This window comes from Oncorhynchus tshawytscha, linkage group LG17 (assembly GCF_018296145.1).
Source record: "Oncorhynchus tshawytscha isolate Ot180627B linkage group LG17, Otsh_v2.0, whole genome shotgun sequence".
Classification (NCBI taxonomy): Eukaryota; Metazoa; Chordata; class Actinopteri; order Salmoniformes; family Salmonidae; genus Oncorhynchus; species Oncorhynchus tshawytscha.
The window spans coordinates 9,580,099-9,724,277 of NC_056445.1; the positions used below are offsets into that span (position 1 = coordinate 9,580,099).

General features: G+C 44.7%; 2 protein-coding genes and 1 long non-coding RNA gene across 4 annotated transcripts; 1 reads left to right on the forward strand and 2 right to left on the reverse strand.

Annotated features, from left to right (window-relative positions):
• Positions 1 to 6,443: 6,443 nt before the first annotated feature.
• On the reverse strand, positions 6,444 to 67,014 carry LOC112216827 (ras association domain-containing protein 3). Of its 2 annotated transcripts, XM_024376926.2 has the most exons (7): positions 66,393 to 67,014; positions 50,968 to 51,092; positions 15,554 to 15,661; positions 11,633 to 11,788; positions 11,434 to 11,521; positions 9,687 to 9,802; positions 6,444 to 9,608 (listed from the first exon to the last, which is right to left on the reverse strand). In XM_024376926.2, the coding sequence occupies exons 1-7, from the start codon at positions 66,889 to 66,891 to the stop codon at positions 9,459 to 9,461; spliced, it is 1,242 nt and encodes a 413-aa protein (XP_024232694.1). In that variant the 5' UTR covers positions 66,892 to 67,014; the 3' UTR covers positions 6,444 to 9,458. The 2 variants fall into 2 exon arrangements, with proteins under 2 accessions (XP_024232694.1, XP_024232695.1); XM_024376927.2 differs by lacking the exons at positions 50,968 to 51,092; positions 66,393 to 67,014 and adding an exon at positions 36,809 to 37,140.
• An 864-nt stretch (positions 67,015 to 67,878) lies between these two features.
• LOC112217250 lies at positions 67,879 to 72,796 on the reverse strand. The gene is made up of 6 exons (XR_002948450.1): positions 72,595 to 72,796; positions 71,416 to 71,531; positions 71,138 to 71,199; positions 69,400 to 69,505; positions 68,998 to 69,111; positions 67,879 to 68,856 (listed from the first exon to the last, which is right to left on the reverse strand). It is a non-coding gene; the product is annotated as an uncharacterized LOC112217250 (long non-coding RNA).
• Positions 72,797 to 82,370: 9,574 nt separating this feature from the next.
• On the forward strand, positions 82,371 to 93,084 carry ifrd1 (interferon-related developmental regulator 1). The gene is made up of 11 exons (XM_024376928.2): positions 82,371 to 82,593; positions 84,286 to 84,390; positions 84,627 to 84,708; positions 84,960 to 85,084; positions 87,510 to 87,667; positions 88,619 to 88,669; positions 88,894 to 89,072; positions 89,300 to 89,408; positions 90,933 to 91,067; positions 91,312 to 91,536; positions 92,144 to 93,084. The coding sequence occupies exons 1-11, from the start codon at positions 82,563 to 82,565 to the stop codon at positions 92,228 to 92,230; spliced, it is 1,287 nt and encodes a 428-aa protein (XP_024232696.1). The 5' UTR covers positions 82,371 to 82,562; the 3' UTR covers positions 92,231 to 93,084.
• Positions 93,085 to 144,179: the final 51,095 nt, after the last annotated feature.

Sequence of the window (144,179 nt, forward strand, 5' to 3'; positions counted from 1 at the left end):
AAATATATGTTCAAAAGATGTAAAGTATATGATATTGTTATGTGCTCACTATTTGGATAAGGTTGATCTTACTGAGGTCGGATGGATTTGAACATTTAAAATGTCATTGGCTGTAAATTGGTCTGAGAGGAAATGTCCAATGACCTGTCCTAAGATTTCTTATCAACAGAATCCTTAGTTAGTTTCCTTTGCTTATATATATTTTTTTGCATAAAGAGTTGATAAAGGCTTTGTAAATAAGGTGGCCTTCATTTCACTTGAGATCTGTTGTGCAGTTTGCGAGAAAAAGAGGGCTATTTGATATTTTTCACATTCCCTGGCGCACAGTGATTATCAGTGTGGGTGAGAGGAACCATTTCTCCAAAGTCCACCAGACTGGCGATATAGAGAGCAACCCTATTGGTCAGAATTCCAGCTTTATGTTCAGATACAATAACTGTAGAACCATATGAGCAGGCCCCCAAAAAAAAAATACATTCATAGCTAATTATCTAATGCTCCTGTAGCCAACATTTAACATATACAGTACCAGCCAAAAGTTGACACACCTACTCATTCAAGAGTTCTTTATTTGTTCACTATTTTCTACATTGTAGAAAAATAAAGGCAACAAAACTATTAAATAACACACAAGGAATCATGTAGTAATCAAAAAAAAAGTGTTTAAAAAAATCAAAATATATTTTATATTTGAGATTCTTCAAAGTAGCCACCCTTTGCCTTGATGACAGCTTCATGGAGGTAGTCACCTGGAATGCATTGTAATTAACAGGTCTGCCTTGTTAAAATGTTCAATTGTGGAATTTCTTTCCTTCTTAATGCATTTGAGCCTAACAGTCGGTTTTATGACAGGGTAGGGGTGGTAAACAGAAGATAGCCCTACTTGTCCATATTATGGCAAAGACAGCTCAAATAAGCAAAGAGAAACGACAGTTCATCATTACTTTAAGTCATGAAGGTCAGTCAATTTGGAAAATTTGAACGTTTCTTCAAGTGCAGTCGCAAAAACCATCAAGTGTTATGATGAAACTGGCTCTCATGAGGACTGCCACAGGAATGGAAGACCCAGAGTTACCTCTGCTGCAGAGGATAAGTTCAGCCTCAGCAATTGCAGCCCAAATAAATGCTTCACAGAGTTCAAGTAACAGACACATCTCAACATCAACGGTTCAGACGAGACTGCGTGAATCAGGCCTTCATGGTCAAATTGCTGAAAAGATACAACTACTAAAGGACACCAATAATAAGAAGAGACTTGCTTGGGCCAAGAAACACGAGCAATGAACATTAGACCGGTGGAAATCTGTCCTTTGGTCTGATGAGTTTTTTGGTTCCAACTGCCGTGTCTTTGAGACAGAGTAGGTGAACGAATGAGCTCCACATGTGGTTCCCACGTGAAGCATGGAGGAAGTGGTGTGATGGTGTGGGGGTGCTTTGCTGGTGACACTGATTTATTTAGAAATCAAAGCACACTTAACCAGCATGGCTACCACAGCATTCTGCAGCAATACGCCATCCCATCTGGTTTGCGCTTAGTGTAACTATCATTTGTTTTTCAACAGGACAACGACCCAACACACCTCCAGGCTGTGTACGGGCTATTTGACCAAGAAGGAGAGCTGCATCAGATGACATGGCCTCCACAATCACCCGACTTCAACCAAATTGAGATGGTTTGGGATGAGTTGGAGTGAAGGAAAAGCAGCCAACAAGTGCTCAGCATATGTGGGAACTACTTCAAGACTGTTGGAAAAGCATTCCAGGTGAAGCTGGTTGAGGGAATGCCAAGAGTGTGCAAAGCTGTCATCAAGGCAAAGGGTGACTACTTTGAAGAATCTAAAATCTAAAATATATTTTGATTTGTTTAACAATTTTTTGGTTACTACATGATTCCATATGTGGTATTTAATAGTTAATGACTTCCCTACCATTCTACAATGTACAAAATAGTACAACAAAAAGAAAAACTCTTGGATAAGTAGGTGTTCTAAAACTTTTGACCGGTAGTGTATATATATATGCTACATGACCAAAAGTATGTGGATACCTGCTTATCGAACGTCTCATTCCAAAATCATGGGCATTGATATGTCGTTGGTCCCCCCTTTGCTGCTATAACAGCCTTCACTCTTCTGGGAAGGCTTTCCACTAGATGTTGGAATATTACTGCAGGGACTTGCTTCCATTCAGCCACAAGAGCATTAGTGAGGTCTGGCACTGATGTTGGCTGATTAGGCCTGGCTTTTGCAGTCTGCGTTCCAATTCATCCCAAAGGTGTTCGATGGAGTTGAGATCAGGGCTCTGTGCAGGCCAATCAAGTTCTTCCACAACGATCTCAACAAACTATTTCTGTATGGACCTCGCTTTGTGCAGGGGGGCATTGGCATTCTGAAACGGGAAAGAGCCTTCACCTAACTTTAGCCACAAAGTTAGAGGCATAGAATTGTCTAGAATGTCATTGTATGCTGTAGTGCTAAGATTTCCCTATACTGGAACAAAAGAGCCTAGCCCGAACCATGAACCACTTCGCAGCTGAGCCGTTGTTGCTCCTAGAAGTTTCTACTTCACAATAACAGAACTTACAGGTGACCGATGCAGCTCTAGCAGGGCAAAAATTTGATGAACTGACTTGTTGGAAAGATGGCATCCTATGATGGTGCCACGTTGAAAGTCACTGAGCTCTTCAGTAAAGCCATTCTACTGCCAATGTTTGTCTATGGCGATTGCACGGCTGTGTGCTTGATTTAATATCAACGGGTGTGGTTGAATAAGTAAAATTCACTAATTTGAAGGGGTGTCCACATACATTTGTATCAGTGGAGGCTCCTCAGAGAAGGAAGGGGAGGACCATCCTCCTCTGTTTTACAATTCATGAAATCACTGTCAAAAAGTTATCATTATTAAGTATTATTATGTGGCAGCTAGCCTAGTGGTTAGAGCGTTGGACTAGTAAATGAAAGGTTGCAAGATCGAATCCCCGAGCTGACAAGGTAAACATCTGTCGTTCTGCCCCTGAACAAAGCAGCTAACCCACTGTTCCTAGGTTCTGTCTCAGCCTCCAGTATTTATGCTGCAGTAGTTTGTGTCGGGGGGCTAGGATCAGTTTGTTATATCTGGAGTACTTCTCCTGTCCTATCCGGGGTCCTGTGTGAATCTAAGTGTGCGTTCTCTAATTCCCTCCTTCTCTCTTTCTTTCTCTCTCTCGGAGGACCTGAGCCCTAGGACCATGCCCCAGGACTACCTGACATGATGACTCCTTGCTGTCCCCAGTCCACCTGGCCATGCTGCTGTTCCAGTTTCAACTGACCTGAGCCCTAGGACCATGCCCCAGGACTACCTGACATGACTCCTTGCTGTCCCCAGTCCACCTGGCCGTGCTGCTGCTCCAGTTTCAACTGTTCTGCCTTATTATTATTCGACCATGCTGGTCATTTATGAACATTTGAACATCTTGGCCATGTTCTGTTATAATCTCCACCCGGCACAGCCAGAAGAGGACTGGCCACCCCACATAGCCTGGTTCCTCTCTAGGTTTCTTCCTAGGTTTTAGCCTTTCTAGGGAGTTTTTCCTAGCCACCGTGCTTCTACACCTGCATTGCTTGCTGTTTGGGGTTTTAGGCTGGGTTTCTGTACAGCACTTTGAGATATCAGCTGATGTACGAAGGGCTATATAAATAAATTTGATTTGATTCCTAGGCCTTCATTGAATATAGGAATTTGTTCTTAATTGACCTGCCTAGTTAAATCAAGGTAAAACTATACTTAATACACTGCTCAAAAAATAAAGGGAACACTAAAATAACACATCCTAGATCTGAATGAATGAAATATTCTTATTAAATACTTTTTTCTTTACATAGTTGAATGTGCTGACAACAAAATCACACAAAATGATCAATGTAAATCAAATGTATTAACCCATGGAGGTCTGGATTTGGAGTCACACTCAAAATTAAAAAGTGGAAAACCACACTACAGGCTGATCCAACTTTGATGTAATGTCCTTAAAACAAGTCAAAATGAGGCTCAGTAGTGTGTGTGGCCTCCACGTGCCTGTATGACCTCCCTACAACGCCTGGGCATGCTACTGATGATGTGGGGGATGGTCTCCTGAGGGATCTCCTCCCAGACCTGGACTAAAGCATCCGCCAACTCCTGGACAGTCTGTGGTGCAACGTGGCGTTGGTGGATGGAGCGAGACATGTTGTCCCAGTTGTGCTCAATTGGATTCAGGTCTGGGGAACGGGCGGGCAAGTCCATAGCATCAATGCCTTCCTCTTGCAGGAACTGCTGACACACTCCAGCCACATGAGGTCTAGCATTGTCTTGCATTAGGAGGAACCCAGGGCCAACCGCACCAGCATATGTTCTCACAAGGGGTCTGAGGATCTCATCTCGGTACCTAATGGCAGTCAGGCTACCTCTGGCAAGCACATGGAGGGCTGTGCGGCCCCCCAAAGAAATGCCACCCCATACCATGACTGACCCACCGCCAAACCGGTCATGCTGGAGGATGTTGCAGGCAGCAGAACGTTCTCCACGGCGTCTCCAGACTGTCACGTCTGTCAAGTGCTCAGTGTGAACCTGCTTTCATCTGTGAAGAGCACAGGGCGCCAGTGGCGAATTTGCCAATCTTGGTGTTCTCTGGCAAATGCCAAACGTCCTGCACGGTGTTGGGCTGTAAGCACAACCCCCACTTGCGGACATCGGGCCCTCATACCACCCTCATGGAGTCTGTTTCTGACCGTTTGAGCAGACACATGCGCAGTGGTATTTATAAAACATTACTTAGCAGACACTTTTACCCATAGCAACTTAGTCATGTGTGCATAACATGTTTAAGTATGGTGGTCCTGGGAATTGAACTCACTATCCCGGCGTAGCAAACGCCATGCATTACCCACTGAGCTACAGAGGATCTTCATGATGTCTATAATCAGGGCATGAAAAGAACATATCCATCAAGGCACCCCCAAAACAAATCGCAGTATTACTTTTTGACTGCTATGAGGTTGCAGGTCCATAAGTCCATGCCTTGCATATGCAGGCACATGCACAGATCGAGGTCTGGGTACCTGAGCACCTGCCCTTCTGAAAAGTGCCCTTTCAGATTGGTGCTGTTTTTTTCTTCAGTTTTAGGGCTTTATTCAATCTGTATCACTGAAGAGTTACAGATTGTGTGATAGACTGGTAAAAGTTCTTTATAGTTCTATATTCCCTTTTGTTATAGAATTGTAGGCTGTAAGACTAGAGGATCTCCTATCTAAAAACACTGACCCCTAGTGGTCTGAATTTTGCCTTTGACCTCAGACAATTTTTATGAACAAATATGAACATATCCTTTCCTCAGCTTGCACTTAAGATGTTACCTTTGTTGATGATGCTTATGCATTATGTCTCAACTACAAGACTACATGTAACAAAGATTAAATTACATGGAAACATTGAAATACACTATATATACAAAACAGTGGTGGTCAGTGCCATTTTTGTTTTTCATGACCATGGCCTTATTTCTATTACAGAATATTGGATGACTCTCATTCATATTCCATTCACCCACATGCACATTTGTGGCCTGCTGGAGGTCATTTTGCAGTGCTCCTCCTGCTCCTCCTTGCACAAAGGCAGAGGTAGCGGTCCTGCTGCTGGGTTGTTGCCCTCCTCCACGTCTCCTGATGTACTGGCCTGTCTCCTGGTAGCGCCTCCATGCTCTGGACACTACGCTGACAGACACAGCAAACCTCCTTGCCATAGCTCGCAAAAAAAGGTATGTGACCAACATATGCATATCTGTGTTGCCAGTAATCCATAGATTAGTGCCCAATGACTTATTTTTAATTGACTGATTTCCTAATATGAACTGTAAGTCAGTAAAACCTTTGAACAATTTTACGCAAAAGCAACTATTTCGGTCTACATCCATTTTTGGATTTATGAATGATATATACCCATTGATTCTTGAAGAATGTAACCTATAAATGCTTCATGAGCTTAGTTTAAAAGGGCAATTCCGCCATTTGTTAACCTCATTCATCATCTGCGGCACCAAACCAGTGTCTACATACTGTATGTGTAAACGGTGTGCTTCTATTATCCATTGAAAAAAAGAAAGTCCACAGGAAGAAGGTCACGCCAGAGACCCTCTGAAGATTGAGATCCCGGGTACACAGGCAAAGACATGTTGGTGTAGAAACCTGAGATCTATGAGCAGATGACATACACCTGGGTGACCGCTGTCTTTTCGACCTATTGCTGCAGATGCTCCTGCTATGCTGCACAGCCCTTGTTCTACTGCAGCACCTGAATGAACTACCCCAAGTACGGCTATGTGTACAGGAACGTGGACGAATACTTCATCTTATGTAACAACTGCTGCTTACCCCTTTAGGAGCTGCCTATAGGAGTGCAGTCAGGTCTCGTCATTATAGTTCTGCATGTTCGATTCAGTGGCCAGACCAGTGGATTCACCAATACTCTTTTTTTTTTTTTACAATTTAAACTTTAATAGATGAATTCAGTCCTTTAGAGAAGTAAAGGCCACATTTGGTAACAATCCAAAAATTAACAGTTACCTACAAAAATAAACCTGCATCATCAATAATATAAATAGAATATAGAAAAGTATTTTTCATTATAACATGTTAGTTGCATCCTGTCTCCTCCAAGCTGTGCCCACAGCTGCTGTGTTCATCCACATCCTGGTACTGAACCATAACTAACACTGTCAGCAGAATCATTCCAGGTATAGATCTTAGTGTCTGCATATAGCACTGCAGCATAGAACATTACAAGAGCATAGCTTAAGAGACAGAGGGGGGCGTAATCTTTGGCAAATAGAGTTATGCATCTATCTAGTTTACGAATATCTATATAAATTGTTCATACATTTCCAAGTTCAACAGTACTGGCCTACGGTTCCATGGAAGCCACATAGTAGGCCTATATGCATTAGAGTAGATAATGCATGCATTACAGTATATTTATATGGGTTACCTTAGCAGTCATATTCCTACAGACGTAAAAGCCAACCAGACAGCACCGCCCATAACATGATACAAATTGAAGATAAACCAACTTTCACAGTCTAACAAATATACAGGAGCTTGTATAAATATTAAGTTTTAGAAACACCTAACATCTTTCATAAAAGCCACTTGTATTTCAATAAGAAAGGCCTAATTATGAAACATTGTCTAGAATTAGAATAGTGGAAGATCGGCATCTGGTAAATGGAGAAAAGAAAAATCCCTGAATTAAAAGGTAAAGTGCCCAGAAGCTTCAGTAGACAGTAAACTGGTCCGATAGGAGCGCTGAAGATAGATATGAACTGGTCTGGTTCAAAGCCCTGATGCTGAGATGTGCAGACCTCTAACTAGCTAACACAGGACCAGTGGTATCTGTCAATGTAACACTGTGCTTTGCAACACCATTTAGCAGGGCTTACAAAGAAAATAATGGCTTTAGGATCTAAAATATGATAGATTATTTGACCATATCTAACTTCATTAACACAGTGATTAAACAAATTAAGTTCAGGGTGTGTAACCCCTTATAAACTCTAGCTATAACATTTCCCCTTAATTTTTACGAGGCCTCTAAGAGCTTGCACCAGGCAAAACCTAAAATAAATCTAAACATTTTAGAATATCTTCAGTTATAGAACAGAAAAAGAGAAATCAACACCACATATCACCAACAGGCTTTAGATAAAGTTTGATGCAGGTGAAGACCGAGAGGACAGTTACAGCATATATCCATAAGGTGGGGCTATATAACCACACCACTACTCTTCTAGAGATAAACATGGCAAATAATGCAGTACCATCAGAAAAACTTCATATAGTACTGTTAAACAACAAGGCTTTTAAACATGCCAATTCAACATATTCTTGCATTTGGTCAGTGTGTTTTGATAAGGTGCTGAGGGTTGATGGCCCAAAATGCACTCACTTGTTGCTCTGTCCATTAAAATGATTGTACTTTGCAATAGATGGACAGTCTCAGTTCACATGACAACCCCCCCCCCCATGACTGCCAGAAGATAAATACAACCCTGGTAGAGATGTACATACAGTACTGAGAGAGACAGAAAGGGAGGCAAAATGTGAGAACTTCCCAGAGCAACAAGTTCTAGCCTCTCTCTCCTAGTCTAGGAGACTGATGAACACATGGTCATGTGACTTCACCTCTACGATTACGGACTAGTTTCTTTGGTCTGTTAGCACATCCATGCAGAGCATGTCACATGCAGCTTTGCTTCAGGGTTCAGAGTTCCCACGCTGGTGCAATGGAAAGCTGATTTAAAGCATTTATCTTACCAGCCCTACAGCAGATTAGGACAGACGTAGCCATGTTGAATGAATACCAGAGGAACAGGAACAATATAGCCATTGTCATTCGCTGCTATTCCTAAACATGTTATCTGTGGCCACAGGCCTGGCACTGGCTCCAACAGAGGTGGTTTAAACCAGGCCCTGAACTTTCTCGGCATCAATCTCTTAACACGGAACTCCAAAAACCCTCGTTTGTCACATCCATTTAATGTCTCATGTTTTTCCTTAAACAGCTTTCTACGTTTCTTCTCTACCTCCTCTAAAACCATTAGTCAACTTCCTAAAATCTTTCCATTCTCACGGCATGTCCAGAGGTCAGATCAAACTCCACTACCTGTCAGTCTGGTCACAAGCTGTAACACTCCCATTCTGACCTCTAAACCCCAAACAGCTTGTGACTCTCAGACTCTACACCAAATGTTCTTCTCCTTTCAAGACCATCACAACCCTCAGTTTAAACACAATCACTCATCTTCTCCATCTCTCACTTACCTTTAATACAGAGTCAATTCCATAAACCAGTCTAGCCTTTGTTGCCAATGTGTTTTCTGTGCGCCCCTGTGAGAGAAATAAATGAGTTCACTAGGTCCCTGTAGGGGTTGGATTGCTGCCACGCCTTCATAGAACACAATAAAACCATTTCAGCTAAGAAACAGAACAAAGCGTCACCCACATAAATTAAAACGACAATATGTACAAACCAACGCATCCAATTAAATAGAAAGTACAAATAAATTGAATCAATTATTTTGGGGTTTGAATCATTCAAGTTCAAAAAGGTCATTCTAAAATAATAAAAACACAACTAGAGAGAATGCACTAACCAGAAGGATGGGAAGAGAGGGAACAGAAGAGTGAACATGGCACACAGGGTGTAGGCCTACTCAGTAAAGACATGAAGCTAGTCACTTGAGTGCTCCTGAATGAAGTCCAGGCTGACTGCAGTGGAACCACTGCCCTCTGCTGCCCTCTATTGTCCATCCAGTGTATTGCACACAGGGTCCACTGGTACAATCTGGAGTTAATTCCAGCTGTCTGTCTCTCTCCAGTTTCCCCCTCAGTGTCCCCCAGACTGGCTTTTGGTTCCCAGCCCTCTCTCCTCCTCTCCTCCAGGGGCAGTAGTTACCCCGGCCCCCCTGCTGCGCTCATGGCCTCCTGCAGTTTGAGTCTGTAGTTGTCGTAGCGACGCATCACGGAACACACCCGCTCTGTCTCCTCCTTCTCCAGCATCCTCAGGAAGTTACTCAACTCTGGGATGGAGAACGCTTCCCACTGGAAGAGAGGAGTACGGTTAATACAGAGAGTGAGAGTGTGTGTTTAGTGTGTGTGGGAGTTCCGTGTGCGTCTTACCATGACCTCGCCAGTCTGCTGTTCTCTCAGGACGAAGCCTAGTGTGTCGGTGTTGGGACCTGCTAGCAGACGCAGGAACAACGGATGCTCTCCCTCCGACAGCTTACACATGTACACTGCAGGAGGAAAAACACACAAGCTAGAACATCAATACCATAATATGCAGTGGTTATAATGAGAGCTTGGGAAACTGGGGATAGGCCAAAGTGGTGTGTGTGCATGGAAAACAACCCTGGATAAAAGTCTTGGCTACATGCCAATGGGGTAAGGGCACACAAACAAATGCACACACACGGGTAAATAACCACAGCAGCCCTGTCAGATCAGAGACAGAAGTCTTTCACGAGAGTCAGTCACCAGGCAGCCCTCAACCCTCCCGCATGCTCCTTATCCAGAGACACCAGCACATGTTCCCAGCCTGTCCTTCTACAGTGGAGGTTCCTGCCTGCTAGGCCTAGCCAGCCAATACCTAACCCCATTAAAACCCAATTGGTGAAAGAGACCAACTATGTAACAGATGGTGCCGTGGCGGTACAGTACTTTAACCGTCCATCTCAGCGGGACTGGGAGAGAACCGCATTACATGGCACACTGGATTCTGACATCACCATGGTATTTCTTGCTGCAGGCAGGGGCTTTAAGCTCCCACCATCAGAAGGGGCCATACGTTACATAGACATGCAAACATTTACCCTTCCTCATACGTCACAGTAACAGATCTAGGGTCAGTTGACGGTACAAATCCTGACCATTACAAACTGAGTCTATGCCCCCCTAGGCCTACTCCACCCAGGGGGTGCTGCTGTGTATCTGTCTGAGGGTATTTATCAGCTAGTGGAACTAAACTGTTTTTAATTGGACCACAGTAATGGCTCTGTCTAGACAGACCATCTCATTAACAGGCTCAGCCCTCCCCTCATCATTTACCGAGGGGAAAACACCACGACGTCAGAGCTAGCATCTGAGCCACACTGTCCTAGAGGTCGGGGATAGCGTGTGTGCATTTCCCTTGACACAATGAAGAGCTGTCAGATTACACAAAAGTGTGAGAAGAGATTAGACAGACCGTGACAGACTGCAGTCAGCACTGCTACTTGGCTGGAAGTCTGACCTATTCACAATCAAAACCATAACCTACCTGCACTCCTATTCCCGACCCCCACCCAGTCTTCAGTAAGAGGGGCTAATCTCCTGCTCTGTGGTATAGGGAGCAGGGACTGATCCATCTTTGCTCGTCTGCTGGCGGTCTCAAACCCGGGTTAAGGTCTAGGCTGAACCCCGCCAGTGATCTGCCCTATCAATCGTATCTAGCAGAGCCCTAACACAGGAAGAACTGTAGTAACAGTAGGTGGGGGAGAGAAGACCAAGACACAGGCGCTACTATAACCTGTACTGAAACCAGTTGGGGCCATCTCTCCACAGGCTGGCGGGTTGGAGAGCAGCTGCTGCTGGACATGCTGTGTGTGTGTGTTCTGCCCTGCCGGGGTATTCCAGACACAGGGATGAAACACAATGTGTGTGGGGACAGCCCTGTGGCATTCAGCAACATGAGGGCGAGAAGTCTAGAAAGTCACATCCTGACCCTATAGATACCGACACACTCGCACTCATGAATACACTCCACACACACCATGTTCAGACACCAGCCCAGTTCTGGCATGCATGCCATCCTGCCAGCTAACAGTCTGTCATCTGTGGCATGACAAACCAGCTAGTCTCTCCTCTAGCCAGAAAGACAGACACTTACCTTGCTCCTCCCTGCGGCAGCGTTTGTACAGGGCATATTTAGCAGGGTTGTCAGCTACGGTGAACTTGGTCAACAGGGCCTGGATCACCTGATAAATCAACGTTCACGATAAAGACTAGCATCAGCGTTCATATATAATTATAGACATTTTCTACAAATCACTGCAAGCAGGTTGACCTTAACTGTGTGAGAGACCCACCTGTCGTATGGTGTTGTTGGAGCTGATGTGAAGAGTGTTAGTCGCCCCCTGGGGGAGGTAGAAGGCCTCCTCTCCTCCCCCACCTCCTCGTACAGTGATGGGTCTCCTCAGCTCCAACTGGACCTTGATGAACCCTGTATACACACCACTGGGGTTCTACAGGGAGAGAGAGACAGGTCAGGATACTTCAGGGCAACAGAAGATGTACACAAGCGAGCATGTTTAGGGGGGGTAACAAGTTAGCAGATGGAGCCCAGATTTGTGGGCCTCTCTAAGCCCATTACTTCACGTACCACCTGCGGATGGGACAGCACCACGCGTGTGAGAGTCATTAAAGGCAATGAGCTGAAACTCAAATCAGCTGACTGCCACGACTAAAACGCACCCACACCGTTACGTTTCTTTAGAGAAAGAACAAAAGAGTTACTTGTGGTTGCGATCGATGGACAGATCGGGGACACAAAGAGAGGAGAGAGAATAAAATGGGTGTGGGAGCAAAGAAAGACATTCTAAAGACGACAAGTAGTCATTATGCCTTCCTGACTGCATATTTTAGATGAGACTGACATGTCTGATAGCATGACATCAATCTGAATCAAAGAACAGTGGTTGAACATTGACCCCTCAGAAGTCAATAAGTACAGTACCAGTCAAAAGTTTGGACATATTCATTCCAGGGTTTGTTTATTTGTACTATTTTCTACATTGCAGTATAATAGTGTAGTCAGCAAAACTATTAAATAACACATATGGAATCATGTAGTAACCAAAACAGTTAGACTGTCAAAGTAGCCATTTTTCCTTGATGACAGCTTTGCACACTCTTGGCATTCCCTCAACCAGCTTCACCTGGAATTCCAACAGTCTTGAAGGAGTTCCAACATATGCTGAGCACTTGTTGGAAAAGCACCATTTCACTCTTCGGTCCAATTCATCCCAAACCATCTCAAATTGGGTTGAGGTCAGGTGATTATGGAGGCCAGGTTATCTGACGCAGCACTCAATCACTCTACTTCTTGGTCAAATAGCCGTTACACAGCCTGGATGTCTGTTGGGTCATTGTCCTGTTGAAAAACAAATTATTGTTCCACTAAGCGCAAACCCAGATGGGATGGCGTATTGCTGCAGAAAGCGGTGGTAGCCATTCTGGTTAAGTGTGCCTTGAATTCTAAATCAATCAGACAGTGTCACCAGCAAAGCACCCCCACACCATCACACCTCTTCCTCCATGCTTCACGGTGGGAACCACACACGCAGAGATCATCCTTTCACCTCCTCTGAGTCTCTAAGACACAGCGGTTGGAACCAAAAATCTCAAATTTGGACTCAGACCAAAAAGGACAAATTTTCACCGGTCTAATGTCCATTGCTTGAGTTTCTTGCCCCAAGCAAGTCTTCTTATTGGTGTCCTTCAGTGGTTTCGTTGCAACAACTCAACCATGAAGACCTGATTCACGCAGTCTCCTCTGAACAGTTGATGTTGAGATGTGTCGTCTTAAACTCCGTGAAGCATTTATTTGGGATGCAATTTCTGAAGCTGGTAAGTCTAATGAACTTATCTTCTGCAGCAGAGGTAACTCTGGGTCTTCCTTTCCTGTGGCGGTCCTCATAAGAGCCAGTTTCATCATAGCGCTTGATGATTTTGAGACTTCGCTTAAAGAAACAGGACTGACTGAACTCCGTGTCTTCAAGTAATGGACTGTTTCTCTTTGAGCTGTTCTTGCCATAATATGGACTTGGTCTTTTACCAAATAGGGCTATCGTCTGTATACCAACCCTACTTTGTCACAAAAACAACTCTTCGGCTCAAACGCATTAAGACAGACATTCCACAAACTTACTTTTAACAAGGAACAACAGTTAATTGAAATGCATTCCAGGTGACTACCTTATGAAGCTGGTTGAAAGAATGCCAAGAGTGTGCAAAGCTGTCGTCAAGGCAGGGGTGGCTATTTTGAAGAATTAACACTTTTTTGGTTACTAAACTCAGCAAAAAAAAAGAAACGTCCCTTGTCACAACCCCGTTTTAAAATATAATTTGTAAAAATCCAAATAACTTCACATATCTTCATAGTAAAGGGTTTAAACACGGTTTCCCATGCTTGTTCAATGAACCATAAACAATTAATGAACACACACCTGTGGAACGGTGGTTAAGACACTAACAGCTTACAGATGTTTGTCAGTTAAGGTCACAGTTATGAAAACTTAGGACACTAAAGAGGCCTTGTTACAGACTCTGAAAATCCCCAAAAGAAAGATTAGCAGGGAACCTGGGCATCTATGTGAACGTGCCTTAGGCATGCTGCAAGGAGGCATGAGGACTGCAATAAATTGCAATGTCCGTACTGCGAGATGCCTAAGACAGCGCTACAAGGAGAGAGGACGGACAGCTGATCATCCGCACCGTGGCACAACACGTGTAACACATGCACAGGATCGGTACATCAAAACATCACACCTGCGGGACAGGTACAGGATGGGAACAACTGCCCAAGTTGCACCAGGAACGCACTCTCTCCATCAGTGCTCAGATTCTCAGCCTATTGCGGACAGAGGCCGGACTGAGGGCTTGTAGGCCTGTTGTAAGGCAGGTCCTCAGACATCACCGGCAACAATGCCAAACCCACCGTCGCTGGACCAGACAGGACTGGCAAAAAGTGCTCTTTTGACGAGTTGCGGTTGTGTCTCACCAGGGGTGATGGTTGGATTCGCGTTTATCATCGAAGGAATTAGCGTTACACCGAGGCCTGTACTCTGGAGCGGGATCGATTTGGGGTGGAGGATCGGTCATGGTCTGGGGCGGTGTGTCACAGCATCATCGGACTGAGCTTGTTGTCATTGCAGGCAATCTCAACGCTGTGCATTACAGGGAAGACATCCTCCTCCCTCATGTGGTACCCCTTCCTGCAGGCTCATCCTGACCTGACCCTCCAGCATGACAATACCACCATTTCCACCCAGAAATATCCAGGAACTTGCCGGTGCCTTGGTGGAAGAGTGGGGTAATATCTCACAGCAAGAACTGGCAAATCTGGTGCAGTCCATGAAGAGATGCACTGCCGTACTTAATGGAGGTGGTGGCAACCCTAGATACGGACTTAATTTTGATTTTTGACCCCCCCCCTTTGTTCAGGGACACATTATTCCATTTGTTAGTCACATGTCTGTGGAACTTGCTCAGTTTACGTCTCAGTTGTTGAATCTTATGTTCATACAAATATTTACACATTTTAAGTTCGCTGAAAATAAACACAGTTGACAGTGAGACGTTTCTTTATTGCTGAGTTTACATGATTCCATGTGTTATTTAATAGTTTTGATGTCTTCAATTGAGCTGAAAATAAAGAAAAACTCTTGAATGGGTAGGTGTCCAAACTTTTTACTGGTACTGTATGTTACAGTTATTAATCTGGGACAAATCTCTCAGGCAGGCCTGTTCCAGACAGCTAGTCTGGTGAACATGTGTTGTGTGCCACCATCATGCCCGCAGATTGATGAGCACTGAGCAGACAGTTAGAGCTGGTCCTTTTCTACATAACAGGGTGGGTCAGGACAACTCAAGAGCTTCTGTTCAATCCCCCTAATCATTGGTAAAGGAAGGAGTTGTGGTGGAAGCATGCAGCGAGCAAACGTGAGTGTCACGTCTCTTGTGGATCAGGAGGGGATAGATGACAAAACATGAGTGCAGAATGAGCCTTTACGGTTCAGCTCAGCTCTGAAGGCTGGCCGACCCACACACGCACACACTTGTGCCAGAGATAACCATCAGAGCCGGACAGTCATTCAAGTTAGTTTAGGGATGAGGGGTCAAAGTGGGTAGCTAGGTCACATGGGATGATAAACTGAGGTAGCCTAGTGTCTGATACTGGAGTTGGGTTAAGGGTTAATGGACGGGGTCAGGGATTAGAGATCACTTGCCAGGGTCATTTTGAGGTGGTCCTTGGAGGAGTTGTTGTACAGCTCGACCTTCTGTCTGATCTCCTCTCTGCTGAGATGAGTCCGTAACTCCCTTTCCTGTGCCACATCCTGATTGACAGAAACAGAGTTAAGTGGTGTTATTACATGTTATTTGGCCTGAAGACATTTGCTATCTGTATCAGCTGATCTTACCAAAGAGCATAAGCACACACACGCACACCCAGCCCTGGGCCTGCCACAGAGTGTTTTCCTGACCTTCATTTGGAGGCCCTAGATCAGGGATATGCAACTGGCAGCCTGCAGGCCAGATTATTACTTTATACAAGCCCTTTGATCAATTCTTCACATTAATTAAAGATCTGCAAAAATATCTACACCAATTGACTTCAGCATTAAAATGACAAGCACTATGGTGGTGGTCTGTAGTGTGGTTTCTAGCGCCTACGTGGCCAGTTCATTCTTTTTTCTTCATATGAAGTTGGCTCTATTATGACCCTATTACTGAAAGCTACGACTAAGGAACACCTACGTGCCTTCTATTTCCTTCTCTGATATTGACAAGGACTTGTTAAAATGGGAGTTGACAACAAAAAAAAAGTAATGACAGGGAAATTAATTCAAAACTGCAGACTGGAATTTGGCATTTCCTGATTTGACATACTGCATATTTGTGTTATTTATTGAGATACTTAGTTCCAGATGATTTTAAATTTACTTAATTTACTTTTAGAACCTCTTAATATTTGTTTTTGGGTTGAACCGACTCACGTTGGTTGAGCGCCAGTCAATTCTTTCCTAATTACGTTTGGCAACATTTCATTTTAAAAGAAGAGTATTTTAATGGTGGTTGTGCATTTATTTATATTTTTTATACAGTTCTTCCAATGAACAATCATGTAGAAAATGTCCCCCGCCCCCCCGCAATTAACATTAAAAAAAATATATATATATATATATATCCGGGCCTCCGTTAAACAATACATACACTGAACAAAAACAAACGCAACATGTAAAGTGTTGGTTTCATGAGCTGAAATAAAAGATCCCAGAAATTTTATTTTGCTCAAACTTTGTGCACAAATGTGTTTACATCCCTGTTAGTGAGCATTTCTCCTTTGCCAAGATAACCCATCCACCTGACAGGTGAGGCATATCAAGAAACTGATTAAACAGCATAATCATTGCACAGGTGCACCTTGTGCTGGGGACAATAAAAGGCCACTCTATAATGTGCAGTTGTCACACAACAGTGCCACAGATGTCTCAATTTGAGGGAGCGTACAATTGACATGCTGACTGCAGGAATGTCCACCAGAGCAGATGCCAGAATATTTCATGTTGATTTTGCACACACACACACACACACACACACACACCACACACACACACACACAGAGAGGACTCATCCCATCATGGGACAGAAGTGTGCCAGGCCCAACCCAGGGAGAGAGGTCATAGTCATGTAATGAATGTGCTCCCCAGATCCAGAGAGATGAGTCATACCACTGAAGGCTGTGACTTTCACAGACATGTACACATACGTTTTAACTCCTAGAAAGCAGAAGGATCTGACTTCCGAGTTTATCGATAATGAGAACTGAATTTTAGTTATTTCTTAATGGATAGCTTCCTCTCCATATCACCCTGGATCAAGCAGTCATAGCAGACACGTCATCCTCAGTGTGTGTGCCTGCCTGACGGTCCAAAGTCCACACAGCGCTGTGTGTTCTTACATGGGCATAGAGCTTTGCTCTCTAAGGCTCCTAGCTACTAAAAACAAACCTAAACCACACTCAGTATCCTGGCAAGACCTAGCAGGCACTGGACACCTTATAAGGCCACACTGCACGAGAGACCAGGGTGCCAACGTGCGCACACACACAGAAGAGTCCACCTTAGGCAATGACATTGATAGTGGAGTGGTATGATTCAAATAGCCTAGTATTTACATCAGGGAGACAGGGCTGACTGGGGCCATATTCCTGACCTACTAGAGTTTTCTTTAATGTCAACATCAAGGCAATAAAAGGCATGCTTCTGATGGACTTTTTTTACTGCCTACCACAGAGGAAAACAGGCTCATAAAATAACAGTACAGAGCTCCTTACTGTTACGGTTAGCAATGGATGTGGTCTAATACTGGGGTTTAGACTCTTGCTGCAGCCAGATGTCTTCACTGACCGGGGATTGGGCTGGGTGGCACTGTGGAGAACTGGAGGTCAATTCCACCTAGCCCATGGTGTAACCCAGTAGGTTCATGAGACTATGGGTTGCAGTGTATGAGCCAAAACAGGTGCCATTGACCTGTTGCTTGGTCGAGCCCAGTGACTCACTACAGGAATACTAGGTCAACGGCACTGTTAGCACTACACAGACATGACAGCATATCAAGGCCACTTGATATGCAAAGGAGAAAGTGGCTCTGCACTAACAAATAAAGACCTTAAAACAGTACGTCAGATTCAATCTTACTGAAAGTATGCATTTCTTCACACAAACATCATACGTCCAAACTCAGAACCCCAAAATAACATTGACGCTGTGGTAGAACACTTATTTTGATTAGCGATTGTGCATTTATCAAAATCTCATCAGGTAGCCTGATTTCAGATGGGTCATGTAAAGAGGGTTATTAGGGAAATTCTTCTTGCACAGCATGCAAACATTAAAATCAAACTATTATATTATTCTGACTATTTCCAATAATCGTAGTATTGTGTGCATAATCAGTGCTGGTTGTGTTCCTATTGGTCAGTCACCGAAATCGGCTTGTAACACCAGCCACACGTACGATAAATGCCCCCCAAAAATCTGATACTGCCAGAACTGTTGGAGCCTACGACCGGACGTAGTGGTACTTAAATCGTCAGAAGTAGACCAGGTCACACGGAACGAGCCAAGACGACCGACAATCGTTTACAACCTACGACTTTGCCCACGACTTCACAATTGTCATGTACGGCAAAATCATGGCATAAGATGACAAAAAACAAAACAAAAACTTACAATCTGGGGGGCTTTAGCCTCTAAATCCACCATGTATTTATACACACTGTAGTCACGGCAGATAGAGCTAGTCACCCCTGAAGTACTTTACCGGGTCGTACAGGTCACAGCTGATTAAAGTGGCTCACAGTAAGACCAAGGGGATTATGGGTAGCCACAGAGAAAGAGGTTGGTGTTGGTTATGACAACACTTGCTAGCCGCTATTGCATGGGCCATGACTACTCAGGGGTTGTGTGATAGAGAGAGTTGGTTAATTGGCCTGATCGCCATCACGACCAGCTCTATAGGATTACTTCTGTTTCAAACAGAACCTCACAGAGGTCATGATCAACTACAACAGATGGCTCAGTGCCAAGCCAGTTCATGACTGTGGTCTTGAACAAACGTACATCGGTATCATTACTTTGGGTTCCGAGGCAGAGTATGCAAAAGGGAGTGTATTTGAGTACATACAGACAGGAGGAGCACCAGTGAGCCGGAGCGTGAGACAAAAGGCAAAACAAATGTCCTGATGAGGTAATGCCCCCCAAAAAACAGCCTTCTCCCTCCCACACAGTGTTTGTTTTAGCCACGGGCCACTACACTGCAGCTGGCGAGGAGGAGAGCAGAAACACAGCAGAACAGATTTTAGGACTGTCCCTGAGTGTTCAACCTGTCGCTTTTAACCTCTCCACCCTACACTGTCACCCCTACACTCCCTTCACTGTAGTTACTGCAGCATCAAGGTTAATGAATGCCAGTCGGATTAGACTCTGTTAAAGTAACGACAAGCCTATACTCTCCCTCTGTACTCTGAAGTAAGCAGTTGGCCAACTTTTCCTGGGGCAGGCAGGGTTAGCTGGGGTGGCAGAGGTATAAGGAGGAGGGAGGAGAGGGGAGTTGTTTTTTAGGGTGAAGAGTCAGTTGGCCGAGCAATGTGGGATAGCTGTGGGCCAGCGTGCAGTAAAGTGGCTTTGGGGTTGAGTGCTTCGAGTAAGCTTTAGTAGAGTTACGAGTTCAGTGCCAGGTTAAGTAGAGGTGTGCGGGTGTCGCTTAACGTGTGAAGCAAAGTGTGTGAGGTAGAGGTCGACCGATGATTTTTCAACGCCGATAACGATTGGAGGAACAAAAAAAGCCGAAACCGATTAATCAGACGTTTTTTTAAATATAAATATATAAAAATACAATTTGGGAATGCGCTTGTTAAAAATCAACCGTTCGGCAAAGTAGACTGATTCAATGATAAATTAAGAGGCACCGCATTGATTATTTGCAAAGCAGGACAAGCTAGTTAAACTAGTCATACCAACCATGTGTAGTTAACCTGTTGCGACTCTAGGGGCAGTATTTTCATTTAAATTAAAAAACGTTCCCGTTTTAAACGGGATATTTTGTCAAGACAAGATGCTAGAATATGCTTATAATTGACAGCTTTGGATAAAAAACACTAACGTTTCCAAAACTGTAAAGATATTGTCTGTGAGTATAACAGAATTGATGTTGCAGGCGAAAGCCTGAGAAAAATCCAATCCGGAAGTGCCCCATATTTTGAAAGCGCTGCGTTCCAATGAGTCCCTATTGAGCTGTGAATGTCCTATCAACGAGCTTACGCTTTATACGTATTCCCCAAGGTGTCTACAGCATTGTGACGTAGTTTTACGCATTTATGTTGAATAGCCGTAGGCGGCTACATTGCGTAAGTGGTCACGATGGCTCCCAGGGTGACTCTCGTGTAAAATACAGAGGTAGCCATTAATCCAATCGGTCCTACTGAAAAACGAATTACATTATCGAATAGATATGAGAAAAAACACCTTGAGGATTGATTCTAAACAATGTTTGCCATGTTTCTGTCGATATTATGGAGCTAATTTGGAATAGTTTTTGGCGTTGTCGTGACCGCAATTTCCGGGCGATTTCTCAGCCAAACGGGAAGAACAAACGGAGCTATTTCGCCTACAAAAATAATCTTCTGGGAAAAATTTACTCTGGCTATCTACCTGGGAGTCTCATGAGTGAAAACATCCGAAGTTCAAAGGTAAACGATTTAATTTGATTGCTTTTCTGATTTGTGACAAGGTTGCCTGCTGCTAGCAGGGCATAATGCTATGCTAGGCTATCGATAAACTTACACAAATGCTTGTCCAGCTTTGGCTGTAAAGCATATTTTGAAAATCTGAGATGACAGGGTGATTAACAAAAGGCCCAGCTGTGTTTCAATATATTTCATTTGTGTTTTTCATGAATATTTATGTCCGTTTCGTTATCCTAATTAGTTTCAGGCGATGATTACGCTCCCGCATGCGGGTTTGGGAGTCACAAGTTATCTTATAAACAATCTTAACATAAGTGTAATGCTAGGAAGCAATTTACCTTCGATCTTTGCTGCACTCACATAACAGGTGGTCAGCCTGCCACGCAGTCTCCTCGTGGAGTGCAATGTAATCGGCGTCCAAAAATGCCAATTACTGATGGTTATGAAAACTTGAAATCTGCCAAGCTGATTAATCGGTCGACCTCTAGTGTGAGGTGTAATGTAATGTGTTTGGTGTGTTCAAAGGAGAGAGAATAGGCTGTGCTTTGCTTCAGTCGGTCAGTCAGTCAAACCGGTTCCTCGCCTGACTAATATAGATTACACACAACTGATGTTATCCATTTACAGAGCCAGACAGCCATGCTTCTCAAGCAGAAAATAAAACAAGCTTAAAAAAAAGCTGGAAATAGACTAAACACCCTGACAACCTGCATCTGGATGTGTGGGCATGGATATTGTTCTAGATAAAGATTCAGGGAAGAGCAGTTCGACCATGTGTTATGGTAGTTTGTGAATCCATGACCAGTCTCACTCAGTGCTATAGTGATGAAGCAACTATCCGCCCCTCTGTGTGGGACTTCCTCTTCAGCTTAGAGGGGAAATCCACAGCAGCCACACCTTTCCTCTGCATAACAGACGTGGACATTCCTCAACTAATGCAGGTTCTGTAGACATAAACCAAGCACTGAATACACCGCATCCAGTGAAAACCCACTTGGAGATTCTATACTACCACTATACCACAGCCAATTCCCTGACACCACACTACAAACTGCACAGTACTCATTTTGACCTAGAGGGATTCCAGCTGCTATTTACTGACCTGAGTCTGACCCAGTACTGCATGCACAAACACACAGAATAACGTGGGAAAGACTAAACCACTCCATTGACTGCAGCAGGAGTGATCCATCCCTTAGTGTCCCACTGGACAGAATAGAGGTGAATTCCTGCTCAGTGGGCTCAGAGTCCATTCTGCCTCCTGTGGTGTCAATGGACACGCATAACTGAAAGTGGCTTTACTGAGGATGAGTAAGGAGGTCAAGAAAGAAACCCTCTGCTGAACACACAAAACAAAAACACTAAGCTGGACAAACTCTGGGCTGAACAAAGAAAAAGAGGAATGGAAACCACCCCGGTAGAACTGCTGACTCTCCCCACAGGCCCCTGGCCTGGAACGCACACACTGCTGATAGGGGGTCTGTGGAGATCTCTATCTAGCGGAGGTATGAAAACACTGGAGATTGGAAAATCTGAATCTTGGGGAGTTGGGATGTGCCTTTTTCTCCAAGTCTGTGCTCCATGTGTAGTCTACTGCAATAGTCTACTGCTCCACACCAAGTCTGAAACATATGAGAGAGAGGGGTCTGGGTTGTGAAGGGGGGCTAAGAAAAAAGTGTGAGTTCCATATCTGGATTTTGATGGGAAGATAGTGCCTTGCGAAAGTATTCGGCCCCCTTGAACTTTGCGACCTTTTGCCACATTTCAGGCTTCAAACATAAAGATATAAAACTGTATTTTTTTGTGAAGAATCAACAACAAGTGGGACACAATCATGAAGTGGAACGACATTTATTGGATATTTCAAACTTTTTTAACAAATCAAAAACTGAAAAATTGGGCGTGCAAAATTATTCAGCCCCCTTAAGTTAATACTTTGTAGCGCCACCTTTTGCTGCGACTCAGTTACACCAGGAGGAATGGGCCATACAGCTGTAAGTCGCTTGGGGTATGTCTCTATCAGTTTTGCACATCGAGAGACTGACATTTTTTCCCATTCCTCCTTGCAAAACAGCTCGAGCTCAGTGAGGTTGGATGGAGAGCATTTGTGAACGCCGTGTCATATTATAGCCTAGTGAACGAATTCTGTAACGTTAAAAATAAATGTAACACAGCGGTTGCATTAAGAAGTGTATCTTTCTAACTATATGTAGAACATGTATATTTAGTCAAAGTTTATGATGTGTATTGCTTGTTATCTGACGTTAGCTCCGGCAGATATCATCATTTCTCCGGACATTTGAGTAGCATTTTTTGAACATGGCGTCATTGTAAACAGAGATTTATGGATATAAATTGCATATTATTGAAAAAAACAAATGCACTGTGTAACATGTCCTATTACTGTCATCTGATGAAGATTTTCAAAAGGTTAGTGAATTATTTTTCTTTTAATCCTGCAGTTGTTGATTGCATATTTTGTTCAACGTGGCTAATTCAAATTAGCTGTGTCTTTGGTGGTGGTTTGACATAAATATGTGCTATGTTTTCGCCATAAAACATTTTAGAAATCTGACTTGCTGGCTAGATGAACAAGGTGTTTCTTTCATTTGAGCTATTGGACTTGTTAATGTGTGGAGGTTAAATATTTCTAAGAATATTTTTGCGTTCCATGCGCCACGTCCCAGTTAACGTCGGAAGGGATCGTTCCCAAATGGGTACCCAAACCCGTAATTAAAATATGTGATCCTAACTGTGATCCTAACTGACTGAAGACAGGGATTTTTTTACTAGGATTAAATGTCAGGAATTGTGAAAAAACTGTTTAAATGTATTTGGCTAAGGTGCATGTAAACTTCTGACTTCAACTGAATATAAAATACAAAATGGTATTGAGAGAAATAGTCGACGGGTCATAATTCCTATAATAACTGTAACCTAAAACTTCTTAACTGGGAATATTTGTCTTCGCTATTCTACAATGTAAAAATTAGAGGTCGAACGATTATGATTTTTGGAGGACCAAAAAAGGCTGATACCGATTTTTAAAAAATATATATTTTTTTTTAAAGTAGATTTTTAAAAATATATATGTAAATAAATACACACATACATGTACACACACACTGCTCAAAAAATAAAGGGAACACTTAAACAACACAATGTAACTCCAAGTCAATCACACTTCTGTGAAATCACTGTCCACTTAGGAAGCAACACCGATTGACAATAAATGTCACATGCAGTTGTGCAAATGGAATAGACAACAGGTGGAAATTATAGGCATTTAGCAAGACACCCCCAATAAAAGGAGTGGTTCTGCAGGTGGTGACCACAGACCACTTCTCAGTTCCTATGCTTCCTGGCTGATATTGTCACTTTTGAATGCTGGCTGTGCTTTCACTCTAATGGTAGCATGAGACGGAGTCTACAACCCACACAAGTGGCTCAGGTATTGCAGCTCATCCAGGATGGCACATCAACGTGAGCTGTGGCAAGAAGGTTTGCTGTGTCTGTCAGCGTAGTGTCCAGAGCATGGAGGCGCTACCAGGAGACAGGCCAGTACATCAGGAGACGTGGAGGCCGTAGGAGGGCAACAACCCAGCAGCAGGACCGCTACCTCCGCCTTTGTGCAAGGAGGAGCAGGAGGAGCACTGCCAGAGCCCTGCAAAATGACCTCCAGCAGGCCACAAATGTGCATGTGTCTGCTCAAACGGTCAGAAACAGGCTCCATGAGGGTGGTATGAGGGCCCGACGTCCGCAAGTGGGGGTTGTGCTTACAGCCCAACACCGTGGAGGACGTTTGGCATTTGCCAGAGAACACCAAGATTGGCAAATTCGCCACTGGCGCCCTGTGCTCTTTCTTCACAGATGAAAGCAGGTTCACACTGAGCACGTGACAGACGTGACAGTCTGGAGACGCCGTGAAGAACGTTCTGCTGCCTGCAACATCCTCCAGCATGACAGGTTTGGCGGTGGGTCAGTCATGGTGTGGGGTGGCATTTGTTTGGGGGACCGCACAGCCCTCCATGTGCTCGCCAGAGGTAACCTGAATGCCATTAGGTACGGTGCGTTTGGGCCCTGGGTTCCTCCTAACGCAAGACAATGCTAGACCTCATGTGGCTGGAGTGTGTCAGCATTTCCTGCAAGAGGAAAGCATTGATGCTATGGACTGGCCCGCCCGTTCCTCAGAGCTGAATCCAATTGAGCACATTATGTCTCGCTCCATCCACCAACGCCACGTTGCACCAGACTGTCATCAGGAGCATGCCCAGGCGTTGTAGGGAGGCCACACACACTATTGAGCCTCATTTTGACTTGTTTTAAGGACATTACATCAAAGTTGGATCAGCCTGTAGTGTGGTTTTCCACTTTAATTTTGAGTGTGACTCCAAATCTGTATATCTACAGAAATAAGACTGATTTTGCTTCTGTTGCCTGTTTGTTTCATATCCTACGGATTCTGGGAGCACCAAGCCTCATCTAAGGGCAAAATGTTGGATAAAGTAATTTTACATCTTTGCTATACAGTTTATTTCATTAGAAGAGACTGGTATTACTTGGAATGTATTATTTAGTGTTGTTTACACTGTTCCAAACAGGCAGAAAAATATTGTAACTTGACAGCACCTGTTTGTCACATAATATGCAGGCAGCGCTCGCTCCTACGCCCTTCTTTTTCTTGAGTTCCTTGTCATTATTCCAATTATTATTATGATCATCATAATAAGTAATGTTATCATCAATGGTAGGCTTTGTATAGTATCCTTGTATAACCACCATCGAGCTGTAAGCCTAAGAGCACGTCCTGTTTAGTCTTAATACCGTAACTTATTTAGGCCTATGCCAATAGGCTACTGTGTCTATCAATCAATCTTTCATTTGTTCATGTCATCACACAGGGAGCTTGTAATCTAACAGCAATTGTCTGAGTATTGTGTGCCAAACAACATTTCCACAACTAAGTCAAATGTCTACTGATCCAACTTCCCCTTTCACTCCTGAACAACCAGTAAACATTTATCCTTTGAGTTTATTTTTCACCTCCTACACATCCATTTTGCTGTCAACATTACATGTTCGTTGGAGTTTGATATAAGAAATGTATGGGATTATGATAGGGCCTGACCTATAGCCTGTTGATCACATGCATGCAATTCTTACACGTTTCACATAAAGAGCCAGGGTTAATGGAATTAGGGTATGTTTTACCTAAACAAATGAGGGATTTCAGTAAGAGAACTTCAGGCAGAAACAAGAAACTAAATGGATGAAATAATTTTGTAGCTTCAGCACAGACAGCGCAATAAACACTTGCTGTGCTGTGGTACCTTTTCACTGCAGTAGGGAGGCGCGCGAGACAACACTGTCGTCATTTAAAAAAAAAAAAACACCATGACCATTGGGCTCAAGTCATTTGTGTGTCTTAATTATTTAATCAAACTGTGCTTAAAGCATCAGACAAGCTCAGTACATATGTAGTGGTTTTATTCAAATATTCAGAGTGATTTTATTCTGTCTATGTATGGAAAAATACATTCAAAACATTGACCAATCATTTGCTCGAAAGAACAGGACAACTCTCAGTCAACCAAGATTATATATAAATGTTTTAATGTATTTTTCCATATATATATACACAATGAATAAAATCACTATCTAGAGTCATTTTATAAAAGTATGTTTCTAAATTAAAATTATGAATATGAAAGTAACTTCTACTGCCATTGTGAAAATAACCTACATAAAGCCAATAAATAAAAATATTGCAGCCTGCAGGAAGAAAATATCCTGATAAAAAAAATCATATTGGCTATCAACTTGGTCCAGCAGGAAGCTTATGCTAACAAACTTTCGGCATTGTATAAAATATTCTGGGCCCTCAGAGTTATCCCACACCAGTGAGCTCCGGACAGACACAGATGTAGGCCTATTTTATTGCTTTACACCGGATCAGATGCATTTTATTTTTTTCATGCTGAGTGGTAATCTAAAAAGGGAGAGAGCTGGAAAGATTTTTAAAAAAGGCTACATTGAGGAACAATTCTCAATGGATGTAAAAACAGACTGTTTACTTGCTGTTAGAGGTGAAGAAAAAAATGCCAGAAGCGCCACAGCTCATTAGTGGTGGTGAGTTAAGACAGAAATACGATCAGATCCCCAAACAAGCACATTTATAAGCCTACATTTGCCAGGTAGCTGAGGACTTATTCTATGCGTAATCAGATGTGTGTCCTTACTCAACATTGACAGGAGCACTCCAAAAACAAAGAATATATTAACTCGTAAACAGAATGAAACACACCAAAACGTGTTTCTCACAAGTGTAGGTTGTGCGCTCATTGACATGTTGTTTGCGACAATGACAACTGTAAAAGTCTAATAATATTTTGAATCCATTAACAGAAATTACAGTAACCAAACAAACATTGTAGATTCGAAATTATGGGAATTAACTGTAAATGTACTACTGGAGAGCCATCGGCGCAGCCTCTGCAATGGATTAGTCCACCGACAGGCTTCAGTTCCAGAAATAGGTTAAATTTTTATTTATTTATTGTAACTGCTCGACTAAAAATATATCTCTTAAATCGACCAAAAGCTAATTGGCCAAATGGGGTCAGCCCAAGTACAGTCCTCCAATACAGCTGTATAGCTTCACCACACAAAACAGTGCTGATAACTCAACTCCTCACCCCTCAACACCAAGTGGCTTCTTGCCAGGATGTTCCAGCATAGTTAGTTTTTCTAAGACTCGTGAAATATAAGCTTAATATCAGTGTGCGGAGTACGACTGACTGGTGCAGACAGGACTCATTACTGCAGCATGTAGCCTAGGCCTATAATAAATACATTGCTGTAGTCCAATAACAAGACTGTTCTACTTCCTCACACCTACTCAGCCTTTTACCACACCCCATCCTCCCCAATCACTTCCATCTGAAAAGCTGGTTACCCAACACTGTGTGTGCATTTCAACAATGGGGACTAAGCATGGGGTGGTGAAATGTGACATGATGAAAGGCAGACTTCCCTGTTCATCAGTAGCTATTTTAGTGTGTGAGGCAATAGAACATTTCACAGTACTGAAAGACACCTCCCAGAACAGAACCGTAGTCCAGTCCTTTGAGAACCCAGGCCAACAATAACCCATACTTCCACTGTTGAGTGTAATTAGCTGGCTCTGGAAACCTGGACCCTGCACTGCAGACATGTTACCTAGGGAGACAGGGATGATTGAAAGTTCACATTAACTGCCTGGGGAAGACTCATCATGCCTCAAACCACTGTGCTGGGTCAGCATGTTGTCAGCCAAATGTGAGAGGCCCGCAGGGGGAGAAGTCCACACACATTCGCGATAGTATGTAGCCTAGGCAGTGTGGTGCCAGGACAACAACCTCTCCCTCAATGTGAGCAAGAAAGGAGCTGATCGTGGACTACAGGGAAAGGCCAGGCCGAACAGGCCCCATTAACATCGACGGGGCTGTAGTGGAGCAGGTCGAGAGTTTCAAAGTTCCTTGGTGTCCACATCAACAAACTAACATGGTCAAAACACACCAAGACAGATGTGAAAAGGGCTCAACAAAACCTTTTCTCCCTAAGGAGACTGAAAAGATTTGGCATGGGTCCACTGATCCTCAAAGACCTATAGCTGCACCAGAGAACATCCTGACCGGGTCCATCACTGCCAGGTAGGCAACTGCTCGGCATCTGACCGTAAGGCATTACAGAGGGTAGTATGTACGGCCCAGTACGTCATTGGGGCTAAGCTTCCTGCCATCCAGGACCTATATAATAGGCGTGTCAGAGGAAAGACGATAAAATTGACAGAGACTCCAGTCACCCAAGTTAGACTGTTCTCTGCTACTGCACGGCAAGCGGTGCCGGAGCGCCAAGTCAAGGACCAAAAGGCTCCTTAACAGCTCCTACCCCAGGCCATAAGACTGCTGAACAATTAATCAAGTGGCCACCGGACTATTTACATTGATGCACTCATATCTCTCTTCCCCCCCCATTTGTTTGGTACACTGCTGATACTCGCTGTTTATTATCTATGCATAGTCACTTCACCCCTACCTAACATATACAAATTAACTAACCAACCTGTACCCCCACACTGTCTCTGTACCGGTAGCCCCTGAAAATAGCCTCGTTATTGTTGTGTTACTTCTTACTTGAGTTAATTTGGTAAATATTTTCTTAACTCTTCTTGAACGGCACTGTTGGTTAAGGGCTTGGTACGCATTTCACGGTAAGACGTGACAAATAAAGTTTGATTTGACATGGCATTGAGCGATAGGAGACACATAGGGAATGCAGTGTAACAAATAGCACTAGGCCCAGCACTGTTTCGGTCTTTCTGATTCACTTCTCTCTCTAGAGTGGATCTCCATCTCAGACATAAAAACAGGCCTGGCTTCAGACAGATCGGATTACAGTACCATGGAAAACATTCCTATAGACCAACACATTGAGGATAAAAACAGGTGTGTATGTGGCAAGAGACAGGAACACAATAGAACACACACAGTATGTGGAATATGGGGATGACTGAGCAGATGTGATACTATGTGGTTCACTCTGGGAGGAAGTAGACTTGTCTGACTAACACTCCAACAGCACGCATCATGAAAACTGCCACAGAAGTATGAATCGGTAGGGAGCTAGCCTGTAGAGCTAGTCTATGGGGAGTAGCATTGACCAACTATCATGTCTGTAACCCTCACTTAGCAAAGACAGACAGGAACCACACTGCAGAGCATAACAAGCGCAACAGCACAAGGCTAGCCCACTCAGTCAGCATGGTTGCAGGGAAACTGCAGCAGAAAATTAATTTAAGGTCCTTGGCTGCATGGTACAGACTGTCAGATCAAACCCTGAACCTGCGGGCAAACTACTGTACTAACTGTTACAAGGCAGTCAAAAGTTGTAAATACTCTACTACTGTAGACTCAACTCTGACGATCAAAACAGCACTACTTTAAAATCAACGTTGATGAAAGGCTTTCAACCTGGAGTATGGAGAGTTGAGACATTGACAAGCCTCTCAGTGAAACTGAAGGTCTGTTAATATTTGCCTAAAGGCGGCTAGCTAACCAGCAGTCGTTCATCATTAACTAACTATAGTCTACTCTCCTGTGACAATCATTACGTCAACCGGTCTGTCTGTTACATATACATATGAATACAGACACACGTGTGATTAGATATATAACTTCCAGTAGCATACAACAGTCCTGTTCTGAGAACCAGACAGTATTCTCTTTACCCTGAGCATGTCAAACTGAACAAGTGCTCAATTAAATCCATTCAAAATAGAAGTAAGAACATGTGATAGCATGGTTGTGTATCTCAGTAAACGCACACTAAGACCACTCAGTCAGGCAATAACCAGGTGCAGAAACACAGCACAGAGGCCCTATAGGGTTACAAGTCACATTTAGCAAACTGTCCACACTCTGTGGGAATGGGACGGGGGTGTGTGGGTGCTTTTCCTACCATGAATAAACCCATACCACATGGACATGACAGAGGTCGACAGACCAAGGCTCATTCCCTTCTCAGCTCCAATAGAAACCTGAACAGGCCTATCTCTGGCATGTGTGATACAATGCATAATGGAGTGTGAGATGAATGGAGTGCAAGATGAATGGTGTGGCTGATGGAGGACTGTTCCGACAGGAGTCGTAGACAAAGCATTCTCACTAATCACACAGACACAGCTGCAGTACTAGCCAGGGCGGAGACCAGCAGCTATAGCTATACAGTGCAATGACTGTAGCAACCAGCCATAGCGGGGCTGTGACTAAGGCTCAGAGAGGGATAATAAGGCTCAATAAAGACTCCAGTTATTGCACCTTGATCTGTTTTTCAATGTCACAATCGCCATTCAAAGGCATAATTAATCCCTGTGCCCAAGAACACCAAGGTAACCTGCCTATATGACTACTGACCCATAGCACTGTAGCCATGAAGTGCTTTGAAAGGCTGGTTATGCCTCACAACACCATCATCCCTGAAACCCAAGACCAACTCCAATTCGCATACCGCCCCAAAAGAGCAACAGCTGACGCAATCTTAATTGCACTCCACACCTGGACAAAAGGAACACCTACATGAGAATGGTGTTCATTGACTACCGCTCAGTGTTCAACACCAGTGCCCACAAAGATTATCACTAAATTAAGGACCCTGGGATTAAACACCTCCCTCTGCAACTGGATCCTGACTTCCTGACAGGCCGCCCCCAGGTGGTAAGGGTAGGTATAACACATCCGCCATGCTGATCCTCAACACGAGAGCCCCTCAGGGGTGTGTACTTAGTCCGCTCCTGTACTCCCGGCTCACCCACGACTGAGGCCACGCACAACTCCAACACCATCATTAAAGTTTGCTGACAACAAGTGGTAGGCCTGATCACAGTCAACGATGAGACCTCCCTATAGGCTGAGGTCAGAGACCTGGCCGTGTGGTGCCAGGACAACAACCTCTCCCTCAATGTGAGCAAGACAAAGGAGATGATTGTGGACTACAGGAAGAGGGCTGAACACGCCCTCGTTCACATTGACGGGGCTATAAGGGAGCGGGTGTAGAGCTTAAAGTTCCTTGGTTTCCACAAACTATCACAGTCCAAACACACCAAGACAGTCATGAAGAGGGCACGACAACGCCAATTCCCCCTCAGGAGACAAAAGATTTGGCATGGGTCCCCTGATCCTCAAAGTTCAACAGCTGAGCTATCGAGAGCATCCTGAACGGTTGCATCACAACTTGGTATGGCAATTGCTTGGCATCTGACCATAAGGCGCTACAGAGGGTAGTGTGGACAGCCCACGGATGGCAATCGGTAGCGGAGCACCAAGTCTAGACTCAAAAGGCTCCTTAACAGCTTCTACCCCAAAGCCATAGGACTGCTGAACAATTAATCAAATGGCTACCTGAACTATTTGCATTGACCCCCCCACTTATAATATATAATATATAAATAAATAATATATATATATATATATATATATTTTACTGATGCTACTCACTCTTTATTATCTGTCACTTTACCCCTACCTACATGTACATTTGAAGTCAGAAGTTTACATACACCTTTGCCAAATACATTTAAACTCAGTTTGACAATTCCTGACATTCATTTCAGCTTTTATTTCTTTCATCACATTCCCAGTAAGTCAGAAGTTTACATGCACTCAAATAGTATTTGGTAGCATTGCCTTTAATTTTTTTTAAAACTTGGGTCAAACGTTTTGGGTAGCCTTCCACAAGCTTCCCACAATAAGTTGGGTGAATTTTGGCCCATTCCTCCTGACAGAGCTGGTGTAACTGAGTCAGGTTTGTAGTCCTCCTTGCTCACACATGCTTTTTCAGTTCTGCCCACAAATGTTCAATAGGATTGAGGTCAGGGCTATGTGAAGGCCAATCTAATACCTTGACCTCATCTCGTCAAGACGTCATGTTACACTCCCTCTTCCATGGACCTACAAGTGGCATGAATGTTCAGCTGATACACTGCATACATTTAAAATGTAGCTAGTAGATACTAGACCCAATACATTCTATACTGTTGGTATGTTCTCCCCTTCTCGCTCTCCTCTCACATAGTGTGCAGTGCTGTGTGTGGAGCTTGTGCATAGTGTGTGCAGATGTGTAGTGTGTGTGTGATGGTGGTACAGTAATTACAGCCACAGCCAGTTTCTCTAACTGTTCCCAGAAACAGCATAAGCAGACAGGGACCCACGAGGATAGTGACCCACAACCCTCTGATCTATACCAGTTGACCTCTGAACCTTGTCAGGGGAAATGAGAGGGTGGTGGCCAAACCATCAGTTAAATGACCACCTGGATGCCCTTCCTAGTGTGTAATATCCATCTGTAGACCAGGTGTCTTCTGGGACCTATGAGTAAGAATCAGCTCCTATTGGGCCTCAGTAGTTCCATTACAGGGCATTATTCAGGATAATGACAGTTTGTTGTCCAGAGAAAAGGGGGATTCTCACAGACAGTGAAGTGGTGTGTGTCTTATAGACCACCTGTTCTGTGGTCTTGCTAGGATGGGACATGACCATGTGATACAGTTCAGTAGGTCTTGGGAGTTTGATCTAGCATCGAGTGCTTCCGTTCCATGACTGATGTGGCTGTACATGCACGAGTAGTCAAGTACACCCACACGGGTCCAGTGTTAAACACCTCATCTGCTTCATGACGCAGGCAGTCTTCGAAAGGTAATCATATTACCAAGGAGCCTGCTCTGTGTGTATGTTTAGACTGCGAGAGCTGTTTCCTCTGGAACAGAACACTTAAAGCCCTTTTATAACTGTCTGCTGCTCTAAGTAACGTGCAGGCAGGTCATGCTAGAGCAACATAAGAGAGCAAGACTGATCATAAAGTAGCCTAAACCCATACCAACTCCCTGCAGTAAAACCCACCTCCAGAGCAGTGTTTTTTCATGTTTGATATGTAGGCTAGATGACTTAGGACCCGTTTTGCATTTCTAAACTAAGGAGGATGTTTCCATATCAGTCGTTTCTTTCTTTTAATTTTTATCAGTAGCTGCGAGGGCTGGATTGGTAGAGTGTGCTGTGTGGGCCTTGCCCGGTTTAGCTGAAGTATGAAAACAGAGAAACTGTTGACATTCTCTCCTTTCTGCAGCAGAACAAAACTCACCACAGCAGGAAGGAAACAGGCCTGCATTGCACGCATTGACACACACACACACACACACACACACACACACACACAGCTGAGTTGAGCTGAACGGTGTTGAGGGTCAGCTATGTTGTGAATATAAAGCTTCAGGGACTCCTCTTCAAACAGTCTGTACCTCAAGGTGGTGCCCCGAGCCCTCTGCCACTGCTTAGGCTTAATTATTCTATTCACTTTCCTATCATCAACGCAACATATCGAAACAGACACGAAAGGCTGATGACGGGACAAATGTAGTAACTGCACCAGTCAGTTTAAACACAGGCACTCCGCGCTCGGTCATTAAGTAGTTACACACACAACTTGTTAATTACACATATCTATTGGAGATCTCCCTGGAGCAGACCATACATTTTGTCTAGACTGGGTGTACCACTGCCAAACTGTCTTCATCTCCAGATCTGAAGTCTCAAGTCAGAAGGGTTATAGCTCAGACATACGCTAAAAGAGATTTCAGTATGCAGTAAAAGAAATGGACACCCCGTCTCTGAATAGCAGAGACAGAGCTCTCCTTCTGGAACAGGCGTCTGGAGAGGTCTGGCTGCCGTTATGTAAACTCACAGCAGACTGAAGGTTCTACTGTGAGTAAGAGATTGGCTGGGGCTCCTGGAGGTCTTCTCTTTCACTCAGACCCTTTCCACTCCCCAAAAGCTAGTGCTAAGCGAACGCTAGCACAGTACAGCCCAGGAGGAAGAGCGGGTCTGGAGAACAGGTTTGTTGTACGTACTTAGGAAATGTAAACAAACATGCAAGTCCTACAGCAAGATGACAAACAGGACAAAATGGAGGAACTGTGGTAAATGTGATACTGTAATAATTAGGGCCAGGACGATACAAATATTGCAATATTATTTCCATAGCAAAAATGAAAACACGAAGCAGACCAAACTCTTTGGTCCTTTAAAAACCTGCTGTATGTAAAATAGTGCATGCTATAGCTTGGAAAATAAATACGTGACTCTGAATGACAACATAATGCTGCTTATTTCCAACATTAGGGCTGATTTCCTTATGAAGTTAAATCCCTTTCATGTTGTGTTTCCTTGCCACAATACTAAAAATGTCAAGTTAGTCCTAGCTCTAGTAATGATGCACAACTTGGACTGAAAGTGGCAGCAGAAAGAGAACCGGATACAAAACTGAGAACATTTTCGGAACTGCAACACAATAGCTGAGGAAACTGGGGTGGCGTTGGAAGAGGGGGAGAGACGTGTGAGGGAGGGTGTGTTAATGGATTGTGTGGTTGATTAAGGTCCTGACATGGGGTTTGCACACCATGCAGTCAGGTGATGTCATAGACAAGTCAAACCCAGCCTACCTGAATTGGTGTGGGGGCACTGCCTCTGCCATCAATACCCCTCTCCTGTACTCTCACGGGAATATAGCCTACAGGACTGAGATTCAACTAAAAGGGGCCTTTTCCCACCAACAGAGACTGGAAGGGAGGCTAAAGCAGCTTCTATATCTACCACAGAAACAGTTGGAAACCATGGGTGTGATTCCTATCCTTCTAGTATTCTGGGGAATCCTCTGGTCGGGACAGAGCATATGTTTCTGATGTCTGAGGAAGACCAATACTAAGATGTTTCTCTCCCTTCCTCTCCATCTGGAAACAGAGTGCACTCAAGGAGAAAGACTGAAATGAATTACTGTTGTACAGCACTCAAAAATACAAACCACAGATGGGGACCGCTTGTCCTTCACTCAACCCAACAAACAGCCCTCTGTGACCAAGGCAGCCCATAGTTTGAGTTTTATACAGGAAGACTGTCCGAGGAGATAATGCATGGTGATCATTTTATGAAAGCGTCTGCCGTTGTTGACTTTGGAGCAGAGAAACAAACAGCAGCCCTCTCCTCCTACGAAGCTGCCATGTTAGATTGGAGCCAACAGATTCACTGGCTCCAACCCAGCTCTACTAAAACAATACCATAACTAATATTACAAACTCTTATACTAAACACACCTACTACTATGATTAATGTACTATACATCAATATAACTATGACATGGCTCCACTGCAGACCCACTAGGGTCCTCTCCTTCCATATTCAGAGAGAGAAGGCTGTGAATTACTGAGTAGTCCACAGTATTAGCTAGCTACTCTGGAGACACAGACTAGCTGAGAAGGGTTATGAGGCTCCGTCACTCAGAAGCTGTCTGTCTATTGCAGCTGTTTCCCAGCAGCCTAGGCAGGGTCAGAGCATTTTGAGACTCCATTTCCCCTGAGTGTCCATGGTGCTAAGGGGTAAACAGAAAGACTAGAGGCATGTTGAAGCTGAAGCTTCAACTTGTAAAGACACCACAATGAACAGGCACTCTTGATTAAACATGGGCCAAGGCCAACAGAATCTAAATCACAAAAACCATTGCTCATGGGGAGACATTGCTATGGAATGACTCAGGAGAAGTAACGAACTAGCCTAACTAGACCCTCTGCGGTTTATCATCAACTGGTAGCCTAACTGTTGTATGTTGGTGGTGGTGCTGTCAGAAGGGAAAGGATTGAGTTATCTAAGCCCAATGAATCATATTTGAAACAAGCAGCAGTGGCATAACTGATGTCGCCATGAAGTACAGTACATTTAAAATAATGCATTAAGTCATTCACACGTGCTTGATGAATAGAACCTTATACAGCAGGATTTGAGCTGCTGGAGGGTTAACTAGAGGAGCTACTATGAGAGACTATGCTTGACATTTTACCCACAATAACACCATTGTGGGGGCAGACAGCAATATGCTTACTGGGCAAGTCCCTTCATGGCATAGTGTGTGTGTTGCATGGGCCACATTGTCTGCAGCCGGGCAATGGAATATGATTGTCAAGATCATATGGAAATATGAGAGGTCAGGCTGAGAAGAGTTTGCAAGCTCACACACCACATACCTAGTGAATGCAGGTGTGTGTGTGACAGGACACAAACTGTTACATTATATGTTGAGTCTTGAGTCTGAGACAAACCAGTATTGATGAGCACAAACTGACCTTACTTATGAGTTCCATACCCCGGTCGGGAAGTCATGGGATTTAACCCAATCAGGGACTAAAAGGTCTCCTGTGGCATGTACGTTTCCAATTAACCAACTCTTCCACAGTATAAAATGCAACTATACACTTTAATTATTGCCTATAGTTTAAAATATGAAGTGTTAGAGGCCCTTAAGTGGCTATCCTATCAAAGTATGATTCCACGTGGTTCTGAAATATATTAGCTGCACGTGCCACTCAGATTATGGGTATAATTGCCGACCATCAGATTAGCTCCATTCAAATCTAAACCATGAAGCCTGGCAAACCAATATGAATTTAGCATAAGCAAATAATTGATAGCTAACGGTAGCTAATGGACTGGCTAGCCAGCCTGCCTGCCATTTGTTACATTGAAAATACTGTCGAGCAGACTGCATGCGAAACTGGTAGCTCCTTAACGTTAGCTGTTTAGCAACAGGTTGCGAACTTCATACGACAAAACACAGTAGATACCAGGTGAGACGTTGGCATAAATTCAAGTTAATTTACCTTGCACTGGGTTGGTTTCCCTGAAGGCTTCTTAAAGAACGATGTTCTGGCAGTGAAAAAATACTCTTCGGAGTCCTCCTCTAAACTACTGTAACCACTACTCATGGTGCTAGTCCACGTCATTTGAGGAGAAAACTAATATCTTCAAATTTGTCAGCATCAAAAAACGAATGAAAAACGAATAGCAGACCACAGCCGCAAAGCAACAACTAGAAAATAAAGTGGGTTACACCTTCTCAAACTTGTTTTTTGAACCGCAAAAAGCCCGAATACTTTCCAACGTTCACCCTTCAACCAACTACTGAGCTGTCCTCACACTCTAGCAACTATCGAGCCGCTGTCTGTCAACCGCTAGGTAGACACGCCTACTAGAACTCGTCGAAAGTCCCTTATCCAATCACCTTTGAGGTTTTTTTTCTTCTTCTGTTTCGTGTGGTTTTCCGGCAGACGAGACGCTGTGGTGCTGCCTTACGCAGGTCGGAGTGCGGATTGCACATTTTGGTCACCTCCCCCCAAAAAGGGAAAGAGGAATAGGACAAACTTAAATTGCGTCACCATCTAAACATGCAACTATACACTATCCCCCAAAACCAACCACCCCATTCCACTACTTTGGCAGGATGGATAGAACCCCTTCTCTCAAAACTTCCTGTAGATCTTCTGCACTAAAATCTCTCACACCCAAATATTGCTCTTCTACTGCAACTACCACATCTATATTTCGTGGTGTCTGCTCCATCAGTGCAGTTGATCACCACGGCTATACCCGGAAGAAATCCAACCTTACTCAAACTCATCCTCTCTGGTTCTCTCTCTTCAGGCCTGCTCAATTGGAGGCTCCTTGTCAAATGACTCAACCTTGGGGTATCCAATACTCTCTTCACTGCCTCAGCATAAGAAACTTTCTGCCCCACTAGAATTCTGGTAATCTCAGCCTCTCTGTTTCACAGGGTACTTCGTATCCCCAGCTGCATGGGCATCACCAGAGTTGACACACAGTGCTTTCTCTATCCCAACTGTACCCTCCCTCTGACTATGCCCTCATGCACATTTCTCACATAGTGGGATCTCCCTTCTACACACTGCTGCAACATGTCCGAATCTTTGGCACCTAATGCACCATAGCGGGTTCTAAACATAGGCCCTCACAGAATAGCAAAAAGAACCTAAGGTTAACAGATAGAAACTCAGGATCAAAGCTTAACAAGACAGACAGGGTATTTTCAGTCTTGCCGTTGCCACCGTGACTATGTCTCACCAAATGGCGGAAGTCACAAACACTAGGATTCTTCATTTTCATTTGATCCACCTCTACATTCAACGCTACCCCACACCCCTTTCAGCGGCGCCCTGCTCCGGAGAGCAAAGCATACCACGGGTTTAACCCCGAGCCGCGTGACTCAAAGCGCCCACTTCCTCTGGGAGGCGGACACATAAAAAAATCCAAACAATTCCACTACTCGACAACTTCACAGATGTAACCATTCCCAGTTTGTCCTTTACCCAGCTCGACACAAAATATGGGTCGGCCAAAAAGCAGGATTCAATCCTTTCTAAAAAATCTCACTCCTAACGGTCCAAAATCATTTCTGGTAGGATTCTCAGGGCAAAGACTCTACCACACCTGCTGCCGCAGGTAGGCCCACTACATCCTGGACCGGCTCAACGTCTGAGTGCTCGCCACTGCCGACTGACTCCATTTCAAGATCCTCAAGGTTCCCAAGAGAGCATGAAGACCTATAAGTAAGATTACTTGGTTTGTAATCAGGAGACGGAAGTATGTGCAGCATGTACTCCTCAAACGAAGGTGTATACACAGGAGACAAGGCTCTGATCTTAGCAGGGCTTTTTCTTCCTCTTTCGCATCATCGCACCTCCTCTGCCTCTTCCCAACCTACACTTTCCACCGGCTTCTCCGTGGTCCCCTTTGATTTGTTGAATACAACAGTATAAGTAGAGATAATCCATTACATTCACTCCAATGAAGTGAAAGCCATAGTTAGTTATTTCTTTCTTGCTTGCTTCTCTCCTCCTGCCTCCTCATACTTTTCTTTCCTTAGTCACTCATCATCAAATAATCCATATGAATCCATAAATGCACACATCCTAAAGAGACAACATAACATCTGCTTCCCACTTACCTCAATGAACATGCAGCACAGCGAAGCTAGCTTTCTTATTTTCCTTCCCTGCAACATGCTGCTTTGCCAGAGCTCCAGGACCAACTAAACTTAAAATACAGACCAAAGACATCAAGATACTTTAGACTGACATACGCCCAGATGAATGGGTGGAACAGCAGGCGTTCGCTCGGACCAACCTTTTAACATTTCCTGTGGCCCTTGATGGTGGTGGCGGTGTGTGTGTGTGTGTGGCTAAGCGTGTGTTGTGTATATGCAAATAACACCTGCCGATCTGTCACAACCACATATAACCTATATATAAAATCCGAATGTCACAAGCAATTTCTAAGCTTTCGAAGCTCTGCATAGGCCTATGTGAGCCACCCTCTCACACAGTTCAAGGTGTTCATAGCCAGAGGTGACATGACATCATCAGTAACCAGGAAATGGGATGTGAGAACTCTACGCGAAAACTCCGGTTCAACTGCATTCCCACCTTTCAATCCAAACTGGTCAAGCAATTGGTTATAGTGACCTGGGGTCCTTATCTGTTCCATCGGAGGACAGACTGGGTTATGTAAACGTTGGCCTGGACGAGGAAAAGCTGAATCAAAAACACACAAATTAAAGCCTTGTTCCATCTGGAGGCCCTCTGTTAGCCATGAGGCTGGGTTGGGTTCTAGCTAGGGAGAAATGACTCTCTGGTACTGACTCTCATTCACTGGTGTGTGTTGACTTTCTCTCCTACTGGCGCTGATCACAGCGAGTCAATAAAGTTATTTGAATGGAATTGAATCATTTCAGCAGCAGCTTCCCATGCTGCTGTTACGACAACCACCTCATGCAGTGTCAGATAACCTGTTGTATAAGTATCAATAAACACATTGAAAACACATTTGGTGTTTGACTGTGGGGAGGCTAGCTGTCTCCTGGGTTTATTTGGTTATAAATGTGTAATATGGCTTAATTAATGTTTTAACTCTGTGGTGGTGTTTGACTGTGGGGAGGCTAGCTGTCTCCTGGGTTTATTTGGTTATACATGTGTAATATGGCTTAATTCATGTTTTAACTCTGTGGTGGTGTTTGACTGTGGGGAGGCTAGCTGTCTCCTGGGTTTATTTGGTTATACATGTGTAATATGGCTTAATTCATGTTTTAACTCTGTGGTGGTGTTTGACTGTGGGGAGGCTAGCTGTCTCCTGGGTTTATTTGGTTATAAATATGTAATATGGCTTAATTCATGTTTTTAACTCTGTGGTGGTGTTTGTAGCGTCTGATAAAGTTGTCTTGCATCAGCCAACAAATGGAACCCATTACTGCAATTCTCAGAGAGCAGAGCTACAATGCTTTAACAACCACAATGAAAAGCGCATGCAGTTCATTTCTAAAAGGATTTTAGTTGCCTGAGGCTTTTTTCTGAGTACATTTCTACATGACTCCTCCTGCGTGGCTTGTTCTTTTACACACTAATATCATACAACTAACTAGCCCACCCAGTCACTAGAAAGGCTGTTACAACTTCAGCTACTGGGTCAAACGTATGTAACATCTGTAGTGAATAAGGCGTACAACCCTTATCCTGACCACACCCAACACATACTGTAGCTTCTTGGGGGTTTATGGGAGGGACAGGCCTAATTTAAACCCAGAGTGCAGAGGCAACCTACAAGTAACCTAGGATCACAGGAACAGCCAAACCCTCCAACCACACCACAGCCTGGCCAGGGAAGATTCATACAGCTGGCCTCTCTACTGTCCAGTCTCAGAGCCAACTGCCCACCTGTATGTTAAGGAGAAACTATAGTGTCCACTAGAACCCTGTCTAACCAACAGCTTCTGGTCAGGTGGAGTGATGGGCACTAGTTGCGGCATCCTTGGCCTGTATTTCTGTAGTACTGTACTGACTTAGGAAGGAACAGATCGGCTCCTGTAGGTGACTGGAAGTGTGTGAAAACAGCACAGAGAATGTCTCAGACACATGGAAACTCATTCTCAGCTCTACCCCCCTCACTCGTGTAAAACAATGGACACTCGGCATGAACTCCACCCCCCTTCCTGGTCTCCACAGAGAGAGAGAGAGAGAGAGCGGTCACTGGGCCTGTAGTCTCTCTGCCTGAGAGCCACAGCCCTTGGCAGACATTACCCACATTCCTCTGCAGGCAAGGGCTTAAGGTTCTCAGCACTGCTTGTTTACATGCTGCAGGTCTAGTTAGTTATAGGTGAAGGGGTAAGAAGAGGTGTGGGTGAAGAGGGGGTGAGATGGTGAGATGAAAGGGGTAAGGGCGCAATGAGGTGAATGGGTGAGGTCGGGGAGGCGTAAGGAATGTCCCATAAATGACTCCATAAATGAGAATTCCACCACAAAGTCTGGTATGTGGAGAGAGAGTTGTGAGAAAACAGACACTCTCTACTTCAGGTTTACCTGCCTACTCTCTACAAAGGTGTATGTTTAAGGAGGTTTTTCAAGTGAGTGTGGGAGTCTGAGTTCCCCTACCTTTATCATCTAGAATGATGTCATTGTTGTAATAACTCACCCTCTTTTATTAATCAGGAAGTACAACAAATATTCCTGTGAGTAATGACATCAAATGTGCTTGAGATAAAACAAAGATGAGGAATGCTCACTTATAAGAGTGATGGATAGCTACTTTCAGTATACTGTCTACAGTGCATTCAGAAAGCATTCAGACCCCTTCCCTTTTTCACATTACTACCTTAATCTAAAATGGATTAAATAAATAAAAAATCCTCAATCTACAAACAATACCCCATAATGACAAAGCGAAAAACAGTTTATTTTTTACTTTTGCAGATGTATAAAATAAACTGAAATATCTTATTTACAAAAGTATTCAGACCCTTTGTTATGAGACCCGAAATTGAGCTCAGGTGCATCCTGTTTCCACTGATCATACTTGAGATGTTTCTACAACTTGATTGGTCCACCTGTGGTAAATTCTATTGATTGGACATGATTTAGAAAGGCATGCACCTGTCTATATAACATCCCACAGTTGACAGTGCATGTCAGAGCAAAAACCAGGAGAGGGGGTGACCTCGACAATGTATTGTTAAAACGAAAGGCTGCCTGGATCATTCATTTAAAGACCCTTGCTCCCTTCGGTCTCAACGTAGACTTTGATCTGAAGTCATTCTTGTGATTATTGTGATTTTGCTATTCATTGTAAATATTTGTATGCCTATGTAGCCAAATTGTATCTATGATCGGATGCTATTCATTTATGTTTTTTGTATGTTCTTTTTATATCTGAGAATTAACCAATGATATCAGGCCACACCCGACCATGATTACAGACACCTGCGTGTGTCCTTTGACACTATATAAACTAGTGACTCGCAGTGTTTGTCATAATACCCTGATGAAGACAGCTTGTCTGTGGAAACGTTGCCTAGAAGGTTATTAAATTATTGCATCGGAGCTCCTAGAGTGTGCGCGTCTCCTTTTCTTTTTCCAGAGCAAAAACCAAGCCATGAGGTCGAAGGAATTGTCTGTAGAGCCCTGAGACAGGATTGTGTCGAGGCACAGATCTGGGGAAGGGTACCAAATAAATTCTGCAGCATTGAATGTCCCCAAGAACACAATGTCCTCCATGATTCTTAAATGGAAGAAGTATGGAACCACCAAGACTCTTCCTAGAGCTGTCCGCCCGCCAAACAGAGCAAACAGAGCAAAGGGAGAAGGGCCTTGGTCAGGGAGGTGACCAAGAACCTGATTGGAGCTCTGTCAGAGCTCCAGAATTCCTCTGTGGAGATGGGATAACCTTGCGGAAGGACAACCATCTCTAGAGCACTCCACCAATCAGGCCCTTATGATAGAGTGGGTAGATGGAAGCCACTCCTTAGTAAAAGGCAAATGACAGCCCACTTAGAGGCCTCTCACACCATGAGAAACAAGGTTTTCTGGTCTGATGAAACCAAGATTGAACTCTTTGGCCTGAATGCCAAGCATCACGCCTGGAGGAAACCTGGCACCATCCCTACGGTGAAGCATGGTGGTGGCAGCATCGTGCATTGGGGATGTTTTTCAGTGGCAGGGGCTGGGAGACTAGTCGGGATCGAGGGAAAGATGAACAGAACAAAGTACAGAGAGATCATTGATGAAAACCTGGTTCACATTCCAAGGTTCACATTCCAACAGGACAACGACCCTAAGCACACAGCCAAGACAATGCAGGAATGGCTTCGGGACAAGTCTCTGAATGTCCAGTCAGAGCCCGGACTTGAACCCGATCAAACATCTCTGGAAAGACCTGAAAATAGCTGTGCAGCAATGCTCCCCATCCAACCTGACAGAACTTGAGAGGATATGCAGAAAAGAACGGGAGAAACTACCCAAATACAGGTGTGCCAAGCTTGTAGCGTCATACCCAAGAAGACTCGAGAATGTAATCGCTGCCAAAGTTGCTTCAACAAAGTACTGAGTAAAGGGTCTGAATACTAATGTAAATGTGATATTTCAGTTGTTTAGTTTTAATAAATGTGCAAACATTTCTAAAAAGACTGTTTTTGCTCTGTCGTTGTGGGGTATTGTGTGTAGATTGTTGAGGAAAGTTTTTTTCCCCAATCAATTTCAGAATAAGGCTGTAACATAACAAAATGTGGAAAAAGTAAAGGGGTCTGAATTCTTTCTGAATGCACTGTATATGGATTACATCCTGGCCCCTTCTCTGTGGATCAACTTTAAACCCCTGTGGCCATATATGAGGTAAGATTACACCACAATAGTAGTGGATACCTGTCCCTACCCACTTGACTGAGCCAAGTAAAGCCTGAGTGACTCAGCTTTGACTCCTCCTGTGTTTCTCCTGAGGCACTGAGTGTACTGGAGTGAGTGTGTGTGAGTGTGCATGTTGTAATATATCTGCTGCCTCTCTTCCTCTGAGGCACAGTAAGTCACACAACTCTGACAGCCAAGACGCTCCACTCACTCATGAGCAAACACCATAGGAATGCTTGGATACGGATACTATGCTTCTGTAATATAACCCAACCTTAGTTGGTAGTTACCCAATTTTCACAACTTCACAACATCAACAAAAAAGTTCTGAGTTACGTGCAGGCTACTGTATCTCATTTAACTGGTTTCTGAGCTACACAAACCACCCTCCATTTTGCGCTTCAAACGGTAAAGAACCTGGCACGCAACATTGACCCCGGAGAGATCAAGGGGACTATTCTACTGGGTAACACCTTTACTCTTTGGGGAGTTGAGGTGCCGCCCATCATTCTGCAGTCTTTGTTGCCAAAAACAGAGCCAGGTCAACAGTATTCACTTCACACACTCTCTCTGGTTTTCTCAAATCAAGTTGAATCTCAAGTCTTTCAACGTTTATTTTGAACATGTTTCTATACCCCTTTCACCTGAACCTTTATCAGTGATGAATGTGTGCCATTTACAGTGGAAGCTTATCGGAGTGGAGCAGAGGCGGAGGCCGAGATGATGTGGGTAGATACAGTGGGCAGAGTTCAAGACAGCATCGTGAACGTAAACACACACACCCAATTCATACCACACTATAGGCTACCCTACGATCAGCCCATAGGCACAGATCTAAGTTCAGCTCCTTCACCCTAAATGAGGAAACACAGAACATAGCCTGAATAAATGTATATGGGCAAGTTTATCCGACTCATAACCACAGACAACACAGGAACTGCTGCTGCTCACAGGTATAATAGTATAGGCAGGTCAGGACTCGCTTAAAGAGTGACAATAGACCTGCTCTCTCCCCACCCTATGTCCCATATAGAGTAACTAACTGTGGCTCCTTTGTCTGGCCCTTAGATGGACACAGGGCTTAGAATCATCAGGGCCCCACTCTGTCCGTACATTAAGTGGGAAGCGCACACACTACCTACAGACAATGAGGGGGAAGCACAAACACTACATACAGACAATGAGGGGGGAAGCACAAACACTACCTACAGACAAGGAGGGGGAAGCACAAACACTACCTACAGACAATGAGGGGGGGGAAACACAAACACTACCTACAGACAATGAGGGGGGGGAAACACAAACACTACCTACAGACAAGGAGGGGGAAGCACAAACACTACCTATAGACAAGGAGGGGGAAGCACAAACACTACCTACAGACAAGGAGGGGGAAACACAAACACTACCTACAGACAAGGAGACAATGGGGGAAGCACAAACACTACCTATAGACAATGAGCACAAACACTACCTACAGGGGAAGCACAAACACTACCTATAGACAATGAGGGGGAAGCACAAACACTACCTATAGACAATGAGGGGGAAGCACAAACACTACCTATAGACAATGAGGGGGAAGCACAAACACTACCTATAGACAATGAGCACAAACACTACCTACAGGGGGAAGCACAAACACTACCTATAGACAATGAGGGGGAAGCACAAACACTACCTATAGACAATGAGGGGGAAGCACAAACAATACCTATAGACAATGAGGGGGAAGCACAAACACTACCTATAGACAATGAGGGGGAAGACACTACCTACAGACAAGGGGGAAGCACAAACACTACCTACAGACAATGAGGGAGGAAGCACAAACACTACCTACAGACAAGGAGGGGGAAGCACAAACACTACCTATAGACAAGGAGGGGGAAGCACAAACACTACCTATAGACAAGGAGGGGGAAGCACAAACACTACCTACAGACAAGGAGACAAGGAGAAGCACAAACACTACCTATAGACAAGGAGGGGGAAGCACAAAGACTACCTATAGACAAGGAGACAAGGGGGGAAGCACAAAGACTACCTATAGACAAGGAGGGGGAAGCACAAACACTACCTTTAGACAAGGAGGGGGAAGCACAAACACTACCTATAGACAATGAGGGGAAAGCACAAACACTACCTATAGACAAGGAGGGGGAAGCACAAACACTACCTATAGAAAAGGAGGGGGAAGCACAAACACTACCTACAGACAAGGAGGGGGAAGCACAAACACTACCTACAGACAGGAGGGGGAAGCACAAACACTACCTACAGACAATGAGGGGGAAGCACAAACACTACCTACAGACAAGGAGGGGGAAGCACAAACACTACCTACAGACAAGGAGGGGGAAGCACAAACACTACCTACAGACAATGAGGGGGAAGCACAAACACTACCTACAGACAAGGAGGGGGAAGCACAAACACTACCTATAGACAATGAGGGGGAAGCACAAACACTACCTACAGACAAGGAGGGGGAAGCACAAACACTACCTATAGACAATGAGGGGGAAGCACAAACACTACCTACAGACAAGGAGCACAAACACTACCTATAGGGGAAGCACAAACACTACCTATAGACAATGAGGGGGAAGCACAAACACTACCTACAGACAAGGAGGGGGAAGCACAAACACTACCTACAGATAATGAGGGGGAAGCACAGAGACGCTACTGTTAAAACACACAGCCACTACAGGCAACATAAAACATCAGGTGAGATTATCCCCTCATACAACTTGGATTAGACGCAGGCTCTGATTAGCTGTTGGCTCTGTCAACAACATGGCTCTCTCTCCTCCCTCAGGTAACAACACAGAGACTCACTGATTTCACTACAGACCGGCAGGAAAGAGGGGAGACGATGGGAAACAGGGGAAAGGAGGTGCAGATAAGAAACAATAATGAATCATGTATTTACAGGCTGACCTGGAAGTCATCGGGCTGTGATGTTGATGGGATTTTGATGGGACTGTGATTGTGGCACAGAGGCCCCTCTGTTTTGTGGTTCGACATAAGGTTTTATTTTATTGACATGGCTTCTTAGGGCTGTGAATGATAGGGGAACTACGCTGGAACCGTAAGGGACTGGGAAGACCACTGAACATTGACTAGTAGCGATAGCCATTCTAGCTAAGTAGAGTACACTGGATCGAGGGAGTCTTCTGGGACTCTACAGAGAGTCATGTCCTCTATGTCTGCTGATAGTGTCACGACTTCCACCGAAGATGGCTCCCCTGCCTGTTCGGGCGGAGCTCGGCGGTCGTCGTCGGTCTCCTAAATGCCACCGATCCCCTTTTCCTTTTCTGTTTGTTATGTCTTATTGGTTGCACGTGTTTATTGTTTGAGTTTTGATTCAGAACTATTTAAGCCTGTTAGGCCCGCCTGCTTTTGTGTGGGCTTGTTTTCAGTTAGTCAAGGTTTGTTGCAGGGAACACAACATGTCTGTTTGTGCCCAGTTTTGGGTTGGACACTTTTGATTATCACCTGTTGTTTTGGGCGTTTATTTTGGTTACCGCAATAAAGTTCGGGTTTCCCCCATTATCCTCTGCTCTCTGAGCTTGACTCCACCCCCACCACTCCTGGCTGTGTGACAGGTGAGAAACGCTGTCTGTCAGAGGTAGCTGGGGTATGGGGAAAGCCTGGGTATTTCTAGTGGTTTTAAGTTGTTATCGTACATCTTTATCTGCCCAGTTTGACACAGAGAGGGACCATTAAGACAGCCGGAACACCTTGTCTGTAAAACAGTAACACGCTGAACCAATCTGGGCTGAACTCTGACCCCGCTCTCTCTCACAACAACCATGTAACAATAAAACCCTGACTTTCCGACATCAACATCTAGAGTAAATCAAGACCGGGTGTGACCTGGTTACCCAAACTGGTTAACTGTGTTTCACAACATCCCTGCAGTTGAGGTTAGGTTACTAATCATATAGAACAGAGCTGTTACGCAATATATGATTTAGTGGATTTTGTTCTATGTTTTGGGTTGGAGAACCGTTTTGGAGAACCAGGCACTCTACCAGGCATTCTGCTGAGCGGTTGGGTTCTGTTGCCAGAGGAGTGAGGGCCGTTCTATCTTAGAACTAGAGCTGTGCGATTGTGGCAGAGCAGCCAGTTAGTGATTAACATAGCGAAAGTGAAAAACAGAGTCGTAACAGAGTTCAGGGTTATTTCCACTCAACATAATATTATATAACATTTGGGGTCACTAAGGAAACGGTTGGCAATTTCTGTTGGCTGCACAGTGTGCTGTTGAGGAATCTTCATTCAGCATGAGGTCTAAAGCTTTGTTCGATCTATGTAGAGCTTTTCCTGCCCTCTTGTATATACTTCCAGTATCCTTTCCCTTTGGCCCATAGCTTAGTAATCAGTAGGTCTTCAGATCAGAGTTGATGTTTTTAAGAGGGGTGATAAGATAAGGAAACCCTGCTAAGAAAAGGAAGAAAAACGGACAAAAAGCAGGTAAGACAGCACACCTATGGAATGACGCAAGCAACCCTATAGGACGTACTACATTACCCCACGCACGATGAGGAGGAGAGGAGGGAAGGCAATGAGGGAGACTCCCTTTAGTCTGAGATCTCAGAGAGGTGTAGAGTCCCTGGTCATTCCCCCACAGATAAAGAGGTCTGTGAAGGTTTGTGAAGAATGCACAATATTGACAGGTGACATCACAAAGGTCAAACGTTAAAGATCAATAACTTATGCAGGTGTTCCTAATCTAACATTTGGGGTTAACGAGCAGCAATGAAGCGCAGAGGGAATACATCAACATTCTTCTCCTCCTAATGACTGTTTTCCCCCAGGTCCCTGTGTTTGACTTTCCCATCGTTCAGGAACAGGAAGTGGCCCTATTATTTACTGCCTGTCTGGCTAGATAGCCTATCAGAAGGCATGGCTCAGCCTATAAGAGTGCAGTAATGGACATGGGCATATAGAGTGCAGAGGTCACTCCCAGAACTGTGCGTGGTCAGTCTCTCAGAAAGCACATCCCCTCAGAACAACTTTCTCTACAGCTCAACATACTACACATGAACTAACTACATCACACATTAACTAATTACACATGAACTAACTCAGTACAAATTATGTACCCAGCTGTCTTCGTGCATCATTTTTTGTGAGTTCATGTTTGAGTTCGTGAGATCTTGCTGTGTATCGAACTTTAGTTAGCTCTGACAGAGATGTAGACCGCATGTGAATCATGTCTCTATGGTGAAAAATGTACAGTGACACTGACCTGCCATTTCCAAGAATTGTGTTTCAGGCCCAGTAACAGAGTTAGCCCATGACAGGGCAAGTGCTCTGGGTCAGACTGATGTCAATCTATGTATTACTCTGTTATAGTCAACTCAGTGACAAACTCCAGACCGGAACAACCACTGCTTAATGGAATCACTGATCTATTCAATCAGCTAATCACTTTGCGCTCCTGCACGTCATGACTGAGTGCTGTCCCAGATCTTGTCTCACTCAGAGGGTGTGTTACAGAGTGTGTAGGATTCCACCACGTTGAATTGACCCCTAGTTATAAATGTCAACATGTGTTGGCTGGCAGCCATATTGAGTCAGTGTCATTCCTTCACTCCTGTGAACCTCATCAGCTAACCAGCTGTCTGTGATTCATCTGCTAGTGGAGGGAGGGAGGGAGGGAGGGAGGGAGGGAGGGAGGGAGGGAGGGAGGGAGGGAGGGAGGGAGGGAGGGAGGGAGGGAGGGAGGGAGGGAGGGAGGGAGGGACAGCCAGCCAGCCACTAGGTGTTAATCATGGTAGTTACTGAGTAATATTGTAGAGGCCCTCTCTATTCCTAGTTTATTGCAGACTCTTCTAAACTGGGATAAGGAGCTCATCCTGTCTTCCTGTGTCTGTGTTCTCTGGGTATAACAGAGGCTGAGAAGATCCATCTATCCACTCTCTGATTCCATTTCCTTCACCGAGACAGATAGTAAATAAACTGTCTCATGGCTTCATATCATTATCTGAGTCCATTCCAGGAGAGTTTCAACCACAGACCACAGAGCAGAGACAGAGCGTTGGACAGAGGTAGAACTACAATCTGCTGGGAGGTTCAGAGTGCTTTATATAAGGAGAGTAAAGGATCATCTGAACATATGAGTCTAGTTCTGGTTCTGGGCAGTCACATGGGGGAGTTTGGTCAAAACCCAACAATATCTCCCGCTGTCTGACCCAGCCGCACACACCCACACAGACACACGCACAGAGACACACACACAGATACACACAGACAGAGACACACTCAGCCACAGATTAACACAGAAACATAAACACGACACTGTGAAACAACAACATGACAGAGATCTGCATGTCTCAGCAGCACTGTTCAGCACTGGTCCCAGGTTTCTGCTGAGCTAACATCTCAACACTAAACTGTTTCACTGCAGTATTGAAGCCAGACTGTTTTGACAGAGTTGAAGATCCCTGACAATTGCATTATTTAAATAAATAAAAAATGTACATGCTAAATATGATCCACAGAGGTGTGTAATGCCCTCAGTCATTCCATCCATCCATCCATACCATCACAACGCAAGAGTAGTATTTGTGTGTGTGTGTGCATGCCTGCGTTCGTGAAGTTGATCAAGGCTCAGGGATTTAGGGACAGGGCCTCCACACACACACCTTTCGATTCCCCTGGGACCACAGAGGACAGAAATGTGTGTGAGGCCACCCAACACGACCACTCGTTATATATGGCAGCCGGCTCATGTTGCTCTTGGGCGAGCTACAGGGCCAGGTCGTTTTGAATGCACACACACAAACAATGACTCCAGGGCTATTATATGGACAATGACATGGACTGCTGGTTTCAAAGCAATTGGCACCACCTAGTTAATCCCAAACACACACCCTTCTGTATGATATCATCAGAGTATTCAGAGCCAAGCCATTTACCCCCAAAAAAAAAATACCTAAAAGCAACACATCCCCCAAACACTCACTCACTCCCGCCAAGAGATCTATGGTCAAGAGATACAGTATAGAGACAGAGAGATCGTCATCTGGTGGTACATTAGTGAACTACGTCTCAGTCCCTCACTGTAATCACGAGCAGGGTGAATACTCATTCCATGCACTCCAACGCCCCCTTGTGGTGAAATACACTAAATACAGTGCTAATGTGACCATCACAGAATACAATATCAGCACATCTCAAGGAAGAAAGTGTTGACTCTTTAATTAGACCACACACACACACACACACACACACACACACAAACACACACACACGGAGTGAGAGAGAAGGCGGGTACTCACAGTGGGCTGTGTCTCGTCGTTGAGGTGGTCCTGGCTGAGGGGGGTGTCAACGGTACCAGGACCACCGGGGTGACAGTCCAACGACACTCGTTCTCGACACTCTGAGTGACAAGTATACTTACACCCTGAAGTAGGAAGAGAGGAGCTTGTTAAACAATTGCAAAGACCTGACCTTGCAGACTCAGAGGCCTGTATTCTCTCTCGACGTGTGTCAACAGAGCGGTCCAACGCTGCTGCCGACAGTGTTCAACACGGCACCAAATACCCTCATTTCACACTCCTAGTTATTCTTACACCTCTTGAAGACTCTTGCCACTTCCTTGCCAGGAGGATTTAAAGTATTGTATCTGTGTTGACTCAATAGCAGCGTGATCATTAACAGAGACCCGTGTCTTCACCCAGGTCACAGGTACTATGTTAAATACGCAGCCAACCCCTAACGAGTCTCGTCCATAACCAAATAACTAACGTATAACCCAGCCGCTAACATCTTTAGTCTAGAACGCAACCCCAAATGTCTACGCAAATATTCCCTGGGATCCCAGGCTCGGGTCTCCAGCAACAGCAATAACCAGGTGAGGCTGTGTTGTGTGTGGAGAGAGGACAGGAAGGAAGTGAGGTTGTCCACAGTATGCAAACACTTCATACCGACCCCATTCACAGTCACCATTCAACTGTCAGCTCAGTCAACTATTCGCAGTCACCATTCAACTATCAACATCCAGCTCAAGTCAAGTGAAACAAGGCTACTATTCTAACTATTCCAAGTGCAACCAAAATGTAAACACGATACAATGCAATGGAATGGCGAAGAGCGAGAGGAGCGTGTTCCGCTGACAGTCCATCGGATCGGTCTGACAGGCCGGGGAAAAGTTTAGTGACACAGAAACTTCCTGCCGTGCACACTGCAACAATAAAGGTTGAAGGAATCTCTAAATATGTGCTCTCTTTCTTTCTCTTTCTCCTCTCGTTCTCTGCGCCGGGCCTGGCCAGCATCCAGCGGCCCACGTAGAGGAGAGACAGAGAGAGACGGCCAACAACACAGAATACATTGCACATCACTGTGACAGTCCCTCTGCAATGTACAGAACATCCAGCAAGCCCTCACTGTTAGCACCTGGTGTACGGGAACAGCGTGGTGTGTGTGTTCGTGTGTGTCTCCTCACTTACCCGAGGTCCTCCTCTTCACCTGCCGGCTGAGCTTCACCGACAGTTTACAGATGGTTGCTCCCATCCCCAACCAGCACATCTCCCTCCTGCCTCGCACACTCTTCTCTCTGAAGCTCTCCCTCACTGCTCTGTCTGATAACCAATACTCCTTGACCACGTCCTACACTGTACCCCCACTGGCCAGTAGTAACAGGCCCAGCTTCGACGCACTCACTCTCTTACACACAGGCACAACAAGCATCAGGAACAATAGCCTGTGTTGACTGGGATACCCCTACCTCCCTCGCCAGCCCAGACCTACACAGAGACTCATTTGCCTAGCAGCTACCACTCTCTCGCGCTTTCTCTCTCTCACAAACACTCACTCATTCTCTGTCTCCCACTCTCTCTGTACGGTAGTGCTGAGTGGGTGATTTGCCTGTCAAATGGAGGCTCAGTGGGTCACAGTGATGGACACACAGACAGTAGGAGAGAAGAGTGGGGGAGAGGTGGAGGGAGAGAGAGAGAGTGTGTAAGTCCTAAGCGTGCGTGCGTGAGAGAGTGTGTGGGCCAGGGACGCCCCTCTCCGAGCTCACTCACCAGCACACAAAGAGGGTGGTCAGCTCGTCTGCTAGGCTTCCTGCCCTAACGCTCTCTAACCCTCTGTAACTTAGAGGGGATTTTTTCTCACCCCAGTGAGGAGAAATAAATACGCTTCCATGTCTTACACAACTGCAAAATACAGACATCTGATGATGATTTTTATTGTCTGTCTGATGAGTCAAGCACTTTTTCCCCCCCTGGGAGTCTCCTGGGCCTGTGGGGAGTGCTGCCTGCGTGTGTGTGTGTGCATGCGCGTGTGTGTAGTATAGCTGTGCTGATGCTTTGATAATAGCACTTCCTGTAATCAGCCAGACAAAACCAATTGATCAGACTTAATCAGTGGAGCTGAGAGGAGAACAGAGCGCAACTCAGCATCTTTCCTCACTCACTCACTCACTCACTCATTTCATTCACTCACTCACTCACTCACTCCCTCACAGAACAACAACATACTCCACAAACAGATGCATACCAACACCACTCGCCCCTGAGCCTAGCCAGTGTCAGCTGTGTGTAGTATATAGAGCTGGCTGTCTAACCATGTCTCTGTGTGTAGTATATAGAGCTGGCTGTCTAACCATGTCTCTGTTTGTAGTATATAGAGCTGGCTGTCTAACCATGTCTCTGTGTGTAGTATATAGAGCTGGCTGTCTAACCATGTCTCTGTTTGTAGTATATAGAGCTGGCTGTCTGAACCATGTCTCTGTTTGTAGTATATAGAGCTGGCTGTCTAACCATGTCTCTGTTTGTAGTATATAGAGCTGGCTGTCTAACCATGTCCATGTCTCTCTGTGTGTAGTATATAGAGCTGGCTGCTCTAACCATGTCTCTGTGTGTAGTATATAGAGCTGGCTGTCTAACCATGTCTCATGTCTCTGTGTGTAGTATATAGAGCTGGCTGTCTAACCATGTCTCTGTGTGTAGTATATAGAGCTGGCTGTCTAACCATGTCTCTGTGTGTAGTATATAGAGCTGGCTGTCTAACCATGTCTCTGTGTGTAGTATATAGAGCTGGCTGTCTAACCATGTCTCTGTGTGTAGTATATAGAGCTGGCTGTCTAACCATGTCTCTGTGTGTAGTATATAGAGCTGGCTGTCTAACCATGTCTCTAGTATGCTGGCTGTCTAACCATGTCTCTGTGTGTAGAGATAGAGGAACCTGTTGCGTAGTATATAGAGCTGGCTGTCTAACCATGTCTCTAACCATGTCTCTGTGTGTAGTATATAGAGCTGGCTGTCTAACCTTCTCACTGACGTGCTAAGAGCCAATTCAGTCAAACTCTACCCCCCACCACCATTTGTCCTCAGTCAGGGATGACAGCAGCTGTTTCAGCCCGTGATGCAAAGGCTGTTTATCGGAGTAAAATACTTGGATCTCGCAGTACCACTCACAACATGTAAAGACCATAGCCTTAACATAGGGTTTTCAGAGTGTGTATAAACAGGGCAGAGCCAGACCTTCACCCAGAGGACACTGTGTGGTTGCAGAAGACATAACAGTACTCAAAACTACACTTCTTGGAGACCCGCTGCGACCAGGTGCATGTCTGGGGATGGAGTGTTTGTGTGTGTGAGAGAGAAAGACAAAGAAAAGGAGAGCGAGAGAGAGAGAGAGAGAGAGAGTGAGTAATGTTTACTGTTGGTTTATTATCTATTTCACTTGCATTGGCAATGTAATCACATGTTTCCCATGCCAATAAAGACCCCACAGAGCCCCAAGACAGCAATACAATTAGACCCAACCAAATCATGAGAAAACAAAAAGAGAATTACTTGACACATTGGAAAGAATTAACAAAAAAACAGAGCAAACTAGAATGTTATTTGGCCCTAAACAGAAAGTACACAGTGGCAGAATACCTGACCACAAATTAAGGAAAGCTTTGACTATATACAGACACAGTGAGCAAAGTCTTGCTATTGAGAAAGGTTGCCATAGGCAGACATGGCTCTAAAGAGAAGACAGGCTATGTGCACACTGCCCATAAAATGAGGTGGAAACTGATCTGCAATTCCTAACCTCCTTCCAAACATATGACCATATTAGAGACACATATTGACCTCAGATTACAGACCTACAAAGAATTAGAAAATAAGTCAAATTTTGATAAACTCCCATATCTATTGGGTGAAATACCACAGTGTGCAATGAAATGAAATCAAATTGTATTAGTCACAGTGAAATGCTTACTTACGAGCCCCTAACCAACAATGCAGTTTTAGAAAAGTATGGATAAGAAATAAAAGTAACAAGTAATTAAAAAGCAGCAGTAAAATAACAATAGCAAGACTATATACAGGGGGGTACCGGTACAGAGTCAATGTGTGGGGGCACCGGTTAGTTTAGGTAATATGTACATGTAGGTAGAGTTATTAAAGTTATGCATAGATGACAACAGAGAGTGGCAGTGGTGTGGAGAGAGGGGGGAGGGCAATGCAAATAGTCTGGGTAGCAATTTGACTAGATGTTCAGGAGTCTTATGGCTTGGGGGGTAGAAGCTGTTTAGAAGCCTCTTGGACCTAGACTTGGCGCTCCGGAACCGCTTGCCGTGCAGAGAGAACCGTCTATGACTAGGGTGTCTGGAGTCTTTGACAATTTTTAGGGCCTTCCTCTGTGTCACGTTCTGACCTATGTCTATGTTCTTTTTTCTATGTTTGGGATTTCTGTGTTTGGCCTGGTATGGTTCTCAATCAGAGGCAGCTGTCAATCGTTGTCCCTGATTGAGAACCATACTTAGGTAGCCTGGTTTCACTTTTGAGTCGTGGGTGATTGTTTCCTGTTGGATGTTTGTTTCACATTTCAGGACTGTTTCGGTTTTCGTTTGTATCATTCACTTTGTTAGTTTGTATTCTTTAGTGTTCAGTTTAATAAACTACAATGGACACTTACCACGCTGCACATTGGTCCGATCTCTCCTACTCCTCCTCAGAAGAGGAAGAGGAAAGCCGTTACAGAATCACCCACCACCAAAGGACCAAGCAGCATGGTAACGGGCAGCAGCAGCAGCAGCGATCTCCAGACTCCTGGACACGGCACAGCCGGGAGAATATCGCCGCCCCAAGGCAGAGCTAGAGGCAGCGAAAGCCGAGAGGCGGTGGTATGAGGAAGCAGCATGGCAGCGCGGTTGGAAGCCCGAGAGGCAGCCCCAAAAATGTGGCACACAGGGAGTGTGGCTAAGTCAGGTAGGAGACCTGAGCCAACTCCCCGTGCTTACCGTGGAGAGAGGTGGACCGGGCAGGCACCGTGTTATGCCGTGAGGCGCACGGTGTCCCCGGTGCGCAGGCGTAGCCCAGTGCGTTACATAGCAGCACCTCGTATCAGCCGAGCTAGAGTGGGCATCGAGCCAGGTGCCATGAAGCCGGCTCAGCGCATCTGGTCTCCAGTGCGTCTCCTCGGGCCGGGGTACATGGCACCAGCCCTACGCATGGTGTCCCCGGTTCACCAGCACAGCCCAGTGCGGTCTATTCCACCTCGCCGCACTGGCCTTGCTACACGGAGTATCCAGCCAGGTAGGGTTGTGCAGGCCCGGTGCTTGAGACCTCCAGTGCACTTCCACGGTCCGGTCTATCCGGTGCCCCCTCCACGCACCAGCCCTCCGGTGGCAGCCCCCCGCACCAGGCTGTCTCTCAGTCTCCTCCCTACATGTGCTCCTGCCTGCTCAGCACTGCCAGAGTCTCCCTCCTGTCCAGCGCTGCCAGAGTCTCCCTCCTGTCCAGCGCTGCCAGAGTCTCCCTCCTGTCCAGCGCTGCCAGAGTCTCCCTCCTGTCCTGAGCTGCCAGAGTCTCCCGTCTGTCCTGAGCTGCCAGAGTCTCCCGCCTGTCCTGAGCTGCCAGAGTCTCCCGTCTGTCCTGAGCTGCCAGAGTCTCCCGTCTGTCCTGAGCTGCCGGAGTCTCCCTCCTGTCCTGAGCTGCCAGAGCCGCCGTTCAGTCAGGAGCTGCCAGAGCCGCCGGTCAGTCAGGAGCTGCCAGAGCCAGCCGTTAATCCGGCACTGCCGGAATCGCCCGTCACTCCGGCGCTGCCGGAATCGCCCTTCACTCCGGAGCTGCCGGAGTCTCCCGCCTGTCCGGTGCTGCCGGAATCTCCCGTCCATTCGGGACCCATTGCTAGGGTCCCCAGTCCGAGGTTGGCGGTGAGGGTCGCCGCGTTAAAGATGCCACGGAGGCGTGTTAAAAGGCGGACAAAGACTATGGTGGAGTGGGATCCACGTCCCAAATGGACGTTCGGTCCTCTTGTGTTTGGTCCTCTTGTTCCTGTTATCCACAATCATCTCCTTTGTCTTGATCATGTTGAGGGAGAGGTTGTTGTCCTGGCATCACACGGCCAGGTCTCTGACCTCCTCCCTATAGGCTGTCACGTCATTGTCAGTGATCAGGCCTACCACTGTTCTGTCATCTGCAAACTTAATGATGGTGTTGGAGTCATGCTTGGCCGTGCAGTCATGAGTGAACAGGGAGTACAGGAGGGGATTAAGCACGCACCCCTGAGGGGCCCCCGTGTTGAGGATCAGTGTGGCGGATGTTCTGTTACCACCTGGGGGCAGCCCGTCAGGAAGTCCAGGATCCAGTTGCAGAGGGAGGTGTTTAGTCCCAGGCTCCTTTGCTTTTTGATGATTTTTGAGGGCACTATGGTGTTGAACGCTGAGCTGTAGCCAATGAATAGTCTCACATAGGTGTTATTTTGTACAGGTGGGAAAGGGCAGTGTGGAGTGCAATAGAGATTGCATCATCTGTGGATCATTTGGGGCGGTATGCAAATTGGAGTGGGTTTAGGGTTTCTGGGATAATGGTGTTGATGTGAGCCATGACCAGCCTTTCAAAGCACTTCATGGCTACAGACGTGAGTGCTACAGGTTGGTAGTCATTTAGGCAGGTTACCTTAGTGTTCTTGGGCACAGGCACCATGGTGGTCTGCTTAAAACATGTTGGTACTACAGACTCGGACAGGGAGAGGTTGAAAATGTCAGTGAAGACGCTTGCCAGTTGGTCAGTGTATGCTCGCCCGACACTTCCTGGTAATACATCTCGCCCTGCGGCATTGTGAATGTTCCATCTAGCCCTGCCACATCCGACGAGCGTCAGAGCCGGTGTAGTACGATTCGTCGGTGGAATCCCGGAACATATTCCAGTCTGTGCTAGCAAAACAGTCCTGTAGCTTAGTATCTGCTTCATCTGATCTAGTCACTGCTGCTTCCTGCTTACATTTTGTGCTTGAAAGCAGGAATCAGGAGGATAGCATTATGGTCAGATTTGCCAAATGGAGGGCGAGGGAGAGCTTTGTATGCATCTCTGTGTGTGGAGTAAAGGTGGTCCAGAGTTTTTTCCCCCTCTGGTTGCACATTTAACATGCTGATAGAAATTTGGTAAAACGGATTTAAGTTTCCCTGCATTAAAGGCTACTAGCATCAAGCTTTGTGACCTGTTGCCACAAGAAAAGGGCAACCAGTGAAGAACAAACACCATTGTAAATACGACCCATATTTATGTTTATTTAATTTTCCCTTTTGTACTTTTTGGATATGTACTTTTTTTTGTATACGACATTTGAAATGTCTCCAATATTTTGGAACTTGTGCGAGTGTAACATTTACTGGTCACTTTTTATTATTTATTTCACTTTTGTTTATCCATTTCACTTGCTTTGGCAATGTAAACATATATTTCCCATGCCAATAAAGCCCCTTGAATTGAATTGAATTGAGAGAGAGAGAGAGAGATCGTTTTCTAATCCTGTAATCAAAGCTGAGCGAAGCCTTATGTTTCAGTTGGTACAATAGCTTTATCTGGGCTATGGGCCGACGTGATCCATTTACTAAAGCAGTTGGTATGACACCAAGGCTGTGGATGCAGCAACACAATACCTGTCATAGGACAACACTGTTTAGTACTGGACTGTAATAGGAGTAGAATGGTCTGAGGCTGGAGAACTGTGGATTTGTGTGGCTTGTCCAGACAGGTGGTGTGTTGTATTTGTTCCTGCTCTGTCTTTAGACAATAGAAAATACATCTCCTTTTTGAAGCGGCATTGCGTCTTCTTAACTTCATTCTACATTCCACATTCTACATTTGGAGACTTCAATTCTAAAATCCATGTCTCTCATTCCTAACCGGCTCCACTCAGGCCCCCACTTACAACACGCTGCCCTAAAACACACTGCCAGGACAGCAGGTGGTCTCAGACCGTGCTGACTGTCAGTGGAAGAGACGGAAGGGTTGTCATTCCACTGTGGTAGTGTTGTTTTCCTCAGTAAACAGTAATCCGTTTCCCATAGAACCAGCTACGGGACTAAACCCATTCACTCAGCACTTATGAGCCTTTTCACACATGGCTGCTAAACACCTAATTGAAATGCACACACACTTAATTACGGAATGCGCATATCTTTCCATCTCTCTTCCACTCTCCCTCTCTTTCGGTCTCTCTGCAGAGTCGGTCTGTCTGTCTGTTTGCCTGCCTTCCACACCAAGTGTTTGTGCTGAGTCTCGCATGTTTCATGGCAGGTCAGCGATGACATTGAGTGGTCTGTCTGTGGACACAACACTGCATCTGTGGCTGGTCTCTACAGAACATGAACACTGAAGGACCTGAACTGTAGGGCCCTAAACAGTGTGTACAGTGCATACACTTGTATTATCTCTCAGGTCATGGCCTCTTAGTGACACCAAACCCTCTGTCTGCCTTACCACCATGCTCTGAGTTTGGCTAAACACAGGCCCACATACACATACACACACTCACATATACAAATGTACATACACACACGCACACACACTCACTTACCAGAGTTCCTCCAAAGCAGGCTTAGTTCCAGGCGTCCCGAGCGGCGGATCACTTTGGGAACACGGAAGAAGAAACCAGATAATCTCCTCAGAGTCCTCCCAAATCCTTTAGCCATCCCCATTGCTCATTCAGTCACACACCCAGGTTCCAACTCATACACACTGGGCTCCATTTTGCAGAGAGCGCTGCGCAAATCCAACATAAGGTCGCCCCAGTCCTGCAAATCCCAGCTCTGGACTGTCTTTCACTCTGGCCCCTCTCTATACCCTCTTTCTCCCCCTCTCTCTCTATCCTGCCCCGTCTGGCTTTTCTGTGTCATGTCTGGCCTGGGCTAGTCCCTCCCCTTACTGTAGCCCCCCATTCACCCCCATGTGAGTGTGCATTCCTATCCTCGTGGTTACCTGAAATCCCCACAAGGACAGTAAAACATAAAGTGTGTGTGGTCATTGTGATGGGTCATTAACCTGTCACAGTGTCTTCTGGAGCCACACTGTCACTGCGCCTGCACAAACAGCAGCTGGGCGCTAGAGAAAACATACGCGCAGGCAGGCAGGCAGGCAGGCAGACATGCGCAAGTACACACACACACACACACAGCCGTAGGTGGAGAATGAAAGCTGATCTTTTCATGGGGATTTACAACAAGTTATTTCTTCACCCAGGAGCAAAACAGGTCTTTAACATTCCCCTGTGGTGATTGAATGGTCATGTTAATCCACCTTCTCCTCCGTGTCTAATCTGATTCTACCAACTTCTCACCTCTCCGTGTAAAAGAATTTGGCACAGGCCCACAGGCCGAGCTAACCATTTGGGCCAAACGGTTCTGGCCAGCTAAGTGTGAATGACAGGGATAAACACCGCCCCAATAGAACCATGGATAATACAATGCTGTTCATTAACTACAGCTCAGCCTTCAACACCATAGTGCCCTCCAAGCCCGGGGCCCTGAGTCTGAACCCCGCCCTGTGCAACTGGGTCCTGGACTTCCTGACGCCCCCCCCCCCACAACACCTCCACTTTGCTGATTCTCAGCCCCCTCCTTTACCCCCTGTTCACCCATGACTGCGTGCCCACACATGCCTCCAACTCAATCATCAAGTTTGCAGACGACACAAAAGTGGTATGCCTGATTACCAACAATGAGGAGACCGCCTACATGGAGGAGGTGAGGGCCTGGTGGAGTGGTGCCAGGAAAATAACCTCTTTCTCAACGTCAACAAAATGAAGGAGCCGATCATGGACTTCAGGAGACAGCAGAGGGAGCACACTCCCATCCACATCTACGGAGCCACAGTGGAGAAGGTGGAAAGCTTCAAGTTCCTCGGCGTACACATCACTGACAACCTGAAATGGTCCACCCACACAGACAGTTTGGTGAAGGCGCAATAGCGCTTCTTCAACCTCAGGAGGCTGAAGAAATTTGGCTTGGCTCCTAAGACCCTCACAGACATTTACAGGTGGGCCATTGAGTGCATCCTGTCAGTCTGTATCAACATATGTATCAACTGCACCGTCCACAACCGCAGGGCTCTCCAGAGGGCGGTGCGCCCAATGTATTAGCAGGGGCACAATGCCTGCTCTCCAGGACATCTACAGCACCCGGTGTCACAGGGAGGCCAAGAAGATCGTCAAGGACACCCGAGCCACACTATCATCCAGAAGGCGAGGTCAGTAAAGATGCATCAAAGTTGGGACCGAGAGACTGAAAAACAGCTTCTATCTCAAGGCTATCAGACTGTTAAATAGCCATCACTAGACGGCCTCCAACCAGTACCCTGCCCTGAACATAGTCACTGTCACTAGCCGGCTACCACCTGGTTACTCAACCCTGCACCTTATAGGCCCTATGTATATAGACATGGAACACGAGTCACTTTAAAAATGTTTACATACTGTTTTACCCATTTCATTTGTATATACACTGTATTCTAGTCAGGTCCATTCTACTCAACTATTGCTGTACATATACTATTGTATCCTACGTATTCCTCAGATAGAGTACATATTTTATTTGCGTACTGTCCATAATGTCTATACATCCCATCACATACATACAGTGCCTTCGGAAAGTATTCAGACCCCTTGACTTTTTCCACATGTTGTCACATTACAGCCTTATTCTAAGATGTATTCAATTGTTTGTTTCCTTCAATCTACACACAATACCCAATAATCACAAAGCAAACAGGTTTTTAGAAATGTTGGATAATTTATCAAAAATGAAAAAGAAAAAATCACATTTACATAAGTATTCAGACTCTTTACTCAGTACTTTGTTGAAGCACTTTTGGCAGCTATTACAGCATCAAGTCTTCTTGGGTGTGACGCTACAAGCTTGGTACACCTGTATTTTGGGAGTTTCTCCCATTGTCCCACAGCCTGGTGGTGTGTTGGGTCATTGTCCTGTAGAAAAACAAATGATAGTCCCACTAAGCGCAAACCAGATGGGATGGCGTATTGCTGCAGAATGATGTTGTAGCCATGCTGGTTATGTGTGCCTTGAATTCTAAATAAATCACATACAGTGTCGCCAGCAAAGCACCCCACACCATCACACCTCCATGCTTCATGTGGGAACCACACAAGTGGAGATCATCCGTTCACTGTCTCACAAAGACACAGCTGTTGGAACCAAAAATCTCAAAATCAGAGCAAAGGACAGATTTCCGCCAAGTTAAAGTCCATTGCTCATGTTTCGTGGCCCAAGCAAGTCTCTTCTTATTGGTGTCCTTTGGTAGTGGTTTCTTTGTAGTAATTTCTTTGTAGCAGTCTCCTCTGAACAATTGATGTTGAGATGTGTTACTGTTACTTGAACTCTGTGAAGCATTTATTTGGGCTGCAATGTCTGAGGCTGGTATTCTAATGAACTTATCCTCTGTAGCAGATGTAACTCTGAGTCTTCCTTTCCTGTGGCAGTCCTCATGAGAGCCAGTTTCATCATAGTGCTTGATGGTTTATGCAACTGCACTTGAAGAAACTTTCCAAGTTCTTGAGATTTTCGCTTTGACTGACCTTCTTCATATCTTAAAGTAAATATGGACTGTCATTTCTCTTTGCTTATTTGAGATGTTCTTGCCATAATATGGACTTGGTCTATCTTCTGTATACCACCCCTACCTTGTCACAACACAACTGATTGGCTCAAACGGATTAAGAAGGAAAGACAATCCACAAATTAACTTTTAACAAGGCACACCAGTTAATTGAAATGCATTCCAGGTGACTACCTAACGAAGCTGGTTGAGAGAATGCCAAAATTATACAAAGCTGTCAACGCAGAGCGTGGCTACTTTGAAGAATCTCAAATATATTTTGATTTGTTTAAAACTTTTATGGGTTACTACATGACTCCATATGTGTTATTTCATAGTTTTTATGTCTTCACTATTATTCTACAATGTAGAACATAATAAAGAAAACCCTTGAATGAGTAGGTGTGTCCAAACTGGTACTGTACACACACACACACACACACACACACACACACACACACACACACACACACATATATATATATACACACACACACACACACACACACACACACACACACACACACACACACACACACACACACACACACACACACACACACACACACACACACAGTGCATTCAGAAAGTATTCAGACCCCTTCCCTTACCGTGGGGATGTTTCATCGTGCTGTGGGGATATTTTTCAGCGGCAGGGACTGGGAGTCAGGATGGAGGGAAATATTTATGGAGCAAAGTACAGAGAGATCTACTGCAGAGTGCTCAGGACCTCCGACTGGGGCGAAGGTTCACCTTCCAACAGGACAAAGACCCAATGCACACAGCCAAGGCAATGCAGAAGTGGCTTCGGGACAAGTCTCTGAAAGTCATTGAGTGGCCCAGCCAGAGCCCGGACTTGAACCAGATCGAACATCTCTGGAGAGACCAGAAAATATGTGCAGCGACGCTCCCCATCCAACCTGACAGAGTTTGAGAGGATCAGCAGACAAGAATGAGAGAAACTCCCCAAATACAGGTGTGAAGCTTGTAGCGTCATACCCAAGAAGACACAAGGCTGTAATCGCTGCCAAATATGCTTCAACAAAGTACTGAGTAATGGGTCTGAATACTTACGGAAATGTAATATTTCCGTATTTTTTATCAATGTTCAAAAAAATCTAAAACCTGTTTTATCTTTGTCATTATGGGTTATTGTGATGTCATTGTGGGTTATTGTGTGTATATTGATGAGGGAAAAACTATTTAATACATTTTAGAATAAGGCATTACAAAATGTGGGAAAAAGATAGGGGGTCTGAATACTGTCCGAATGACCTGTATATATAGGACATTGCTCATCCTAAAATGTTTATTTCTTCATTCCATTCTTTTACTTTTAGATTTGTGTGTATTGTTAGATATTACTGCACTGTTGGAGCTAGGAAGTCAAGCATTTCGCTACACCCGCAATAACATCTGCTAAATATGTGTAACATGACCAATAAAATTGCATTTGACCTTATGTGATAATTGAATAGCTCCTCCCCCCCGACACAGAACCCCACAGGGAGGGAGTCAACTAAGTGCAAAAGCAGAAAACTTCACAGCACCATTAAAGATTCACTAAGTGGTCAGAACACACTGCTGGTTATTTTTCCCTCCCACACCGGATAACCTGCTGCAACCTGAGTCCAGTCTCACTGTGGGGCTGAGGTGGACACAGTAGACAGCTGTGAAAGTAACCTTTGTCCTTACAGCCCGATGTCACATTTGGGTTAACAGAAGGAATTCAGCTAGTTAGCCTAGGATAAAAGACTTCTAGAGCTGCTACATAGGGCAGGGGACAGCAACGCAGAACCTGTGAGGGTTAGAGTTCTAATGGCCAAGTAAGGGTTCTAAAGACCAGGTTAGGGTTCTATTGCCTATAGAATTAGGAATAAGAATACAATTAGGAATAAGAATTTAATAGGATCTCTATACTATTGAACAGCTATCAGAACGGTTACTCACAGAGCTCTACACACTACGCACACTGATACTCCAACACGCACACACAAACACTCACTCCATAATTTGCTCACACACACACACACATAATAAGCACATACATTTCTACTGACTCTACACACACTCACTCAGATACAATCGTCATATACATTGCTGCTACTCTGTTTATCGTATATTCTGATGCCTAATCACCTTACCCCCATACATATCTACCTCTGTCGATCCAGTATCCCTGCACATTGTAAATATGGTACTGGAACTGACCCTGTATGCTGCCTTGTTCTTGTTCAACCTGGTTATTTTTTAGTATTACAGTGTTATTGATTAGAGCTCGCAAGAAAGGCATTTCACTGTACTTGTGCATGTGACATTAACACTTGAAAATGGTTGCATTGACCAGGTTAGGATTGTGTTGACCTGGTTAGGGTTCTAATGGCCAGGTTAGGGTTCCAATGGCCAGGTTAGGGATCTACTGGCCAAGGTAAGGTTCTAATCACTATTGGGTTATTACCCATTCTATGACAGATGTGTAGAGGAGGAAATATTTGACAGCATATGCATTTACCCACTCGGTGTCCAGTTAAGACACAACTGGACATTTGACCATCATATTGCACAAGTCCACAACTTAATGTAACATAGGCCAACAGCAGAGGCCTGTAAGCAACTGCATCAGACCACTGCAGAATGACATGACAATGTGGAGAGGTGCTTTAAAACCATCAACCTGCAAGCAATGCTTTTACCCGTGCGATGGTCCACTGGGCACAGACGTCAGTTCAAGGTCTAGTTTTGCTTTCCATTTGGTTGAGTTGTCAACTAATGTGAATTCAGCGTGAAATCAACAACAAAATGTCACCATGTCCTCGGATTTAGGTTAAAAGAAATGCCCGTAAGTTGGTGACTTCTTGCAAATCCAATCTGTTTCCAACATTGATTCAACGTCATCACATTGATTTTAGTGGTTGAAATGACGTGGAAACAACGTTGATCCAACCAGTTGTTACCCAGTGGGGAGTATTGCAGCAATGATAGGAGTAACAACAAGAATATATTGTATCAATCGACAGTAAACAGGTTCCTATGACGTTAGCTTGAGGGAGTGAGTGAGTGACTATCAGTGGAAGAATGCAGAGAGAGCTGAGCCGAGAGGAAAGCATCTGTATGAACGTACAGGAATGGTTGCGTTTTCCCGTCAAACCAGTTTATCAGCATGGTGAGTGTGAGTGTGAGTGTGTGTGTGTGTAGAGCCTGGCCCTGTTTAGGAGTAGTCTGTATGTAGCCATGCCTTTCTGAACATGTACAGCCTACATAAACTATTCCCACCCTTTGACTTTTCCCATGGTTGTCTAGCAATGATCAACAATCAATTTGACAAAGCTTAAATATTTTTCTTTAAGAATAATGGGCAAATGTTGCACAATCCATGTGTGGAAAGCTCTTAAGACTGAAACCAGAAAACACTCACAGCTTTAATCGCTGCCAAAGGTGCTTTTACAAAGTATTGACTCAGGGGGGTGAATAGTTATGTATTTGAGATATTTCTGTATTTCATTTTGAATACATTTGCAAAAATGTCTAAACAAGTTTCTACTTTGTCATTATGGGGTATTGTGGGTAGATGGGTGATAAAAAAAAACACATTTAGAATTCTGGCTTAACACAATTTTTTGGGGAATAAACCAAGAGGTATGCATACTTTCTGAAAGCACTGTATGTGTTTATATACCGATTGTATAGAGCCTGTGAGAAAGTCTAGATTCATAAGGCAGTTTCTCCAGTTAAGTCATTATATTGATAAGCTGTATGTCATGAGGCTATCTATTAACCAGTATGTTGTCTGCTGTAGTAGATGATATTGGAGTTGAGACGGTCTAACTATCTCACCTGAAACATCACACAGTAGTAGAACTCACCTGAACACATCAGGGAGAAGCGGAGGATGTACTCGCAGCACACATCGCACCATGCGCCTGAAAGACCTAGGTAGAAAGTGTGTCCCTCCCCCCTCTCCTCCCTCGCCCGGGGGTTTCTCTCACTGGGGCAGAATATGGTCCTCACATCCGGGGGCTTGAACCCCCTTTTCCTACTGCCGCGGCCAGGGCAGCCGTTCTCGGCGGGGTTCATCACCTTCACCGGGCCTGGTTTGCTCTCCGGCTCCGGTCTTCTCTCTACAAGGTTTGGTAACGAGCCTGCTCTTCTCTCGCTCCAGACTGCCTCGATGCCCTCCAGACTGCGACTTGGAGGAGAGATATGCCTCCGGACGGCTCTGACTCCATTGACTTTCGAATGGTGCACCCTGGGCGGGTTGAACAATTCCCCTCGACTATAGTCCACGGTCTTCGTCCTCTGTGTCAGTGCTGATTTATTAACGAAATCCAGAGCCATCGGTGAGTACTTCCTACTTTGGTGCATCGTGTTACATTACCACGCACTCTCTCGAGCACACAAGCGACAGCAATGCGGAGTATTGCGCGTTTGACAGGTGAGATACAGAACAAGGTGTTTACCTACATGTTGAAATCCACATTATGTGAATAGATGGCACTGCCTCCTCTCTGGCCTGTTTGTGTGTCTTCCTGTTGTCTTGTAAGCAGGTTTAGCAGGTACAGGACATGGGGTTGGGTTAATTTCAGTACAGACCCCAAGAAATCCCCCCTCCCTCCGTGAGTGACATACCTGTACAGGTATGCTGTGCATGATGATCTTGAGATTGCATTTCAGTATAATTACCATGTTGGTCATAAATAATTTCACACAATGTTAGGAGTCTTTTCAGTATTTTTTAAATTTAACTAGGCAAGTCAGTTAAGGACAAATTCTTATTTACAATGACGGCCTACACCTGCCAAACCCGGATGACGCTGGGCCAATTGTGCGGACTCCCAATCACAGCCAGTTGTGAAACAGCCTGGATTTGAAACCAGGGTCTGTAGTGACTCCTCTAGCACTGAGATGCAGTGCCTTAAACCTCTGCGCCACTCAGGAGCCCAGTAGATCTATTTGTATTCAAAAAATTAATAACAAATCAAACAGTCACAAAGCTGTCTAAATCAGTGTTAACATTGAACACTATAATCATAACATGGAATTTGTTTAATTGTTCTTATTAAACAAGGTAGATATTCCAATGCATAGACTCAGCACACGGAATTACTGTTTGACCATATACCACTCAGAATAGAAGCACTTCCATACAGTATACGTAGGCTACAGTAGCTGCCCAAGTCTTTGGTCCAGTCATGATTTAACCATATAGTGTTTCCATTTCTGGATCAACTGAGGACATGTCCTGGAGGTCTGCAATGTTGACATCTTTGGTAATGTTGCTTTATGTATACAGTATTTGGATCTGACAGTATAGCCTTTTCAAGAATCAAGGTAAGACCCAGATGCAGACTGTCAAAGTAACCCTGTTTATTGTAGCAAACAGGGGCATGCAAAGACAGGTCAAGGCAGGAAGGGGTCAAAAATCAAGGGTTAGGCGACGGTACAGGACAGCAGGCAGACTCAGGGTCAGGCAGGGTTCAGTAATCCAGAGGTGGAGCAAAGGTGCAGGGTCAGGCATCGGTCAAAACCAGGAGGACTAGTAAAGCAAGGCTTGGAAACAATAGGCGTTGACAGGAAAACCGCTTGAACAAACAAGACAAACTGGCAACAAACAAGACAGAGAACACAGGTATAAATACACAGGTGATAATAGGGAAGATGGGCGACACCTGGAGGGGGGAGGAGACAAGCACAAGGACAGGTGAAACTGATCAATGGTACGCAGTCTCATCATCATTATTCTTACAATAAAAAAAGTAAATAACTAAATAGAATGTAAAATACAAGTAAATGTTTCATTCAACAGATTTGTCTATTTTTTTTTACATTCCTATAGTCCCAATTAAAATATTTTAACAAAAACACCTGAATACTGTACTTTCATATACATTCTTATATCATATACATTTATAATTCATAAGATGGAATGGGGCTTGAGATGAACAGTTTCCCTCATATCCTATGGCTCTGGAAGACAGTCATCTATATTTCTATGTACATGTTTCTTTGTGAAAAAGCTATGTTTAATTGGGCATGCAATAATAGCAATGCATTACCCTGAGTTGAAACTTCTCTAGGGGTTAGGGCTAGGGTTAGAGAGCTAGATCCCAATTATCCATCCTTTCCCGTCATAGATTTAACAATGGTGGAAACTCCCTTTAGCCAATAATTACACCAATCAAATTCTGATCCATGACAGAAAATGCACAAGTGCATATTTGGGAAAAGAGTGGATAATCGGGAATAAGACAATGGGGGTATAGAATGGGGGGAAATCCCTCTGGCACAGTCGACTTCCTCCTCCTCATCATCATTCACAAAAGCTTCCTCCTGTTGAGAGAGAAATTAAAACTATTGATCGTTGCTCGACATCTCACAAAATAGCATTGATATTTTTGTCAGCTGTAGATCATTGATAGGATCAAGGTGGAACTCCAGTACTATAGGCAATATACATCTGTTTGTACGTACATATCCACCCTGCTGTCTGGCCCAGGAAGAGAAGTGATCCTGCAGGTATTTGGCTCCGAAGCCCAGCACCCGGCTCATAGGGAGGCTGTCCACTGCTTACAGGCGACTGGTCACCTGGTGGAGCAGAGAGGGCTGAGACTTTTGACACAAAATGGCTGCTTTGCGCCAATGGGTATACATGCTTGTGGTACTCCAATCGGTGATTTAGCCGCATACAATGTAAAGCACTTACAGGGAGTTTCCAAGACTCAGATTAAGCGTATTCCTGGAGTAAAAAACACTTTCAATTGGGATTCTTGAGCATGCTTTTTAGTCCAGGACTAGGTTTAAATATATGTCTGGGAAACTGCCCATTGGTGTTTAAAAATGGGCTGAAAACATTGATGTAACTGTCATGATTACCTATCAAGTCATGGCGATTTGGGCTTTGGGTGAAGCATGAGTGCTGGTAGAGATGGTCCTCTCATAGAAGACAAACAGCTGAGGACAGTGAGGCGTCCTTCTGGACCTGACAGGATAAAGGACAGTAAAGTTTACACCCCATCCCAACAAGTACTTTCTGGGTGAATGACTGTGTGATGAAAAATGGATTCACCACCATCTCTTCCATGTTTCTCTTTGTGAGGGGAGGACAGGGCAACAACCACTATAAACATGCCATCACTAAAACCCAAGCTGTTTTCGAATACACATACTAACATACTGTATACTACATACATATGAGTATATACTATAGTTCGTTTTAGTATACTGTAAATTAACAGTATCCTTTCAGTTGAGCACATTAGCTATTCGCCTGTTTACGGGAAGTTGATGCTGTTGCTATGCAACCTCTTGCTAGCTTGTTAGCATAACAAATGACTAGTTAGACATTTTACCATTTCGGATGGGTTCTTAAATTCAATCTGGAGCGCCAGCGTAGGCTCGTAAATTCAGAGCGTTTCGCTCTCGGAGTGCACACTGGACGCTAGGGCCAAGGAGTAGGGTTGATTTGAGCGTTCTGACCTTACAACGGCAGTCAAGCACCCAAGCTAACGTTGGCTAGCTACTTCCAGAAACAAATGAGACCACTGACCATTTTACTCACCCTAGCACAGCTGGTTAGGCAGTTGTCAAGTTATCCAGAGCGTTGGTGACTAAATGTGCTGCTGGCAACAATTTAATAACGCTTTTTTTGCCGAGGTTTACTGACAACGGCCATATTCAACTGGTGTTTTGCGTTCGTAAATTCATTATTCTGCACTCTGCTCTGAGGTATAACATTACTCAGGCGAAATCGGAGTAGATAGCCAGAGCGAATTTACAAAAGCACCCGAATATCCATTGAGAACGCAAAACGACTATAACATTTAGCTGAACAAAGAATGACGGGAATAATCAAGTCAATACACCTATGACACGGGTAGTTAGATAGCCTATAGTTAATATACTGGCAAGTTTGATGTATAAGTAGCCAACTAGCATACCGGTACATGCTGTAATGATATGGTTCGTAAGGACAGCGTAGCTAACAAATTGTCAGCCAACATAACGTGTAAGGTAACTTATTTGAAAAGTAATTACTGTATTACATTGCTCAACATTTTCTTAAAATGTGTCATAATTATGTGTACTGCGGCTGCATATTTTGCGCCATGTTCTTCAAATCTGAAAACACTGAGCCACGCTCATTTCCGGAACAATTGCATTATGGGCCTTAAAGTACATAAACAGTGTCCTCGATGTGTATACTTCATATTTTGGCAAATTTAGTACAACATCCGGGAACTATATCCATACTATGACCAATAAGCATACTATTTTCTCAATTGACGCCACCAATAGCACAGTTGGTGCGGTTAGTATAGCCTAGTGGTAAGAGCGTTGGACTAGTAACTGAAAGGTTGGAAGATCGAATCTCCAATCTGTCATTCTGCCCCTGAACAAGGCAATTAACCCACTGTTCCGAGGCCGTCATTGAAAATAAGAATTTGTTCTTAACTGACTTGACTGGTAAAATAAAATAGTTTTAAACACAACTCCAGTCTTGCAGATAGATTACTATTATCTGTGTGTAGAGTGACACCAAGTAGGCAGAGACAGAACTACACAATCACACTGGCTCTACCTACAGAAACGGATATTTCCTGCCATACTTCACCTCCTCATTGAGTTTGTCTCCCACTCTTCTCAGCATCAGCACCACCAGTCTCTATATAGCATCTGAAAGGCAGAGATAGAAGAGGGGTTAGGGGTAAAAACATTTTTTTTAAACCCAAAGAGGAGTTCAGGGTCATATTCGTAAAATAAAGACGTAAAATAAAAACGAGTGATCCTTATTAGATAAGTTCAGGTAGTCCCTCCCATTTTCAGTCCCTTTTCTTCCATTTGGTGCCTAATGAATACAACCCAGGTATGGCGGCTGAGTCGGCCTTATACCTTCCTCCCCGTCAGTCTCCAGGTCCCCAGGATTGAAGCTCCCTCTTCCTCCAGCTCATCTCCCCAATGAACCCAAAACAGACACACACAGCTTGGCATTGCTGTTTGCCATCTCCCTAAACAAAAATAAACAAACAAACCACAGCAGGAAGTGAGTGTATAGCTGCAGCGTCCTCCATTACACAAATGTGACAATATTGATGTGTAAGTTCTCCTATGCAATTTAAAAACAGTTTATGAACATATACTTTCCTGGAAGAGTGCAATGCACAGTCAGCCCTAACAGTTCATTGGGAATGGAAAATGAGCATTTTCATTGCAAAAACATTAACCCGCTTCTAGAGAGCAGCAACACTCATGTAGTGGTAAAGGGCATAATTTTGATGCCAAAAAATGAGAAGACAACATGCCCTTTTGTCCTGTGACTGTGTTTTCTCAGTTTGACAAATTACATCAAAGGTGGCAGGTAGCATAGCGGTTAGGGCTTTGGGCCAGTAACTGAAAGGTTGCTAGTTTGAATCGCCAAGGTGCCATTGAGCAAAGCACTTGGGATATGCAACAAAATTAAAATAATTATTATTTAGATACAAAATGTTTTGTCCCGAATGTCATAAATTGTAGGGTGTCTAATCAAAAACGCATATTTTGATCAACGGCTAAAATGAATTGTTAATTGTGTATATACTCCTCTAGGAAAACCATTGGCCCAAACCTCATGTCTCTAACATAATCCGCTCAAAAATGATTGGAGTGGATAATTCAATGGAGGCCATAAGAAAAAAAAAGAGGTAAAAAAATCAGGCAAATAGCACCGCGTCAATTACGCCGGATGCTGTGCGAGAATTAAGGCAAATTGACAGGCTCACTGTTGAACACATCACCTTTCTTCTCAAATCCGGAGGATTTAAAACAATATCGAGACAAGATATATATCGACTTTGAAACATTACATGTAGTATTTTCATATTTTAGTATACGTTTTTCATATTAATGCGAAATTCCCGTTAGGAAGATTTCTCACAAAAACAACCATATCTCTGAAATATTATCAATGTCCACTACCAGGAGCGTACTGGGAAACTGGACAGTAAAACTTTCACGATGACAAAGTTTTAACAAAGTTTAAGTTATTAAATAGGCACTTACTTATTTATCAAATAAAAAGCTAGGCCAACTTACGTGTACTGCGCCAGTTGGCGAGGTTTTAAATTATATATTTGCGGTGAATGAGCGAGTGTTCTTCTGATTCTTAAAACTCTCATTCTGCCTGCTGTATGTCGGACTGACTCCCAGTGTCTTCCGTAAACATCAAAGCAGTGTTTTAATGTGGTCGATATTGAAACCAAATTGGTCTGTTGGAATGACAGAGTTTTTTTAACGACCTGTGAGAAACTCCAAATAGTGACACATCAACCCAGTGATAACAGTTAGTCAGCTTATTTAGAAAAACAAAGCAATGATACTTCTATTTAATCTATTCTTCTAAATTGATAGTTATTCAGATATTAGGACACAATTGTACAATCTGATGGGATGTCTATCATATGTATCCCCTTCCAAATATAATACATAATATACCTGCTCGCCAGTCTGTTCCCTTTCTGTACAGGCCATAGCAACCTGCTTGGTGTAGTTTTTTATTTATTTTTTATTTCACCTTTATTTAACCAGGTAGGCTAGTTGAGAACAAGTTCTCATTTGCAACTGCGACCTGGCCAAGATAAAGCATAGCAGTGTGAACAGACAACACAGAGTTACACATGGAGTAAACAATTAACAAGTCAATAACACAGTAGAAAAAAAGGGGAGTCTATATACATTGTGTGCAAAAGGCATGAGGAGGTAGGTGAATAATTACAATTTTGCAGATTAACACTGGAGTGATAAATGATCAGATGGTCATGTACAGGTAGAGATATTGGTGTGCAAAAGAGCAGAAAAGTAAATAAATAAAAACAGTATGGGGATGAGGTAGGTAAAAATGGGTGGGCTATTTACCGATAGACTATGTACAGCTGCAGCGATCGGTTAGCTGCTCAGATAGCAGATGTTTGAAGTTGGTGAGGGAGATAAAAGTCTCCAACTTCAGTGATTTTTGCAATTCGTTCCAGTCACAGGCAGCAGAGAACTGGAACGAAAGGCGGCCAAATGAGGTGTTGGCTTTAGGGATGATCAGTGAGATACACCTGCTGGAGCGCGTGCTACGGATGGGTGTTACCATCGTGACCAGTGAACTGAGATAAGGCGGAGCTTTACCTAGCATGGACTTGTAGATGACCTGGAGCCAGTGGGTCTGGCGACGAATATGTAGCGAGGGCCAGCCGACTAGAGCATACAAGTCGCAGTGGTGGGTGGTATAAGGTGCTTTAGTGACAAAACGGATGGCACTGTGATAAACTGCATCCAGTTTGCTGAGTAGAGTGTTGGAAGCAATTTTGTAGATGACATCGCCAAAGTCGAGGATCGGTAGGATAGTCAGTTTTACTAGGGTAAGTTTGGCGGCGTGAGTGAAGGAGGCTTTGTTGCGGAATAGAAAGCCGACTCTTGATTTGATTTTCGATTGGAGATGTTTGATATGAGTCTGGAAGGAGAGTATACAGTCTAGCCAGACACCTAGGTACTTATAGATGTCCACATATTCAAGGTCGGAACCATCCAGGGTGGTGATGCTGGTCAGGCGTGCGGGTGCAGGCAGCGAACGGTTGAAAAGCATGCATTTGGTTTTACTAGCGTTTAAGAGCAGTTGGAGGCCACGGAAGGAGTGTTGTATGGCATTGAAGCTCGTTTAGAGGTTAGATAGCACAGTGTCCAAGGACGGGCCGAAGGAATGGTGTCGTCTGCATAGAGGTGGATATCGCCCGCAGCAAGAGCAACATCATTGATATATACAGAGTAAAGAGTCGGCCCGAGGATTGAACCCTGTGGCACCCCCATAGAGACTGCCAGAGGACCGGACAGCATGCCCTCCGATTTGACACACTGAACTCTGTCTGCAAAGTAATTGGTGAACCAGGCAAGGCAGTCATCCGAAAAACCGAGGCTACTGAGTCTGCCGATAAGAATATGGTGATTAACAGAGTCGAAAGCCTTGGCAAGGTCGATGAAGACGGCGGCACAGTACTGTCTTTTATCGATGGCGGTTATAATATCGTTTAGTACCTTGAGCGTGGCTGAGGTGCACCCGTGACCGGCTCGGAAACCAGATTGCACAGCGGAGAAGGTACGGTGGGATTCGAGATGGTCAGTGACCTGTTTGTTGACTTGGCTTTCGAAGACCTTAGATAGGCAGGGCAGGATGGATATAGGTCTGTAACAGTTTGGGTCCAGGATGTCTCCCCCTTTGAAGAGGGGGATGACTGCGGCAGCTTTCCAGTTCTTGGGGATCTCAGACGATATGAAAGAGAGGTTGAACAGGCTGGTAATAGGGGTTGCGACAATGGCGGCGGATAGTTTCAGAAATAGAGGGTCCAGATTGTCAAGCCCAGCTGATTTGTACGGGTCCAGGTTTTGCAGCTCTTTAAGAACATCTGCTATCTGGATTTGGGTAAAGGAGAACCTGGAGAGGCTTGGGCGAGTAGCTGCGGGGGGGGGGGCGGAGCTGTTGGCCGAGGTTGGAGTAGCCAGGCGGAAGGCATGGCCAGCTGTTGAGAAATGCTTGTTGAAGTTTTCGATAATCATGGATTTATCGGTGGTGACCGTGTTACCTAGCCTCAGTGCAGTGGGCAGCTGGGAGGAGGTGCTCTTGTTCTCCATGGACTTCACAGTGTCCCAGAACTTTTTGAGTTGGAGCTACAGGATGCAAACTTCTGCCTGAAGAAGCTGGCCTTAGCTTTCCTGACTGACTGCGTGTATTGGTTCCTGACTTCCCTGAACAGTTGCATATCGCGGGGACTATTCGATGCTATTACAGTCCGCCACAGGAGATTTTTGGTCTGGTCGAGGGCAGTCAGGTCTGGAGTGAACCAAGGGCTATGTCTGTTCTTAGTTCTTTATTTTTTGAACGGAGCATGCGTATCTAAAATGGTGAGGAAGTTACTTTTAAAGAATGACCAGGCATCCTCAACTGACGGGATGAGGTCAATGTCCTTCCAGGATACCCGGGCCAGGTCGATTAGAAAGGCCTGCTCACAGAAGTGTTTTAGGGAGCGTTTGACAGTGATGAGGGGTGGTCGTTTGACTGCGGCTCCGTAGCGGATACAGGCAATGAGGCAGTGATCGCTGAGATCCTGGTTGAAGACAGCGGAGGTGTATTTGGAGGGCCAGTTGGTCAGGATGACATCTATGAGGGTGCCCTTGTTTACAGATTTAGGGTTGTACCTGGTGGGTTCCTTGATGATTTGTGTGAGATTGAGGGCATCTAGCTTAGATTGTAGGACTGCCGGGGTGTTAAGCATATCACAGTTTAGGTCACCTAACAGAACAAACTCTGAAGCTAGATGGGGGGCGATCAATTCACAAATGGTGTCCAGGGCACAGCTGGGAGCTGAGGGGGGTCGGTAGCAGGCGGCAACAGTGAGAGACTTATTTCTGGAGAGAGTAATTTTCAAAATTAGTAGTTTGAACTGTTTGGGTATGGACCTGGAAAGTATGACATTACTTTGCAGGCTATCTCTGCAGTAAACTGCAACTCCTCCCCCTTTGGCAGTTCTATCTTGACGGAAAATGTTATAGTTGGGTATGGAAATCTCCGAATTTTTGGTGGCCTTCCTGAGCCAGGATTCAGACACGGCAAGGACATCAGGGTTAGCAGAGTGTGCTAAAGCAGTGAGTAAAACAAACTTAGGGAGGAGGCTTCTGATGTTGACATGCATGAAACCAAGGCTTTTTCGATCACACAAGTCAACAAATGAGGGTGCCTAGGGACATGCAGGGCCTGGGTTTACCTCCACATCACCCGTGGGTAAAGGTTGTGACTATATTGCAGGTACAGTCTATGACTGATAAAAGTCTCTCTGAGACTGGATAGAGCAATTCAGTTAGCCACCTTCAAAATGGGCAACGATAATATTATATTCTATTCCCTAAGGAAATCCCCTGCGTTAGTTTTTGCAGGCACCCATGTTATTCAACCACACAACTATTTATCTTCTAGCCCCAACTCAACAACACACAATCAATCAAAACACAGGAAACGATGTCAAGAGGCAAGCAATAGTATGTTCTCCTGGAAATATGCCTCATCATCTGGAGTCTTCCCCTGTGACAAGTACCGTCAGTTAGCCTACCACACACATACACGGTTATAACATGTTTTGTTGTGACTCATTCTGTTGTAGTAAACTATAGCCTAATCATAGGCCTATTATGGAAGTACATTTCCTTGGAAAGATAACTGACAGTGCTTCTCCACCCATGCATAGGCTATAGCCTACTCTATTTTGAGATCACACTCGCACCTGATCTCGCAGGTTAGGCTACTGAACTGGAAGCAGCGAGAATGATGACAGCGACACTGGCATAGGCCTATAGGATATAGCCTACCTTTTGGGAGGATGACTTGCAGGCAGAGACAAATGAATGGGTAATCAATATTTATTGAAAATGAAAAGACGCAACGCTAGCTCACCATAGTAGCCTAACCTATGTGCGAGTTGTGCCTTTTTCGTTTTCAATGATGACTATATTTTTGGATTGCACTTCGACTCACGTTGGTTGAGCTCCCTCCAATTCTTTCCATTAACAATATTTATTTACAGACACTGTAGTAAACTACAGTCTAATCATATTGAAGTTATTTCATATTCAGGTTAACTGCCACTTGATTCTTCGCCCATGTAGGCAGCCTACTCTATTTCAATGAGACTACATATACTAGGTGCTAGGGTTGCAAAGGGTCAGAAACTTTCCGGGAAATTTTCCATGGGATGTTAAACCCTGGAATTTAGGGAATTTAGCTTAAATCATCAAAAAAGTTAGCTTATAACAGTGAACCTTTTTTTGTGGGATACACATAAGGCAAGTATAGGTATTGTGGCATATTTTGGTTAAAATATCCCCAATTCAATGGAATTGCAACCCTCTGCATGCACAGTGCATTCTTCCATCACATGTGCAGTGCATTCTCAAGATCTTGCACACTAATGAGATGCTATTGAGCCCACAATACTACACTGTCTGAGTCAAGGACTACATGCTTCCTGGTAAGTTTTGATTACAATACTGGGTGGGGTGAATATATTTTATAGCACATACATTATTTTTCGTTAACTAGTAAAATAGTAGCCTACAGCAAAGTGTGTATAAATAATTTCTAACTTGTTAACAATTTCTGCTAGTTAGTTTTTGTTACCATGTGGGTTTTAGCTTGCTTGAGCCTGCTAACAGGATAGTTAATTCACCTGTTTCCATACATGTTTAATTGAAAAACATTTATCTTACAAAGGAGTTGTGTATTCTAACTGCTTAACTATTTATCTGTACATGGAATTGTATTTGTTGTTTTTTTACAACAAAAAAAATCTCATCTTTACAGGAAAATGCCACGGGCAGTATCTGATGTGTGGAGACATTTCACTGCAGCTAATGTAGAAGGAAAAGCTGTGTACATTTGCAAATACTGTGGTAAATCATATGTGAATGCAACAAAGATGCAGAATCATCTGGCCATGTGCATAAAGTTTGCTCAGCGCTCACAACAAGCAACCTCTAACAAAAGTCCCTCTACTTCTATTCGAGGTGAAAATGATGAATCAGGCACCTTATCCATAGCAACAGCTCATGGTCCTCCTGGAATCAGAAGTTTTTTTTGACTCAATGGAGGAACGTAGTCAGAGAAATGCTGATGAATGTCTTGCTCAAGCTGTGTATGCAACTGGTTCACCTCTGATGTTCACAGGCAATGTGTATTGGAAGAGATTTCTGAATGTTCTTCGCCCAGCATACACCCATCCAACCAGACATACTTTATCTACTCATTTGCTGGATGCAGAGTTCAACAAATTTCTGGGGCGGCAGGTAGCCTAGTGGTTAGAGCGTTGGGCCAGTAACTGAAAGGTTGCTAGGTTGAATCCCTGAGCTGACAAAGTAAAAATCTGTTGTTCTGCCCCTGAACAAGGCACCGTTCCTCGGCTATCATTGCAAACGAGACTTGGTTCTTAACTGACTTGCCTAGTTAAAAATAAATAAAAAGTCAAGGTCAAGCAAATCATAGAGAAAGCAGACTGTATTGCAATCATCTCTGATGGGTGGTTGAATGTTTGTGGGCAAGTAATAATTAACTACATCATCTCAACCAGTTTTCTACAAGAGCACATACACAAGGGACAACAGACACACTGGTCTCTACATTGCAGATGAGCTTAAGGCAGTCATCAATGACCTTGGACCACAGAAGGTATTTGCACTGGTGACAGACAATGCTGGGAACATGAAGGCTGCTTGGTCTAAAGAGGAGGAGTCCTACCCTCACATCACACCCATTGGCTGTGCTGCTCATGCATTGAAGCTGCTCCTCAAGGACATCATGGCACGGAAAACAATGGATACACTCTACAAGAGGGCCAGAAATGGTTACGTATGTGAAGGGTCATCAAGTTATAGCAGCAATCTACCTCACCAAGCAAAGTGAGAAGAATAAAAGCACCACATTGTTGTCATCATGTTTGACTGTCTCCTGGAGGGGAAGGAGTCTCTCCAAGAAATGGCTACATCACAGTCTCAGCAGGGCCAGGCAGCCAGGGAAGGCAGGTCTGATGTAGGTGAGGTGAATTTGTGCAGATACACTTTATTCTCTCTGTGCAGGGAACACTGGACAAGCCTGGTTCTATTTTAAGGCAGTCTGACAAACCTCTGAAGTTGATTTCCAAACTGTATCAAGGGTTGATAGAGACTTTTCCTGATGACACAAAACATGTACAACAAAGATGTGAGGAAGGCCTGGTAGAAGCTATTGATGATAAATGGATACAGATGTGTTTGAATGCCGAGTCATGTTCATATCATCTCAGACATAAATTACTGCAATTTAAGGCCATCCGTAGAACCTGCTATATATGCCAGTGAAACTGAATTACTCATAAATGTAATTCTTCTGCTGAAGTTGTAAAACACAAAAGGGGACATATTTGCATATGCTATGGTCTTGTGAAGGCTGGCTGAATTCTGGCAAAGACTATGTTCTTTTATCTCTGCGTGTCTACAGATTCTTACCTAGCTTAATGCCTCATTACCGGGGGGAAACTACCCGCCCTCCAGGACACCTACAGCACCCGATGTCACAGGAAGGCCAAAAAGATCATCAAGGACAACAACCACCCGAGCCGCTGCTTGTTCAACCCGCTATCATCCAGAAGGCGAGGTCAGTATAGGTGCATCAAAGCTGGGACAGAGAGACTGAAAAACAGCTTCTATCTCTAGGCCATCAGACTGTTAAACAGCCATCACTAGCACATTAGAGGCTGCTGTTTATAGGCATAAACTAGGAATCACTGGCCACTTTAAGGAATGGAACACTAGTCACTTTAATAATGTTTACATATCTGACATTACTCATCTCATATGTATATACTGTATTCTATGCTATTCTACCGTATCTTAGTCACTTAATAATGTTTACATATCTTGCATTACTCATCTCATATCTATATACTGTTTTCTATACTATTCTACTGTACCTTAGTCCGTTCCGCTCTGACATCGCTAGTCCATATGCATATAGGCTTAATTCATTCCTACTTAAATTTGCTAGAAGCACAAGCATTTCACTACACCTGCAATAACATCTGCTAATCAGGTGTGTGACCAATACAATTTGATTTGATTCCCCCTTCTCCCTGTTTGTGTTTGCTTGGAAATGTTGGTTATCCTCCCACAATGTCAAGTTATGTATCACTAGATTTGATTTATTACCAGATTAAGGGTATACTGGGCAACTTTTACAAGGTCTGGATGCCTTATATGGAATACAGTACAACTTTATTTATTTATTTAACCTTTATTTAACTAGGCAAGTCAGTTAAGAACAGATTCTTATTTACAATGACGGCCTACAACTAAAGGAGTCTGTATTGAAAACATGCCTACGTCAGGGGAGATTCCTATTTAACTGCTGAGGTACTCAGTCCTGGCCCTGATGGTCTGCCGTCCTGTGGCTTGTCACTCTGGCCTTGGCCTAACACACCCAACACCAATATTAAATGTTTCACTAAGATCCTAAAGTTGAGTGGGGTGTGTTTGGTTGGGGCGCTGCAGGGTGGTGGACCCCTAGGTACAGGGCGACCCAGCTATATTGTGTGCAAGTAAAAAGAGCTCTACAGTACTATTAGTCCTATGAGTTTAAATACATGGAGGATTTGCTGTTTCTGTGTATTAATGTATATTTGAGGTGTATGTGGGTTTTTAGTTTTGTTTCCAAACCTTCCCTTGGAATTAAAGCAATTTAAGGTGTAGACTGGGAAGGAAATTGTCTTGGGAGAGAGTTTAGTCATTGACTAGACTTGTGGGGGTCGGGCATGCAGGCGACTCGGGCTGGCTGGTCGTTCTGGCAAAAATGTAATATAGAGGATATCTTAATAAAGCCAATAAAAACTCTTTGTATTTTTTCAAGAGTTGCTCATTTGTTACTTCTAAAACCAAAGTGGTGCCCATGCTCTAGTGTATGTAGCGTGGGTTGTGGGCGATTGAAGTACTACTTATCTTCAACCAGTGATACAGTCAGATCCACGGAGAAGAAGACACCTGGCTGGTAAGTGGAATCAAACTATTTTACATAGGCCTAACAGTCGATAGAATATGAATATAGGTATTTTATGGTCACCAACCCTTTTCATATGGTTTCTGCACAGTTTAGCACAGGGGCACAACTTTCACAGGGGACGGGGGGGACCCCCACGTTCTGAAATTCGGATGATTTTATTTCATTATGCTTGGCAGTGACCCGCTGTAGTGTTTCAGCACTGATTCTTTGATAGCAAATATTTTGTTTAATCATCCCGCACGCCAGATTGCAAAAAAAATAATTGTATAATATTAAACACGCAAGCAGCAGACAATGTGGTCAAAAAGTAATATGATGTCATTTGAGGTTCCATTATGACGCACGCTCCAAAATGTATAAAAGTCTGCCATCGCCGATTGTCTTTCATAAATCCATTAGACATGGATAGCTATAGCATCAACCTTGACTCAATGCTACAGAAGGCTGATAAGGCCATTGAGGAGAGAGAGGCTGGTCTGGGCTTCCCCTGCCCTGCCCGCTAGAGAGCCCTGCCGATAACATCAACAAGATGGTGTTTGAGCTTCTTGGGGACTGTCGTGAACGGGAAGAAGAAGGGTGCTGGACCTCCAGGTTTGAGCTCCGAGGTCACAGCCGCCCGCATTGGACCCATGGCGTCTCCAGAGGCCCGCACAAAGGACCTGACTACAGAAATTGATGTGATGATGAAGAGCCTGCTGTGGACTCCCGCGTGGCCACTGGAGGATGGGCTCGTGGAATTGCCTGGAGTGTTAATAAGTGGAATGGTATCAAATACCATTCCATTGGTTTCGTTCCAGATGTTATTGTAAGCCATCCTCCCCTCAGCAACCTCCACTGCTTTATGTACATCATTGTCCACCCAGTCAGAAGACCTCACCACTGAGGATTTTAGGCCAGGGAAAGTGCTTTTTTCATCCGGGTTAGTGCTATCCAGGATCCTTGGGACATCCCTACCCTGCCCTAAACTTAACCATAACCCTTACCTAACCTTAAACAATTTTCAACTTTTACTGGGTGACATCAGTTGGACTTCCAAAGAAATCTAGAGCAACGACCGATACGGCAGAGATTTTGTGAACAGGGTAGCAGCAACCTCATGTGGCTATCAAAGAACATGACTACAGAAAACATAACCCCCAGACAGCGAAGCGATGCCAATCACATCGCGTCATACACTTATACAACATGATTGGTCGGTGGTGCAGGGGTAAACCCATATTTGCTCATGTGACGTCGGTCGTATAAATACTTAGATCCTCACCACATTAACGCAACCCTAGTTTTTTTTTGAGGGAAAATGTATCGTCTTCGCCAACAGTCTTTCTCCAGGATCGCTTTTAATTCCTTTTTCTCTACCGTGCCACGGGAAGATTGTCAATTTATGAGACAGTTTAATAAAAACTGGTCGTGTATCGGCTGATTTTTGCTCATTTTCATACGTATCTGCACGAAAATGCCAAGGTCCAAGAAGAGGAGTTCCAGGGGTAAGTAAAGTCGCTATAGACCGGGTTGTTTTGGCCTACTCTCGTGGTTTGAGTTTTGTGCGTTGTAGGAGTTGTAGTTCTGTACATTCTTACAGCGTGTTGAGCTCAACGACCGGTAATGTCTAACAGAACTACAAAAGTGTGGCATCGCTGCCCATGTTTTGTCGTTGAAATCAGAGCTTCCAGACAAAGAACTCTCGCTTTCTCTTAAAATAATTTTAATTAACTTCAACATCATATTGTTTGCCGATATTATTGTATGAGTAATGTGATTATAGAAACGACCCCCGAAACATGCGATTACAGTATTTTTGTTTTTTTTTGTTTTTAGACTGACTTTTGAAACGAATTTGTTACCTAGCAACTAACGTCCGTTGGCCAGTGTTGCTCATATGTGTTAGTTTTTAGCGAGTTCTATTTGGCTCCCTTCCTGTAAAATGATAGGTTGTTGATAGGTTGTTTTGAGGACACGAAGTTTAGTTGGAAGGACGCCACAACATTTGAGTGAGATCGACAGTCGATCAGGTCAAATAAGGGGATGATTCGATTATGCTGAGCGGCAGGTAACGTTAGCATAGTGAGCGTTGGTCTAGTGACCGAAAGTTTGCACACTCGAATCCCCGAGCTGACAAGGTAAACATGTCGTTCTGACCCAGAACAAGGCCGTTCTTATAACCCACTGTTCCTGGCCGTCATTGAAAATACGTTTTTTTCTTAACGAACTTGCCTGCCGTGACGTCAGCGGGCAAAAACGACGATGATGGGGGTGGGCGCCGCCCATCTCATGCTTTGAACAAGGCAGCATGGTGCATCGTCCGGAAACGTACAACATGCTTTTCCATAAAATACGTTTACATTGAACTAGTTTTCACTGGGAAGGCAGATACTACGTTATCAAAAGCAATCAGTTTTGAATGTGGGACACCGAATCCTACTCATATCTGCACGTGCTTAACGTTTACTACTGAACTTCGCCCTGGACTTTGAACGGGGCACCTGGCTCACGCCCGGGAGGCCCGGTTCCGAAATGAATGCTATCAACTTTCACCCAGTGTAACACATGCTTGACCGTGACAGATGAATCTAATCGCGTCATGGTTATATAACACTCGCTGGACTAGCTAGCTCGGTAACTAGTTATTCACATTACAGCAAGCTAGCTACATTGCTGGCACACGTTTTATAGGGCCAGCTATGCTATAAAGCAGGATCGTGTTAGTCGACTGGCTATTTGGGTGGTGTCTGCCTCTTTTTCAGAATAGTTTGTTCAGTGCTATGGTCTGAAAAGGAAGCAATGGATTGCCACGTGAACATGGTCACGTTTACACACTGCAGAGCAGACAGTGTGGCCCTCCCTCTCAGATGGGAACAGTCTTATCGTAATAAACTGCACCAGCTGGGTTTAGATTGTCACTGCCTGGCCAGCTACCCACCCAAGGAGCTGTGCTGTTTGCACATTCAGCAGAAGACTGGGGAGCCCTTGACTTTGAGGGGAGAGAATATCAAGTGCATATCCCATAAGGGTAGCGAGCTGGCTTTTGTTCTGTCAAGGTATTGCATATAAAGTTCTGTGTTGTGATTGCATGGAAGTGTGCTAGTTAAGCCCCTGGAGTAAAATGCACACATTGTACCTACCATGACCTAATGTATGATTTGTTGGTGGGTCGGGCGTGGGACATGTAATCGTTTCAGGGGGGCAGCACGGAGCTGTGCAGCCTTTCAGCGATGAGGATGCCTCCATCGAGACCCTCAGCCGCTGCAGCAGCTTCAGTGATGCCATGAGTGTGGCAGAGGAAGGTATGTGATTGTATGTACATATGCTTGCCTGTGTCCCAGTCATAAAGTAACAACAAAGGGCAAGTTAAAAAATATAAAAAGGACAAACTTTTGACCTGTCAAGTTATAAATGTCTTACAGCCCTTTTATGTTATGCTTTTATCTTAAACGGTTGAAAGAATACAATCTACAAAGGGAATAGCCTAGTACAACTCTGTATTTCTCAGGGTGTGTTGTATTCATCTTCATATGTGTAGGAGGGGAGGCTGGTGAGGAGACAGCCCAGGAGGATTTACAGTACAAGCTGAAGGTTTTCATTGACAGCACTGTGGATAAGAGGCAAGTCTAAACCACTGTGGGAAACTGATCTACCTGCTATTTCTGTTAGCTGTCTCACTTTCAGACGAGATGGAACCAGAGGCCTAGGACTGGGTCGACGAAACCTGAGATGCTATATAATGAACACAATGCAACAAGACATCATCCTTTCCATTCACAGATTGCTGCTGATAATTGAATTGTGTAGCTGTTATATAAGCTACTGCAGACACTAGGCCTAAATCTTTACTGTTCTCCTTCCTCGTTGACAGTGCCAAGACCAGACAGGGAGCCCTGGATGGGCTGAAGGCTGCCATGGCAACTAGGATCCTGTACGAGTTCATTTCAGACAGGAGGATGACCATCACTGACAGCATTGAGCGGTGTCTCAAGAAAGGTTAGCTACTACCGCTACTACAGGCTTTCACCAATTCATGCGTCATATTCCCCGAATACCTATACAGACCCACATTGTATTGTTGTATTGAGTGTTTGAATCTTTAGTTCTGGTCCAGTAGTTACTATAACCCTTCAAAGTTACTGAGGATGGTAGCTGACTCTATTGGTACTCCTATCTGTCATATCTTTAATCTGGGCCTAGAGTAAAGTCTTTGTCCTCAGGTCTGGATGGAAGCTAGTCATTCCGCTACCCAAGAGTGGTAAAGTAGACCAATCGGCTGGCTGCCAGTGCTGAGCAGTTTTTAAAAAATCAATCCAATGCTACTTCTGTGAACAAATTAAGACTTATAGAGAAGGGAACTCAAAATGTACTGCACTGACACAATTTACTTATTTGTTGAAAATAAATTAATATTAAGAAGTTTGTGGGAGCTGTACTGTTAGATTTCAGTGCAGCCTTTGATATTATTGACCATAACCTGTTTAATTTTGTTATGGCTTTTCATCCTCTACCATATTGTGGATTCAGATTTATCTAATTGAACTCTAGGGTTTTCTTTTAATGGAAGCTTCTGTCAAACATGTAAAGTGTGGTGTACCGCAGGGCAGCTTTCTAGGCCCGCTACTCTTTTCTATTTTTACCAATGACCCTGGCATTAAAACAAAGCATGTGTCCATGTGTGCTGACTAAACCATATACGCATCATCAACCACAGCTAATGAAGTCACTGAAAACCTTAGTGTTAGCAGACCCTTAGCAGTCTGTTTTGGAATACGTGGCCATTAAAAGTTTTCTTGATTGTCCAGTCATATGGTCAAGTGTTGCAACAAAAGTGTTGCAACCTAGTTAACCTCAAGGGTTGGAACCTTTTTTAAATTTTAATTTCTGCCTAAAATAACACCCAAATCAAACTCCCTCGGCTCATGACCTGATTCAATTATATGCATGTGCTTGATACCTTTTGAAAGGAAACATTTAGAAGTTTGTGGAAATGTGAAATTAATGTAGGAGAATGTAACAAATTACATCTGGTAAAATATAAAAACACGTGTGCTTTCTATTCTTGTTTGCATTTTTGTTTCTATCTTTGACATGCAAGAGGCCAGGCGGTGATGTAGGATTTTAGGTGTATTTTAGATGTCCACAAGATGGCAGCAGTGTGCAATTTCAGACTGATCCAGTAAAGAATTACATCACTACACTATTTTGTATCCGGTCTGCCAGGAGTTTGCCCAAATGTGCTGAAATGGTCAAGTTATACATGTACATTTTATTTTACCTTTATTTAACTAGGCAAGTCAGTTAAGAACAAATTCTTATTTTCAATGACTGCCTAGGAACAGTGGGTTAACTGCCTGTTCAGGGGCAGAACGACAGATTTGTACCTTGTCAACTCGGGATATGAACTTGCAACCTTTCGGTTACTAGCCCAACGCTCTAACCACTAGGCTACCCTGCCGCCCCGCTCGTTCATACATAACTACTGTATAGTTAACACTAACTGTATAGTTAACATACAAAAATAATATGTTGAGTTTGGATACTCCCAAGAATGTCATACATGATGGCTCATTAGCTTCCCTATAGAAAAGACACTAACCTTCTCATCTAGATGGCTGGGCGGGGTGGGTGAGGTGGCAGTGGCGTCAAACGGTAGAACCCAAAATTGATTTTATCAAACACAACTATGCTACATTTTCCAGGATGACAAACCAGAGCAAGAGCTACCATTCAGAGGTGAATGTATCAAACTAGTTGCTGTGATGAGTGTTTAGTTGTTGCGCACTATCCTCAAACAATAGCATGGTATTTTTTTTGCTGTAATAGCTACTGTAAATTGGACACAGCAGTTTGATTAACAATTATTCAAGCGTTCTTGCTCATAAGACATGTCGATGTCCAGGAAAGTTGGCTGTTTACAATGTCATTCTAGTCGCATATTGAGCAACAACTGTCCCGGTTTAGGGACACCGCATGCCAGTCTCTCTTGGCTACGAACTGAGGAAAGACTGACTGCGTCACTTGTTTTTATAACATTCATGTGTTTGAAATTCCCAATTATTTGCAGAGGCAACGTAAACGCACACAAGGGTCACCCCAAGGGTCTTTTCACAGTTCCCAGGTACAGAATAAATTCAAGGAAATGTACAGTATTATACAGAGCCATGAGTGCATGGTACAATCTTCCATCTTATATAGCGCAAGTGAACCGCAAACCTGGTTTCAAAAAACAAATACAATGCCTCTCCCCCATGTGACCTACTTGTTGTGTATGTACTGACATGTATGTCTAACTGATAGATGTGCACATGCTGTTCTTTTTAAAATGCATGTAAAGTCTTGTCTAATGTGGGCTTCGTCAGACCCCAGTAAGACTAGCTGTTGCTAATGGGGATCCTAATAAATGAAATCCCTCTCCCAGGTAAAGGACCAGAGCAGTGTGCAGCAGCCTCCCTGGCCTGTCTGCTGTGTATTCAGCTGGGCTCAGGCGTTGAGAGCGAAGAGGTGTTCAAGACCCTCAAACCCATCTTCAAGAACATTCTGTTGGATGGAGCAGCCAACATCCAAGCCAGACAAGCTGTGAGTATCTGCCTGGACCCTGTCATTAAAATAGGTTTGGTTTGCTAAACTCAGCAAAAAAATGATTTAACAACTGAGACATAAACTGAACAAGTTCCACAGACATGTGACTAACAGAAATTGAATGTGTCCCTGAACAAGGGTGTGGGGGTTTAAGTACTGCAGTGCATCTCCTCATGGACTGCACCAGATTTGCCAGTTCTTGCTGTGAGGTGAATCTGACCATCACACCTGGTGAGACAAAACCACGACTCGTCAATGGAGAGCACTTTTTTGCCAGTCCAGTCTGGTCCAGCGATGGTGGGTTTGTGCCCATAGGCGACATTGTTGCCGGTGATGTCTGGTGAGGACCTGCCTTACAACGGGCCCTCAGTCCAGCCTCTCAGCTTATTGCGGACAGTCTGAGCACTGATGGAGGGATTGTGTGTTCCTGGTGTTGTTGCCATCCTGTACCTGTCCTGCGGGTGTGATGTTTGGCTGTATCGATCCTGTGCAGGTGTTACATGTGGTCTGCCACTGCAAGGACGATCAGCTGTCCATCCTGTCTCACAGTATGGACTTTAATTTATTGCCCTGGCCTCAGCTGCAGTCCTCATGCCACCTTGCAGCATGCCTAGGGCTCGTTCATGCAGATAAGCAGGGACCCTGGGCATCTTTCTTTTGGTGTTTTTCAGAGTCAGTAGAAAGGCCTCTTTAGTGTCCTAAGTTTTCATAACTGTGACCTTAATTGCCCAGTCTGTAAGCTGTTAGTCTTAATGACCGTTCCACAGGTGCATGTTCATTAATTGATTATGGTTCATTGAATAAGCATGGGAAACTGTGTTTAAACCCTTTACAATGAAGATCTGTGAAGTTATTTGGATTTTTACAAGTTCTTTCAAAGACAGGGTCCTGAAAAGGGACGTTTCTTTATTTGCTGAGTTTATAAGTGGCCTTTTGTTTCTTTTATAGTGTGCAACAAGTTTGGGCCTGTGCACTCTGGTGGCGGAAGATGACATCCTGGTATGTGGCTATGTTTGACATTCCAATGTGACTATGCTTGATTGTTTGTGGAACTACTTTGCCAAATTCTTCAGCAGCACAAGAGACATTCTGTCTAACATTTATTCTGTTCAGCATTTTAAACAAGGTACAGAAACCAAGACCTCTCTCAAAATGACTGCATAGTCCAATCTCACACCCTGGTTAAACATAAATGATGAACCTCTTTCTCTCTGGGTATCCAGGATGTGTATGCTACCATGGAGAGCTTTGAGAGTTTGTTCATGCGTTCCTATGTGAAGGAGGATGGGAGTCGCCCCTCTCTCAACCCCCAGACCACCCTGCTCCACACCAACGCCCTCCTCTCCTGGGCCCTGCTGCTCACAATCTGCACAGGCAGCCAGGTCAAAGCAGTCACACACAAGTATGTACTTAACTCAAACCTCTTAAGTCCCTCTGGGACACGACTTTCAGTCCATTTCAGCCTATAGGTCTTTGGATGCTTCTGATCAAAACAATATAGTGAATGTGTGTTCCTGACATCCTTACCTGTCCAGTTGTCTTACCAGTGTGGATGAAGGAAATATCATGGCGATGGGAAGCCTTAAATAGAAAGTCTACTTGTGTTTGACTGAAATGTTTGTCTTTCAGGCACCTGCCCAAACTTCCCCGGTTGTTGGAGAATGATGACGTCAACATGAGGATCGCAGCGGGAGAGACCATCGCTCTGCTGTTTGAGCTGGCTAGGGACATGGACCCTGTAAGTGCTCACCTGTTCTTTGGTCTGTGGCTCAGTTCCATTTAAATTCAGGAGATTCAATCAGATTTCATTTAGGAAGTTCAAACAAATCTCATTGGATTTTCAATCCCGTTGTAGGAAATGGGGGGGAATTTCACTATTCGACCAGTATCATGAATTTGTTGGATATCCGGACATTCTAAATGTACAGTACCAGTCAACAGTTTGGACCCACCTGCTCATTTGAGGCTTTTTCTACAGCTTTGAGGTGTGTTAGGTCATTGTCCTGTTGAAAAAAAAACCAAATGATTGTCCTGCTATGTGGAAAGCAGATGGATTGGTGTATTCGCTGCAGAATGTGGTAGAATTGATTTTTAAAATAAATCAAACCGTGTCACCAGAATAGCACCATCACACCACCACCATTCTTCTCTTGGGAACCACACAAGTGGCGATCATCCGTTCACCTACTCTGTCTCAAAGACACGGCAAGTGGAACCAAAAATCTCATTTGGACTCATCAGAACAAAGGATCGATTTCCACCTGTCGAATGTCCATTGCTCATTTCTTGGCCCAAGCAAGTCTCCTCTTATTGGTGTCCTTTAGTAGTGATTTCTTTGCAGAAATTTGACCATGAAGGCCTCATTCATGCAGTCTCCTCTGAACAGTTGCTGTGTCTGTTATTTGAACTCTGATGCATTTATTTGGGCTGCAATCTGATTATTGGTTACTTTGAAGAATCTAAAAGAGAAAATATATTTAGATTTAACACTTTTTTGTGTTTTTTTGGTTACTACATGATTCCATATGTCATGCCATAGCTTGTCTTCACTATTATTCTAAAATGTAAAAAATAGTACAAATAAAGAAAAGCCCTTGAATGAGTAGGTGTCCAAACTATTGACTGGTTGTCTGTATATAAAATGGTGTGTACTTTTTGTCCTGAAGTGCTGCGGCAGTGCCGGTTAGATAGGCGCGAGCAGACGGCGGCAGAGAGCTAGTCTTGGCTGTTATTTATCCCCATATAGCCTTCCCTCAGCCTGTTTTGGCTGGAGTAGCCTTGAATAGCTAGCTGGGTTAATTGCTCGTTGTAGCCCTACTCCTTCTCATTTTGGTCACTTTTATAATTCTAACTTTATTCCATGAACTCTACATATGCTAAACATGGAGCCGCTTTGATTGGCCAACAAGCTACACATGAAGGCTACAGTTTTTAGTTTTTAATGGGGGCACTTCATAAACTGTTTAAATGTGTTGTATAATTTGTTGTCATGGTATCCTTGTATGTAACAATGTCACATGGTTATTTTAATGTAGAGAGCCTTTTTCAGTTAAAATATACCTACCTATAAGTAGTTTTTGCTCAAATTAATATTACATTTTTTTTAATACTAATGCCAGTTTTGGATATTTGTCTGGCTGTGCACATCCCCATCCTGTATTGACTTAAAATGGCATTTTACCGAAATGCAGTGCCAGCATAGCATGTTAATCTGTAAACACTTGAGTGATGACTGACCCATGCTCTGTTGTGACGTTCTCAGGAGTTTGAGTATGACGACTGGGAGCCCCTGTGTGACAAGCTCAACTCTCTGGCCACCGACTGCAACAAACACCGTGCCAAGACTGACAAGAGGAAGCAGAGGTCTGTGTTCAGGGACGTGCTCAAGGCTGTGGAGGTGAGCGGGCAGATTATACGATAGTAGATGAGCACTGTCTGGGGAATAGAATTTGAATTTCATGTGATGACTCATTGCTGATTCATGGTGGGAATTCTGTGTGCCTGTGTTGGCAGCTGGTTGCCATTGCCAACCTAATCTACCCTTGTTATCAATAACGTTTACCCATTTTGTTGTCTTGTGAGAATCCAGAACAGTGTAGTTTTGCCTCAGCTTGTGTGTGTGTGTGTGTGTGGTGTGTTAGGAGAGAGACTTTCAGACTGAGACAATCCGCTTCAGCACCGAGCGTATGACCATCGACAGCTGGGTGAGGAAGAGGACTTACGACGCCTTCAGGGAGTTTGTGGGCTCTGGCATGAACTACCACCTACAGGCCAATGAGTTTATTCGTGACGTGTTTCAACTGGGACCCCCCATGCTGGTTGACGCGGCCACACTGAAGTCCATGAAAATCTCCCGTTTCGAAAGGGCAAGTATCCTTACTCGACTGCGTACTTTCCTTTCTTTGACTAATTGAACTCTACTAACTTTTTGAAAAGGTCACAAGTGCATTTTCTTTCAATTAACCCGATCAGTCCCGAGACGATTTTGGCTGGTGTCTCATCCGACTTTAATGTCCAGCCCTTTATATTTAGCCTCACAATGAAGTGTTTTACCACTTTATTTTCAGGACAACCAGATCTACAAGTGCATCACAAAACAAGTTGACATAAAACGTTTTGTTCATGAGTTTGACAAATGCCACTTTTTTTGCTCAAACCATTTGGACTCTACAGAAGTTTTTGTAAAAAGACTCAGCCCCTTCGGGATCTGCCCATGTCTCACAAACACCGCTCTAGCTCACCCCACCCCTCCGTTAATCGCGCAGACCAACGGATGCAGAAGAAATGGATTTATCCAATGGTACTACCCAGCAGTCAGTAGCTGAAACGTACACTGTTTTAAAAGGGGCTAGAAGTGCAAATCATGTCGCGGTTGGACTCATTGGGTTAATTCATTGCCAATTTCAAATGGATATACCAACGCAAAAAAGAACCTCTCTCTTATTGTGTTAACATTGCGGTTTTCTTTTCCAGCATCTCTACAATGCGGCTGCATTCAAGGCTCGGACAAAGGCCAGGAACAAGTTCAGAGACAAGAGGGTTGACGTCGGGGAGTTTTGATGTGATTTAATGGGTCCAACCTGCTCTTTTATTAACCATCAATTGAACCTTCTTGAATATCACTGTTACTATCCTTAATTTATCCAGTTAAGTGTTTGGTATTTGTAAATATGAATAATCATGTCTGTCTCAAGTGATTCTCTATTCCCCATAGGCTTGCCAGTGTCTATGTAGGGAATAAAGTGTTATGTGAGGTGTAGACTTTGTTGCTCTGTTTTAATGTTTGTGTTCCATTAACATTGAGTTATAATATTTGAAAATGCACTAATTGGGTAATGTTTCCTATGGACTTCCCCTTGGACCCTGGTTTATTGTCTGGTGTTTTGTTATACACAGATTATACCAAGCATTAGGATGCCTTCCTAGTATTTAGTCGCCCTCAGAACAGCCTCAATTTGCCTGGGCATGGACTACAAGTCTACCACATGGATGCTGGCTCATGTCGACTCCAATGTTTACCACTGTTGGCTGGCTGTCCTTTGAGTGGTGGAGCATTCCTGATACACACAGGGAAACGGTGTGTATCCCCTGTGGCGTTGCAGTTCTTGACACAAACCGGTGCGCCTGGCACGTACTGCAATACCCTGTTCAAGGGCATTTAAATCTCTTGCCTGTTCATCTTCTGAATAGCACACGAGACAATCCACGTCTCAAGGCTTAAAAATCACTCTTTAACCTATCTCGTCCCCTTCATCTACACTGGTGGAAGAAGCTTTAACAAGTGACATCAATAAGGGCTCATAGCTTTCACCTGGTCAGTTTGTCCATGTAAAGAGGGTGGTGTTAATGTTTTGTACGCAGTGTAGTTTGTCTATTGGATGTGAGAAACTCAAATAAATACTAACTGAACTAGTCTCAATGTGTGTTTCTTGATCTTCAGTACATATCACCCAGTCAATCATTGTTATGACTTAGTCCTAAAGCAGACCAGTTAGGATAAGACCCATGTTAAGCTGAGGTGTGTCGTATTATGTAATGGGTTTCTCTGCCACACAAAATGAGTAGAAGAGCAGAGCCCAATTAGCAGACAACCAAATGGAATTCTGGCTAATTGACTCTATTCTCTCAGCTTTTCCTGGAAGCAGATTTCACATTTGAGGAACTGCTTTACAGTTGCCTATGAAATGGTCACGTTGACACTACGCCACAGCTGAACCTGTTTTTCAGAGAATGTTGCCGTTTGTACATACGGCTGTAAAATGGGTCCTCCAGAGATATGAGCTTTAATCCTTGTGTAAGCTGAGTGAGGAACAGACTGGGGAAGAAGATGTTGCGGCATTACAGTACTTGATGTTCTTCCCACAAGTATGACTTGTAATAGAACACTAACGCAGTACAGCAGTGACTCATGATTAAGTAACTAACTAGTCAAATATCCACGAGCTCCTGCTTCTCTGGAGTTTGGACCCCAAACACTACCAACACATTGATTTTATACACTGCTCAATAAAGGTAACACTAAAATAACACATCCTAGATCTGAATGAAATGTTCTTATTAAATACTTTTTTCTTTACATAATTGAATGTGTTAACAAAATCACACATCAATGGAAATCAAATTTATCAAACCATGGCGGTCTGGATTTGGAGTCACACTCAAAATTAAAGTGGAAAACCACACTACAGGCTGATCCAACTTTGATGTAATGTCCTTAAAACAAGTCAAAATAGGCTCTGTGTGTGTGGCCTCCATGTGCCTGTATGACCTCACAACGCCTGGGCATGCTCCTGATGAGGTGGCGGATGGTCTCCTGAGGGATCTCCTCCCAGACCTGGACTAAAGCATCCGCCAACTCCTGGACAGTCTGGTGCAACGTGGCATTGGTGGATGGAGTGAGACATGATGTCCCAGATGTGCTCAATTGGATTCAGGTCTGGGGAACGGGAGGGCCAGTCCATAGCATCAATGCCTTCCTCTTGCAGGAACTGCTGACACACATGAGGTCTAGCATTGTCGTGTATTAGGAGGAACCCAGGGCCAACCGCACCAGCATATGGTCTCACAAGGGGTCTGAGGATCTCATCTCGGTACCTAATGGCAGTCAGGCTACCTTTGGTGAGCACATGGAGGGCTGTGCGGCCCCCCAAAGAAATGCCACCCCACACCATGACTGACCCACCGGCAAACTGGTCATGCTGGAGGATGTTGCAGGCAGCAAAACGTTCTCCACGGCGTCTCCAGATTCTGTCACGTCCTCAGTGTGATCCTGCTTTCATCTGTGAAGAGCACAGGGCGCCAGTGGCGGATTTGCCAATCTTGGTGTTCTCTGGCAAATGCCAAACGTCCTGCACGGTGTTGGGTTGTAAGCACAACCCCCACCTGCGGACGTCATACCACCCTCATGGAGTCTGTTTCTGACCGTTTGAGCAGACACATGCACATTTGTGGCCTGCTGGAGGTCATTTTGCAGGGCTCTGGCAGTGCTCCTCCTTGCACAAAGGCGGAGGTAGCGGTCCTGCTGCTGGGTTGTTGCCCTCCTACGGCCTCCTCCACGTCTCCTGATGTACTGGCCTGTCTCCTGGTAGCGCTTCCATGCTCTGGACACTACGCTGACAGACACCGCAAACCTTCTTGCCACAGCTCGCATTGATGTGCCATCCTGGATGAGCTGCACAACCTGAGCCACTTGTGTGGGTTGTAGACTCCGTTTCATGCTACCACTAGAGTGAAAGCACCGCCAGCATTCAAAAGTGACAATATCAGCCAGGAAGCATAGGAACTGAGAAGTGGTCTGTGGTCACCACCTGCAGAACCACTCCTTTATTGGGGGTGTCTTGCTAATTGCCTATAATTTCCACCTGTTGTCTAATTCCATTTGCACAACAGCATGTGAAATTTATTGACAATCAGTGTTGCTTCCTAAGTGGACAGTTTGATTTCACAGAAGTGTGATTGACTTGGAGTTACATTGTGTTGTTTAAGTGTTCCCTTTATTTTTTTGAGCAGTGTATATAAAAAATATATATTTCTAGAGACCTTAAGCGATGTGCTCACCTGCCTGTTTTGGTACAAAGCTGGGGGATGGGCCTGGAGACATGGGCCACGCTTTATTTGGATAGCCCATCGTTAGTGTTAGTAGGTAGTTGAACTGTTACTGATTGTCTGTAGAGCATCAAGAGACAAGACTATCCAAATGAATTGTTACCGGGAAATGTAACCACTCTCAAATTCAGACAGCGGTGTGGTTGCAGTGACTGACCATCAATGATAGTAAAAGTATTGTTTTAACCATGTTTTGAGGCTATACCGTGTTTTACATTGTTTACAAATGGAGGAAAACAAGCTTATATTTTGGGTTCTGATGCAGTATGACATTTGAACTAAGTTCAGTTGTTTTATTTTTCAAGAAGCAGTGGGTATAAACTGGATGTAGCAACGAAGGAGTCTAGCTTTAAGGGACAGTTCAACCAAATTGCAAAATGACATATTGCACCAATGCAAGTAAACGGTACCTATATAATCATTTTTGTGCTTCATGTCCAAATCAACCTTAAGTGTAAAAATATTCTGTGTGAGTCAAGTTATTTATAGATGATTTGGATGTGAACATGCTAACATAGGCACCATACAGTAGTTACACTACATGACCAAAATCGAACATCTCATTCCAAAATCATGGGATTGAATATGGAGTTGGTCCCCCCTTTGCTGCCATAACAGCCTCTGCTCTTCTGGGAAGGCTTTCCACTAGATTTTGGAACATTGCTGCGGGGACTTGCATCCATTCAGCCTCGAGCATTAGTGAGGTCAGGCACTGATGTTGGGCGATTAGGCCTGGCTCGCAGTCGGCGTTCCAATTCATTCCAATGTTCAATGGGGTTGAAGTCAGAGCTCTGTGCAGGCCAATCAAGTTCTTCCACACCGATCTCGACAAACCATTTCTGTATGGACCTTGCTTTGTGTATGGGGGCATTGTGATGCTGAAACAGGAAAGGGCTTCCCCAAACTGTTGCCACAAAGTTGGAAGAGCAGAATCGTCTAGAATGTCATTGTGTGCTGTAGCGTTAAGATTTCCCTTCACTGGAACTAACGGACCTAGCCTGAACCATGAAAAACAGCCCCAGACTATTAATCCTCCTCCACCAAACTTAACAGTTGTAACTATGTATTTGGGCAGGTAGCGTTCTCCTGGCATCCACCAAACCCAGATTAATCCGTCATACTGCCAGATGGTGAAGCATGATTCATCACTCCAGAGAACATTTTTCCACTTCTCCAGAGTCCAAACGGTAGTGAGCTTTACACCACTCCCGCCGACGATTGTCATTGCGCACGGTGATCTTAGGCTTGTGTGCGGCTGCTCGGCAATGGAAACCCATTTCATGAAGCTCCCGACGAACAGTTCTGGTGCTGACGTTGCTTCCAGAGACGGTTTGGAACTCGGTAGTGAGTGATTTTTAAGCGGTACGCGCTTCAGTACTCGGCAGTCCCGTTCTGTGAGCTTGTGTGGCCTACTACTTCGCGGCTGAGCCGTTGTTGCTACTAGACTTTTACACTTCACAATAACAGCACTTACTGTTGACCGGGGCAGCTCTAGCAAGGCAGACATTTGACGACCTGACTTGTTGGAAAGGTGACACCCTATGACGGTGCCGCGTTGAAAGTCACTGAGCTCTTCAGTAAAGGCCATTCTACTGCAAGAGTGTTTGTCTATGAAGATGTGTGGCCGAAATAGCTGAATCCACTGATTTGAAGGGGTGTCCACATACCTTATATATATAGTGTACCATTGACTGTCATACCTTGTCCATAGACTTGGTAAACTATCCCTTTAGTCTACCAAAGCCTTGAACTTTAGGCTATGAAAGCGGTACACCAAGTTAGGAACAAATAGTCAGATGCATCTTTCATGCCTAGGGTTTCCACTTACGTTGGCAACGGAATGGTCTCCATTTAAAGTTCTGGCGGGTAGTAGTGGGCCTATTTGGAAACCCGATCCTCCGCTCTGTCTCTCGAGACAAATTTAGTCGGGATAAATGGATCCTCACGCAAAAGGAGGACACACACACAATGCTGTGATAATAACACTGTATCTGCCGGGGTTATTGAGGTAACAACCACACAAGTTTATTGGGATCCAGCTTGGAAATCCTGTATCTTTTCGGGCTTCATTTTTCTCCTGTAAACTGGTAAGTACAGTGATAGAAAAACAATAAACTTGCTGACAAACTGTAGAGCAAGGCAGGCTATAGATAACTGATAGTTTTACAATTAGGACTAAAAGTATGTAAATTAGCAATCTCAGCCAGTGATTCTTAACGGTGGGGGACAACGTATCTTTGTTGTCAAACTAGCTTAGCTAATGATCAACACTTTCTGTTGATTTTGTTTTGACGACAGTACTTGCTAGTGTAGCGTGGTTCATTCTGCGTGTTGTGATTTAAGTAGGACACTGCCACAACTGGAGGTCTGCTGGTTTGATTATTGGTTTGATTATTTTTATTTGCCCTGCACACGAAGTGACAACACACAATGTTAGCCCTTGGCGCAATCACAGACCTCAGGCACCTCGCTAGCCGAAGGTCAGGCAAAAGAGCGGCAAAAAGAAATAACAGGTGCTGCGTGCACACATTCAGTGCACAGCAGCACACCATACAATACAATGTAAAATGAGATGCAACACAATTCGGACAAAATAAATGACATACCTGCACACGAAGAGACAACACAATTTTTTTGCCCTTGGCGCAGTCACAGCTCTCAGGCACCTGCGCGAGCACATGGAAACTCACTCAAACACTGTCCTAAGTACTCACAAGTTACAATTAGGTACCCTAGTTAGCGAGCTCGGTGAAAGTTGTTAACATACATCTTTATATTGTCCACATTGTAACAAAACGTATGGTTGCATAAACGTACATTGTAGCCGAAGGTCAGGCAAAAGAGAACAATAAGGGGGTACGGAAATTCAGATAACCCGCGATGGACCAAACCAAAATATACAAAACCTTTACAATCACGTGTATGTACAATACAGATATGAAAAAGTGTTTGTACACCAAAAAATAACATTAGCTATGCAGCTGTAATTCAATTTAAAAAACACACTGAATTATGATTATTATTATCAAATGATTAACATCCTCCCTTGACCTGGCCTATTGTGTGGAACTGGTCCTTGTGTGCAATTTGGTGCATAATCAACACTAGCCTGGTCCCAAATCACTACTGTGTGCTCTGGAGAACTCACTCCGCAGTCTATTGTTATCATGATATATAATGTATGTATAATAATGATACTCAGCGGAATTGAATAAACCACATACAGATCGTGGACCAGACTACTGTACGTGTCACTTTATAAGGCACTTGGAACCAGAGACTGATAGACCTACAGTATCAGTGTTAATGGGTGTGAAGGCTGTGTGCTAATGGACATGGACTGACCCTTTAATGTGTGAATTCCGATATGTGAGACCCTTCTGGTATGGCAAATAGCATTCTCTAAAACCCTCCGAGCTGTCATTTATCAGGGACCCAGGGGGAAAGACAAGGGCACAGCTGTCTGTCTGTCAGTCAGACAAATCGGGATTGACGGAGGGATATAGGGGATGGCAGTGCCAGACACTGTCATTCCTCCCTCCATGGCCCGAACACTGTCATTCTCCCTCCATGGCCCTGACCGGGTGGACCTGCTGAGGGTCATGCCCCACATACCTCCCCAGGGGGTCCATGCCCTGGCCCCATTTCTCAGGGGCCACTGGGTCACCCATTACTGAAGCTAGGCTTTTAGACTCACTTAAAAAAACAGAATGTTCGCCTCTTAATTTGGACTATTTTTGGATTCAACTCATTTTGAAGTCCATTTGTTTTGAAAGCATCTGGTTTATGGAAGGGGCTCAGGTTTAAGGCATGGAATTGGCGCTCTCTGGTTAAGTTTGTGATAACACTCCATTGAGAGAGACTTTCCTGTCTTCAAGATGGCCCTAACATCAGAGACGATGACAGAGATATGTCTAGACCTGGACTGCTTCGACGAGGAGAGGAAACTGTACTCGGCAGAATCACTGAACGACCTCCACAAGATGAACGTGTGCTCCGACCCCAAGGACCTGCTGAAACTCACAGGTTGGTGTTTATTAATGAATGAATTGTCATATTCATTCCCACATCATATGCATGCAGACTGTAGGTCAGTCAGTCCACAGACACTATTCTCTTGAGGCTGTGTGGAATCTTACAATATATACGCTCTTTATCTATCTGTGGGTTATTCAGTTTGAGATACAAAGAAGAAGGAATGTTCCTCGGAGGGTACTTCCATCAGGCTATTGAATGCATTCTCTGACCTCACCTCACTTTTGTCTAGACTCAATAGCTGTCCTTGTTTCACTGAATGACTTAGCACTTTCTCTTCACTAAACCTCTCTAGGAATACGAATATGTGCTTTCCTTGGTGAATGACAATATTGTCTAGACCTTTTGAGAGCTTGAAAGTCTGAACAGCATGGAATAGCTGATAGTAATGAGTAGTTATGCTCCAGTCTCGTTAGAGTTAGTCTCCCCAGGGTAATAGAGGCATCCAGCCTATCGAAGCCTAAAAACAGGTGTGACCATGTCCTCGCACACGCACGCACACACACACACACACACACACACACACACACACACACACACACACACACACACACACACACACACACACACACACACACACACACACACACACACACACACACACACACACACACACACACACACACACACACACACACACACACACACACAAACATTTAAACGTGTTAACCCTCGCAAGGCTGCAGGCCCAGACGGCATCCCCAGCCGCACCCTCAGAGCATGCGCAGACCAGCTGGCTGATGTGTTTACGGACATTTTCAATCGATCCCTATCCCAGTCTGCTGTTCCCACATGCTTCAAGAGGGCCACCATTGTTCCTGTTCCCAAGAAAGCTAAGGTAACTGAGCTAAACGACTACCGCCCCGTAGCACTCACTTCCGTCATCATGAAGTGCTTTGAGAGACTAGTCAAGGACCATATCACCTCCACCCTACCTGACACCCTAGACCCACTCCAATTTGCTTACCGCCCAAATAGGTCCACAGACGATGCAATCTCAACAACACTGCACATTGCACCTAACCCATCTGGACAAGAGGAATACCTATGTGAGAATGCTGTTCATCGACTACAGCTCAGCATTTAACACCATAGTACCCTCCAAACTCGTCATCAAGCTCGAGACCCTGGGTCTCGACCCCGCCCTGTGCAACTGGGTACTGGACTTCCTGACGGGCCGCCCCCAGGTGGTGAAGGCAGGTAACAACATCTCCACCCCGCTGATCCTCAACACTGGGGCCACACAAGGGTGCGTTCTGAGCCCTCTCCTGTACTCCCTGTTCACTCATGACTGCGTGGCCATGCACGCCTCCAACTCAATCATCAAGTTTGCGGACCACACTACAGTGGTAGGCTTGATTACCAACAACGACGAGACGGCCTACAGGGAGGAGGTGAGGGCCCGCGGAGTGTGGTGTCAGGAAAATAACCTCACACTCAACGTCAACAAAACAAAGGAGATGATTGTGGACTTCAGGAAACAGCAGTGGGAGCACCCCCCTATCCACATCGACAGGACAGTAGTGGAGAGGGTAGTAAGTTTTAAGTTCCTTGGCGTACACATCACAGACACACTGAATTGGTCCACCCACACAGACAGCGTTGTGAAGAAGGCGCAGAAGCGCCTCTACAACCTCAGGAGGCTGGAGAAATTCGGCTTGTCACCAAAAGTACTCACAAACTTCTACAGATGCACAACCGAGAGCATCCTGTCAGGCTGTATCACCGCCTGGTATGGCAACTGCTCCGCCCACAACCGTAAGGCTCTCCAGAGGGTAGTGAGGTCTGCACAACGCATCCCCAGGGGCAAACTACCTGCCCTCCAGAACACCTACACCACCCGATGTCACAGGAAGGCCATAAAGATCATCAAGGACAACAACCACCCGAGCCACTGCCTGTTCACCCCGCTATCATCCGGAAGGCGAGGTCAGTATAGGTGCATCAAAGCAGGGACCGAGAGACTGAAAAACAGCTTCTATCTCAAGGCCATCAGACTGTTAAACAGCCACCACTAACATTGAGTGGCTGCTGCCAACATACTGACTCAACTCCAGCTCACTTTAATAATGAAAATTGATGGAAAAAAATCTATCACTAGCCACTTTAAACAATGTCACTTAATATAATGTTTACATACATCTCATATGTATATACTGTACTCTATATAATCTACTGCATCTTGCCATCTTACTGTAATACATGTATCACTATGCCACTTTTATGTTTACATACCCTACATTACTCATCTCATATGTATATACTGTACTCGATACCATCTACTGCATCTTGCCTATGCCGTTCTGTACCATCACTCATTCATATCTTTATGTACATATTCTTTATCCCTTTACACTTGTGTGTATAAGGTAGTAGTTGTGGAATTGTTAGGTTAGATTACTCGTTGGTTATTACTGCATTGTCGGAACTAGAAGCACAAGCATTTCGCTACACTCGCATTAACATCTGCTAACCATGTGTATGTGACAAAAACAATTTGATTTGATTTGACACACTTCCAGATGGATGCTAACCACTTTCATGCTAACCACTTTCATCTCCATAGCATTTATTCCCCACACACACACACACACACACTCACACTGTCCCCCCACCAGCCCTCCACCCCTGTATTAGAGTTGGCACTGGAGCCAGCCAGCTCTGCTGCCTGTCACAATAAAAAAATTGTCACAGAACGCCTCACTCCTCATGTTTTCTTCTCAGGGGCTCACTGTCGTGTGTGTTGCTGTGTTGACAAAATGGCAGCTCCCGCTGATGGATGTAAACACACTGGGAGATGCATGCATTGCTTTCACAATGTCCAGGTGACTCCTAGCATATACAGCATATCTAATCTGAACCTCTCCACGGTGGCGAGTGTTGGGTGCCTATAAATCAGATGCAGCAAATGAGTCTTCAGAGGTACTGTAAGAGCAAGAAAAAAACAGAGCCGAGTGCTGGCTGGCTGCAGGGTTGGCACGGCTGTCCATGTCTCTAGGGAGACTGGGAGTGCTGGCTGGCTGCAGGGGTGGCACGGCTGTCCATGTCTCTAGGGAGACTGGGAGAGCGGCCACCTGTTAGTGTGTCAACTCCGCTGTGGTATAATTAGTCAGCTCTGGCCTTGAGGCTCTCTGCCTACGTGACAAGGCACAAAGGAAGTGTGGGGCTGTGGTTGTGTCAGAGAAACATTCACTGAGAGGTGCAGGTACACATATAGGCTCACAGTGAAGTGTTTTTACTGACCTGGTTTCAAGATGGTAGATATCAATCTTCTTTTACAGAAGGAAATATGATGGAAGGAGGAAATTATGTATTGAGACTGACCACGAATACGGTGAAGGAACGAAGGAAGAGTTTATCATTTTCTTTCCTCATCAACAAGAAACCAGACGGACAGACAGACAGACAGATACGCACACACACATCTACTCATACAAGGGTTTTTCTTTATATGTTCTACATTGTAGAATAATAGTGAAGACATCAAAACTATGAAATAACACATATGGAATCATGTAGTAAAACAAAAAAAGTGTTAGAAAAAAATCGAAATATTGGGACAGCTCTGCACACTCTTGGCATTCTCTCAACCAGCTTCATCAGGTAGTCACCTGGAATGCATTTCAATTAACAGGGTGCCTTGTTAAAAGTTAATTTGTTGAATTTCTTTCCTTCTTAATGCATTTGAGCCAATCAGTTGTGTTGTGACAAGGTAGGGGTGGTATACAGAAGATAGTCCTATTTGGTAAAAGACCAAGTCCATATTATAGCAAGACCAGCTCAAATAAGCAGAAATGACAGTCCATCATTAATTTAAGACATGAAGGTTAGTCAATTCGGAAAATTTCTAGAACTTTTAACGTTTCTTCAAGTGCAGTTGCAAAAACCATCAAGCGCTATGATGAAACTGGCTCTAATGAGTACCATCACAGAAAAGGAAGACCCAGAGTTACCTCTGCTGTTGAGGATAAGTTCATTAAAGTTACCAGCCTCAGAAATTGCAGCCCAAATAAATGCTTCACAGAGTTCAAGTAACAGATACATCTCAACATCAACTGTTCAGATGAGACTGCGTGAATCAGGCCTTCATGGTCGATTTGCTGCAAAGAAACCACTACTAAAGGACACCAATAATAAGAAGAGACTTGCTTGGGCCAAGAAACATCAGCAATAGACATTAGACCTGTGGATATCTGTACCTTTGTCTTCTGAGTCCAAATTTGTGATGTTTGGTTCCAACCACCGTGTCTTTGTGAGATGCAGAGTAGGTGAATGGATGATCTCTGCCTGTGTGGTTCCCACCATGAAACATGGAGGAGGAGGTGTGATGGTGTGGGGGTGCTTTGCTGGTGACACTGTCTGTGATTGATTTAGAATTCAAGGAACACTTAACCACCATGGCTACCACAGCATTCTGCAGCAATACGCCATCCTATTTGGTTTGAGCTTAGTGGGACTATCATTTGTTTTTCAACAGGACAATGACCCAACACACTTCCAGGCTGTGTAAGGGCTATTTGACCAAGAAGGAGAGTGATGGAGTGCTGCATCAGATGCCTTGGCCTCCATAATCACCTGACCATAACCCAATTGAGATGGTTTGGGATGAGTTGGACCGCAGAGTGAAGGAAAAGAGCTCAGGATATGTGGGAACTCTGGTTGAGAGAATGCCAAGTCTGCAAAGCTGTCATCAAGGCAAAGGGTGGCTACTTTGAAGAATTTATAATCTAAAATATATGTTCATGTGTTATTTCATAGTTTTGATGTCTTCAATATTATTCTACAATGTAGAACATAATAAAAATAAAGAACAACTCTTTAATGACTAGGTGTGTCCAAACTTTTGACTGGTACTGTATGTGCAAAATGTACTGTACATGTTGTATGCACTCAGATATTCATATTGTGTACTCTGATTATTAATATGTGCATATCAATAATCCCCCATGGTGAGAGGCATGTATTTATTTTGATCATCGACGAAGATCTGACAGAATCCAGGAAATAAAATGTCCCTCACGTGGTTTGTCTGGAATCAGTTATACCAGATTGAGTTATAAATGTTCCCGTCATGATGGTCCAGTATATGAATTGTATCGTCTTTATAATGCCATGGTTTATTTTCTATGGTAGTGTGATTGGTCTTTAAGAGTTCTGGATAGATATAGTAGTAGGCGCTGACAGTCCTCTCCTCTGGTTGATTTCAGAACAGCCAATGAGCTCTCAGACCACACCCACTGCTGGGGAAAGAAGAGGTAAGAATGCCAACAGCAATGACCAGTGTGGTGATACTGATGGTATGGTTTGTTTACAAAGCAAGTTAGGATAACTAACGTTGCTGGTTAGGATCATTAACGTGGCAGGTTAGGTGAATTAAAGTAGCAGGTTAGGAGAATGAGGTTATGCTTAGGAAAAGGGTTAGGGTAAGGCTTATCTTTAATGCTACAGTTGTCAAACACTGTTGTCCCCGACGTGACCAGTAGATGGAGCTGTAGGCCTACTCCATCGAGCCACAATGTTAGAACTTAAACCATCTGTGGTGACAAATCATCAGTATCATAACACGGGCCTGCAGCAGGTTAGGGCAGCAACAGCATACAAATATATTCAGGGGCGTCATGCACCCATTATTGTAGAGGAGGCACAAAGTATGTGAGGATGGAGGGGGAGTTCGCTGAATTTGGTATTTTTCAAACACCTGAAACATATTTTTCCTGCAATCTAGAGCCATAATTATTATGCCTAATTATATGTTTAAAAAATATGTCCATGACACCTGTGAATTTATTCCTACTAATTTACCAGGGATCAATCAAAGTACTATCAAAAGACATAGATAAGGCTCCTTGACACACAATTTGTTCTAAAAGAGCCAGAGGCAGCGTCTCCATCTACCTCTACAAACAAAACATGAAGCTCAACGATAACCCTTCGAAGAAAAGGTTCAAGTATTTATTCATCTCCCAGACTGCCTGGGTGGTGTGACGCAGCTGGTAAATGTACACAGTGCTGTTGGCATCGAAGAGGAGCGCATCAAGACTCTACACACCAGTGATGTAGAGGAGGGCAGTAAAACATCACACACTCACCCTCGACCCAGACTGTTCCTCATCCTCTTCATCCTCCCGACTTTGGCTCTGCTGCTGATCCTGGTGCTGTCTGCCTACGCTGTCTTACTCATGGGTAACCTAGCAATATCCTACATACATTATTTCAAATGCTATAGGCCTACATCACTCAAGAAACCCAATCCTACCTGCTTTAGGCTATGCAAACAATATGCTATGCAACATATTGATAACCCTATTCATTCATTCAAGCAATCATTCAATCATCTCTATCTTTCTATGTTGTGTCCTCAGTCGAGACAGCATCTAGGATGGGTGAGTTAGCAGGCGTTAGTGAGGTGGAGAGGACTTACCTGGAGGAGATGAGACAGTGGAAGACTCTCCTTCAGCAGTACCTGGACCTCAGCCAGAACCACTGCTCATAGTGAGGTACCACTTCTCTTCAGTCTTCCGCTCAACTCTCACAAGAGAGTGTGGCTCATAGTCCACTTTACACAGACAGAACGCATGTTGAAACGGCATGCTTGCCAAAGAGAGAGGGTCGGTCACTCATTGTCAGCCTCCTAAGCAGTTCTTAGAAAGGGTTTAGACACAAGAATTTGTCCTGGTGCTGTCTGCTGTGCTTGATGCAGGGCCTACTTGAACAGAGCACTTATCTCAAAAGAGCCTGTATGGGTTGATGGCACAATTTATTTCTTGATGATATGGCTCTGGGACTGTCCATCTCCTCTCCTCCTCCTCTCCCATATCATCCAGGTTCTGTTATGACAGGTTATGTGAGGAGAGAATGATACAGTGGATTATTTAGAGCATGTTTTAATCAAATAAATGATTATAATGGGGGTGAAGGGATACTGTACTGTTGTATAATCTACATTTATAATAGGTGGTATTTGAATGCGTTGTATTTGGCATTATTTTAAACAGTTTAGTTTAAAATAAACTGTGTGTTCATGTCTTCATCTTTATCATTTTTAAAAAACATTTACATTTTCTGAGAGTATGTCTGAGTAATGTCAAGCAGACTGTAGTTTTTATTTTTCACCAGCAGGTGGCAGTTATTTACCACTAAACTGAATGGAATCTTTATGCTCTATACTGTACAAATAGAGAGCCTTGGGAATATCACATTGGTGCTTCTTTCACTTCTGAAACTACTCCACTGTGGATAGGGAGAACCCCCCTATCCACACTGACGGGACCGCAGTGGAGAAGGTGGACAACTTAAAGTTCCTAGACGTACACATCACTGACAAACTGAAATGGTCCACCCACACAGATGGTGTGGTGAAGAAGGAGCAACGGGGCCTCTTCAACCTCAGGGGACTGAAGAAATGTGTCTTTGCACCTAAAACCCTAACAAACTTTTACAGATGCACAATTGAGAGCATCCTGTTGGGCTGTATCTCCACCTGGTATGGCAAATGCAGGGCTCTCAAGAGGGTGGTGCGGTCTGCCCAACGCATCACCTGGGGCAAACTACCTGCCCACAAGGACACCTACAGCACCCGATGTCACAGGAAGGCCAAAAAGATCATCAAGGACAACAACTACCCGAGACACTGCCTATCCACCCCGATATCATCCAGAAGGCGAGGTCAGTACAGGTACATCAAAGCTGGGACCGTGAGACTGAAAAACAGCTTCTATCTCAAGGCCATCAGACTTTTAAATAGCCATCACTAGCACCTTAAATGCAAGTAAAACTAAATGCATGCTATTCAGGTGATCATCTGCCTGCACCTGCTGCACCTGCCCATCCAGCATCACTACTCTGGACGGCTCTGCGTTAGAATACGTGGACAACTACAAATACCTAGGTGTCTGGTTAGACTGTAAACTCTCCTTCCAGACTCACATTAAGCATCTTCAAAAATCTCCAAAATTAAATCTAGAATTGGCTTCCTATATTGCAACAAAGCATCCTTCACTCATGCTGCCAAACATACCCTCGTAAAACTGACCATTCTACCGATCCTCGATTTCGGTGATGTCATCTATAAAATAGCCTCCAACACTCTACTCAACAAACTGGATGCAGTCTATCACAGTGCCATCCGTTTTGTCACCAAAGCCCCATACACTACCCACCATTGTGACCTGTACGGTCTCGTTGGTTGGCCCTCGCTTCATACTTGTCGCCAAACCCACTGGCTACAGGTTATCTATAAGTCTCTGCTAGGTAAAGCCACGCCTTATCTCAGCTCACTGGTCACCATAGCAACACCCACTCGTAGCACGCGCTCCAGCAGGTATATCTCACTGGTCACCCCCAAAGCCAATTCCCCCTTTGGTCGTCTTTCCTTCCAGTTCTCTGCTGCCAATGACTGGAACGAACTGCAAAAATCTCTGAAGCTGGAGACTCATATCTCCCTCACTAACTTTAAGCGCCAGCTATCAGAGCAGCTCACAGATCACAGCACATGTACATAGCCCATCTGTAAACCACCCATCTGTAAACAGCCCATCTGTAACGGCAGATTTCCTCTTCGTATGAAGAGGAGTAAGGATGCAGCGTGGTAACTGTTCATGACGATTTATTAAAAACGAACTGAACACTGAAATACAAAACAATAAACGATGTGATGAAAACTGAACCAATACCGTGTGGCGACAAACAGTCACACGGAAACAAACACCCACAAACCAACAGTGAAACCCAGGCTACCTAAGTATGATTCTCAATCAGAGACAACTAACGACACCTGCCTCTGATTGAGAACCATACTAGGCTGAACACAAAAACCAACATAGAAAAACAAACATAGATTGCCCACCCCAACTCGTGCCCTGACCATACTAAATAAAGACAAAACAAAGGATATAAAGGTCAGAACGTGACACCATCTATCTACCTACCTCATCCCCATACTGTATTTATTTATTTATCTTGCTCCTTTGCACCCCAGTATCTCTACTTGCACATTCATCTTCTGCACATCTACCATTCCCGTGTGTAATTGCTATATTGTAATTACTTCGCCACCATGGCCTGATTTATTGCCTTAACTCCCTTATCTTACCTCATTTGCACTCACGGTATATAGACTTTTTTGTTTTATTTTGTTCTACTGTATTATTGACTATGTTTTGTTAATTCCATGTGTAACTTTGTGTTGTTGTATGTGTCGAATTGCTATGCTTTATCTTGGCCAGGTCGCAGTTGCAAATGAGAACTTGTTCTCAACTAGCCTACCTGGTTAAATAAAGGTGAAATAAAAAATGAAATGAACCTTAGAGGCTGCTGCCCTGTAGACATAGACTTGAAATCACTGGCCACTTTAATAATTGGAACACTTGTCACTTTAATAATGTTTACATATGTTGCATTATTCATCTCATATGTATATACCTTATTATATTATATTCTACTATAATTTAGTCTATGCCGCTCCGACTTTAAATGTGTGTGTATTGTGTTTAATGTTGTGAAATAGTTAGAAATTGCCTTGTTGCTCATCAATAACATCTGCTAAACATATGTATGTGACCAATAAAATTTGATTTGATTTATCTCATTTGCCCTTCTATAAACATTCAACAGACGCAGATCTACTGCACTGAGTTTGTGAAAACAATGTTTGTTTGCCATAAGAATATATGTGCATTTTTGTTTTAATCTGATGATATAATCACATAACAGACCAATTAAATAGTTTGTTGAATGAATCCACTTTGTACGCATTTGTCATGCTGGGCACAGATGCATTGTAGCTCCTACTCTGTGCGGCAGTGTGACTTAGATGTTCACCCAGTGAAGCATGTACACACACACACACACACACACACACACACACACACACACACACACACACACACACACACACACACACACACACACACACACACACACACACACACACACACACACACCCCATTTCTCACTACCCCCCTCTCCCTCCATCCACTCCCCTCTCTCCCATGATGGAGGCCAGTGACACACACAGGCCCCCGTTGAGGCTGACAACTGTTTGTGTGTATCTGCCAGATACAGGAGGCCAGGGTGCATTGGAAGACACCTGTGAGTGAGCAGCACGAGCCAGCTAGCGCTCTGGCAGTGGAGCCAACGCCTCAGCGGGAACCCGACTTTATCTCCTCTTTAGAAACATTGCCTAGGAGCCCAAAACACAGCCACCCTGACAGGAAGGGAGAGACAGGGGCCAATACTGAATACTTTACCTATATCATGTGCTAAACACCCTTTCATTCCCTTAATATGCTGGTGAGTGAGACTATTCTGTACCCTTTCGTAGCCTCCTTACACTGGTTAATAAAAACATTATTATACTTCCTCTTGCCCTGGGTTTCCTTATACAGTATAATCGAGATGTCAGTATCTCAATAGGACTAACCTGGATACACAATAAAGGATATACAGTATAAACCCATAAGGAAAAGAATAATCAAAGTCAAATAAGAATCTTGTACGGCTGAATATATGTCAGTGGTGTATTTGTATACATGTTACAGTAACTTAAATGCCTATGTGGCAACACGATGGAATACTGTATAAGCTTTGTGACATCCGCTGGTGTAAAACGGGCTTTTTAAATACATCTGATTTGAGTTGAATACAGGGCTGTGGTGATTTTCCTTCATAGATATGGCGTGTGAGACCTTAGAAGACTTAGCTTGCATGTCTCTTCTATGGTTTTAATACAACACATGCAACATGAACAGTCCGTCGGCTATTACAAGAGTCTTCTATGAATCTTGCATATGTATTGGCTGCAGGTAGAAAATAATCATCTTGTTCAATTCTTCTTTATGTTTTCTGTATTGGACTTGTGACATCAGTTTATACCGTAGCTTGTAAATGTTCATTGTAGATTCTGGCCCCAACTATACAGACTATAATGCCATGTCTACTTATAGCTGGACCTTCATTATAAATTCATGAGGTCATCCATTTATCTGTCAATCATGGGATGGAAGTGGTCACTCCTGAATCATGCATTTTATAGCACAAATTAAAGTGTGTGTGTGTGTGTGTGCGGGCACATGTGTGTTTAGTCTAACCTGAGTGCATTAAACAGCTGGCTCTCATACAATACCTGAATAAAGAGAAGTGTGGCATGTACTGGCTGTACTATGATTAACACGCCCGCACACACACACTCCTCACACACAGAAGCTTGCCTTTGCCGAGGAGGTTGTTGCCAAGCGGCTCAGAGGGAGAGAGCAAGCTGATTGGCTCATTCCCATGACTGGAGATTCCCCCACCAGTCAGACAGTCTTCTCTCTCTTCTAATACAGGAACCTTTTACAGTTTTTCTCAATTGCTAAAATACTAAAACCCATTGGCTGAAGTTCTCAGTTGCCTGGACTCATTTAGCTAATTATGCAGTCTGTCAATACCTTAAACCATTTCACATGGTAAAACACAATTTGCAGACTTTTCAGCAAAACTCTAAACACATTCTCATTCTCAAAACACATTCTGCGCTCTAATGCACATGTCATCCATACTGGGAAACACAAGTGGCAACAATCAAATACAAATAGAGAAGACATGTCATTGATTGAACACAACCACAAATTGATTGAACCTGTTTCAAATGATGCGACACAACCAATATAAGCCAGTTCAGAGAGCAAACAGATTGTTGAAGGTGGGAAGGAGAAAGTCTGAGAATGGATAGAAGAAACAATGTGAGAGGACGAGGACGAGTGCGTATGCGAGGTGGGTGACGAGGAGGAAGAGGAGGAGGAGGGCAAGAAAGAGGAAGAGGAGGACAAGAAAGAGGAAGAGGAGGACGAAGAGGAAGACAAAGAGTGGAAATATCTGATGAAATTCGAGCAACAGTTATAGACCATGTTCTTGTCCATGGACTGACAATGAGGGAAGCAGGACTTAGAGTGCAACCCAATTTGAGCTGATTTTCTGTGTCCACCATAGTAAGGACATTCAGAGTAGAGGACAGGTACAGGCTACTACTGTATTTTTGTAATTGCAAATTTACTGTACTACACTATATGCAGCTGTTTCAATAGACCTTTGTAAAGTTAATCACTGTATGTATTGTACTGCATGAATATGTCTTGTAACTGCACAACTACTTTTTGTAGAATTGCAAGGCTGCCACATGCAGTTGGAAGGACAGCTATATTCACTCGGGAGCAAGAGGCCATTATAGTTGGCATGGTCCTTCAAGATAATGCAATACGACTCAGAGAAATCCAGGAACGAGTGATACAAGACAACACACACTTCCAGGGAAACGACAGTGTGAGCATTTCCACAATTGACCGTGTCCTCCATCGTAACAGGATGCGAATGAAACAAGTATGCAGGAGTACCTTTTGAGTGCAACTCACCAAGGGTGAAAGAACTGCGAGCTCAGTATGTGCAAGTAAGTGTACATTCAGAAACATTTACTGTAATCCAGATTGTCTACAGTACTAACACATACTATGTGAATGACATTACTCTTCAGTATATACAATGTATGTGAATCAGAATCCTAATTGTACTCTACAGTAATAGCACTGTCTCTGTACGACTTACAAAATCCTACATACAGTATATTGTATTTCTACACAGACAATATTTGACTTGGAATCCTTGGACAGACCCCATGAGTTCATCTCTGTCGGTGAAGCAGGCTTCAATCAAACAAAGAGGAGAAGGAGAGGCCGAAACACGATTGGACAGCGGGCCATTGTTGAAGTCCCTGGTCAACGAGGTGGCAATGTCACAATCTGTGCTGCTATCAGCAACCATGGTGTTCTACATCACCATGTTACACTCGGGCCATATAACACACAGCACCTTCTAAGATTTATTGCCAATCTAAGAGATATTTTATTTGAGCAGCAGGTTCAAGAGCAGCAGGGTCAAGAGCTAAATGAGAATCCCATTCCCACCTATGTGATAGTGTGGGACAATGTCAGTTTCCACCGAGCTGCTCAGGTAAGGGAATGGTTTAACATCAATGGGCAGTTTCTGAACTTGTACCTCCCTCCATACTCGCCTTTCCTGAATCCGATTGAGGAGTTTTTCTCCTCTTGGAGATGGAAAGTGTATGATAGACAACCCTACGCCAGAGTAAATCTGCTGCAAGCCATGGATTTAGCCTGTGGTGATATAGGTGAGGAATCATGTCAGGGCTGGATACGGCACACAAGAGGCTTCTTCCCCCCGTTGCCTCAGGAGGGACAATATTGCTTGTGATGTCGACGAAATGCTCTGGTCTGACCCAGCCCAAAGACAAGAAGAAGCACATTGATCACATGTTTACTCCTTTTTGTCCCTTTTAGTATTGTATACTGTAGTACAGTGCATTGTAGGCTGTACAATGGACAAATTGTATGGCCCTGAACATTGTGCTTTCCATTTATTAACAGTACTGACTGCTCAATAGATTTTGACTGGTTGCAGGTTCATATCAACAAAGAACAAGAATGACAGTATCACAGAGACAAAGGACAAGTTTGTGAGATGCAGGGTACAGTACTGTAAAAATAGGGGTACAAGGAGGAGGAAGAACAAAAAACAAAATTGCAAAGCAAAGTCATTTCTGATCAATTTTGAGCTACTATGATAGAACATGTTTTCGTTCATCAAAAGACAATAACGGAAAAATATGAATCTTTTTTTAGATTACAAATGTACTTCTCCTGAGAATTGTATGTTTTGAACAATGTGTTTTCTATTTTTCGGTGTATTGTTTACTGACTGCTTGAGAGTGTATATCATTTTGATCACTTTGTTTATGATTTGAGAGCAGTGTTTGATTTTGAACACAGGTAGAACTGTTTCGAGGCGAATGTTTCATTTTGCGAGAGGAGTCAGAGGTTATGTAAATAGTGCTTGAAGTTGAGGTTTTGTGTTTAATGTTTTCAGGAAATGGAGCAAGGTTTCAGAAATTGTGTTTTAGCAATTGAGAAAAACTGTAACTTGTTTTTTCCCCCCATCTCCCCCACCAACCACTGGTTCTCTCATTATACTCCCCATCAGCCCACACAGCCCATCCTCTTTTAATTAGATTTGTTTCAAAGGAGCTGTTTTTATATCAGCGCTACAGTACAGTAGCCAAGGTGAGGGACACTCACTTCCATCTGACAGATCTATCCTCGGGATTGTAATTACAAAAATGATGAGTGTATCATTATGCCCAGATCACAGAACAGTGTGGGTGGAAACGCTGTACTTTCTGTAAAAGGAGGGATTTTTTAACATTCTGCGATCTTTACTTGATCAAAGGACACGAAGGTTAGCTGTGTGAGGCAGAAATAGATAACTGTGTATTAACACGAGAGGATCCTTGAACACAGCCAAATCTATGTAGACTGTAGATTAGACCGTTTACTTCACAGAGCTTCGATGTCTGTGGCTTCTGGTTGCTGATAACACTGAGGACTGAGATGTCTTGTTTTGGGGCTGGTGTGAATGTGTGTGTGTGTGTGTGTGTGTGTGTGTGTGTGTGTGTGTGTGTGTGTGTGTGTGTGTGTGTGTGTGTGTGTGTGTGTGTGTGTGTGTGTGTGTGTGTGTGTGTGTGTGTGTGTGTGTGTGTGTGTGCATGCGAGTGTGTGGCTGGTCTGCACATTTGAGTGTGCGTGTGTGAGTTTGTGTGTCTCTCGGCAAGAGTGTGCCAGTGAATTTAACAAGGTCATCAAGTGCCAGGCTGGCAGCAATGATTTCCTCTAAAGGAATACTCCCATACAGCATGTCAGCCATCTGAACACCCCTCTACAATAGATAAACTTATCTTTACTACTCCACACACACACACACACACACACACACACACACACACACACACTTTAAAGGAAAGGCCTATTGCTAAGGCGCAATTACAGTCAGTTAGCCATCCGCCACCCGCCATATATCCTTCAACTCATTTTACTATGCATTCAGGGTTCAAATGTATTCCATCATATTTCTTTACAAGGGCAGTAAATACATTGCCATTATTTATGGCGGACGTTTCCCTTTCCATCAGCACTGTCACTGCTTTCCAGTTTACTGTAACATTTTGTTTTCCTCTCTAACAGGAAACAGTCAGTAGCTGCATAGTCACCCTAACCCTGGTCTGCCTCTGTATTGCTGAAGGATGTTCTGGTCTGCCTCTGTATTGCTGAAGGATGTTCTGGTCTGCCTCTGTATTGCTGAAGGATGTTCTGGTCTGCCTCTGTATTGCTGAAGGATGTTCTGGTCTGCTCTGTATTGCTGAAGGATGTTCTGGTCTGCCTCTGTATTGCTGAAGGATGTTCTGGTCTGCCTCTGTATTGCTGAAGGATGTTCTGAAGGGTTCTGCCTCTGTATTGCTGAAGGATGTTCTGGTCTGCCTCTGTATTGCTGAAGGATGTTCTGGTCTGCCTCTGTATTGCTGAAGGATGTTCTGGTCTGCCTCTGTATTGCTGAAGGATGTTCTGGTCTGCCTCTGTATTGCTGAAGGATGTTCTGGTCTGCCTCTGTATTGCTGAAGGATGTTCTGCCTCTGTGCTGAAGGATGTTCTGGTCTCTGTACTGCTGAAGGATGTTCTGGTCTGCCTCTGTATTGCTGAAGGATGTTCTGGTCTGCCTCTGTACTGCTGAAGGATGTTCTGGTCTGCCTCTGTATTGCTGAAGGATGTTCTGGTCTGCCTCTGTATTGCTGAAGGATGTTCTGGTCTGCCTCTTTATTGCTGAAGGATGTTCTGGTCTGCCTCTGTATTGCTGAAGGATGTTCTGGTCTGCCTCTGTACTGCTGAAGGATGTTCAGGTCTGACTTTGAGTTCCTTCCTGAAGCACACTAACAGACTACTGCTCAGCTCTAGGCTCGGCCCACATGTGACCTTTTGAACCGCGATATTCAGATGATGTGACTGGCATTTGAATTCTCTGCTTCCCCCAGTTATTGCACACAAAAGAGAAAGCAGATGACTAGCTAGACCAGGAAAAAGGCACTGGATTCGTCATTAAAAAAACATGATTTTCATCACAGCTGGTAGACATGTAACAAATGAAAATCTCATAGATAATCCAGAGGAAGAAATGAGAAGAGTCATCAAAATGGTAATCACGTTCCAGACTAACGCTCCGGTTTCATGCAATATCCCTCAGCTGATGCGTTATGTTATCCCCTCACCTGAGGGAATGTGTGTGTGTGTGTGTGTCTAATGTTATGTATGACTCTCTCTGTGTGTGCGTCTATGTCTGTCTGTTTGTAATGTCTTTGTGTGTATGAGTGCTTGTGCACATGCTTGTGTGTACATGTCTGTGTGATATGATTTGATTGTGAAGAATGGCCCTTCAGATGACAAGAACATCATTACAGTCCAACGGTCTCTGGGAATGATATCAGACAGGCTAATTTGAGTCTCTCTCTCTCTCTCTCTCTCTCTCTCTCTCTGCTATGCAGTACACACACTACTGAGCCTGGCGATGCTAAGACACTGACTTCTGACCACAGACTCAGCCAGCCACAGAAAGAACATGAAAATACAAAGTCACGTTGACAATTAAATAGAGGAAAAATTGGGAAAATATATCCATTCATTATTTGAGTGGATTAGTAGTGGTTAGTAGAGGGATATTGTTGGTTTGACGTTAAGTTTACTACATTGCACATCAAATTGATTTGCATTCCCCCGTGTAATACCCAAACCACATAGACCGTATCTAGTATTTCATGCATAAATCAGCAAGGATAATCTCATCATAAAAATGATAAATCGTTTCTTCCTGCGCTGTCAAAATACCCAAGAGAAGCGATCTTCACTGCTCTGTGGAGAAAATCAGCACAATGATATAACTAACTAAATATTTCAGGTGCCAAGAACTAAAATCATAGAGAGAATTATAATTAGCCTTACTACTCATCAGTGGCTTACTCCTTCAGCTGTACAAATCACTTCCTCTCTCAACTAGTCAAGCCGTCGCTATAACAACTATCCACCAGGAAAAGAATGACGCATAATATCTTCCAAAATAACACTCTCAAGTTGCATCCGCCCGGCCTACAGAGAACACCTGTCTTTGACAAAAATCACAAACACCCTCGCACTCAAATATGAAAGCTACTGCTTGACTGCTTGCAATTCAAATGATAGATTTCCATTTTGACAACATGTCAAAGGGATGAATACAAGTCGTTGAATATTCAGAGTCAAAGCGGGTGTCACTGAAAACCCATGGAGTGGGATCGCTATCCTTTTATCTATTAACCTTTGGTCTGCTGGCCGTGGACAGCTCTCCTCCACGCCTGGTTATTGATGTCTTCTAATTAGTCTTTTGCTTCAGTTAGATCCCCCTACCTTGTAATTCATCGGCTGAGCTCTTTTGCCCTTTAGAAATTGCAAAATCATTTCTTCTCATTTGGTGATTTACAGTTATTGCACGGTGATGCGCTCCCGAGGTAATTTGATGCTGAAAATGAGCACGGGACAGGAAGAGAGTTCAAATCGGTAACTCACTCCTCCTCCTTCTCCTTCTCCTCCCCTAACTCACCATATTGGTGTCCCTCCCTGACAACATATTAGTAATGGGGAGTTCATATGAAGGGAGACTTGTTTGGATCTCAAGGTTGTTGCCCCTTAATGTGCGATTAGATTTCTAAAGAGATGCATGCTGGGTTAAAGATGGAGACAGGTATCTGTTGGACAAACCCCAACCTGATGAGTCCCCTTCAGACATTAGATACAGTGTGTCATCCCACCATGGCCATAACTCACCCTGGAGTGAAAGTAGTGAAGTAGTGAAACCAAGGGGGACCATTATACATGGGGGACCATTATACATGGGGGACCATCAGTAGTGAAACCAAGGGGGACCATTATACATGATTCACTTCATAGGACCGAACAAACTGTACACTGTGGTTTCTCTGATATTTCCTTTTCTAACTGTCTTCTACAGCATTGTTACAGCAGCTATGGTGAATGCGTAATCAGGCCAGTTCAGCTCGGCATGGTTTGGCATTGTGAATCATACAGTACGTCATCCAACGAGGGTCATAATTCATCCTGTATCAGTGGTGAGACCAGTCGATCCATTAGAGGGGCTGTGGAGGGTTAATGTGCTACTGGTTCCTGGTCAGTTGCTGTGCATGCAGTCATCATAGGTGAGCTTAATGCTCAGATACTCCCCAACTTCCTCTCAACACAACACTAACTCCATCGGTTTTAGATAGTAAGCTATACAACTATGGATAGATTTACTTTTATAGCAGGTTAGGAGAACTTACGCAGCAGGTTAATAGAAATGAACATAGCACATAAGGATAATCGGATTAAGGGTTAGCTAAAATGCTAAAATTCCACAACGTGACTGAAACGTGCAACTTTTGTAAAGTAGCTTCATACCACAACCAATATAAACAACAAATACAGTATACCACAACCAACAGCAACAATCACAACCAATCCCATCCCTGCAGTCACTGACACCACCACGACCCTTACCATCAACACCACCATCACCCCCACCACTACCATCTCCACCATCTCAATCACCACCACCATCACCACCACTACCTTCACCACCACAACCACCAATACAACTACCATCACCACCTATACCACTATCACCACCACCACAACCAACATCACCACTACCATCCCTACCATCACCACCACCACTGCCATCACCACCAACACCACCATCACAATAACCAACACTACCACCACCACCACCAACATCAGCACCACTACCACTACCATCACCACTACCATCACCCCCACTACCATGACCACCACCACTAGCATTACCACCACTACCATTACCATCACCACTACCATCAACACCACCACCACTACCATCACCACCACCATCACAATCACCACTACCCCTACCGTCACCACCACTACAACTACCACCACTACCATTACCACAACAACCACCACCACCACCACTACCACCACCATCACCACCACCACAAACACCAACACTACCACTAACAACAGTACCACTACCACTACCATCACCACCACCACCACTACCATCACCACCACTACAACTACCACTACCATCACCACAACTACCACCACCACCATCACCACCACCACTACCATCACCACCACCACAAACACCAACACTACCACTAACATCAGTACCACTACCATCACCACCACCACCACTACCATCACCACCATCACAATAACCAACACAACCCTCACCATCACCACCACTACAACTACCACTACCATCACCACAACTACCACCACCACCATCACCACAACCACTACCATCACCACCACCACTACCACCACCACCATCACCACCACCACTACCATCATCACCACCACTACCATCATCACCACCACCACCATCATCACCACCACCATCACAACCCACACTACCATCACCACCACGACCAACACCACCACTACCATCACCATCACCATCACCACCACCATTGCCAGCCCCACCCCCACCAATGCCACCACTACCATCACCACCACTACCATCACCACCACCACTACCACTACTACCACTACAACTACCATCACCACAGCCATCACAATCACCACAACCACCACCATCACCACCACAACCACAACCACTACCACCACCACCACTACCACCATCAGCATCACCACCACTACCATTACCACCACTACCACTACCATTACCACCACCACGACCACCACCACCATTACCATCCCCTAGCACCACCACCACTACCATCAGTACCACTACCACTACCATCACCACCACCAACACTACCATCACAATAACCAACACCACCACTACCATCACCACTACAATCACCACCACTACCATCAACACCACCACAACCACCACCATCACCACCACCAGCATCATCACCACCACCAGCATCACGACCACCACCACCACCATCACCACCACTACTGTCACGAACCGGCTCAAATCCGGTTCGTGACAACGGCTCAGACACAAGAGGCATGTGGCAGGGTCTACAGTCAATCACGGACTACAAGAAGAAATCCAGCCCAGTCACGGACCAGGATGTCTTGCTCCCAGGCAGACTAAATAACTTTTTTGCCCGCATTGAGGACAATACAGTGCCACTGACACGGCCGGCAACGAAAACATGCGGACTCTCCTTCACTGCAGCCGAGGTGAGTAAGACATTTAAACGTGTTAACCCTCGCAAGGCTGCAGGCCCAGACGGCATCCCCAGCTGCGCCCTCAGAGCATGCGCAGACCAGCTGGCCGGTGTGTTTACGGACATATTCAATCAATCCCTATACCAGTCTGCTGTTCCCACATGCTTCAAGAGGGCCACCATTGTTCCTGTTCCCAAGAAAGCTAAGGTAACTGAGCTAAACGACTACCGCCCCGTAGCACTCACTTCCGTCATCATGAAGTGCTTTGAGAGACGAGTCAAGGACCATATCACCTCCACCCTACCTGACACCCTAGACCCACTCCAATTTGCTTACCGCCCAAATAGGTCCACAGACGATGCAATCTCAACCACACTGCACACTGCCCTAACCCATCTGGACAAGAGGAATACCTATGTGAGAATGCTGTTCATCGACTACAGCTCGGCATTCAACACCATAGTACCCTCCAAGCTCGTCATCAAGCTCGAGACCCTGGGTCTCGACCCCGCCCTGTGCAACTGGGTACTGGACTTCCTGACGGGCCGCCCCAGGTGGTGAGGGTAGGCAACAACATCTCCACCCCGCTGATCCTCAACACTGGGGCCCCACAAGGGTGCGCTCTGAGCCCTCTCCTGTACTCCCTGTTCACCCACGACTGCGTGGCCACGCACGCCTCCAACTCAATCATCAAGTTTGCGGACGACACAACAGTGGTAGGCTTGATTACCAACAACGACGAGACGGCCTACAGGGAGGAGGTGAGGGCCCTCGGAGTGTGGTGTCAGGAAAATAACCTCACACTCAACGTCAACAAAACTAAGGAGATGATTGTGGACTTCAGGAAAAAGCAGAGGGAACACCCCCCTATCCACATCGATGGAACAGTAGTGGAGAGGGTAGCAAGTTTTAAGTTCCTCGGCATACACATCACAGACAAACTGAATTGGTCCACTCACACAGACAGCATCGTGAAGAAGGCGCAGCAGCGCCTCTTCAACCTCAGGAGGCTGAAGAAATTCGGCTTGTCACCAAAAGCACTCACAAACTTCTACAGATGCACAATCGAGAGCATCCTGGCGGGCTGTATCACCGCCTGGTACGGCAACTGCTCCGCCCACAACCGTAAGGCTCTCCAGAGGGTAGTGAGGTCTGCACAACGCATCACCGGGGGCAAACTACCTGCCCTCCAGGACACCTACACCACCCGATGTTACAGGAAGGCCATAAAGATCATCAAGGACATCAACCACCCAAGCCACTGCCTGTTCACCCCGCTATCATCCAGAAGGCGAGGTCAGTACAGGTGCATCAAAGCTGGGACCGAGAGACTGAAAAACAGCTTCTATCTCAAGGCCATCAGACTGTTAAACAGCCACCACTAACATTGAGTGGCTGCTGCCAACACACTGACACTGTCACTGACTCAACTCCAGCCACTTTAATAATGGGAATTGATGGGAAATTATGTAAATATATCACTAGCCACTTTAAACAATGCTACCTTATATAATGTTACTTACCCTACATTATTCATCTCATATGCATACGTATATACTGTACTCTATATCAACGACTGCATCCTTATGTAATACATGTATCACTAGCCACTTTAACTATGCCACTTTGTTTACATACTCATCTCAGATGTATATACTGTACTCGATACCATCTACTGTATCTTGCCTATGCTGCTCTGTACCATCACTCATTCATATATCCTTATGTACATATTCTTTATCCCCTTACACTGTGTATAAGACAGTAGTTTTGGAATTGTTAGTTAGATTACTTGTTGGTTATTACTGCATTGTCAGAACTAGAAGCACAAGCATTTCGCTACACTCGCATTAACATCTGCTAACCATGTGTATGTGACAAATAAAATTTGATTTGATTTGATTTGATTTGATAGCCTGTAACAAAAGGGAGACAACGTGGAGATAAGGAGTAACAAAACATTTATTTATTAAATAAAGTAAACTAAGTACAATATACAATGGTGTGTGTAATCAGTAATCAGTAGTGTAAGTGAGTGTTTTGGCATGCATGAATGTGATAATGCAGGGTGTTGAAAGGTGCCAAAGCAAACAACCAAAAACCACCAAGATACACAACAAAATCTATTAAGGTGTCTGCATGGAGAGTCTCTTCCATGAATGGGGAAGTGGTGTATTTATCCTGGGACACACCGAGCCCAGGTGTTTCCCATGTAGCTGATGACCCTTCCTACTCTGCCCACCGGCATCCTAATAAGGAAACAAGAACAAAGAAAGAATACGACTACCACCACCACAATCACCACCACCACTGCCATCACAACCACCACTACCAACACTACCACCACCACCATCACCACCACCACCATCACCACCACCACAATCACCACCACCACCACCATCACCACCACCCACACCACCACCATCACCACCACCACTCACCAACACAATCACCACCACCACCATCACCACCACTACCACTACCACCACCACCATCACCACCACCCATCACCACCACCACTGCCATCACACCACCACTACCAACACTACCACCACCACCTCCACAACCACAACCACTACCAACACCACTACCATCACCATCACCACCACTACAACTACCATCACCACCACAACCACTACCTCCACCACCATTGCTCACCACCACCAACACCACCACTACCACTACCACCACCACCACCACCACTACCATCACCACCATCACCACCATCACAATAACCAACACCAACACCACCACCACCACCACTACCATCACCATTACCATCACCACCACTACCATCACCACCACTACCACTACCATCACCACCACCACCATCACCACCACCATTACCATCACCACTACCATCACCACCACCACAACAGCTACATGCACCACCACCACCACCACTACAACTACCATTACCAACACCACTACCATCACCACCACCACCACTACCAGCACTACCACCAGCACCAGCACTACCACCACCACCATCTAACACCACTACAACAACCACCACCACCATCACCACCACCACCACCACAACCACTACCACCACCACCAACACCATCACCACCATCACCAACACCACCACCACCAACACCATCACCACCACCACCACCATCATCATCCAATCACAATCACCACCACCACTACCACCATTGCCACCAACACCACCACTACCATCACCACCACCATTACCACTACCACTACCATCATCACCAGCACCACCACCACCATCACCATCACAATCACAATCACCACCACTACCACCAACACCACCACTACCACCACCACCATCACCACTACCACTATCACCACCACTACTACTACCATCACCACTACCACCACCACTACCATCAACATCACTACTACCACTACTTCCACCACCACTACCACCACCACTACCATCACAATCACTACCACTATCACCACCACTACTACTACCATCACCACTACCACCACCACTACCATCAACATCACTACTACCACTACTTCCACCACCACTACCACCACCACTACCATCACAATCACCACCACTATAGTTGACTACACCATATATCATAGTGCCCAACAGCACAGCCAGACACACATTAGCACCACTTACACATCTCGACCCCCTAACCCCATCCTTGGTTGATAGAGTGAGGGAAAGTGTGTGTGTGTGTGTGTGTGTGTGTGGTGGTGGTGGTGGTGGGGAAGGGGGGGGAAGACAGAGAGAGGAGGATGAAAGCAAAGTGTTGAAAGCAATAGTAGATGGAGAAAAGAGCACCATCTGCTTTAGTATTCCTGATTACTTAACTGGTGAATTAGGCACAATCAGCCTTGACCCACTTTAATCGTGTTAAACTCCTGATAGGCCCTGCGGGATCTGTGGGATGGAAGTTCACTTCTAGCATCTGCTGTGGGGCTGTGACTCTTGATTAACCAAAGTCACTACATGGAAGGAAGGTCTCTACTTTGATTACCTTGACTGTCCACAGGTATATGATTGAAGAGTTAGAAGGAAAGACTAGTCAAATACAGACGTCAGATGACCCAATGGGCACAGAATTCAATTCAATGTCTATTCCATGTTGGTTCAATGTAATTTCATTCAACCAGTGGGGAGTGAGGATTCTTCTGAGAAGTATCTGTTAGATTAATTTAGTTCTTATGTGTTCATTAACCAATTCAATTAAAACACTCTGTCCATTTCTAAGAATTTATAAGGTTCTTATTTGCATAAAATGGACAGGGACCAGCCACCAAAATTAGCCAATAGCGTTTATTCTCGAGAGCTCTAATCATAATACCCTGTACGTTGGTTTATATACTTCTCATTTCGTCATAAATGTCCCTCCTCCTCTCAGACAATGACAATATAGTTTACAAGTCTTCTCCTATGCATACATTGCTCATCACATCCTGTAACACGTTACACAATCTACTGCAAGCCCAAGGTTTCTCCCCTCCCTGGGTGGGGAGACTTCCTTCCCTTTTATCAGTTTCACAGTGGTCACAAGTTGTCTGCCACAGTTCCCTGCCTGCTAACAGTCCCTCTTTCTTATGGACAAACATTCTTCATATGACAGGATAGAATTATATTAGTTAGAATTCTACATTAAATGTATACATCATTTAGTCATTATTCATAAAAATCCCATAACAGTATCTAATCTAATTGATGTTTTGCATACATCAACATTGTATTTGTATATTGATCTATTTACAGTATAGCCTCCATTAACAAAAAACAGTCAAAAAACACTCATCTCATCTTGGCTCAAGAACTCTGCCTATAAACCAGACCCAGCTGGTGTGTGTATTGGACAGAACACCACCAGGGCTATTTTCTCCATCAATATCCGCTCATCTAATAAATGCACCAGATTGAGAAATAAAATTGAGTTTCATTTCCAGCCTGCGGCGGGCCATATTGAAACCTATTGATTGCCTGTGATTGCGTTTCTCACTCCAGGCAAGGCACGGCCTCCCTGTTTGTAGTGCGACGATGTGATAGGCTGTCTCCCATCCAACAATCCCCCCCCCAATGGTACAGCGATCAGACACAGGGAACACAACTCAGCACGACCGCCGAACGCACTGGCACTTAACCTTGAAACCCTATTCAGAGTGCCTCTATGAATAATTCTCCTGAGAGAGTGAGGGAGCGAGGGAGAGAAAGGGATGGAGCGATCGAGGGGGAGAGGAAGAAGGAGGGGATAGAGGGAAGGAGGGGGAGTGATAGTGTGGGAGAGATGGAGAGAGGGAGAGAAAGGGAGGGAGCGATAGAGGGAGAGGAAGAAGGAGGGGATAGAGGGAAGGAGGGAGAGTGATAGTGTGGGAGAGATGGAGAGAGGGAGCGAGGGAGAGAAAGGGAGGGAGCGATAGAGGGGGGAGGAAGAAGGAGGGGATAGAGGGAAGGAGGGGGGAGTGATAGTGTGGGAGAGATGGAGAGAGGGAGAGAAGGGGAGAGAAAGGGGATAGAGAGAAAGGGAGGGAGCGATAGAGGGAGAGGAAGAAGGAGGGGATAGAGGGAAGGAGGGGGAGTGATAGTGTGGGAGAGATGGGAGAGAGGGAGAAAGGGAGAGAAAGGGAGGGAGCGATAGAGGGGAGAGGAAGAAGGAAGGGATAGAGGGAAGGAGGGGGAGTGATAGTGTGGGAGAGATGGAGAGAGGGAGAGAAAGGGATGGAGGGAGATAGAGGGAGAGGAAGAAGGAGGGGATAGAGGGAAGGAGGGGGAGTGATAGTGTGGGAGAGATGGAGAGAGGGAGAGAAAGGGAGAGAAAGGGAGGGAGCGATAGAGGGGAGAGGAAGAAGGAGGGGATAGAGGGAAGGAGGGGGAGTGATAGTGTGGGAGAGATGGAGAGAGGGAGAGAAAGGGAGAGAAAGGGAGGGAGCGATAGAGGGAGAGGAAGAAGGAGGGATAGAGGGAAGGAGGGGGAGTGATAGTGTTGGAGAGATGGAGAGAGGGAGAGAAAGGGAGAGAAAGGGAGGGAGCGATAGAGGGAGAGGAAGAAGGAGGGGATAGAGGGAAGGAGGGGGAGTGATAGTGTGGGAGAGATGGAGAGAGGGAGAGAAAGGGAGAGAAAGGGAGGGAGCGATAGAGGGAGAGGAAGAAGGAGGGGATAGAGGGAAGGAGGGGGAGTGATAGTGTGGGAGAGATGGAGAGAGGGAGAGAAAGGGAGAGAAAGGGAGAGAAAGGGAGGGAGCGATAGAGGGAGAGGAAGAAGGAGGGGATAGAGGGAAGGAGGGGGAGTGATAGTGTGGGAGAGATGGAGAGAGGGAAAACTAGAGAGAAGGAGTGAGAGAAACAAAGGGAGGAAGAAAGAGGAGAGAGAAAGGGATGTAGACGAAGACAGGGAGAGAGGTAGATAATGGGTAATAATAGAACCAAACAGATTGTGAGGAGAGTTAGAGTTGGAAGAGAAGGCATGGAGAGGAGAGAAGTAGAGGGGGGGAGCCAGAAAGGTCACCAGGCAAAAATGATAAAGTCATCTATATTAGTTTTTCTCTGCTGCTGTACAGAAGGCTGGCTTTCATCCAGAAGACTAGCTATTTGTACCTGTAGTAGTCAAAGTAACAGCAATTCTCAGGTCATTATGTGTAAAAAATAAATAAATAAAAAACTAATTGTAGGCCTCTCCAGACCCAGCAGGTTCATATGAAGGCTGAAAACAAAGTGGTTGAATTGTTTTAACAAGACGTAAAGTCTTGATAAAGTCAAGATGCGACAGAAAAGTGCTGCGTCCACATTATAAAGGCCTCAGCTCTGCTTCAGATATGACAAACCGGGCCTATAGCTGTAATCATTAAAGGGGTTAGTGGTGGAGGTGGCATCGGGCCAGTAGTGGCTGAGGCTTGCTGGAGACGACACCCTGCAGAGCCATTTGTGAAAGCCAATAAAGTTCCTGAAGGTCAGGGACACTGCTAGTCCTGGAGGTCCCCTGTCCTCCCCTCCTCTGCTCCTCTCCTCTCCTCTCCTCCTACGCCTCTACTCTCAGCTCATCCCGAACCACTGGTGCAACAAATAAGAAATCCGCTCCCTGTGGTACAGACCAGCTCCGAAGACCCTGAGAGCGGCAAGAGGCCCCTTCACTCAGAGAAACTCGAAGAGAGGGAGAGTGTGACAACAGGACTCAGATTTTATTTCCAGTTTTACCGTTGTACCCACAAGAGCTGCAAGGTGAGAGCCAGAACAATATTGACAAACAAGATATTTGGTTTAAAGCAGGAAAAGTGCAGACGGTAGGGGAGCGATGGGGGCCCAAAAGGTTTTGCCGCAAACCATGTAATCACTCTATTGCATTTTTTGGGATAGACTAAATGAATTTATCTCACACTGCGAGGGGCTTGGTTCGTAACACCGTCTGGCCTTTTTAAGTGAAAGCAATTTAATTCTCGAAATGAGCCATGGCTGTGCTCTCCGGCGCATCTCTTCTACAGAGTGGCTGGTTTTTAGATCAAGACGGGGTGACCTGTTAGGGCAGCTGAACCCCCCCCTTACAGTCTCAACTCTCAAGATCCTTCAGATGTGCCTGTGCATATCTCTGGCTGATTGGCTTTAAGCGGGTGGAGGGCTTAGTCCGACATTGTCGAGAATGTCAACGCAGGTCAATCAGTCTGTTATCATCTGGCTGAGGGGGTCCAATGATCTCCCAGCCAATCTGCGGCATTGTACATGTGGTCCATATGCAAATAGACTGAGCTGATTTTGGGTTCTTAATTGGCTTAAAATCACCAGAATGTTGTTTGGCAGACTACAGTGTCCCATAGCTTCATTGATTGCTTTCAGTATGGCTTTCTCAAAGAGGTGAAATGTGGAACTGTGACCCAAGCCCGATGTTGATTTGCCTCTTGTAATCGAACCAAACACACCTGTTCTGCAGAATCAGTGTGGATATACATATATGGCTTGGTCGCCTGCTTTGTTGATTAGAATGAAAAAGGTCACAAGAGAAATTTGCCTGAGCGCTTAATTCATCACATCAGAGCGACAATAAATCCAGCTGCTTTTAATGGTGGAGAAATGCAACAACGCAGTCTATTCAGAAGAGCTCTCCATCATCCTGTCTTAAAGCTCTATTAGGGGGGGGTGCACAGTGTTTCCCAACATATAAATCAACTCAATAATATCACTGGAACATTGTTGCTGACCACACTCACCACAGGGGCTAGGCTGGGCTGCTGGGGGGGATCCCTTTGGTCTTCAAACATGGTTGAAACGCTTACACACACACACACATAAAGATGCAGTCAGCCTTGCACGCATGCACACACACACACACACACACACACACACACACACACACACACACACACACACACACACACACACACACACACACACACACACACACACACACACACACACAGTCTTATTTCACAACAGAATCCTACTGGAACATAAAGAGGAAAAGCAACTCCAGGTGGAGTACAGACATGATTAATGTTATTGATGGGAATGAATGGTGTGGTATGGATGATGTTGGACGCAATAATAGCTCACACTGGCTAATAGCTCACACTCAAATATCGTCCATAGCTGATACTCTCATGAAGGCCATATTGAAAGACACACTCGGGGTTCAGTATTCTGTACAGTGGCTGAGGATGTGTGTCTGAAGCATACATTAGGGGCCTCTAAATCCATGTTTAACGGATAATAAGGCTGGTGAGAAGGACAGCTTACTGACTATGGTCTCCCTCTAGTCGCACTGGAATAAGATGAGGAGGTTCACCTACCACTGTGTGACTATGGTCTCCCTCTGGTCGCACTATAATAAGATGAGGAGGTTCAACTACCACTGTGTGACTATGGTCTCCCTCTGGTCGCACTGGAATAAGATGAGGAGGTTCAACTACCACTGTGTGACTATGGTCTCCCTCTGGTCGCACTATAATAAGATGAGGAGGTTCACCTTCCACTGTGTGACTATGGTCTCCCTCTGGTCGCACTATAATAAGATGAGGAGGTTCAATTACCACTGTGTGACTATGGTCTCCCTCTGGTCGCACTATAATAAGATGAGGAGGTTCAATTACCACTGTGTGACTATGGTCTCCCTTTGGTCGCACTATAATAAGATGAGGAGGTTCAATTACCACTGTGTGACTATGGTCTCCCTTTGGTCGCACTATAATAAGATGAGGAGGTTCAATTACCACTGTGTGACTATGGTCTCCCTTTGGTCGCACTATAATAAGATGAGGAGGTTCAACTACCACTGTGTGACTATGGTCTCCCTCTGGTCGCACTATAATAAGATGAGGAGGTTCAATTACCACTGTGTGACTATGGTCTCCCTCTGGTCGCACTGGAATAAGATGAGGAGGTTCACCTTCCACTGTGTGACTATGGTCTCCCTCTGGTCGCACTGGAATAAGATGAGGAGGTTCAACTACCACTGTGTGACTATGATCTCCCTCTGGTCGCACTGGAATAAGATGAAGAGGTTCACCTACCACTGTGTGACTATGGTCTCCCTCTGGTCGCACTGGAATAAGATGAGGAGGTTCAACTACCACTGTGTGACTATGGTCTCCCTCTGGTCGCACTGGAATAAGATGAGGAGGTTCAACTACCACTCTGTGACTATGGTCTCCCTCTGGTCGCACTGGAATAAGATGAGGAGGTTCAACTACCACTGTGTGACTATGATCTCCCTCTGGTCGCACTGGAATAAGATGAAGAGGTTCACCTGCCACTCTGTGACTAGGGGAAATGTCAGCACTGGGGATAGTTGTCTGTAGCCGACATAATATATTCGCTAAGACAAAACACGATCTCACCTATAATGTCAACTTTCTTTGACAATCTTAAATCAAATGGCAATTCGGTAAATTAACATTCACATTGGTGCATTTTACATAAACACAAGTATTAACATGAAATCTAACGGATTATGAGGACACACTTTATTTAGATGGTCCATCTGTAGATAAATCTGTTTTTTTTTAACCAGGAAAGTCAGATAGGAACAAATGCTTATTTACAATGACGGCTTACTGGGGAACAGTGGGTAACCTGCCTTGTTCAGGGGAAGAACAACACATTTTTACCGTGTCAGCTCGGCTATCTGAACCAGCAACCTTTTGGTTACTGACCCAACACTCCAACCACTAGGCTACCTGCCGCCTCGGTAGAGCCTCTACAGATGGTCATACTATCAACAAACTATCTGTTGATAAGCAACTGCTTGCTAAGGTTACGGTTAGGGTTAGGTTTAAGGGTTGGGTTAGGGTTAGGGTAAGAGTTAAGTACACACACACACACACACACACACACACACACAGGTAAAGATGCAGGCATCCTTGCACACAAATACATGCACATGCACAAACATGCAAGGATGGATGCATGCACACACTCCTGCAAATCGATAAAACAAACACACTGTGGTTATTCGAGGTTAACTCTTGGTTGTGTTATCAACTAATGAGAGTCATTCCATGTTGAGGAGATATGTCTTGACAGTTGAATAGAGGGCTACAGCGCATCAAATGTTTCTTTTAAATTATATTGTCATCAAATGTTCATGTTTGCCTACGGCGGGCTGTGGTGATAATGTTATGTGCAACACAAGAAGGTCTTCTTAGAGATGATAAGGGACAGAACGAACTTCACTGGGGGGGGGGCTGGTCCAACTCAAGGTGTCATAAAAAAAGTGCATCCCCCTCCCTTACATTTTTTTTCACGTGATCCTGAAATAAATTGAACACCCTCCCTCCCCATAGAATGAACTCCTAATAATGTTTACAACCAGAAATAGCAAAAAGTGTAGAGACACTGTGTTTATAAATGTGGATGTCGACCTTGCCACTTCAGCATGCTTTTGTTGCACAGTCGATGCCACACAGGTTCACCAACCACCAAACATGAGCTCACTCTCCCTACATGTTTCACTACACTATGATCAGAGCTGGCTGCAGCCAATGATCAGTTAGGGGGAAATCAGATTTACTAAATTGTTATGACATATTTATCATTGTTTAAAATATATGCAACAAATTTCCCACCAACTGGCTTCTGTGTCACACAACAAATAAACAAAGCATACCGACTTTGGGCACTTCAATATCATGGTTGGTGTATGGTTGGGGTGGCAGGGTAACCTAGTGTTTAGAGCATTGGACTAATAACCAGAAGGTTGCAAGTTCAAACCCACAAGCTGACAAGGTTTGTCGTTCTGTCCCTGAACAGGCAGTTAACCCACTGTTCCTAGGCCATCATTGAAAATAAGAATTAGTTCTTAACTGACTTGCCTAGTTATATAAAATTAAATAAAAATGAGATACAGACACATTACAAAGATAGAGACACTCAACCTCCAGATGAGTGTAAGGGGGGAGTTTAAGTGCACTTTTTACAAGCTTGTTTTACTCGTAGCCTATTCTTTATGTGTCTGGGGTTGCTGGTGAACCATGATGTGCCTCCACCAGACTTTACAGTTGGCACTATGCATTGGGGCAGGTAGCGTTTTCCTGGCATCCGCCAAACCCAGATTCGTCCATCGGACTTCCAGATGGTGAAGCGTGATTCATTACTCCAGAGAACGTAATTCCACTGCTCCAGATTCAAACGGCGATGAGATTTACACCACTCCCGCTGACGGTTGGCATTGCGCATGGTGATCTTAGGCTTGTGTGCGGCTGTTCGGCCATGGAAACCCATTTAATGAAGCTCCCAACGAACAGTTATTGTGCTGACGTTGCTTCCAGAGGCAGTTTTTAACTTGGTAGTGTGTGTTACAACCGAGGACAGACAATGTTTAAGCTCTATGTGCTTTAGCAATCGAAAGTCCCATTTTTGTAAAAAAAAATTTTACCTTTATTTAACTAGGCAGGTCAGTTAAAGAACAAATTCTTATTTTCAATAACGGCCTAGGAACAGTGGGTTAACTGCCTTGTTCAGGGGCAGAACTACAGATTATACCTCGTCAGCTCAGGGATTTGAACTTGCAACCATTCTGTGAGCTTGTGTGGCCTACCCCTTCGTGGCTGAGCCATTGTTGCTCCTAGAAGTTTACACTTCACAATAACAGCACTTACAGTTGACTGCGGCAGCTCTGGCAGGGCAGACATTTGACAAACTGACATGTTAGAAAGGTGGCATCCTATGACGGTGTCGCGTTGAAAGTCACTGATCTCTTCAGTATGAGCCATTCTACTGCTAATGTTTGTCTATGGAGATTGCATAGCTGTGTCCTCGATTTGATACACCTGTCAGCAACGGGTGTGGCTGAAATAGCCGAATGTACTAATTTGAAGGGGTGTCCATATACTTTTGTATATATTGTGTATAAAGCCAACTTATAGGAAGCGAAGCTTTGGACTAGCCCCAGAGAGATATTTATTTATTCGTTATTTTACCAGGTAAGTTGACTGAGAACACATTCTCATTTGCAGCAACGTACTGGGGAATAGTTACAGGGGGGAGGAGGGGGATGAATGAGCCAATTGTAAACTGGGGATTATTAGGTGACCGTGATGGTTTGAGGGTCAGATTGGGAATTTAGCCAGGACACTGGGGTTAACACCCCTACTCTTACGATAAGTGCCATGGGATCTTTAATGACCTCAGAGAGTCTGGACACCCGTTTAACGTCCCATCCGAAAGACGGCACCCTATACACACGGCAATGTCCCCAATCACTGCTCTGGGGCATTGGGATATTTTTTTTAGACCAGAGGAAAGACTGCCTCCTACAGGCCCTCCAACACCACTTCCAGCAGCATCCATCCAGTCTCCCATCCAGGGACTGACCAGGACCAACCCTGCTTAGCTTCAGAAGCAAGAAGCTTCAGAAGCTATCATGAGATAGATATATGCCAGTTGCTTGCTACGACACCGACATGAATTACTTTATGTCAGATGGCTACACTGTCTGCTGTACAGATATCGACGTACAGAAAGAGGGTAAATCGTTATAACTTTAGATTATGAGTAACTATGGTAGGCCTGAAACTGTCTTCAACTGTTGGTGTCGGTTGGAGGGCCGGGGCGTACTGCGCCGGGGCGTACTGCTTGCAGTAACTAAAGCTTAATAATAGCCACACCATACCAAACCTTCACAAACTTTTCAAAACTTTATTAGGGTTATATCAAAAGTAAGTCATTTTTGTAGGGAAAATACAAGCAGAAGAGCAAATGTAAACCAGGGAAAAAGCCACAACCCTTCCCTTTGCCCCCCAGAAAATCACAGAACCCTCCCCAAAGGAAAAAAAAAAGTTGGACAACCCTCCCCTATTTTGGGCCACCAATCCCCCAGTGAATTTCGATCTGCCCCTAAACAAAAAAGAACTGTTTGAATATTCAATCCAGGGAAATGGCTTGTGCTGTGTTTCTCCTGAGTACTAAATCCTCTCTGCTAGTTTGTTGCCAATCGATGGAAAGCTTTTCACAGTGGTGAGACCTCAGAATACAAAAGGCCCTTGGGTAATATAGTAGGTCCCTGATGTCACAACTTCAATCTGTCATTGTGTGGTAAACATATTTGACAAGTCAATAAAGAAAATATACCAACAGGTTATCTCTGCATGTGGCTCACAAGGACCTGCCTTTTGTTTCGTCGTGATTCTCAAAAAGCTCTAAAGACGGCCCATTTACACCTGACACTGGATTTAATGTGTTCCTGATGAATTCATGTGTTTAAAAACATTGTACCCATTTCAGTAGTGTTAAATATGAGAGATGTGATTGCCCCTTGCCTCTTACCTACTGCTCTGCCTTTCAACCTCCAAATCAAATCAAATCAAATTTTATTTGTCACATACACATGGTTAGCAGATGTTAATGCGAGTGTAGCGAAATGCTTGTGCTTCTAGTTCTGACAATGCAGTAATAACCAACAAGTAATCTAACTAACAGTTCCAAAACTACTGTCTTATACACAGTGTAAGGGGATAAAGAATATGTACATAAGGATATATGAATGAGTGATGGTACAGAGCAGCATAGGCAAGATACAGTAGATGGTATCGAGTACAGTATATACATATGAGATGTGTATGTAAACAAAGTGGCATAGTTAAAGTGGCTAGTGATACATGTATTACATAAGGATGCAGTCGATGATATAGAGTACAGTATATACGTATGCATATGAGATGAATAATGTAGGGTAAGTAACATTATATAAGGTAGCATTGTTTAAAGTGGCTAGTGATATATTTACATCATTTCCAATCAATTCCCATTATTAAAGTGGCTGGAGTTGAGTCAGTGTCAGTGTCAGTGTGTTGGCAGCAGCCACTCAATGTTAGTGGTGGCTGTTTAACAGTCTGATGGCCTTGAGATAGAAGCTGTTTTTCAGTCTCTCGGTCCCAGCTTTGATGCACCTGTACTGACCTCGCCTTCTGGATGATAGCGGGGTGAACAGGCAGTGGCTCGGGTGGTTGATGTCCTTGATGATCTTTATGGCCTTCCTGTAACATCGGGTGGTGTAGGTGTCCTGGAGGGCAGGTAGTTTGCCCCCGGTGATGCGTTGTGCAGACCTCACTACCCTCTGGAGAGCCTTACGGTTGAGGGCGGAGCAGTTGCTGTACCAGGTGGTAATACAGTGCATCTGTAGAAGTTTGTGAGTGCTTTTGGTGACAAGCCGAATTTCTTCAGCCTCCTGAGGTTGAAGAGGCGCTGCTGCGCCTTCTTCACGATGCTGTCTGTGTGAGTGGACCAATTCAGTTTGTCTGTGATGTGTATGCCGAGGAACTTAAAACTTGCTACCCTCTCCACTACTGTTCCATCGATGTGGATAGGGGGGTGGTCCCTCTGCTGTTTCCTGAAGTCCACAATCATCTCCTTAGTTTTGTTGACGTTGAGTGTGAGGTTATTTTCCTGACACCACACTCCGAGGGCCCTCACCTCCTCCCTGTAGGCCGTCTCGTCGTTGTTGCTAATCAAGCCTACCACTGTTGTGCCGTCCGCAAACTTGATGATTGAGTTGGAGATGATGGTGTAAAGTACATTTGATCATGTCAGTCAGGGGTTGCCTTTCTCTAATCCTGACAAATCAAAAGCTCCTCTCTGCTTTGTAGTGTTCGTCCCATTTCTCAAAGACATAAATATGTGTACTTAATAGACATCCCATGCCTCTTTGAATACATTCAATCAGTCAATGTACTTATATTAAAAACAAAATACTATGTTTTAAGTGAGAAGTAGGCATTGGTCTGAAGACAAAAAAGTCAGGAAATTCACATGACACCCACATTGCGTACTTCACCAATGCTCTACCAAGGTTTTCCAGCACGCCGATTTGACCTACTACTGTAGCTATGTTGGTCTGTTGCTTAGGATTCAAACATTCTCAAACAGCCTAGCTTAAAGTACTTTCAAATAGTTCATTTGTACCCATTAAGTAAAGACATGAAAATGTGCTTTAAAGTTTACTGAAAAAAGGCCTAGTACTACATTACCTATAAACAATAGTGAGTTATTACAAAATATGACATTTACAATAAAACGTATTCATTGGATATAGTACAGTTTGTAAATGTATATATTATACAGTGCATTCGGAAAGTATTCAGACCCCTTGACTTTTTCCACATTCTGTTACTTTACAGCCTAAATTGTTGTTTTTTCCTTCATCAGTCTACACACAATAAATACACCATAATGTCAAAGCAATTTTTTTTGTTTTGCAAATTTATTAAAAATACAAAACTGAAATATCACATTTACATGTTCAGACCCTTTCCTCCAGGCCTGGGCAATTATTTTCCATGGAGGGCCACATTAGAATATATTTTTGCCATCGTGGGCTAGAATCATATCACAGGGTTATACATCATGTGTATGACTGTGTTGACAGATATATCTACTGTAAATCACATCCAGATATGCTACTTATTTTACTTTTTTTTTTTTACATGAACAGAAATAAACCACATCCATGTTCTCCTTTTGGTAGGCATTTTCATTATTAAACATGCAATGAACTACACGGAGGGAAAAGTACAGTGCATTCAGCACCACGGACAGAGCTCTTGTTAACGGGTATGCACAAAAACACAAGAAAGAGAGAAAGCTCAACATTACATTTAAACTACTTAATCAGTGTGAGGAGTGAAGACTGATGGGCATTGACTAGAGCAGTGAAGTCAGGTATAGTTTCTGACCTCGCAATGCGCAGGATTTCTGAGAGATGCCTAGAACCTCGTCAGTGTCATCCTTTTGAATAGTTCTCCAATCACTGCATCAGACTGAAGATGGATAAGCTCAACTTGCAGGCCAATGAGAGCGTTATCCACATTGAAGGTGAAAGGAGAGGAAACCAACTGCATGTAAATTTGAAACACTTTGAAATCCTCAAAACGAGGAGAAAACTCACCTTTCAAAGCACGCAGCAGCGAGGTATACTTCTCCCTCTGGTCATCTGATAGGGAACTGACTAGTAGTGTCGGAAAGTGGGTGAGATTGTTGTCTTCTACTTGGCGAGTCAGGAGGAGTCATTTTCCTTTGAAGGCTTTGACATGGCTGTACATCTGATGTGCAAAAAGGCCCTTCCCTTGTAGTTTGTAATTCAGTTCATTCATGAGGGCCATGATGTCCACGGTGAAGACAAAATCAGCCAACCATTCTTTATCTTGCAGTTGAGGGAAATCAACATATTTTCGTTTCATTTGCAAAAACTCAGCAATCTCCGACTTCAGGTCCCACACCCTTTTAAACACCTTCCCCAAACTCAGCCATCTCACGTTTGTGTTGTAGGGGAGATCTGCAACACCCGACTCTGTCTCTTCCAACAGTAAGACAAACTGCCTGTGTGTCACGCCTGCTCCCACTCTCCCTCTCTGGAGCTCGAGGGCGCCAGACTGCCTATCATTACGCACACCTGTCACCATCGTTATGCGCACCTGCCCTTCATTGGACCCACATGGACTCCATCACTATGTTGATTGCCCCTCCTATATCTGTCTGTTTCTTTGGTTAGATCCCTGTGTCAGCATTAATGTATTCCTATATTTCTCTGCATGCTTCGTCTGGAAGTGTCGGGACAAGTTGTAGTCTTTCAAGACAGCGATGCTCTCTTTGCACACTAAGCACACAGCTTTCCCTGATACCTCAATAAATAAAAAATGTCCACTCTTGCTGGAACACCCTACATTCATTGTCTACTTTCCTTTTCTTTGAAATCTTTGAAAACTATTTTTTGCGCAATTTCTAACTACCTACTATTTGTAACTGTGATGTGTGTCAGCCTGTCAGTCAATGTCTGTCCTAGTGCAGTTGTTATTTATACGTGCCTTCAAAATAAATGTCCCACAAGCGGTGGGAGTTAAATCATTACACATCTGTGAGTATTCATTGGGCTTTTAATTTGAATAATGTCACACCCTGACCATAGTTTGCTTTGTTTCTATGTTTTGGTCGGTCAGGGTGTGATCTGAGTGGGCATTCTATGTTGGATGTCTTGTTTGTCTATTTCTATGTCTGGCCTGATATGGTTCTCAATCAGAGGCAGGTGTTAGTCATTGTCTCTGATTGGGAACCATATTTAGTTAGCCTGGGTGTCACTGTGTGTTTGTGGGTGATTGTTCCTATCTTTGTGTTTGCACCAGATGGAACTGTTTAGGTTTTCTCACGTTTGTTGTTTTTGTTAGTTATCTCATGTGTAGTGTCTTTATAAATTAAAGAACATGAATAACCACCACGCTGCATTTTGGTCCGCCTCTACTTCACCTAAAGAAAACCGTTACAGAATCACCCACCACAACAGGACCAGGCGGCGTGGTAACGGGCAGCAGCAGGAGCAGCGTAATAAGGACTTCTGGACTTGGGAAGAAATCCTCGACGGGAGAGGACCCTGGGCAAAGCCAGGGGAGTGTCGCCGCCCCAAGGTGCAGCAGGAGAAACGGCAGCAGGAGCAGCGAGAGGAATGGACATGGGAGGACGAATTGGACGGAGAAGGACCCTGGGCTCAGCCTGGAGAATATCGCCGTCCCAAAGAAGAACTGGAGGCAGCGAAAGCGGAGAGGCGCTGGTATGAGGAGGCAGCACGGCGGCGTGGATGGAAGCCCGAGAGTCAGCCCCAAAAATTTCTTGGGGGTGGCACACAGGAAGTGTGGCGAAGCCAGGTAGGAGACCTGCGCCAACTTCCTGTGCTTACCGGGGGGCTGGAGAGACCGGGCAGGCACCGTGTTATGCTATGAAGCGCACGGTGTCCCCAGTGCGGGTGCATAGCCCGGTGCGGTACATTCCAGCTCCGCGTATCGGCCGGGCTAGAGTGGGCATCGAGCCAAGTGCCATGAAGCCGGCTCTACGCATCTGGTCTCCAGTGCGTCTCCTTGGGCCGGCTTACATGGCAACAGCCTTGCGCATGGTGTCCCCGGTTCGCCTACATAGCCCAGTGCGGGCTATTCCACCTCGCCGCACTGGCAGGGCGACCGGGACCATTGAACCGGGTAAGGTTGGGCAGGCTCGGTGCTCAAGAGCTCCAATGCGCCTGCACGGTCCGGTCTATCCGTCACCACCTCCATGCACCAGCCCTCCGGTGGCAGCCCCCCGCACCAGGCTGTCTCTCCGGCTCATCCTTACAGGGGCTCCCGCCTGTCCAGCGCTGCCGGAGCCTTCCTCCTCTCCAGCGCTGCTGGAGCCTCCCGCCTGTCCGGCGCTGCTGTCGGAGTCTCCGGCCTGTCCGGCGCTGCTGCCGGAGTCTCCCGCCTGTCCGGCGCCGCTGCCGGAGTCTCCCGCCTGTCCGGCGCTGCTGCCGGAGTCTCCCGCCTGTCCGGCGCTGCTGCCGGAGTCTCCCGCCTGTCCGGCGCTGCTGCCGGAGTCTCCCGCCTGTCCGGCGCTGCTGCCGGAGTCTGAGGCGCCAGAGCCCCTCAGCCCAGAGGCGCCAGAGCCCCTCTGTCCCGAGCTGCCGCCCCTCTGTCCCGAGCTGCCGCCCCTCTGTCCCGAGCTGCCGCCCCTCTGTCCAGTGGGGTCATTAAGTAGGGTCGCCGTGGCTAGGAGGCCACGGAAGCGGACAAGTTGGGGGACTAAGACTACGGTGAAGTGGGGGCCACGTCCAGCACCAGAGCCGCCACCGCGGACAGATGCCCACCCAGACCCTCCCCAATAGGTTCAGGTTTTGCGGCTGGAGTCCGCACCTTGGGGGGGGGGGGTGTACTGTCACACCCTGACCATAGTTTGCTTTGTATGTTTCTATGTTTTGGTTGGTCAGGGTGTGATCTGAGTGGGCATTCTACGTTGGATGTCTTGTTTGTCTATTTCTATATCTGGCCTGATATGGTTCTCAATCAGAGGCAGGTGTTAGTCATTGTCTCTGATTGGGAACCATATTTAGTTAGCCTGGGTGTCACTGTGTGTTTGTGGGTGATTGTTCCTGTCTTTGTGTTTGCACCAGATGGGACTGTTTTAGGTTTTCTCACGTTTGTTGTTTTTGTTAGTTATCTCATGTGTAGTGTCTTTATAAATTAAAGAACATGAATAACCACCACGCTGCATTTTGGTCCGCCTCTACTTCACCTAAAGAAAACCGTTACAAATAACCAATACATTTTTCAAAACTTGACTATTGCAAATTCTTTATGTGATCTGAGCATGATTCCGCGGAAAGTATTCAATCAGTTCGCTGGTCGCATATGGCCCCCGGGCCAGGCCCTTGCCCAGGCCTGGTCTATGGGGAGTAGTTCGATGTAAGTCTCTGGTTGTCCAATTCTCTCCATAAGACACAAAGACATTCTGATCACCCAAACTAGGCCCCAAAAAGAATCGTCTGCAACCTATGGTTTATGGTCGACGTGAGGTGTCATAAAACCCCCACATCCATTCCTCTCTCCCTCTGCGGGAGAGAAAGAGCTCTATAGAGCTGATCCACTGTAACCTGATATTTTGGATCCTCACAGGAGAGTCAGGACACCCAAGAAGTTCTGGAAAATGTTTTAACCTTTCTAGCGCAGGGGTTCCGCTAGTGGAACACCTCGACAACATTCCGCTGAAAAGGCAGCGCGCGAAATTCAAAAATATTTTTTCTAAATATGTAACTTTCACACATTAACAGCAAATACAGCAAATGAAAGATAAACATCTTGTTAATCTACCCATCGTGCCTGATTTAAAAAATGCTTTACAGTTAAAGCACAACATATGATTATGTTAGATCCCCGCCAAGTCGACAAAAAACACACATCCATTTTCCCAGCCAAAGATAGGAGTCACAAAACGCAAAAATATAGATACAAATTCATCACTAACCTTTGATCTTCATCAGATGACACTCATAGGACATCATGTTACACAATACATGTATGTTTTGTTCGATAATGTGCATATTTATATCCAAAAATCTCCGTTTATATTGGCGCCTTACGTGCAGTAATGTTTTGATTCCAAAACATCCGGTGATTTTAGCAGAAATACTCATAATAAACATTGATAAAAGATACTTGTAGTGATCATCTGTGATGGAAGAAGGTGAGGACCAAAGCGCAGCGTGGTAAGTGTTCATGTTTTTTAATAAAGTAATGAACACTGAACAAAACAATAAACGTGAAGTAATCAAACCGAAACAGTCCCGTGTGGCACCAACACGGAAAATAAACACCCACAACTCAAAAGTGAAACTAGGCTCCCTAAGTATGATTCTCAATTAGGGACAACGATTGACAGCTGCCTCTGATTGAGAACCATACCAGGCCGAACACAGCGATCCCAAATCAATAGAAAAAAGAACATAGACAACCCACCCAACTCACCCGACCATACTAAAACAAAGACATAATAAAAGAACTAAGGTCAGAACGTGACGATACTAGTGTTATTCACAGAATTAAAGATAGACTTCTCCTTAATGCAAACGCTGTGTCAGATTTTTACTTTACGGAAAAAGCATAATCTGAGAACGGCGCTCAGAACCCAAAACAGCCAGAGGAATAGCCGCCATTTTGGAATCAACAAAGTTAGAAACAACACCATAAATATTCACTTACCTTTGATGATCTTCATCAGAAGGCACTCCCAGGAATCCCAGTTCGACAATAAATGACTGATTTGTTCCATAAAGTTCCATCATTTATGTCCAAATAGCCACTTGTTGTTAGCGTGTTCAGCCCAGTAATCCATCTTTATGAGGCACGAGCATTTCATCCAGACAAAAACTCGAAAAGTTCCGTTACAGTCCTTTAGAAACATGTCAAACGATGTATGGAATCAATTGTTAGGATGTTTTTAACATAAAACATCAATAATGTTCCAACCGGAGAACTCCTTTGTCTTCAGAAAAGGCACTGGAACGAGAGGTAACTCTGTCGGGAGCGCGCGTCATAAGACCGAGGCACTATGCCAGACCACTGACTCAAACAGGTCTCATGAGCCCCTCCTTTATAGTAGAATCCACATTCAACTTTCAAAAGACAGTTGACATCTAGTAGAAGCCCTAGGAAGTGCAACCTCATCCATATCTAAATGTGTACTCAGTAGGCAAAGTTTTGAAAAACTACAAACCTCAGATTTCCCACTTCCTGGTTGGATTTTTCTCAGGTTTTCACCTGCCATATGAGTTCTGTTATACTGACAGACATCATTCAAACCGTTTTAGAAACTTCAGAGTGTTTTCTATCCAATAATAATAATAATATGCATATATTACCATCTGGGACAGAGTAGGAGGCAGTTCACTCTGGGCACACTATTCATCCAAAAGTGAAAATGCTGCCCCCTATCCCAAAAAGGTTTTAAGACCTGGAGAATAAACCCTCCTCCTCACAGCTGCCCATGTCCCTTAAAGTTGATGATGTGATTGTACCTGATAAGAAGCACATGGCTGAGCTTTTTAATCACCACTTCATTAAGTCAGGATTCCTATTTGACTCAGCCATGCTTCCTTGCCCGCCCAACATTTTCTCATCTCCCACCCTTTCTAATGCGACTAGCCCTGACGCTCCTCCCTCTTTTTCCCCTGCCCCGCTACAAAGTTTCTCCCTGCAGGCGGTCACTGAGTCCGAGGTGTTAAAGGAGCTCCTTAAACTTGACCACAAAAAAACATCTGGGTCAGATGGTTTAGACCCTTTCTTCCTTAAGGTTGCTGCCCCTATAATCGTCAAGCCTATCTCTGACCTTTTTAACTTGTCTCTCCTCTCTGGGGAGGTTCCCATTGCTTGGAAGGCAGCCACAGTTCATCCTTTATTTCAAGGGGGAGATCAAGCTGATCCTAACTGTTATAGGCCTATTTATATTTTGCCCTTATAAAAAGTGTTGGAAAAACGTGTTAATAATCAACTGACGGGCTTTCTTGATGTCTATAGTATTCTCTCTGGTATGTAATCTGGTTCCCGCTCTGGTAATATCTCTCTAGTAGCTGATCCGTCGACAGTATTGCGAAATAATTCCCATGTTAAAGAACGATTTGAATGGAGAAAGCTTATCTGAGAGCAGTGCTTACTTTCTTTCGATCCTATCAGTATTAACACATGCTACAACAACGCAGTTAGAGACCGTTACCTTTGCATGGTGTTTTTGGAAAAGCATGTTACATCTTCGCCCATTGTAGGAAAGATGTATCATTTAAACACTTCCACTGTACCTTCCTCCGTAGTAGCAAGACGCCCACACTAGTACCCAGGCATCACGTGCCTGTGTGCGCCAGTGTGTGTGTGTCCATTCAAAAAAGAGAATGGTCAAAATGTCCCCTCTGGTATGAAAACCCAGGACATTGAAATCCCAGGGCGGTGACGCTGACTGTTTCACTGAGAACTCTGTTAGATGTATGTCAACTTGACACTGGTGATGACAGCTTTCACTCCAATTGTTGTTGTTGTTCATTCACTCAGTACTGTTTGAATGTTTACTTATTTACGTGGTTAAAAAAATTCTAAAACAGTTGATATGTTGAAAACAGTTTCATTTTATCACACAGCTAACCAGGTTGGTATTTGTTTTTGTATTTATTATTATGCTGCCAAGGCAGCAGCTACTCTTCCTGGGGTCCAGCAAAATTAAGGCAGTTTATACAATTTGAAAAGCAATACAATACATTCACAGATTTCACAACACACTGTGTGCCCCCAGGCCACTACTCCACCACTACCACATATCTACAACACACTGTGTGCCCCCAGGCCACTACTCCACCACTACCACATATCTACAACACACTGTGTGCCCCCAGGCCACTACTCCACCACTACCACCTATCTACAACACACTGTGTGCCCCCAGGCCACTACTCCACCACTACCACATATCTACAACACACTGTGTGCCCCCAGGCCACTACTCCACCACTACCACATATCTACAACACACTGTGTGCCCTCAGGCCCCTACTCCACCACTACCACATATCTACAACACACTGTGTGCCCTCAGGCCCCTACTCCACCACTACCACATATCTACAACACACTGTGTGCCCCCAGGCCACTACTCCACCACTACCACCTATCTACAACACACTGTGTGCCCTCAGGCCCCTACTCCACCACTACCACATATCTACAACACACTGTGTGCCCTCAGGCCCCTACTCCACCACTACCACATATCTACAACACACTGTGTGCCCCCAGGCCACTACTCCACCACTACCACCTATCTACAACACACTGTGTGCCCTCAGGCCCCTACTCCACCACTACCACATATCTACAACACACTGTGTGCCCTCAGGCCCCTACTCCACCACTACCACATATCTACAACACACTGTGTGCCCTCAGGCCACTACTCCACCACTACCACATATCTACAACACACTGTGTGCCCTCAGGCCACTACTCCACCACTACCACATATCTACAACACACTGTGTGCCCTCAGGCCACTACTCCACCACTACCACCTATCTACAACACACTGTGTGCCCTCAGGCCACTACTCCACCACTACCACCTATCTACAACACACTGTGTGCCCTCAGGCCTCTACTCCACCACTACCACATATCTACAACACACTGTGTGCCCTCAGGCCACTACTCCACCACTACCACCTATCTACAACACACTGTGTGCCCTCAGGCCACTACTCCACCACTACCACATATCTACAACACACTGTGTGCCCTCAGGCCCCTACTCCACCACTACCACATATCTACAACACACTGTGTGCCCCCAGGCCCCTACTCCACCACTACCACATATCTACAACACACTGTGTGCCCTCAGGCCACTACTCCACCACTACCACATATCTACAACACACTGTGTGCCCTCAGGCCTCTACTCCACCACTACCACATATCTACAACACACTGTGTGCCCTCAGGCCCCTACTCCACCACTACCACATATCTACAACACACTGTGTGCCCCCAGGCCACTACTCCACCACTACCACATATCTACAACACACTGTGTGCCCTCAGGCCCCTACTCCACCACTACCACATATCTACAACACACTGTGTGCCCTCAGGCCACTACTCCACCACTACCACATATCTACAACACACTGTGTGCCCTCAGGCCACTACTCCACCACTACCACATATCTACAACACACTGTGCCCTCAGGCCCCTACTCCACCACTACCACATATCTACAACACACTGTGCCCTCAGGCCCCTACTCCACCACTAGGCCCCTACTCCACCACTACCACATATCTACAACACACTGTGCCCTCAGGCCCCTCCTCCACCACTACCACATATCTACAACACACTGTGTGCCCTCAGGCCCCTACTCCACCACTACCACATATCTACAACACACTGTGCCCTCAGGCCCCTCCACCCTCCACCACTACCACATATCTACAACACACTGTGTGCCCTCAGGCCACTACTCCACCACTACCACATATCTACAACACACTGTGTGCCCCCAGGCCACTACTCCACCACTACCACATATC

Bases quoted from the DNA above. Each gene is read 5' to 3' on its own strand.
- LOC112216827 (XM_024376926.2), bottom strand. From the start codon at position 66,891: ATGCACCAAAGTAGGAAGTACTCACCGATGGCTCTGGATTTCGTTAAT. The intron at 15,662-50,967 runs GTGAGTACCCGC...TCTGTCAATCAG, and splicing joins ACGACGAGACACAGCCCACT to GATGTGGCACAGGAAAGGGA. The intron at 11,789-15,553 runs GCAAGTGATCTC...CTCTCCCTGTAG, and splicing joins ACCACCTCAAAATGACCCTG to AACCCCAGTGGTGTGTATAC.
- ifrd1 (XM_024376928.2), top strand. From the start codon at position 82,563: ATGCCAAGGTCCAAGAAGAGGAGTTCCAGGG. The intron at 89,073-89,299 runs GTATGTACTTAA...TTTGTCTTTCAG, and splicing joins GTCAAAGCAGTCACACACAA to GCACCTGCCCAAACTTCCCC. The intron at 91,537-92,143 runs GCAAGTATCCTT...TTTCTTTTCCAG, and splicing joins AAATCTCCCGTTTCGAAAGG to CATCTCTACAATGCGGCTGC.